Source organism: Mustelus asterias, chromosome 12 (genome assembly GCF_964213995.1).
Source record: "Mustelus asterias chromosome 12, sMusAst1.hap1.1, whole genome shotgun sequence".
NCBI lineage: Eukaryota > Metazoa > Chordata > Chondrichthyes > Carcharhiniformes > Triakidae > Mustelus > Mustelus asterias.
This window is the reverse complement of record NC_135812.1, coordinates 1,702,592-1,846,770: the sequence shown is the minus strand read 5'-3', so window position 1 is coordinate 1,846,770 and position 144,179 is coordinate 1,702,592. Positions and strand designations below refer to the sequence as shown.

The 144,179-nt window shown below is 47.6% G+C and overlaps 3 protein-coding genes across 4 annotated transcripts; 1 reads left to right on the top strand and 2 right to left on the bottom strand.

The window, feature by feature from the left end:
• Positions 1-51,536: 51,536 nt before the first annotated feature.
• poldip2 (polymerase (DNA-directed), delta interacting protein 2) lies at positions 51,537-99,814 on the bottom strand. 2 transcript variants are annotated; one of them, XM_078224575.1, is made up of 12 exons: positions 99,673-99,814; positions 94,071-94,152; positions 90,063-90,160; positions 84,701-84,800; positions 83,309-83,384; positions 79,687-79,794; positions 76,558-76,694; positions 72,383-72,409; positions 71,022-71,147; positions 68,164-68,243; positions 59,043-59,179; positions 51,537-53,180 (listed from the first exon to the last, which is right to left on the bottom strand). In XM_078224575.1, exons 1-11 carry the CDS (start codon positions 99,774-99,776, stop codon positions 59,050-59,052), a joined length of 1,068 nt encoding a protein of 355 aa, XP_078080701.1. In that variant the 5' UTR covers positions 99,777-99,814; the 3' UTR covers positions 51,537-53,180; positions 59,043-59,049. The 2 variants fall into 2 exon arrangements, with proteins under 2 accessions (XP_078080701.1, XP_078080702.1); XM_078224576.1 differs by lacking the exon at positions 59,043-59,179.
• Positions 99,815-100,142: 328 nt separating this feature from the next.
• Positions 100,143-128,568, top strand: vma12 (vacuolar ATPase assembly factor VMA12). The gene is made up of 7 exons (XM_078224586.1): positions 100,143-100,281; positions 100,393-100,624; positions 106,663-106,736; positions 117,882-117,971; positions 118,085-118,127; positions 123,334-123,446; positions 126,165-128,568. The coding sequence occupies exons 2-7, from the start codon at positions 100,441-100,443 to the stop codon at positions 126,258-126,260; spliced, it is 600 nt and encodes a 199-aa protein (XP_078080712.1). The 5' UTR covers positions 100,143-100,281; positions 100,393-100,440; the 3' UTR covers positions 126,261-128,568.
• Positions 128,569-133,058: 4,490 nt separating this feature from the next.
• LOC144501855 (homeobox protein SEBOX-like) lies at positions 133,059-138,811 on the bottom strand. Its single transcript, XM_078225901.1, has 3 exons — positions 138,766-138,811; positions 138,058-138,242; positions 133,059-133,673 (listed from the first exon to the last, which is right to left on the bottom strand). Exons 1-3 carry the CDS (start codon positions 138,809-138,811, stop codon positions 133,137-133,139), a joined length of 768 nt encoding a protein of 255 aa, XP_078082027.1. The 3' UTR covers positions 133,059-133,136.
• Between the last annotated feature and the right edge of the window lie 5,368 nt (positions 138,812-144,179).

The following is a 144,179-nucleotide window of genomic DNA, read 5'->3' as shown; positions in this document are numbered from 1 at the left end:
TCACTGGGATACAGTTCCTGAAGGTGCTGACTCTCACTGGGACACAGTTCCTGAAGGTGCTGACTCTCACTGGGATACAGTTCCTGAAGGTGCTGACTCTCACTGGGGGACAGTTCCTGAAGGTGCTGACTCTCACTGGGATACAGTTCCTGAAGGTGCTGACTCTCACTGGGATACAGTTCCTGAAGGCGCTGACTCTCACTGGGACACAGTTCCTGAAGGTGCTGACTCTCACTGGGATACAGTTCCTGAAGGTGCTGACTCTCACTGGGATACAGTTCCTGAAGGTGCTGACTCTCACTGGGGGACAGTTCCTGAAGGTGCTGACTCTCACTGGGGGACAGTTCCTCAAGGTGCTGACTCTCACTGGGATACAGTTCCTGAAGATGCTGATTCTCACTGGGGGACAGTTCCTGACGGTGCTGACTCTCACTGTGATACAGTTCCTGAAGGTGCTGACTCTCACTGGGGGACAGTTCCTGAAGGTGCTAACTCTCACTGGGATACAGCTCCTGAAGGTGCTGACTCTCACTGGGGGACAGTTCCTGAAGGTGCTGACTCTCACTGGGGGACAGTTCCTGAAGGTGCTGACACTCACTGGGATACAGTTCCTGAAGGTGCTGATTCTCACTGGGATACAGTTCCTGAAGGTGCTGACTCTCAGTGGGATACAGTTCCTGAAGGTACTGACACTCACTGGGGGACAGTTCCTGAAGGTGCTGAGTCGCACTGGGGGACAGTTCCTGAAGATGCTGACTCTCACTGGGATACAGTTCCTGAAGGTGCTGACTCTCACAGGGACACAGTTCCTCAAGGTGCTGACTCTCACTGGTATACAGTTCCTGAAGGTGCTGACTCTCACTGGGATACAGTTCCTGAAGGTGCTGACTCTCACTGGGGGACAGTTCCTGAAGGTGCTGACTCTCACTGGGATACAGTTCCTGAAGGTGCTGACTCTCACTGGGATACAGTTCCTGAAGGTGCTGACTCTCAGTGGGATACAGTTCCTGAAGGTACTGACTCTCACTGGGGGACAGTTCCTGAAGGTGCTGAGTCGCACTGGGGGACAGTTCCTGAAGATGCTGACTCTCACAGGGACACAGTTCCTCAAGGTGCTGACTCTCACTGGTATACAGTTCCTGAAGGTCCTGACACTCACTGGGATACTGTTCCTGAAGGTCCTGAGTCACACTGGGATACAGTTCCTGAAGATGCTGACACTAACTGGGATACAGTTCCTGAAGATGCTGACTCCCACTGGGATACAGTTCCTGAAGGTGCTGACTCTCACTGGGATACAGTTCCTGAAGGTGCAGACTCTCACTGGGGGACAGTTCCTGAAGGTGCTGACTCTCACTGGGATACAGTTCCTGAACGTGTTGACTCTCACTGGGATACAGTTCCTGAAGGTGCTGACTCTCACTGGGATACAGTTCCTGAAGGTGCTGACTCTCACTGGGATACAGTTCCTGAAGGTGCTGACTCTCACTGGGATACAGTTCCTGAAGGTGCTGACTCTCACTGGGGGACAGTTCCTGAAGGTGCTGACTCTCACTGGGATACAGTTCCTGAAGGTGCTGACTCTCACTGGGATACAGTTCCTGAAGGTGCTGACTCTCACTGGGGGACAGTTCCTGAAGCTGCTGACTCTCACTGGGATACAGTTCCTGAAGGTGCTGACTCTCACTGGGGGACAGTTCCTGAAGATGCTGACTCTCACTGGGGGACAGTTCCTGAAGGTGCTGACTCTCACTGGGATACAGTTCCTGAAGATGCTGATTCTCAATGGGGGACAGTTCCTGACGGTGCTGACTCTCACTGGGATACAGTTCCTGAAGATGCTGATTCTCACTGGGATACAGTTCCTGAAGGTGCTGACTCTCAGTGGGATACAGTTCCTGAAGGTACTGACTCTCACTGGGGGACAGTTCCTGAAGGTGCTTACTCTCACTGGGGGACAGTTCCTGAAGGTGCTGACTCTCACTGGGACACAGTTCCTGAAGATGCTGACTCTCACTGGGATACAGTTCCTGAAGCTGCTGACTCTCACTGGGATACAGTTCCTGAAGGTGCTGACTCCCACTGGGGGACAGTTCCTGAAGGTGCTGACTCTCACTGGGGGACAGTTCCTGAAGGTGCTGACTCTCACTGGGATACAGTTCCTGAAGATGCTGATTCTCACTGGGGGACAGTTCCTGACGGTGCTGACTCTCACTGTGATACAGTTCCTGAAGGTGCTGACTCTCACTGGGGGACAGTTCCTGAAGGTGCTAACTCTCACTGGGATACAGTTCCTGAAGGTGCTGACTCTCACTGGGGGACAGTTCCTGAAGGTGCTGACTCTCACTGGGGAACAGTTCCTGAAGGTGCTGACACTCACTGGGATACAGTTCCTGAAGGTGCTGATTCTCACTGGGATACAGTTCCTGAAGGTACTGACTCTCACTGGGGGACAGTTCCTGAAGGTGCTGAGTCGCACTGGGGGACAGTTCCTGAAGATGCTGACTCTCACAGGGACACAGTTCCTCAAGGTGCTGACTCTCACTGGTATACAGTTCCTGAAGGTCCTGACACTCACTGGGATACTGTTCCTGAAGGTCCTGAGTCACACTGGGATACAGTTCCTAAAGATGCTGACACTAACTGGGATACAGTTCCTGAAGATGCTGACTCCCACTGGGATACAGTTCCTGAAGGTGCTGACTCTCACTGGGATACAGTTTCTGAAGGTGCAGACTCTCACTGGGATACAGTTCCTGAAGGTGCTGACTCTCACTGGGATACAGTTCCTGAACGTGTTGACTCTCACTGGGATACAGTTCCTGAAGGTGCTGACTCTCACTGGGATACAGTTCCTGAAGGTGCTGACTCTCACTGCGGGACAGTTCCTGAAGGTGCTGACTCACACTGGGATACAGTTCCTGAACGTGTTGACTCTCACTGCGGGACAGTTCCTGGAGGTGCTGACTCTCACTGGGATACAGTTCCTGAAGGTGCTGACTCTCACTGGGATACAGTTCCTGAAGGTGCTGACTCTCACTGGGATACAGTTCCTGAAGGTGCTGACTCTCACTGGGATACAGTTCCTGAAGGTGCTGACTCTCACTGGGGGACAGTTCCTGAAGGTGCTGACTCTCACTGGGATACAGTTCCTGAAGGTGCTGACTCTCACTGGGATACAGTTCCTGAAGGTGCTGACTCTCAGTGGGATACAGTTCCTGAAGGTACTGACTCTCACTGGGGGACAGTTCCTGAAGGTGCTGAGTCGCACTGGGGGACAGTTCCTGAAGATGCTGACTCTCACAGGGACACAGTTCCTCAAGGTGCTGACTCTCACTGGTATACAGTTCCTGAAGGTCCTGACACTCACTGGGATACTGTTCCTGAAGGTCCTGAGTCACACTGGGATACAGTTCCTGAAGATGCTGACACTAACTGGGATACAGTTCCTGAAGATGCTGACTGCCACTGGGATACAGTTCCTGAAGGTGCTGACTCTCACTGGGATACAGTTCCTGAAGGTGCAGACTCTCACTGGGGGACAGTTCCTGAAGGTGCTGACTCTCACTGGGATACAGTTCCTGAACGTGTTGACTCTCACTGGGATACAGTTCCTGAAGGTGCTGACTCTCACTGGGATACAGTTCCTGAAGGTGCTGACTCTCACTGGGATACAGTTCCTGAAGGTGCTGACTCTCACTGGGATACAGTTCCTGAAGGTGCTGACTCTCACTGGGGGACAGTTCCTGAAGGTGCTGACTCTCACTGGGATACAGTTCCTGAAGGTGCTGACTCTCACTGGGATACAGTTCCTGAAGGTGCTGACTCTCACTGGGGGACAGTTCCTGAAGCTGCTGACTCTCACTGGGATACAGTTCCTGAAGGTGCTGACTCTCACTGGGGGACAGTTCCTGAAGATGCTGACTCTCACTGGGGGACAGTTCCTGAAGGTGCTGACTCTCACTGGGATACAGTTCCTGAAGATGCTGATTCTCAATGGGGGACAGTTCCTGACGGTGCTGACTCTCACTGGGATACAGTTCCTGAAGATGCTGATTCTCACTGGGATACAGTTCCTGAAGGTGCTGACTCTCAGTGGGATACAGTTCCTGAAGGTACTGACTCTCACTGGGGGACAGTTCCTGAAGGTGCTTACTCTCACTGGGGGACAGTTCCTGAAGGTGCTGACTCTCACTGGGATACAGTTCCTGAAGGTGCTGACTCTCACTGGGATACAGTTCCTGAAGGTGCAGACTCTCACTGGGGGACAGTTCCTGAAGGTGCTGACTCTCACTGGGATACAGTTCCTGAACGTGTTGACTCTCACTGGGATACAGTTCCTGAAGGTGCTGACTCTCACTGGGATACAGTTCCTGAAGGTGCTGACTCTCACTGGGACACAGTTCCTGAAGGTGCTGACTCACACTGGGATACAGTTCCTGAACGTGTTGACTCTCACTGCGCGACAGTTCCTGAAGGTGCTGACTCTCACTGGGATACAGTTCCTGAAGGTGCTGACTCTCACTGGGATACAGTTCCTGAAGGTGCTGACTCTCACTGGGACACAGTTCCTGAAGGTGCTGACTCTCACTGGGATACAGTTCCTGAAGGTGCTGACTCTCACTGGGGGACAGTTCCTGAAGGTGCTGACTCTCACTGGGATACAGTTCCTGAAGGTGCTGACTCTCACTGGGATACAGTTCCTGAAGGTGCAGACTCTCACTGGGATAGAGTTCCTGAAGGTGCTGACTCTCACTGGGATACAGTTCCTGAAGGCGCTGACTCTCTCTGGGACACAGTTCCTGAAGATGCTGACTCTCACTGGGATACAGTTCCTGAAGCTGCTGACTCTCACTGGGATACAGTTCCTGAAGGTGCTGACTCCCACTGGGGGACAGTTCCTGAAGGTGCTGACTCTCACTGGGGGACAGTTCCTGAAGGTGCTGACTCTCACTGGGATACAGTTCCTGAAGATGCTGATTCTCACTGGGGGACAGTTCCTGACGGTGCTGACTCTCACTGTGATACAGTTCCTGAAGGTGCTGACTCTCACTGGGGGACAGTTCCTGAAGGTGCTAACTCTCACTGGGATACAGTTCCTGAAGGTGCTGACTCTCACTGGGGGACAGTTCCTGAAGGTGCTAACTCTCACTGGGATACAGTTCCTGAAGGTGCTGACTCTCACTGGGGGACAGTTCCTGAAGGTGCTGACTCTCACTGGGGAACAGTTCCTGAAGGTGCTGACACTCACTGGGATACAGTTCCTGAAGGTGCTGATTCTCACTGGGATACAGTTCCTGAAGGTGCTGACTCTCAGTGGGATACAGTTCCTGAAGGTACTGACTCTCACTGGGGGACAGTTCCTGAAGGTGCTGAGTCGCACTGGGGGACAGTTCCTGAAGATGCTGACTCTCACAGGGACACAGTTCCTCAAGGTGCTGACTCTCACTGGTATACAGTTCCTGAAGGTCCTGACACTCACTGGGATACTGTTCCTGAAGGTCCTGAGTCACACTGGGATACAGTTCCTGAAGATGCTGACACTAACTGGGATACAGTTCCTGAAGATGCTGACTCCCACTGGGATACAGTTCCTGAAGGTGCTGACTCTCACTGGGATACAGTTCCTGAACGTGCTGACTCTCACTGGAATACAGTTCCTAAACGTGCTGACTCTAACTGGGATAGAGTTCGTGAAGATGCTGACTCTAACTGGGATACAGTTCCTGAAGGAGCTGCCTCTCACTGGGATACAGTTCCTGAAGGTGCTGACTCTCACTGGGATACAGTTCCTGAAGGTGCTGACTCTCACTGGGGGACAGTTCCTGAAGGTGCTGACTCTCACTGGGATACAGTTCCTGAAGATGCCGATTCTTACTGGGGGACAGTTACTGAAGGTGCCGACTCTCACTGGGATACAGTTACTGAAGGTGCTGACTCTCACTGGGATACAGTTCCTGAAGGTGCTGACTCTCACTGGGATACAGTTCCTGAAGGTGCTGACTCTCACTGGGATACAGTTCCTGAAGGTGCTGACTCTCACTGGGATACAGTTCCTGAAGGTGCTGACTCTCAGTGGGATACAGTTCCTGAAGGTGCAGACTCTCACTGGGATACAGTTCCTGAAGGTGTTGACTCTCCCTGGGTGACAGTTCCTGAAGGTGCTGACTCTCAGTGGGATACAGTTCCTGAAGGTGCTGACTCTCACTGGGGGACAGTTCCTGAAGGTGCTGACTCTCACTGGGATACAGTTCCTGAAGGTGATGACTCTCACTGGGACACAATTCCTGAAGGTGCTGACTCCCACTGGGATACAGTTCCTGAAGGTGCTGACTCTCACTGGGGGACAGTTCCTGAAGGTGCTGACTCTCACTGGGATACAGTTCCTGAAGGTGCAGACTCTCACTGGGATACAGTTCCTGAAGGTGCTGACTCTCACTGGGATACAGTTCCTGAAGGTGCTGACTCTCACTGGGATACAGTTCCTGAAGGTGCTGACTCTCACTGGGATACAGTTCCTGAAGGTGCTGACTCTCACTGGGATACAGTTCCTGAAGGTGCTGACTCTCACTGAGGGACAGTTCCTGAAGGTGCTGACTCTCAATGGGATACAGTTCCTGAAGGTGCTGACTCTCACTGGGATACAGTTCCTGAAGGTGCTGACTCTCACTGGGATACAGTTCCTGAAGGTGCTGACTCTCACTGGGATACAGTTCCTGAAGGTGCTGACTCTCACTGGGGGACAGTTCCTGAACGTGCTGACTCTCACTGGGATACAGTTACTGAAGGTGCTGACTCTCACTGGGATACAGTTCCTGAAGGTGCTGACTCTCACTGGGGGACAGTTCCTGAAGGTGCTGACTCTCACTGGGGGACAGTTCCTGAAGATGCTGACTCTCACAGGGGGAAAGTTCCTGAAGGTGCTAACTCTCACTGGGATACAGTTCCTGAAGGTGCTGACTCTCACTGGGATACAGTTCCTGAAGGTGCTGACTCTCACTGGAATACAGTTCCTAAACGTGCTGACTCTAACTGGGATAGAGTTCCTGAAGGTGCTGCCTCTCACTCGGATACAGTTCCTGAAGGTGCTGACTCTCACAGGGGGAAAGTTCCTGAAGGTGCTGACTCTCACTGGGATACAGTTCCTGAAGGTGCTGACTCTCACTGGGATACAGTTCCTGAAGGTGCTGACTCTCACTGGGATACAGTTCCTGAAGGTGCCGACTCGCACTGGGATACAGTTCCTGAAGCTGCTGACTCTCACTGGGATACAGTTCCTGAAGGTGCTGACTCTCACTGGGATACAGTTCCTGAAGGTGCTGACTCTCACTGGGATACAGTTCCTGAAGGTGCTGACTCTCACTGGGATACAGTTCCTGAAGGTGCTGCCTCTCACTGGGATACAGTTCCTGAAGGTGCTGACTCTCACTGGGGGACAGTTCCTGAAGGTGCTGACTCTCACTGGGATACAGTTCCTGAAGGTACTGACTCTCACTGGGATACAGTTCCTGAGGGTGCTGACTCTCAATGGGGGACAGTTCCTGAAGGTGCTGTCTCTCACTGGGATACAGTTCCTGAAGGTGCTGACTCTCACTGGGATACAGTTCCTGAAGATGCTGATTCTCACTGGGGGACAGTTCCTGACGGTGCTGACTCTCACTGTGATACAGTTCCTAAAGGTGCTGGCTCTCACTGGGGGACAGTTCCTGAAGGTGCTAACTCTCACTGGGATACAGTTCCTGAAGGTACTGACTCTCACTGGGGGACAGTTCCTGAAGATGCTGACTCTCACTGAGGGACAGTTCCTGAAGGTGCTGACTCTCAATGGGATACAGTTCCTGAAGGTGCTGACTCTCACTGGGATACAGTTCCTGAAGGTGCTGACTCTCACTGGGATACAGTTCCTGAAGGTGCTGACTCTCACTGGGATACAGTTCCTGAAGGTGCTGACTCTCACTGGGGGACAGTTCCTGAACGTGCTGACTCTCACTGGGATACAGTTACTGAAGGTGCTGACTCTCACTGGGATACAGTTCCTGAAGGTGCTGACTCTCACTGGGGGACAGTTCCTGAAGGTGCTGACTCTCACTGGGGGACAGTTCCTGAAGATGCTGACTCTCACAGGGGGAAAGTTCCTGAAGGTGCTAACTCTCACTGGGATACAGTTCCTGAAGGTGCTGACTCTCACTGGGATACAGTTCCTGAAGGTGCTGACTCTCACTGGAATACAGTTCCTAAACGTGCTGGCTCTAACTGGGATAGAGTTCCTGAAGGTGCTGCCTCTCACTCGGATACAGTTCCTGAAGGTGCTGACTCTCACAGGGGGAAAGTTCCTGAAGGTGCTGACTCTCACTGGGATACAGTTCCTGAAGGTGCTGACTCTCACTGGGATACAGTTCCTGAAGGTGCTGACTCTCACTGGGATACAGTTCCTGAAGGTGCCGACTCGCACTGGGATACAGTTCCTGAAGCTGCTGACTCTCACTGGGATACAGTTCCTGAAGGTGCTGACTCTCACTGGGATACAGTTCCTGAAGGTGCTGACTCTCACTGGGATACAGTTCCTGAAGGTGCTGACTCTCACTGGGATACAGTTCCTGAAGGTGCTGCCTCTCACTGGGATACAGTTCCTGAAGGTGCTGACTCTCACTGGGGGACAGTTCCTGAAGGTGCTGACTCTCACTGGGATACAGTTCCTGAAGGTACTGACTCTCACTGGGATACAGTTCCTGAGGGTGCTGACTCTCAATGGGGGACAGTTCCTGAAGGTGCTGTCTCTCACTGGGATACAGTTCCTGAAGGTGCTGACTCTCACTGGGATACAGTTCCTGAAGATGCTGATTCTCACTGGGGGACAGTTCCTGACGGTGCTGACTCTCACTGTGATACAGTTCCTAAAGGTGCTGGCTCTCACTGGGGGACAGTTCCTGAAGGTGCTAACTCTCACTGGGATACAGTTCCTGAAGGTACTGACTCTCACTGGGGGACAGTTCCTGAAGATGCTGACTCTCACAGGGACACAGTTCCTCAAGGTGCTGACTCTCACTGGTATACAGTTCCTGAAGGTCCTGACACTCACTGGGATACTGTTCCTGAAGGTCCTGAGTCACACTGGGATACAGTTCCTGAAGATGCTGACACTAACTGGGATACAGTTCCTGAAGATGCTGACTCCCACTGGGATACAGTTCCTGAACGTGCTGACTCTCACTGGAATACAGTTCCTAAACGTGCTGACTGTAACTGGGATACAGTTCCTGAAGGTGCTGACTCTCACTGGGATACAGTTCCTGAAGGTGTGACTCTCACTGGGGGACAGTTCCTGAAGGTGCTGACTCTCACTGGGATATAGTTCCTGAAGGTGCTGACTCTCACTGGGATACAGTTCCTGAAGGTGCTGACTCTCACTGGGGGACAGTTCCTGAAGGTGCTGACTCTCACTGGGATACAGTTACTGAAGGTGTGACTCTCACTGGGGGACAGTTCCTGAAGGTGCTGACTCTCACTGGGATACAGTTCCTGAAGGTGCTGACTCTCACTGGGATACAGTTCCTGAAGGTGCTGACACTCACTGGGATACAGTTCCTGAAGATGCTGATTCTCACTGGGATACAGTTCCTGAAGGTGCTGACTCTCAGTGGGATACAGTTCCTGAAGGTACTGACTCTCACTGGGGGACAGTTCCTGAAGGTGCTGAGTCGCACTGGGGGACAGTTCCTGAAGATGCTGACTCTCACAGGGACACAGTTCCTCAAGGTGCTGACTCTCACTGGTATACAGTTCCTGAAGGTCCTGACACTCACTGGGATACTGTTCCTGAAGGTCCTGAGTCACACTGGGATACAGTTCCTGAAGATGCTGACACTAACTGGGATACAGTTCCTGAAGATGCTGACTCCCACTGGGATACAGTTCCTGAACGTGCTGACTCTCACTGGAATACAGTTCCTAAACGTGCTGACTGTAACTGGGTTAGAGTTCCTGAAGATGCTGACTCTCACTGGGATACAGTTCCTGAAGGTGTGACTCTCACTGGGGGACAGTTCCTGAAGGTGCTGACTCTCACTGGGGGACAGTTCCTGAAGGTGCTGACTCTCACTGGGATACAGTTCCTGAAGGTGCTGACTCTCACTGGGATACAGTTCCTTAAGGTGCTGACTCTCACTGGGATACAGTTCCTGAAGGTGTTGACTCTCACTGGGACACAATTCCTGAAGGTGCTTACTCTCACTGGGGGACAGTTCCTGAAGGTGCTGACACTCACTGGGATACAGTTCCTGAAGGTGCTGTCTCTCACTGGGACACAATTCCTGAAGGTGCTTACTCTCACTGGGGGACAGTTCCTGAAGGTGCTGACTCTCACTGGGATGCAGTTCCTGAAGGTGCAGACTCTCACTGGGGGACAGTTCCTGAAGTTGCTGACTCTCACTGGGATACAGTTCCTGAAGGTGCTGCCTCTCACTGGGACACAGTTCCTGAAGGTGCTGACTCTCACTGGGATACAGTTCCTGAAGGTGCTGACTCTCACTGCGCGACAGTTCCTGAAGGTGCTGACTCTCACTGGGATACAGTTCCTGAAGGTGCTGACTCTCACTGGGATACAGTTCCTGAAGGTGCTGACTCTCACTGCGCGACAGTTCCTGAAGGTGCTGACTCTCACTGGGATACAGTTCCTGAAGGTGCTGACTCTCACTGGGATACAGTTCCTGAACGTGCTGACTCTCACTGCGGGACAGTTCCTGAAGGTGCTGACTCTCACTGGGATACAGTTCCTGAAGGTGCTGACTCTCACTGGGATACAGTTCCTGAAGGTGCTGACTGTCACTGGGATACAGTTCCTGAAGATGCTGATTCTGACTGGGGGACAGTTCCTGAAGGTGCTGACTCTCACTGGGATACAGTTACTGAAGGTGCCGACTCGCACTGGGATACAGTTACTGAAGGTGTGACTCTCACTGGGATACAGTTCCTGAAGCTGCTGACTCTCACTGGGATACAGTTCCTGAAGGTGCTGACTCTCACTGGGGGACAGTTCCTGAAGGTGCTGACTCTCACTGGGACACAGTTCCTGAAGGTGCTGACTCTCACTGGGGGACAGTTCCTGACGGTGCTGACTCTCACTGGGATACAGTTCCTGAAGGTGCTGACTCTCACTGGAATACAGTTCCTAAACGTGCTAACTCTAACTGGGATAGAGTTCCTGAAGATGCTGCCTCTCACTGGGATACAGTTCCTGAAGGTGCTGACTCTCACTGGGGGACAGTTCCTGAAGGTGCTGACTCTCACTGGGATACAGTTCCTGAAGGTGCTAACTCTAACTGGGATAGAGTTCCTGAAGATGCTGCCTCTCACTGGGATACAGTTCCTGAAGGTGCTGACTCTCACTGGGGGACAGTTCCTGAAGGTGCTGACTCTCACTGGGATACAGTTCCTGAAGGTGCTGACTCTCACTGGGGGACAGTTCCTGAAGGTGCTGACTCTCACTGGGATACAGTTCCTGAAGATGCTGATTCTTACTGGGGGACAGTTACTGAAGGTGCCGACTCCCACTGGGATACAGTTCCTGAAGGTGCTGACTCTCACTGGGGGACAGTTACTGAAGGTGTGACTCTCACTGGGATACAGTTCGTGAAGCTGCTGACTCTCACTGGGGGACAGTTCCTGAAGGTGCTGACTCTCACTGGGATACAGTTCCTGAAGGTGCTGACTCTCACTGGGATACAGTTCCTGAAGGTGCTGACTCTCACTGGGGGACAGTTCCTGAAGGTGCTGACTCTCAGTGGGATACAGTTCCTGAAGGTGCTGACTCTCACTGGAATACAGTTCCTAAACGTGCTGACTCTAACTGGGATAGAGTTCCTGAAGGTGCTGCCTCTCACTCGGATACAGTTCCTGAAGGTGCTGACTCTCACAGGGGGAAAGTTCCTGAAGGTGCTGACTCTCACTGGGATACAGTTCCTGAAGGTGCTGACTCTCACTGGGATACAGTTCCTGAAGGTGCTGACTCTCACTGGGATACAGTTCCTGAAGGTGCCGACTCGCACTGGGATACAGTTCCTGAAGCTGCTGACTCTCACTGGGATACAGTTCCTGAAGGTGCTGACTCTCACTGGGATACAGTTCCTGAAGGTGCTGACTCTCACTGGGATACAGTTCCTGAAGGTGCTGACTCTCACTGGGATACAGTTCCTGAAGGTGCTGCCTCTCACTGGGATACAGTTCCTGAAGGTGCTGACTCTCACTGGGGGACAGTTCCTGAAGGTGCTGACTCTCACTGGGATACAGTTCCTGAAGGTACTGACTCTCACTGGGATACAGTTCCTGAGGGTGCTGACTCTCAATGGGGGACAGTTCCTGAAGGTGCTGTCTCTCACTGGGATACAGTTCCTGAAGGTGCTGACTCTCACTGGGATACAGTTCCTGAAGATGCTGATTCTCACTGGGGGACAGTTCCTGACGGTGCTGACTCTCACTGTGATACAGTTCCTAAAGGTGCTGGCTCTCACTGGGGGACAGTTCCTGAAGGTGCTAACTCTCACTGGGATACAGTTCCTGAAGGTACTGACTCTCACTGGGGGACAGTTCCTGAAGATGCTGACTCTCACAGGGACACAGTTCCTCAAGGTGCTGACTCTCACTGGTATACAGTTCCTGAAGGTCCTGACACTCACTGGGATACTGTTCCTGAAGGTCCTGAGTCACACTGGGATACAGTTCCTGAAGATGCTGACACTAACTGGGATACAGTTCCTGAAGATGCTGACTCCCACTGGGATACAGTTCCTGAACGTGCTGACTCTCACTGGAATACAGTTCCTAAACGTGCTGACTGTAACTGGGATACAGTTCCTGAAGGTGCTGACTCTCACTGGGATACAGTTCCTGAAGGTGTGACTCTCACTGGGGGACAGTTCCTGAAGGTGCTGACTCTCACTGGGATATAGTTCCTGAAGGTGCTGACTCTCACTGGGATACAGTTCCTGAAGGTGCTGACTCTCACTGGGGGACAGTTCCTGAAGGTGCTGACTCTCACTGGGATACAGTTACTGAAGGTGTGACTCTCACTGGGGGACAGTTCCTGAAGGTGCTGACTCTCACTGGGATACAGTTCCTGAAGGTGCTGACTCTCACTGGGATACAGTTCCTGAAGGTGCTGACACTCACTGGGATACAGTTCCTGAAGATGCTGATTCTCACTGGGATACAGTTCCTGAAGGTGCTGACTCTCAGTGGGATACAGTTCCTGAAGGTACTGACTCTCACTGGGGGACAGTTCCTGAAGGTGCTGAGTCGCACTGGGGGACAGTTCCTGAAGATGCTGACTCTCACAGGGACACAGTTCCTCAAGGTGCTGACTCTCACTGGTATACAGTTCCTGAAGGTCCTGACACTCACTGGGATACTGTTCCTGAAGGTCCTGAGTCACACTGGGATACAGTTCCTGAAGATGCTGACACTAACTGGGATACAGTTCCTGAAGATGCTGACTCCCACTGGGATACAGTTCCTGAACGTGCTGACTCTCACTGGAATACAGTTCCTAAACGTGCTGACTGTAACTGGGTTAGAGTTCCTGAAGATGCTGACTCTCACTGGGATACAGTTCCTGAAGGTGTGACTCTCACTGGGGGACAGTTCCTGAAGGTGCTGACTCTCACTGGGGGACAGTTCCTGAAGGTGCTGACTCTCACTGGGATACAGTTCCTGAAGGTGCTGACTCTCACTGGGATACAGTTCCTTAAGGTGCTGACTCTCACTGGGATACAGTTCCTGAAGGTGTTGACTCTCACTGGGACACAATTCCTGAAGGTGCTTACTCTCACTGGGGGACAGTTCCTGAAGGTGCTGACACTCACTGGGATACAGTTCCTGAAGGTGCTGTCTCTCACTGGGACACAATTCCTGAAGGTGCTTACTCTCACTGGGGGACAGTTCCTGAAGGTGCTGACTCTCACTGGGATGCAGTTCCTGAAGGTGCAGACTCTCACTGGGGGACAGTTCCTGAAGTTGCTGACTCTCACTGGGATACAGTTCCTGAAGGTGCTGCCTCTCACTGGGACACAGTTCCTGAAGGTGCTGACTCTCACTGGGATACAGTTCCTGAAGGTGCTGACTCTCACTGCGCGACAGTTCCTGAAGGTGCTGACTCTCACTGGGATACAGTTCCTGAAGGTGCTGACTCTCACTGGGATACAGTTCCTGAAGGTGCTGACTCTCACTGCGCGACAGTTCCTGAAGGTGCTGACTCTCACTGGGATACAGTTCCTGAAGGTGCTGACTCTCACTGGGATACAGTTCCTGAACGTGCTGACTCTCACTGCGGGACAGTTCCTGAAGGTGCTGACTCTCACTGGGATACAGTTCCTGAAGGTGCTGACTCTCACTGGGATACAGTTCCTGAAGGTGCTGACTGTCACTGGGATACAGTTCCTGAAGATGCTGATTCTGACTGGGGGACAGTTCCTGAAGGTGCTGACTCTCACTGGGATACAGTTACTGAAGGTGCCGACTCGCACTGGGATACAGTTACTGAAGGTGTGACTCTCACTGGGATACAGTTCCTGAAGCTGCTGACTCTCACTGGGATACAGTTCCTGAAGGTGCTGACTCTCACTGGGGGACAGTTCCTGAAGGTGCTGACTCTCACTGGGACACAGTTCCTGAAGGTGCTGACTCTCACTGGGGGACAGTTCCTGACGGTGCTGACTCTCACTGGGATACAGTTCCTGAAGGTGCTGACTCTCACTGGAATACAGTTCCTAAACGTGCTAACTCTAACTGGGATAGAGTTCCTGAAGATGCTGCCTCTCACTGGGATACAGTTCCTGAAGGTGCTGACTCTCACTGGGGGACAGTTCCTGAAGGTGCTGACTCTCACTGGGATACAGTTCCTGAAGGTGCTAACTCTAACTGGGATAGAGTTCCTGAAGATGCTGCCTCTCACTGGGATACAGTTCCTGAAGGTGCTGACTCTCACTGGGGGACAGTTCCTGAAGGTGCTGACTCTCACTGGGATACAGTTCCTGAAGGTGCTGACTCTCACTGGGGGACAGTTCCTGAAGGTGCTGACTCTCACTGGGATACAGTTCCTGAAGATGCTGATTCTTACTGGGGGACAGTTACTGAAGGTGCCGACTCCCACTGGGATACAGTTCCTGAAGGTGCTGACTCTCACTGGGGGACAGTTACTGAAGGTGTGACTCTCACTGGGATACAGTTCGTGAAGCTGCTGACTCTCACTGGGGGACAGTTCCTGAAGGTGCTGACTCTCACTGGGATACAGTTCCTGAAGGTGCTGACTCTCACTGGGATACAGTTCCTGAAGGTGCTGACTCTCACTGGGGGACAGTTCCTGAAGGTGCTGACTCTCACTGGGATACAGTTCCTGAAGGTGCTGACTCTCACTGGGATACAGTTCCTGAAGGTGCTGACTCTCACTGGGATACAGTTCCTGAAGGTGCTGACTCTCAGTGGGATACAGTTCCTGAAGGTGCTGACTCTCACTGGGATACAGTTCCTGAAGGTGTTGACTCTCACTGGGGGACAGTTCCTGAAGGTGCTGACTCTCACTGGGATACAGTTCCTGAAGGTGCTGACTCTCACTGGGATACAGTTCCTGAAGGTGCTGACTCTCACTGGGACACAGTTCCTGAAGGTGCTTACTCTCACTGGGGGACAGTTCCTGAAGGTGCTGACTCTCACTGGGATACAGTTCCTGAAGGTGCAGACTCTCACTGGGGGACAGTTCCTGAAGGTGCTGACTCTCACTGGGATACAGTTCCTGAACGTGTTGACTCTCACTGGGATACAGTTCCTGAAGGTGCTGACTCTCACTGGGATACAGTTCCTGAAGTGCTGACTCTCACTGCGGGACAGTTCCTGAAGGTGCTGACTCACACTGGGATACAGTTCCTGAACGTGTTGACTCTCACTGCGGGACAGTTCCTGGAGGTGCTGACTCCCACTGGGATACAGTTCCTGAAGGTGCTGACTCTTACTGGGATACAGTTCCTGAAGGTGCTGACTCCCACTGGGATACAGTTCCTGAAGGTGCTGACTCTCACTGGGATACAGTTCCTGAAGGTGCTGACTCTCACTGGGATACAGTTCCTGAAGGTGCTGACTCTCACTGGGGGACAGTTCCTGAAGGTGCTGACTCTCACTGGGATACAGTTCCTGAAGGTGCTGACTCTCACTGGGATACAGTTCCTGAAGGTGCTGACTCTCACTGGGATACAGTTCCTGAAGGTGCTGACTCTCACTGGGATACAGTTCCTGAAGGTGCTGACTCTCACTGGGATACAGTTCCTGAAGGTGCTGACTCTCACTGGGACACAGTTCCTGAAGGTGCTGACTCTCACTGGGATTCAGTTCCTGAAGGTGCTGACTCTCACTGGGATACAGTTCCTGAAGGTGCTGACTCTCACTGGGATACAGTTCCTGAAGGTGCTGACTCTCACTGGGATACAGTTCCTGAAGGTGCTGACTCTCACTGGGATACAGTTCCTGAAGGTGCTGACTCTCACTGGGATACAGTTCCTGAACGTGCTGACTCTCACTGCGGGACAGTTCCTGAAGGTGCTGACTCTCACTGGGATACAGTTCCTGAAGGTGCTGACTGTCACTGGGATACAGTTCCTGAAGATGCTGATTCTTGCTGGGGGACAGTTCCTGAAGGTGCTGACTCTCACTGGGATACAGTTACTGAAGGTGCCGACTCGCACTGGGATACAGTTACTGAAGGTGTGACTCTCACTGGGATACAGTTCCTGAAGCTGCTGACTCTCACTGGGATACAGTTCCTGAAGGTGCTGACTCTCACTGGGGGACAGTTCCTGAAGGTGCTGACTCTCACTGGGGGACAGTTCCTGAAGGTGCTGACTCTCACTGGGATACAGTTCCTGAAGGTGCTGACTCTCACTGGGATACAGTTCCTGAAGGTGCTGACTCTCACTGGGGGACAGTTCCTGAAGGTGCTGACTCTCACTGGGATACAGTTCCTGAAGGTGCTGACTCTCACTGGGATACAGTTCCTGAAGGTGCTGACTCTCACTGGGATACAGTTCCTGAAGGTGCTGTCTCTCACTGGGATACAGTTCCTGAAGGTGCTGTCTCTCACTGGGATACAGTTCCTGAAGGTGCTGACTCTCACTGGGACACAGTTCCTGAAGGTGCTGACTCTCACTGGGATACAGTTCCTGAAGGTGCTGGATCTCACTGGGATACAGTTCCTGAAGGTGCTGACACTCACTGGGATACAGTTCCTGAAGGTGCTGACTCTCACTGGGATACAGTTCCAGAAGGTGCTGACTCTCACTGGGATACAGTTCCTGAAGGTGCTGACTCTCACTGGGATACAGTTCCTGAAGGTGCTGGATCTCACTGGGATACAGTTCCTGAAGGTGCTGACTCTCACTGGGATACAGTTCCTGAAGGTGCTGACTCTCACTGGGATACAGTTCCAGAAGGTGCTGACTCTCACTGGGATACAGTTCCTGAAGGTGCTGACTCTCACTGGGATACAGTTCCTGAAGGCGCTGACTCTCACTGGGATACATTTCCTGAAGGTGCTGACTCTCACTGGGATACAGTTCCTGAAGGTGCTGTCTCTCACTGGGATACAGTTCCTGAAGGTGCTGTCTCTCACTGGGACACAGTTCCTGAAGGTGCTGACTCTCACTGGGATACAGTTCCTGAAGGTGCTGACTCTCACTGGGATACAGTTCCTGAAGGTGCTGACTCTCACTGGGATACAGTTCCTGAAGGTGCTGTCTCTCACTGAGATACAGTTCCTGAAGGTGCTGTCTCTCACCGGGACACAGTTCCTGAAGGTGCTGACTCTCACTGGGGGACAGTTCCTGAAGGTGCTGACTCTCACTGGGATACAGTTCCTGAAGGTGCTGACTCTCACTGAGATACAGTTCCTGAAGGTGCTGTCTCTCACTGGGACACAGTTCCTGAAGGTGCTGACTCTCACTGGGGGACAGTTCCTGAAGGCGCTGACTCTCACTGGGATACAGTTCCTGAAGGTGCTGACTCTCACTGGGATACAGTTCCTGAAGGAGCTGACTCTCACTGGGATACAGTTCCTGAAGGTGCTGTCTCTCACTGGGATACAGTTCCTGAAGGTGCTGTCTCTCACTGGGATACAGTTCCTGAAGGTGCTGTCTCTCACTGGGACACAGTTCCTGAAGGTGCTGACTCTCACTGGGATACAGTTCCTGAAGGTGCTGACTCTCACTGGGGGACAGTTCCTGAAGGTGCTGTCTCTCACTGGGATACAGTTCCTGAAGGTGCTGACTCTCACTGGGATACAGTTCCTGAAGGTGCTGACTCTCACTGGGGGACAGTTCCTGAAGGTGCTGACTCTAACTGGGATACAGTTCCTGAAGGTGCTGACTCTCACTGGGATACAGTTCCTGAAGGTACTGACTCTCACTGGGATACAGTTCCTGAAGGTGCTGACTCTCACTGGGATACAGTTCCTGAAGGTGCTGACTCTCACTGGGATACAGTTCCTGAAGGTGCTGACTCTCACTGGGATACAGTTCCTGAAGGTGCTGACTCTCACTGGGATACAGTTCCTGAAGGTGCTGACTCTCACTGGGATACAGTTCCTGAAGGTGCTGACTCTCACTGGGATACAGTTCCTGAAGGTGCTGACTCTCACTGGGATACAGTTCCTGAAGGAAGTGTTGATGGAATTTTATGGTCTTTTTGGTTTTTTGTTCTGAAAATTATTCTTAATAATTTCTGAAATTGATGCCCGCAGCCCGTTGCCATGGTTTCTGTCTAAATTGAACTTTGCTCTGTTTATTGTTCCCCATTGCTCTGTCAATCTGCTGTGCTGCTGCAGTGTCTCCAGTGATTGCACTGATTCCAGTGATTCCAGTCATTGCATTGATTCCAGTGATTCCAGTGTTTTCAGTGGTCCTCTGGTTGGTACAGTCTCGGTGTGACTCACCTCTCTCAACTGTAAGAGTTTATATGCTGACACAGATCACACAGCGTATAAAGGCTTACTGTTGGGTGAAACAAGCCCGCGCTCTGCTCACATTCCCCCTCCATCCTGGAAACACACAACTGGACTGTTAGTGATGTTCACCCTGCTGCCCACTCCCCTCACACCCACACTGACCACCCACTGCCCACTCCCCTCACACCCACACTGACCACCCACTGCCCACTCCCCTCACACCCACACTGACCACCCACTGCCCACTCCCCTCACACCCACACTGACCACCCACTGCCCACTCCCCTCACACCCACACTGACCACCCACTGCCCACTCCCCTCACACCCACACTGACCACCCACTGCCCACTCCCCTCACACCCACACTGACCGCCCACTGGAATCAGATCAAACCACCAATCCCTGAAATTATTCAAACATCCTTTCCATCAGCAACTTTTATCCAGTGGGTCAGTCCCGTGTCCAGTGGGTCAGTCCCGTGTCCAGTGGGTCAGTCCCGTGTCCAGTGGGTCAGTCCCGTGTCCAGTGGGTCAGTCCCGTGTCCAGTGGGACAGCCCCGTGTCCAGTGGGACAGCCCCGTGTCCAGTGGGACAGCCCCGTGTCCAGTGGGACAGCCCCGTGTCCAGTGGGTCAGTCCCGTGTCCAGTGGGTCAGTCCCGTGTCCAGTGGGTCAGTCCCGTGTCCAGTGGGTCAGTCCCGTGTCCAGTGGGTCAGTCCCGTGTCCAGTGGGTCAGCCCCGTGTCCAGTGGGACAGTCCCGTGTTCAGTGACAGGGGCTGGGTCAGGTTGGCTCTTTTGAGTCTGGACAGTGTCTGGGCACAGTGTCTGGACACAGTGTCTGGACAGTGTCTGGACACAGCGTCTGGATACGGCGTCTGGGAATATTGGGCAAACATGGATTTTTGTTGTTATTGAATCCAAAATCTCCCAGAGTCACAGAGTCATAGAGGTTTACAGCATGGAAACAGGCCCTTCGGCCCAACTTGTTCCTGCCGCCCTTTTTTTTTAAAAACCCCGAAGCTAATCGCAATTGCCCGCATTTAGAACATAAGAACATAAGAAATAGGAGCAGGAGTAGGCCATCTAGCCCCTCGAGCCTGCCCCGCCATTCAATAAGATCATGGCTGATCTGACGTGGATCAGTACCACTTACCCGCCTGATCCCCATAACCCTTAATTCCCTTACCGCTCAGGAATCCATCCATCCGCGCTTTAAACATATTCAGCGAGGTAGCCTCCACCACCTCAGTGGGCAGAGAATTCCAGAGATTCACCACCCTCTGGGAGAAGAAGTTCCTCCTCAACTCTGTCTTAAACCGACCCCCCTTTATTTTGAGGCTGTGTCCTCTAGTTTTAACTTCCTTACTAAGTGGAAAGAATCTCTCCGCCTCCACCCTATCCAGCCCCCGCATTATCTTATAAGTCTCCATAAGATCCCCCCTCATCCTTCTAAACTCCAACGAGTACAAACCCAATCTCCTCAGCCTCTCCTCATAATCCAAACCCCTCATCTCCGGTATCAACCTGGTGAACCTTCTCTGCACTCCCTCCAATGCCAATATATCCTTCCTCATATAAGGGGACCAATACTGCACACAGTATTCCAGCTGCGGCCTCACCAATGCCCTGTACAGGTGCATCAAGACATCCCTGCTTTTATATTCTATCCCCCTCGCAATATAGGCCAACATCCCATTTGCCTTCTTGATCACCTGTTGTACCTGCAGACTGGGCTTTTGCGTCTCATGCACAAGGACCCCCAGGTCCCTTTGCACGGTAGCATGTTTTAATTTGTTTCCATTGAGATAGTAATCCCATTTGTTATTATTTCCTCCAAAGTGTATAACCTCGCATTTCTCAACGTTATACTCCATTTGCCATATCCTCGCCCACTCACTCAGCCTGTCCAAATCTCTCTGCAGATCTTCTCCGTCCTCCACACGATTCACTTTTCCACTTATCTTTGTGTCGTCTGCAAACTTCGTTACCCTACACTCCGTCCCCTCCTCCAGATCATCTATATAAATGGTAAACAGTTGCGGCCCGAGTACCGATCCCTGCGGCACGCCACTAGTTACCTTCCTCCAACCGGAAAAACACCCATTTATTCCGACTCTTTGCTTCCTGTCGGATAGCCAGTCCCCAATCCACTTTAACACACTACCCCCAACTCCGTGTGCCCTAATCTTCTTCAGCAGCCTTTTATGGGGCACCTTATCAAACGCCTTTTGGAAATCCAAAAACACCGCATCCACCGGTTCTCCTCCATCAACCGCCCTAGTCACATCTTCATAAAAATCCAACATGTTCGTCAAGCACGACTTTCCCCTCATGAATCCATGCTGCGTCTGATTGATCGAACCATTTCTATCCAGATGCCCTGCTATCTCCTCCTTAATAATGGATTCCAGCATTTTCCCTACTACAGACGTTAAGCTGACCGGCCTATAGTTACCCGCCTTTTGTCTCCTTCCTTTTTTAAACAGCGGCGTAACATTAGCCGTTTTCCAATTTGGCCCATATCCCTCTATACTCATCGTACCCATGTAACTATCTAATTGCTTTTTAAAAGATAAAATTGTACCCGCCTCTACTACTACCTCTGGCAGCTTGTTCCAGACACATACCACCCTCTGTGTGAAATAATTGCCCCTCTGGACACTTTTGTATCTCTCCCCTCTCACCTTAAACCGATGCCCTCTAGTTTTAGACTCCCCTACCTTTGGGAAAAGATATTGACTATCAAGCTGATCTATGCCCCTCATTATTTTATAGACCTCTATAAGGTCACCCCTCAGCCTCCTACGCTCCAGAGAAAAAAGTCCCAGTCTATCCAGCCTCTCCTTATAACTCAATCCATCAAGTCCCAGTAGCATCCTAGTAAATCTTTTCTGCACTCTTTCTAGTTTAATAATATCCTTTCTATAATAGGGTGACCAGAATTGCACACAGTATTCCAAGTGTGGCCTTACCAATGTCTTGTACAACTTCAACAAGACGTCCCAACTCCTGTATTCAATGTTCTGACGATGAAACCAAGCATATCAAATGCCTTCTTCACCACTCTGTCCACCTGTGACTCCACTTTCAAGGAGCTATGAACCTGTAACTCTCCCCAACACCCTACCATTAACTGAGTAAGTCCTGCCCTGGTTCAATCTACCAAAATGCATCACTTCGCATTTGTCTAAATTAAACTCCATCTGCCATTCGTCAGCCCACTGGCCCAATTGATCAAGATCCCGTTGCAATTGGAGATAACTTTCTTCACTGTCCACTATGCCACCAATCTTGGTGTCATCTGCAAACTTACTAACCATGCTTCCTATATTCTCATCCAAATCATTAATATAAATGACAAATAACAGTGGGCCCAGCACTGATCCCTGAGGCACACCGCTGGTCACAGGCCTCCAGTTTGAAAAACAACTCTCGACAACCACCCTCATAGAAATCATAGAAACCCTACAGTGCAGAAGGAGGCCATTCGGCCCATCGAGTCTGCACCGACCACAATCCCACCCAGGCCCTACCCCCACATATTTACCCACTAATCCCTCTAACCTACGCATCTCAGGACTCTAAGGGGCAATTTTTTCAACCTGGCCAATCAACCTAACCCGCACATCTTTGGACTGTGGGAGGAAACCGGAGCACCCGGAGGAAACCCACGCAGACACGGGGAGAATGTGCAAACTCCACACAGACAGTGACCCGAGCCGGGAATCGAACCCGGGACCCTGGAGCTGTGAAGCAACAGTGCTAACCACTGTGCTACCGTGCCGCCCTCTGGCTTCTGTCAAGTGAATGATTTTATTTAAACGATGAATGATTTTTTGACCAGAGGAGCGTGCAGGCTGCTTGTTTCCGCTGTATAAATGTTTGAAAGTTGGACTGTGTCTGGATCTTGATGTGGAGATGCCAGCGTTGGACTGGGGTAAACACAGTAAGAAGTTTAACAACACCAGGTTAAAGTCCAACAGGTTTATTTGGTAGCAAAAGCCACACAAGCTTTCGAAGCTCTAAGTCCCTTCTTCAGGTGAGTGGGAATTCTGTTCACAAACAGAGCTTATAAAGACACAGACTCAATTTACATGAATAATGGTTGGAATGCGAATACTTACAACTAATCACTAATACAACTTATAACTAATGGATCTTGAACCAGGTTTATTTTTGCTGCTGGATTTGGGAGGATTGGTTTTCTGTGATTGCTGCATTGGGCAGCCTGCACCGCCACAGTGTGGCGCATGTGGGTATTGCAGCAACCCACAAACCAGAGAAAACAGGAAATCTTCATGTCAGAGTCCGTCTCCCATTGGTGTCTGGCATTGGTGACTTGTCTTCATCATTCGGCTCTCTTTTGAAACATTGCTCAACTGTAAAATAAACCAGCTTTAAAGGGATTTTTTCTTTGCATGTTTCGATCTTAATCATGTTTCTCTCATTGGTAATTAAACAGGAGCTGCTCCTCCATCTTCCATTCACACTTCCCAGAAACATTTCTTTTCTTGACCCGTTAGCACAGCCTTTGGCTCCGCCCCACCCACTCTTTAATCTCCCTGGTTTTCCACCCTCGTACAGATGGACCTTTTGTTCTTTTTCTGTTTCCCTCCACCACATTTAACTTTAATAAAAACTATAATATTTCTAACTTTTCCAAATGCCGCCAAGACTAGCTTTTATTGTCCATCTGTGATGATAGTGTGTTATTACTATATATATCTATAATTTTATGGTTAAGGGGACTATTTACAGATTCAGCTCTATTCTGCGGGCAGTCAGTGTGTCTGGAAAGAATACAGCTCAGATGCTGGGAAAGCAGGATCATCGTGTTTACTAAGATGGAGCTAATGGATTTTTATTGGTAGATGGAGATTTCACCTGGGATTTTGATGAAAGGATGGAAGGTGGGTTTAGGTATGCAGGGTCATGTGATGACATGATTAATGGGAGGTGCAAAGTCTATAGCAGAGAAACAGCTTTTCAGTTCCGGCTGGGAATTGCTCGAAGACAGGGGTTTTCTGCAAGTTGCTGAAAGTCATTCTCTCTGAAAGCTTCAAGACAAACTACACTCATTATAGCAAGCATATTTATGGATGCTAACTGTGGCATTTAAGTCTGTAAGAGCAACATTGCTTATTTGGAACTGAAACTGTGATAAGTTAGATATAAAATTTATTTCCTTCTCATTTTTAAATATTGTTCAACTGTAAATAGTTAAGTTGCTTCAGTTGTTCAAGTCATAATTGTATTAAATAAAGGTTGTTTCACTATAAAATGGGAGAATTCATAACAGGGAACAAAGAAATGGCTGAGGAACTAAATTTGTACTTTGCTCCAGTCTTCATAAAGGAAGAAATGAATAATGTACCAGAAGTGCTGAGAGAAACATGGTTCAGTGAGGAGCTGAAGGAAATCAGCATAAGTGAGAAATGGTTTTGGGGAAATTGATGGGATTGAAGGGGGATAAATCTCCAGATCCTGATAATCTTTATCCCAGAGTACTTAAAGAAGTGGCCCTGAAAATAGTAAATCCATTGGTGGTTATTTTCCAAAATTCTTCGGACCCTGAAATAGTTCCTACAGATTGGAGGGTAGCTAATGTAACCCCACTGTTCACAAAGGGAGGTAGAGAGAAAACAGGGAACTATAGGCCAGTGAGCCTAACGTCAGTACTGGGGAAGTTGCTAGAGTCCGTTATCAAGGATTTCATAACTCAGCATTGGGAAGGCAGTGGTATAATCAGACAAAGTCAGCATGGATTTACAGAAGGAAAATCATGCTTGATGAATCTATTGGAAAGTTTTGAGGATGTAACTAGTAGAGTTGACCGAGGAGAACCAGTAGATGTGGTTTATTTAGACTTTCAGAAGGCTTTTGACAAGGTCTCACAACAGACTACTGTGTAAAGTTAAAGCACATGGGATTGCAGGTAATGTCTAGAGATGGATAGAAAGGTGGTTAGCAGATAGGAAGCAAAGAGTTGGCGTAAATGGGTCTTTCTGATTGGCAGTCAATGACTAGTGGGGTTTCGCAAGGATCTGTGCTCGGACGCCAACTGTTCACATTATATATTAATGATTTGGAAGAGGGAACGGAATGTATTATCTCCAAATTTGCAGATGATACAAAGTTGGGTGGGAGGGTGAGCTGTGAGGAGGATGCAGAGATGCTTCAGCGTGATTTGGATAGGCTGAGTGTGTGGGCATCTGCAGTATAATGTGGATAAATGTGAGGTTTGGTAGCAACAATAGGAAGACAGATTATTATTTGAATGGGTGTAAATTGAGAGAGGCGGATACTCAGCGAGACCTTGGAGTCCTCGTGCATCAGTCGCTGAAAGTAAGCACGCAGGTGCAGCAGGCAGTAAAGAAGGCAAATGGTACGTTGGCCTTCATAGCGAGAGGATTTGAGTATAGGGATAGGGATGTTTTGCTGCAATTGCAATCTCAAACAGGGCACAGAGACACAAAATCAAGTTACAGAATACTGATTAGAATGCAAATCTCTACAGCCAACCAGGTCTTAGTTGCAAGAGTGAGCTGATGGCATCCGTGTCGATGATCCGGCATGTCTTGCAGAGGTTGCTGTGGCAGGGTTGTGTGGTGTCATGGTCACTGTTCTCCTGAAGGCTGGGTAGTTTGCTGCGGACAATGGTCTGTTTGAGGTTGCGTGGTTGTTTGAAGGCAAGAAGTGGGGGTGTGGGGATGGCCTTGGCGAGATGTTCGTCTCCCTCAATGACATGTTGAAGGCTCCGGAGGAGATGCCGTAGCTTCTCCGCTCCGGGGAAGTACTGGACAACGAAGGGTACTCTGTCCACTGTGTCCCGTGTTTGTCTTCTGAGGAGGTCGGTGCAGTTTTTCGCTGTGGCGCGTTGGAACTGTTGATCAATGAGTCGAGCGCTATATCCTGTTCTTATGAGGGCATTTTTCAGCGTCTGGAGGTGTCTGTTGCGATCCTCCTCATCCGAGCAGATCCTGTGTATACGGAGGGCTTGTCCGTAGGGAATGGCTTCTTCAACGTGTTTAGGGTGGAAGCTGGAGAAGTGGAGCATCGTGAGGTTATCCGTGGGCTTGCGGTAGTGAGGTGCTGAGGTGACCGTCCTTAATGGAGATGAGTGTGTCCAAGAATGCAACCGATTCCGGAGAGTAGTCTATGGTGAGTCTGATGGTGGGATGGAACTTGCTGATGTCATCATAGAGTTGTTTCAGTGATTGTTCACCATGAGTCCAAAGCAGGAAAATGTCATCGATGTATCTAGTGTACAGCATCGGTTGAAGATCCTGTGCAGTGGAGACGTCTTGTTCGAACCTGTGCATGAAGATGTTAGCATATTGAGGTGCAAATTTGGTCCCCTTCAGCGGTCACAGGCATTCAGCCTCAGATCTTCGGGTAAGCGTTCTCCAAGGCGGCCTTCACGACACACAACAGCGCAGAGTCACTGAGCAGAAATTGATAGCCAGGTTCCGCACACATGAGGACGGCCTAAACCGGGATCTTGGGTTCATGTCACATTATCAGTAACCCCCACAGCTTGCCTCCTGGACTTGCTGGTTGTCCTGTCTGGAGACAATACACATCTCTTTAACCTGTGCTTAATGCTCCCTCCCCTCACATTGTCTGTATCTTTAAGATCTGGTTGGCTGTAGGGATTCGCATTCTAAGCAGTATTCTGTAACTTGATTTCTGTGTCTCTGTGCCCTGTTTGAGAGCAGATTTCCACTCCATCTGACGAAGGAGCAGCGCTCCGAAAGCTAATGGCATTTGCTACCAAATAAACCTGTTGGACTTTAACCTGGTGTTGTTAAACTTCTTACTGTGTTTACCCCAGTCCAACGCCGGCATCTCCACATCATGACATCTGTACAGTTACACAGTGAATGATCCTTACCCTGCTGAATAAACAGTGACTCTGTACAGTTACACAGTGAGTTATCCTTACCCTGCGGAATAAACAGTGACTCTGTACAGTTACACAGTGAATGATCCTTACGCTGAATAAATGGTGACTCTGTACAGTTACACAGTGAGTGATCCTTACCCTGAATAAACAGTGACTCTGTACAGTTACTCAGTGAGTGATGCTTGCCCTACTGAATAAGCAATGACTCTGTACAGTTACACAGTGAGTGATCCTTACCCTGCTGAAGAAACAGTGACTCTGTACAGTTACACAGTGAGTGATCCTTACCCTGAATAAGCAGTGACTCTGTACAGTTACACAGTGAGTGATCCTCACACTGAATAAACAGTGACTCTGTACAGTTACACAGTGAGTGATCCTCACACTGAATAAACAGTGACTCTGTACAGTTACACAGTAGTCACCCTTACTCTGCTGAATAAAAAGTGACTCTGCGCAGTTACAGTGAGTGATCCTTACCCTGCTGAATAAACGGTGACTCTGTACAGTTACACAGTGACTGATCCTTACCCTGCTGAATAAACAGTGACTCTGTACAGTTACACAGTGAATGATCCTTACCCTGCTGAATAAACAGTGACTCTGTACAGTTACACAGTGAGTTATCCTTACCCTGCTGAATAAACAGTGACTCTGTACAGTTACACAGTGAATGATCCTTACGCTGAATAAATGGTGACTCTGTACAGTTACACAGTGAGTGATCCTTACCCTGAATAAACAGTGACTCTGTACAGTTACTCAGTGAGTGATGCTTGCCCTACTGAATAAGCAATGACTCTGTACAGTTACACAGTGAGTGATCCTTACCCTGCTGAAGAAACAGTGACTCTGTACAGTTACACAGTGAGTGATCCTTACCCTACTGAATAAGCAGTGACTCTGTACAGTTACACAGTGAGTGATGCTTACCCTGCTGAATAAACAGTGACTCTGTACAGTTACACAGTGAGTGATGCTTGCCCTGCTGAATAAACAGTGACTCTGTACAGTTACACAGTGAGTGATCCTTACCCTGAATAAGCAGTGACTCTGTACAGTTACACAGTGAGTGATCCTTACCCTGAATAAACAGTGACTCTGTACAGTTACACAGTGAGTGATCCTTACCCTGAATAAGCAGTGACTCTGTACAGTTACACAGTGAGTGATCCTTACCCTGAATAAACAGTGACTCTGTACAGTTACACAGTGAGTGATGCTTGCCCTACTGAATAAGCAATGACTCTGTACAGTTACACAGTGAGTGATCCTTACCCTGCTGAATAAACAGTGACTCTGTACAGTTACACAGTGAGTGATGCTTGCCCTGCTGAGTAAACAGTGACTCTGTACAGTTACACAGTGAGTGATCCTTACCCTACTGAATAAACAGTGACTCTGTACAGTTACACAGTGAGTGATCCTTACCCTGAATAAACAGTGACTCTGTACAGTTACACAGTGAGTGATCCTTACCCTACTGAATAAACAGTGACTCTGTACAGTTACACAGTGAGTGATCCTTACCCTGAATAAACAGTGACTCTGTACAGTTACACAGTGAGTGATCCTTACCCTGAATAAACAGTGACTCTGTACAGTTACACAGTGAGTGATCCTTACCCTGAATAAACAGTGACTCTGTACAGTTACACAGTGAGTGATCCTTACCCTGCTGAATAAACAGTGACTCTGTACAGTTACACAGTGAGTGATCCTTACCCTGCTGAATAAACAGCGACTCTGTACAGTTACACAGTGAGTGATGCTTGCCCTGCTGAGTAAACAGTGACTCTGTACAGTTACACAGTGAGTGATGCTTGCCCTGCTGAATAAACAGTGACTCTGTACAGTTACACAGTGAGTGATGCTTGCCCTGCTGAGTAAACAGTGACTCTGTACAGTTACACAGTGAGTGATCCTTACCCTGCTGAATAAACAGTGACTCTGTACAGTTACACAGTGAGTGATCCTTACCCTACTGAATAAGCAATGACTCTGTACAGTTACACAGTGAGTGATCCTTACCCTGAATAAACAGTGACTCTGTACAGTTACACAGTGAGTGATCCTTACCCTGCTGAATAAACAGTGACTCTGTACAGTTACACAGTGAGTGATCCTTACCCTGCTGAATAAACAGTGACTCTGTACAGTTACACAGTGAGTGATCCTTACCCTGCTGAATAAGCAATGACTCTGTACAGTTACACAGTGAGTGATGCTTGCCCTGCTGAGTAAACAGTGACTCTGTACAGTTACACAGTGAGTGATCCTTACCCTGCTGAATAAACAGTGACTCTGTACAGTTACACAGTGAGTGATCCTTACCCTACTGAATAAGCAGTGACTCTGTACAGTTACACAGTGAGTGATGCTTGCCCTGCTGAGTAAACAGTGACTCTGTACAGTTACACAGTGAGTGATCCTTACCCTGCTGAATAAACAGTGACTCTGTACAGTTACACAGTGAGTGATCCTTACCCTGCTGAATAAACAGTGACTCTGTACAGTTACACAGTGAGTTATCCTTACCCTGCTGAATAAACAGTGACTCTGTACAGTTACACAGTGAGTGATCCTTACCCTACTGAATAAACAGTGACTCTGTACAGTTACACAGTGAGTGATCCTTACCCTGAATAAACAGTGACTCTGTACAGTTACACAGTGAGTGATGCTTGCCCTACTGAATAAGCAATGACTCTGTACAGTTACACAGTGAGTGATCCTTACCCTGCTGAATAAACAGTGACTCTGTACAGTTACACAGTGAGTGATCCTTACCCTACTGAATAAGCAGTGACTCTGTACAGTTACACAGTGAGTGATGCTTGCCCTGCTGAATAAACAGTGACTCTGTACAGTTACAGTGAGTGATCCTTACCCTACTGAATAAACAGTGACTCTGTACAGTTACACAGTGAGTGATCCTTACCCTACTGAATAAGCAGTGACTCTGTACAGTTACACAGTGAGTGATCCTTACCCTGAATAAGCAGTGACTCTGTACAGTTACACAGTGAGTGATCCTTACCCTGAATAAGCAGTGACTCTGTACAGTTACACAGTGAGTGATCCTTACCCTGAATAAGCAGTGACTCTGTACAGTTACACAGTGAGTGATCCTTACCCTGAATAAGCAGTGACTCTGTACAGTTACACAGTGAGTGATCCTTACCCTGAATAAACAGTGACTCTGTACAGTTACACAGTGAGTGATCCTTACCCTACTGAATAAGCAGTGACTCTGTACAGTTACACAGTGAGTGATCCTTACCCTGAATAAACAGTGACTCTGTACAGTTACACAGTGAGTGATCCTTACCCTACTGAATAAACAGTGACTCTGTACAGTTACACAGTGAGTGATCCTTACCCTGAATAAACAGTGACTCTGTACAGTTACACAGTGAGTGATGCTTGCCCTGCTGAGTAAACAGTGACTCTGTACAGTTACGCAGTGAGTGATCCTTACCCTACTGAATAAACAGAGACTTGGTACAGTGGAAAAGATGGCGAAGAACGTAATGTAACCACTCTCTGTAAAAACTCCTCCATGGATTAAACTTCAACCTGAGAGAGACTATGTCATGGTGCACCGGGATGGTGTCACGGCCTAATTCAGAGACACCTGAATGAAAAGGTAGAGCAAATGTACAAGTCTGAACTTTAACCTTCAATGGTTATGGAGACAATGGGAACTGATTGTGCTTCTTTGCTTATGCACTGGTCAAATACTGATTCATATATTTTATATATACAGCGGAGGTCCCAGAAGATCAGAGAATAGCCAATGTTGTTCCTTTGTTTAAGAAGGCCAGCAAGGATAATCCAGGGAATTACAGACCGGTGAGCCTTACGTCAGTGGTGAGGAAATTATTGGAGAGGATTCTTTGAGACAGGATTTACTCCCACTTATAAATAAGTGGACGTATTAGCGAGAGGCAACATGGTTTTGTGAAGGGGAGGTCATATCTCACTAACTTGATTGAGTTTTTCAATGAAGTGACAAAGATGATTGAGGATAGGGCAGTGGATGTTGTCTACATGGACTTCAGTAAGGCCTTTGACAAGGTCCCTCATGGCAGACTGGTACAGAAAGTGAAGTTGCATGGGATCAGAGGTGAGCTGGCAAGATGGATAAAGAACTGGCTCGGTCAAAGAAGACAGAGGGTAGCAGTGGAAGGATGTTTCTGAATGGAGGGCTGTGACAAGTGGCATTCCTCATAGATCAGTGTTAGGACCTTTGCTGTTTTTTATATATATGATTTGAAGGAAAATGTGACTTGTTTGGAGATAGTGATCATAATTCTATCTCCTTTACAATAGCATTGGAGAGAGATAGGATCAGACAAGTTAGAAAAGTGTTTAATTGGAGTAAGAGGAATTATGAGGCTATCAGACAGGAAATTGGAGGCTTAAATTGGAAAGAGGTTTTCTCAGGGAAATGTATGGAAGAAATGTGGCAAATTTTCAGGGAATATTTGTCTGGAGTTCTGCATAGCAATGTTCCAATGAGACAGGGAAGTTATGGTAGGTTACAGGAACCGTGGTGTACAAAGGCTGTAATGAATCTAGTCAAGAAGAAAAGAAAAGCTTACAAAAGGTTCAGGGAGCTCGGTAATGTTAGAGATCTTGAAGAGCATACGGCTAATAGGAAAGATCTTAGGAAGGAAATTAGGAGAGCCAGAAGGGGTCATGAGAAGGCCTTGGCAGGCAGGATTAAGGAAAACCCCAAGGCATTCTACAAGTATGTGAAGAGCAAGAGGATAAGACGTGAAAGAATAGGACCTATCAAGTGTGACGGTGGGAAAGTTTGTATGGAACCGGAAGAAATAGCAGAGGTACTTAATGAATGGGCGGCACAGTAGCACAGTGGTTAGCACTGCTGCTTCACAGCTCCAGGGACCTGGGTTGGATTCGCGGCTTGGGTCACGATCTGTGTGGAGTTTGCACATTCTCCTCGTGTCTGCGTGGGTTTCCTCCGGGTGCTCCGGTTTCCTCCCACAGTCCAAAGATATGCGGGTCAGGTCGATTGGCCATGCTAAAAATTGCCCCTTAGTGTCCTGAGATGCAGAGGTTAGAGGGATTAGCGGGTAAATATGTAGGGATGTGGGGGTTGGGCCCGGGTGGGATTGTGGTCGGTGCAGACTTGATGGGCCGAATGGCCTCTTTCTGTACTGTATGGTTTCTTTCTTTCTTTCTATGAATACTTTACTTCAGTATTCACTATGGAAAAGGATCTTGGTGCTTGTAGTGCAGACTTGCAGCGGACTGAAAAGCTTAAGCATGTAGATATTAAGTAAAAGGATGTTTTGGAGCTTTTGAAAAGCATCAAGTTAGATAAGTCGCCGGGACCAGAAGAGATGTAACCCAGGCTACTGTGGGAGGCGAGGGATGAGATTACTGAGCCTCTGGCGATGATCTTTGCATCATCAATGGAGACGGGAGAGGTTCCGGAGGATTGCGGATGTTGTTCCTTTATTCAGGAAAGGGAGTGGAGATAGCCCTGGAAATTATAGACCAGTGAGTCTAACCTCAGTAGTTGGTAAGTTGATGGAGAAGATCCTGAGAGGCAGGATTTATGAACATTTGGAGAGGTATAATATGATTAAGAATAGTCAGCATGGCTTTGTCAAAGGCAGATCATGCCTTATGAGCCTGATTGAATTTTTTGAGGATGTGACTAAACACATTGATGAAGGAAGAGCAGTAGATGTAGTATATATGGACTTCAGCAAGGCATTTGATAAGGTGCCCCATGCAAGGCTTATTGAGAAAGTGAGGAGGCATGGGATCCAAGGGGACATTGCTTTGTGGATCCAGAACTGGCTTGCCCACGGAAGAAAGAAGTTTAACAACACCAGGTTAAAGTCCAACAGGTTTATTTGGTAGCAAAAGCCACACAAGCTTTCGGAGCCCCAAGCCCCTTCTTCAAGTGAGTGGGAATTCATCTGAAGAAGGGGCTTGGGGCTCCGAAAGTTTGTGTGGCTTTTGCTACCAAATAAACCTGTTGGACTTTAACCTGGTGTTGTTAAACCTCTTACTGTGTTTACCCCAGTCCAACACCGGCATCTCCACATCTTGCCCACAGAAGGCAAAGAGTGGTTGTAGATGGGTCATATTCTGCTTGGAGGTCGGTCACCAGTGGAGTGCCCCAGGGATCTGTTCTAGGACCCTTACTCTTTGTGATTTTTATAAATGACCTGGATGAGGAAGTGGAGGGATGGGTTGGTAAGTTTGCTGATGACACAAAGGTTGGAGGTGTTGTGGATAGTGTGGAAGGATGTCAGAAGTTGCAGTGAGACATTGATAGGATGCAAGACTGGGCGGAGAAGTGGCAGATGGACTTCAACCCAGATAAGTGTGAGGTGGTTCATTTTGGCAGGTCAAATAGGCTGGCGGAATATAATATTAATGGTAGGACTCTTGGCAGAGTGGAAGATCAGAAGGATCTTGGGGTCCGGGTTCTTAGGATGCTCAAAGCAGCTGTGCAGGTTGAGGCTGTGGTTAAGAAGGCATATGGTGTACTGGCCTTCATCAATCGAGGGATTGAGTTTGGGAGTCGTGAGACAATGTTGCAGCTATATAAGACCCTGGTCAGACCCCACTTGGAGTACTGTGCTCAGTTCTGGGTCGCCTCATTACAGGAAGGATGTGGAAGCCATAGAAAGGGTGCAGAGGAGATTTACAAGGATGTTGCCTGGGTTGGGGAGCATGCCTTATGAGGATAGGTTGAGTGAGCTCGGCCTTTTCTCCTTGGAGAGACGAAGGATGAGGGGTGACCTTGATAGAGGTGTATAAGATGTTGAGAGGTATTGATCGAGTGGATAGTCAGAGGCTTTTTCCCAGGGCTGAAATGGTTGCCACAAGAGGACACAGGTTTAAGGTGCTGGGGAGGAGGTACAGAGGAGATGTCAGGGGTAGGTTTTTCACTGAGGGTGGTGGGTGCGTGGAATGGGCTGCCAGCAATGGTGGTGGAGGTGGATTTGATCGGGTCTTTGAAGAGACTTTTAGATAAGTACATGGAACTTAGTAAGATCGAGGGTTATAGGTAAGCCTAGTAATCGCTAAGGTAGGGACATGTTCGGCACAACTTTGTGGGCTGAAGGGCCTGTATTGTGCTGTAGTTTTTCAATGTTTCTAATGCATTTTGGAAGGTCTAATACAGATGGGAAATATACACTAAACGGCAGAATCCTTAAGAGTAATGATAGGCAGAGGGATCTGGGTGTACAGGTACACAGGTCACTGAAAGTGGCAATGCAGGTGGAGAAGCTAGTCAAGAAGGCATACGGCATGCTTGCCTTCATTGGCCTGGACATTGAGGTTAAAAGTTGGCAAGTCATGTTGACGCTTTATAGAACCTTAGTTCGGCCGCACTTGGAATATAGTGTTCAATTCTGGTCACACGACCAGAAGGATGTGGAGGCTTTGGAGAGGGTACAGAAAAAAATTACCAGTATGTTGCCTGGTATGGAGGGCATTAGCTATGAGGACAGGTTGGAGAAACATGGTTTGTTCTCACTGGAGCGACAGAGGTTGAGGGGTGACCTGATAGAAGCCTACAAGATTATGAGGGGCATGGACAGAGTGGATAGTCAGATGTTTTTTCTCCAGGGTGGAAGAGTCAATTACTAGGGGGCACAGGTTTAAGGTGCAAAGAGCAAGGTTTAAAGGAGATGTACGAGGCAAGTTTTTTTTTTACACAGAGGGTGGCGAGTGCCTGGAACTCGCTGCCGCGGGAGGTAGTGGAAGCAGATACGACAGTGACTTTTAAGGGGCATCTTGACAAATACATGAATAGGATGGGAATAGGATGAGATATGGTCCCTGGGTAGGGGGTTTTAGTTCAGTCGGGCAGCATGGTCGGTGCAGGCTTGGAGGGCCGAAGGGCCTGTTCCTGTGCTGTAATTTTCTTTGTTCTTTGTTATTTGTTTTGTTTTTACCTGGACTTTTAACTTCTCATCTGAATAGTGTGAATGCAGGGATACGGGGATAGAAGGCTCGATAGCCAAATTTGTAGATAACACAAAAATAGGCGGGACAGTAAGTTGTAATGAGGAAATAAGAACCTTACAAATGTATATAGGTTAGGAGAGTGGGCCAAAATGTGGCAGATGGAGTTTAGCGTCGGTAAATGTGAGGTCATGCATTTTGGTTGCAAAAATCGGAAGGTGACGTATCATCTAAATGGGGAGAGACTTCGTGTTGCTCCGGTGCAGAGGGATCTGGGTGTCCTTGTTCATGAGTCACAGAAAACTAGCATGCAGGTACAGCAGATAATAAAGAAAGTGAATGGAACGTTGGCATTTATAGCTAAAGGAATAGAATATAAAGGTGAGGAAGTATTGCTGCAAGGCATTGGTGAGGTCACACCTGGAGTATTGTGCACAGTTTTGGTCCCCTTATTTGAGGAAAGATGCGGTGACATTGGAGGCAGTTCAGAGGAGGTTCACTGGATTGATTCCAGAGATGAGGGGTTTGTCGTATGAAGAGAGATTGAACAGTTTAGGCCTAAACTCTCTGGAATGTAGAAGAATGAGGGGAGATCAAATTGAGATATACAAGATGATAAAAGGTGTGGATAAAGTAGACGTGGAGCGGATGCTTCTTCTTGTGGGACATTCTGGGATGAGAGGTCATAGTCTTAGCATAAGGGGGAGCAAATTTAAAACAGTTGAGGAGAAACTACTTCTCCCAAGGGGTTGTGAATCTGGAACTTGCCAACCCAAAGTGCGGTGGATGCTGGGACAGTGAGTAACTTTGAGGAGTTAGACAGATTTTTAATTGGTAATGGGTTGAAGGGTTATGGGGAGAAGGCAGGAGAATGGAGATGAGGAGCATATCAGCCATGATCGAATGGCAGAACGGACTTGATGGGCCGAATGGCCTAATTCTGCCCCTAGATCTTATTTTATAATGTGTGTGCGGCATTTTCATTATTTTCTCGTGTTTGTTTTAGTTACAAATAAATTTACTCTTTAACTTAAAGTGTGGTTAAACTGGCTCCTTTTAAAAAGTAAATTTGGACTGGGAGAAGGTATTCAGAGGGGAAGGGTCTTCTTCTAAATTGTGACCAATGTTGGTGCAGCGAGAATATTAGAATAAAGGGGAACCAGCTCACTTCTCCCCACCCAGGGGCAATACATCATTGGGGTCCCGTTGAGGAGTTAACAAATTTGGGTCTCAGTCAGGGACAGTTATAACAACTCGCACTATCGCCCATTTACAAATCACCCCTGCTTGCTGAACTATATCGAGCCCTGCTCCATCCTCACTTCCAACTTCCTCCATGGCCATACCAACTTTTTAATCCTCTCCATCCCCACAAGCCGTCAGAGGATCTGCACTCCTCTCTGGCCTCCAGAACATCTCCTACTCCCTTTACCCTAAATACACTCAGAAAAACTGAACTCTTTGGAAGCCTGTCTTTATACTTTCAGTACAATACACGGCGCTATATAAATGCCAGGTGTTGTTATGGTCACTTGCAGACTTGGCAGCTGGGATTCCCAGTTAAGCTTGATTGAGTTGTTGAGAATTCCTGGCAAAAGCTGCTCACATTCCACAGATATTGGTGCAGTTACTTAAAAATCCTCATACAGCAAGGATCGTCAGTGCGATGTGCTCCGACCAAGAGGGACACTGTACTTAAATCTATTAAAAAGCAGGCAGGAAATCCCCATGACCAGACTTATCACCAGTTCCAGCAACAGAGTTCCTGCAGGAATCCCACAGAATCAGATGGGAATCAGGGAGGATGGGAATCAGGGAGAAAGGGAATTGGGGAGACCGGGAGACTGGGAAGAAAGTCCAGCCCCGATACACACTCACCTGGTTTTGTCCTGGAACTGGATCAATTCCTGGTCTTTCTTCAGTCTGAACTCCAGATATAGGCAGCTTTTCCTCACCGCACTGTGCTGACCCCGCCAGAGATTCTGGGTTAAATGACTTCTTGCACGGCTCAGATCCGCAGCCGTCTTTTAACAGCAAGGATGACTGATTTTAACCCCACTATAAATAGCTTGGTGCCGTTTTGAGTTAGTCTAGTCCCTCCCAGTCCCTCCTCCTGCCAGAATCCATCAGCTCAATAACAATAACACAGCGCCTGGAATTTGGACACTTGCTGAAGTCAGGTCTCATTTGAAACTTGCAAGTAAAGGGTCTGAGACATTATCAGAGACACATGTGCACTCTCTACAGCCAGGAGGAAGAATGTGGACTGGACACTGAGCCAAGAAACAAACTGGCTCCAAAATGTGTTTTCAAAATAATTCAGGATGGCGGAGGAGGCGATGGGACAGTTTTACACTGAGGAGAAGCAGCAGTTTTATCAAGTTAGACTCTTTATTCAAAACACAAAATGAAATGTCTAACAGATATTTTTATATTTAATTTTCTAAACAATGCAGCTTATAAACTTGCACAGGAACTGGGGGCGGGGGGAGGGGGGGGGGGGGGGGAAGGGTCAGCCCCTTGCAAATGTTTCTCATTATTTCTATATTTAATCGGGGAAATAGGAAATTAGGAAGATTCTGGAAACAATGAAGACAGTAACTTGTGATCAGTTCCAATTATGGTTAATAAATGGATACTCACTACCAGGAGATGGACTGCAGCAACATCTTACATGGCACTTTCAAAGTTCCAGGTGGCCAAAGCTGCCTTCACAGATGGTAAAGAGGGTGCGAGAGATGGTGGAGAGCTTTAGAGAAGAGGTTTGAGCAGCTGAGATCCAGAATAATTGAGTCCGAAAGTGACAATAGATGAGGGTTCAGCAGCAAATGGGCTGAGGCAGAACACACGAGATAGAAGCATTCAGCCCATCAAACCTGCTCCAACATTCAATCCAACCATAGCTGGACTTGGCCTTCAACATCACTTTCCAACAGGGCTGGAGATGGGTGATAGGAGATCGAAATCGATGAACCAGATGTGTGGTCAGAAACTTACAAGGGTAAAGGTGAACAGGATGATTCGATCGGAGAGAGTGGATGGGGACAGAGTGAAGACATTTTCCTTATCCTAATGTTGACTCAGTTACAATTGAAGACAAGTTGAATGGCAGAGAGAGAGGCAGATGAGGGAAGTGGTGGGGAAGTGAAGCTGGAACTCAGCAGCATGCACTTGGGGGACTGGCTCATTCCCCAAAGGTTCAGAATGGAAAATCAAACTGTCCCTTGTTCCAACTCGACAGAAAATGCTGGAAATACTCAGGCAGCATCCAGAGAGAGCAGCATTTCGGGAGGGTAATGATCTTTCCTCAGGATTCTGTATGCTGTGACCCTTCGATGTGGCTTTTGCTGATCTCAGTAGGAGGAAGGGGGTTGCTGCCTTTGTGCTAGAGGGGGAAAACTAATCACCCAAATTCAAAACTCCCATCCTGTCTGTCCATTCAGAGCAATGAGATGAAAGTCTTTGCTCCCACTGAGATTGACGTGATGCGAGTTTGAGACATTCCGCAGAGTTTAGGGAAAAAGAGAACTCTGGGGATGACAGTGAGAGAACGGGTGCAGGGAATGGGTGCATTTGGAGTGAGGTGGAGTTTGGTAAAAAGTTGATATGGTGAAAATGAGCTTGAGCTAGAAATGAGTTTTAAGTTTGGGTGGGTGCGAGGGAAAGTTTGGGGTTACCCCTTGAGAAGTTTAGTTGGGGAGTAAGGTAGAATGTGGCTGGGTTGGAGTAATAACTTAGGGGTTAAAAAAGGGGTGGCATGCACAAGGTGGGCTGAAGGGCCTGTTGCCATGCTGTAAACTTCTATGACTCTAATTTGAGATTTGGAGAATGGATGGGTTTGAGGTGAAATAGTGAGTGACATTGTTGTTTGGAATTGTTCATTCCCAGATTCTTTCCGGAATGGTAGCAGGGGGGTGACGGGGGCTAGAATTTTCAGCTTTCAACAGTTCCAGAGCACAGAGGTCTTGTTTTGCCAGCTATGGTGCAGAGTTACCCCTCCCAGTCTGCAGAACAGTGTTGTAGCTGACATGGACAGAGTCCAGGAACAACACATGACAATGAGTCAGAGTACAGCAAGTTCTTGTGGTTCTGTTGTTTGTGCTTTGCATATCTGCCTCAGTCCCCCTCCCAGGCTTGTCCTCCTACAGGCACACAGACCGCAGGAAGGTTCAGCACCAGGGGCAGGGCCAGTGTTCGGGTCATGCTCAGGCTCAGCAACAAGGCTGTCTCAAACAGCAAGGTTTACTGAGAAAAGTGCTTCCCCTTTCTCCACATCTTCTATCAAACTTGCCCTAGTGTCAAATACTCCAGGCATATTGGGTCATTTTTATTCTGTAATTGGCTACTGGAACCTACTACTGTACCTACAATACAGGAAGAGGCTACCTGAAAGAGCATCTTACCCAGGCCCAGCCCCCCATCCTATCCCGGTAACCCCACACATTTACCATGACCAGTCCACTTAACCTGCACATCTTTGGACACTAAGGGTCAATTTAGCACATCTTTGGAGTGTGGGAGGAAACTGGAGCACCCGGAGGAAACCCACAGAGACACAGGGAGAATGTAAACTCCACAGAGTCACTCAAGCCGGGAATTGAACCCAGGTCCCTAGCGCTGAGAGGCACAGAGGTGCTAACCACTGTTGGGGAGTGAACACTTACTGGTCTCCATTAGCTGTCAAACAACTGCCAGTACTGACTCTCAGCTCACACACACACAATGGAGACACAGCATCAGTATGACTCAGGAAAGATGATCAAATTATCTGTCACAAGCATCAACAGAGACTCAGAGTGGATAGATTTACACCTTACTGTTGATCAGAGGTATTCTCTGGAAAACCAGTTGGGATAATGTGCAAAGAAGAACAAAGAACAGTACAGCACAGGAACCAGGCCCTTCGGCCCTCCAAGCCTGTGCCGCTCCTTAGTCCAACTAGACCATTATTTTGTATCCCTCCATTCCCAGACTGCTCATGTGACTATCCAGGTAAGTCAGCGTGTCTGCCTCCACCACCCTACTTGGCAGCGCATTCCAGGCCCCCACCACCCTGTGTAAAAAACATCCCTCTAATATCTGAGTTATACTTCGCCCCTCTCAGCTTGAGCTCGTGACCCCTCCTGATCGTCACTTCCGACCTGGGAAAAAGCTTCCCACCGTTCACCCTATCTATCCCCTTCATAATCTTGTACACCTCTATTAGATCTCCCCTCATTCTCCATCTTTCCAGGGAGAACAACCCCAGTTTTCCCAATCTCTCCTCATAGCTAAGACCCTCCATACCAGGCAACATCCTGGTAAACCTTCTCTGCATTCTCTCTAACGCCTCCACGTCCTTCTGGTAGTGTGGCGACCAGAACTGGACGCAGTGTTCCAAATGTGGCCTAACCAGCGTTCTATACAGCTGCATCATCAGACTCCAGCTTTTATACTCTATACCCCATCCTATAAAGGCAAGCATACCATATGCCTTCTTCACCACCTTCTCCACCTGTGTTGCCACCTTCAAGGATTTGTGGACTTGCACACCTAGGTCCCTCTGTGTTTCTATACTCTTGATGACTCTGCCATTTATTGTATAACTCATCCCTACATTATTTCTTCCAAAATGCATTACTTCGCATTTATCCGGATTAAACTCCATCTGCCACCTCTCCGCCCAATTTTCCAGCCTATCTATATCCTGCTGTATTGCCCGACAATGCTCATCGCTATCCGCAAGTCCAGCCATCTTCGTGTCATCCACAAACTTGCTGATAACATCAGTTACACCTTCTTCCAAATCATTTATATATATCACAAATAGCAGAGGTCCCAGTACAGAGCCCTGCGGAACACCACTGGTCACAGACCTCCAGCCGGAAAAAGACCCTTCGACCACTACCCTCTGTCTCCTATGGCCAAGCCAGTTCTCCACCCATCTAGCCACTTCTCCTTGTATCCAATGAGCCTTAACCTTCTTAACCAACCTGCCATGTGGGACTTTGTCAAATGCCTTACTGAAATCTATATAGATAACATCCACGGCCCTTCCTTCATCAACCGTTTTTGTCACTATGCAGTCCTGATAACAGCAGCAGTATTCCAGGATAGAATGAACCGTTACTGATAGAACACAGAATGTGCAGAAACCATCCCCCAGGCACAGAATTGGTGTCAGCAGTGTCCAAATGGATAACGGAGATGGGTAAATGGAGGGCGTTCAGACTCTGTGGGCTGACAGTCGGCAGATAGTTTAATGGGGTGTAATACTGAGTTTGGGATTAATAAATAGGAACCAAAAGAGAAAACGCTGAAAAATCTCAGCAGGTCTGGCAGCATCTGTAAGGAGAGAAAAGAGCTGATGTTTCGAGTCCAGATGACCCTTTGTCACAGCTCGAAACGTCAGCTCTTTTCTCTCCTGACAGATGCTGCCAGACCTGCTGAGATTTTCCAGCGTTTTCTCTTTTGGTTTCAGATTCCAGCATCTGCAGTATTTTGTTTTTATTAATAACTAGGAAATGTGATTCAAGGATTAGTTAACTGATAAACCAGGAGAGACAGCTAGGAATAGAAACAGAGACTAGCAGCAGGAGGCGGCCATTCAGCCCTTCGAGCCTGCTCCGCCATTCTTCTTGATCATGATTGATCATTGAATTCAATATCCTGATCCCACTTCCTCCCTTTAGCCTCAAGAGCTATATCCAATTTCTTCTTGAAACCAGACAGCGTTTTGGCCTCAACTACAATCTGTGGGAGTGAATTCCACACATTCACCACTCTCTGGGTGCAGAAATTTCTCCTCACCTCAGTTCTTATCCTCAAACCAAAAAAAGTTTAAAGTTTATTTATTAGTCACAAGTAAGGCCTACATTAACAATGCAATGAAGTTACTATGAAATTCCCCCAGTCGCCACAGTCCAGCGCCTGTTCAGGTCAATGTACCTAACCAGCACGTCTTTCAGACTATAGGAGGAAACCCGCACAGACACGGGGAGAACGTGCAAACTCCATACAGCAGTGATCCAAGCCGGGAATCGAACCTGGATCTCTGGAGCAGTGAGGCAGCAGTGCTAACCACTGTGCTGCCGTGCTGCTCCCTATGACCCCTAGTTCTGGACTCCCCGCCATTGGGAACATTCTTTCTGAATCTACCCTGTCTAACCCTGTTAGAATGTTATAAGTTTCTATGAGATCCCTTCTCACTCTTCTAAACTCCAATGAATATAATCCTAACCGACTTAGTCTCCCCTCATATGACAGACCTGCCAGCCAAGGAATCAGCCTGGTAAACCTTCGCTGTACTTCCTCTGTAGCAAGGACATCCTTCCTCAGATAAGGACACCAAAACTGCACACAATACTCGAGGTGTGGCCCCAACGCCCTATACAATTGCAGCAAAACATCCCTATCTCTATACTCAAATCCTCTCGCTATAAAGGCCAACATACCATTTGCCTTCTTTACTGCCTGCTGTACCTGCGCGTTTACTTTCAGCAACTGATGCACAAGGGCATCAAGGTCTCGTTAAGTACAGACCTCTCCCAATTTACACCCATTCAAGTAATTGGCTATTATCTTCCTATTCCTGTGCTGTAATTTTCTTTGTTTTATTATTGCTACCAAAGTGGATAACCTCACATTTATCTACATTATACTGTATCTGCCATGCAGATGCCCACACACTCAGCCTGTCCAAATCACACTGAAGCATCTCTGCATCCTCCTCACAGCTCACCCTTCCACCCAACTTTGTATCATCTGCAAATTTGGAGATAACACATTCAGTTCCCCCTTTCAAATCATTAATATATTAATGTGATAAGTTGGGATCCAAGCACAGATCCCTGCAGAATCCCACTGGTCACTGACTGCCGATCAGAAAAAGACCCATTTATGCCAACTCTTTGTTTCCGATCTGCTAACCAGCTTTCTATCCATCTCAAGACATTACCTGCAATCCCATGTGCTTTAACTTTACATAGTAGTCTGTTATGTGAGACCTTGTCGAAAGCTTTCTGAAAGTCTAAATAACCCACATCCACTGGTTTTCCTTGGTCAACTCTACTAGTTACATCCTCAAAACTTTCCAATAGATTTGTCAAGCATGATTTCCCTTTTGTAAATCCATGTTGACTTTGTCTGGTTATCCCACTGCCTTCCAAATGCTGAGTTATGAAAGCCTTGATAATAGACTCTTGCAACTTCCCCAGTACTGACGTTAGGCTCACTGGTCTATAGTTCCCCATTTTCTCTCTACCTCCCTTTTTGAATAGCGGACTTACATTAGCTACCCTCCAATCTGTAGGAACTATTCCAGGGTCCGAAGAATTTTGGAAAATAACCACCAATGGATCTACTATTTCCAGGGCCACTTCCTGAAATACTCTGGGGTGAAGATTATCAGGACCTGGAGATTTATCCCCCTTCAATCCCATCAATTTCCCCAAAACTATTTCTCTACTAATACAGATTTTTTTTCAGTTCCTCATTAAAACGTCTCTCTCAGCACTTCTGGTACATTGCTTCAGTCTTCACAAAGGAAGACATGAATAAAGTACAAATTTAATTCCTCAGCTATTTCTTTATTCCACGTTATGAATTCTCCCATTTCTGACTGTAAATTTATTTGCTCTTGTCAATCTTTTTCTCTTTACATATCTATAGAAACTTTTAGAGTCAGTTTTTATGTTCCCTACTAGCTTACTTTCATACTCTATTTTCCCTTCTTAATCAATCCCTTTGCCCGCCTTTGCTGAATTTTAAACTGCTCCCAACCCTCAGGCCTTGCTTCTTCCTTGAATCTGATACTATCTCTAATTTCCCTTGTAAGCCATGGTTTGGCCACAATTCCCTTCCCACTCTTGCGCCAAGCAGAATCTGGAGTTCATCTAGTCGTTCTTTGAATGCCTGCCATTGCCTATCCACTGTCTTTCCTTTCAGTAATGTTTCCCAGTCCATCATGGCCAATTCATGCCTCATATCATTATAGTTCCCTTTATTGAGATTCAGGACCCTGGTCTCAGAATCAACTACATCATTATCCACCTTGACAAAGAATTCGACCATATTATAGTCACTCATCCCCAAGGGTTCTCTCACGAGATTGCCAACTAATCCTTTCTCATTGCATAACACCCAGTCCAAGATGGCCTTTCCCTTGTTGGTTCCTCAATGTATTGCTCCAGAAAACCATCCCGCATGCACTCCAGAAATTCCTCCTCTATTGCACTGTCACTAATTTGACTCTCCCAATCTATATGCAGATTAAAGTCGCCCATAATCACAGATGTTCCTGTCTAATGCTTTTCCCAACATTACTGCTACAGTTTGGTGGTCTGTAAACCACCCCCACCAATGTTTTTTGCCCCTTGTTGTTTCTCAACTCGACCCATACAGATTCCACATCATCTATACTAATACCTTTCCCCAATATCGTATCAATATCATCTTTAATCACAATGCCACTCCACCACCTTTTCCTTTCTGTCTGTCCTTCCTAAACACTGAATAGCCCTCAATGTTTAGTTCCCATCCTTGGTCACTTTGGAGCCACGATTCTGTAATGCCAACAATATCATACCCCTTTACATCTATCTGTGCAACCAATTCATCCATTTTGTTGCTTAAGGTGAGCACTTTTAACAGGGCCGTGGGGCAGCACAGTGGTTAGCAATGCTGCCTCGCAGCGTCAGGGACCCAGGTTCAATTCCCAGCTCGGGTCACTGTCTGTGTGGAGTTTGCACATTCTCCCCGTGTCCGCGTGGGTTTCCTCCGGATGCTCCGGTTTCCTCCCAGTCTGAAAGGCGGCATGCTAGTTAGATGTATTGACCCGAACAGGCGTTGGAGTGTGGCTACTAGGGGAAGTTCACAGGACCTTCATTGTTAATGTCTTATTTGTGACTAATAAATAAATTTTACCTTTACGGTACATTTCTTTTCCCTTTCCTAGTATTTTGTTTTACTCGGTCTTTATCTGACTCTGGCCCTTGATTTCTCTGCCTATCACTTTCCTTATTCTCCTTACTGTCTTTTCCTCTTGTTCTTAATTCCCTCCTAGTCTGAATCCTTGCAAAGATTCCCAAAGGCCTGCTGTATTAGTTTAAACCCTGTGAAGAAATTCCCAAGGGTACGAACATAATGTCTGCCTGCTGACAGGGAAAGTGGGATGTTATGGTATCCAAATAGATTGCACAACAACAACCTGCAATTATATAACAACCCAAATGAAATAAAACACGCTAGGGCACTTCACAGGTGCTTTAGAAAACTAAATCTAGCATCATGATAAATGAGGAAATATTTAGCTTTAGGATAGCGATGGAAAAGGAGGAGTGGTGTCCCAAGGGTAAGGTGTTGGATTGGGGGAAGGCTAACTTTAGTGGGATTAGGCAGAAATTGGCAGCTGTTGATTGGGAGAGACTGTTTGAGGGTAAATCCGCATCTGGCATGTGGGAGTCTTTTAAGGAACAGTTGTTAGGGCTGCAGGATAGGCATGTGCCTGTAAAAAGGGATAGGAAGGGTAGGATTCGAGAACCGTGGATAACCAGGGAAATTGAGGGACTGGTCAAAAAGAAAAGAGAGGCGTACGTTAGGTCCAGGCAGCTAAAAACGGAGGGAGCTCTGGAGGAATACAAAGAAAGTAGGAAAGAACTCAAACGAGGAAATAGAAGGGCAAAAAGGGGTCACGAAATGTCCTTGGCAGACAGGATTAAGGAGAATCCCAAGGCATTTTATTCATACGTTAGGAACAAAAGGGTTGTCAGGGAAAAAATCGGACCTCTCAGGGACAAAAGTGGGGAATTATGCTTAGAGCCCAAAGAAGTAGGGGAGATCTTAAATGAATACTTTGCGTCGGTATTCACAAAGGAGAGGGATGTGTTGACTGGGAGTGTCTCGGAGGGGAGTGTTGAACCGTTAGAGAAAATCTCCATTACAAGGGAGGAAGTGTTAGGTTTTTTAGAGAATATAAAGACTACATATCCCCAGGGCCTGATGGAATCTATCCAAGGCTGCTCAGGGAGACGAGAGATGAAATCGCTGGGCCTCTGACGCAAATCTTTGTCTCACCTGGACACAGGTGAGGTCCCAGAGGATTGGAGGATAGCTAATGTGGTCCCGTTATTTAAGAAGGGTAGGAAGGATAACCCGGGTAATTACAGGCCAGCGAGCTTGACGTCCGTGGTAGGGAGGTTGTTGGAGAGGATTCTTAGAGATAGGATGTATGCGTATTTAGAAAGGAATAAACTCATTAACGATAGTCAGCATGGTTTTGTGAGAGGGAGGTCATGCCTCACTAACCTGGTGGAGTTTTTTGAAGTGACTAGAATGGTTGACGAGGGAAGGGCCGTGGATGTCGTCTATATGGACTTTAGTAAAGTGTCTGACAAAGTACCTCATGGTAGGTTGGTGCAAAAGGTTGGATTTCATGGGATAACGGGGGAGGTGGCTAGATGGGTGGAGAACTGGCTTGGTCACAGAAGACAGAGGGTGGTAGTGGAAGGGTCTTTTTCCGGCTGGAGGCCTGTGACTAGTGGTGTTCCGCAGGGCTCTGTATTGGGACCTCTGCTGTTTGTGATTTATATCAACGATCTGGGAGAAGGTGTAACTGATCAGTAAGTTTGCAGACGACACGAAATTGGCTGGACTTGCAGATAGTGAGGAGCATTGTCAGAGGCTACAGAAGGATATAGATAGGCTGGAAATTTGGGCAAAGAAGTGGCAGATGGAGTTCAATCCTGATAAATGCGAAGTGATGCATTTTGGTAGAGCTAATGTAGGGGGGAGCTATACGATAAATGGCAGAACCATAAAGGGTGTAGATACGCAGAGGGACCTGGGTGTGCAAGTCCACAGATCCTTGAAGGTGACGTCACAGGTGGGGAAGGTGGTGAAGAAGACATATGGCATGCTTGCCTTTATAGGACGGGGCATAGAGTATAAAAGTTGGGGTCGGATGTTGCAGATGTATAGAACATTGGTTCGGCCGCATTTGGAATACTGCGTCCAGTTCTGGTCGCCACACTACCAGAAGGACGTGGAGGCTTTAGAGAGAATGCAGAGGAGGTTTGCCAGGATGTTGCCTGGTATGGAGGGGCTTAGTTATGAGGAGAGATTGGGTAAACTGGGGTTGCTCTCACTGGAAAGACGGAGGATGAGGGGAGACTTAATAGAGGTGTATAAAATTATGAAAGGCATAAATAGGGTGAACGGTGGGAAGCTTTTTCCCAGGTCGGTGGTGACGTTCACGAGGGGTCATAGGTTCAAGGGGGGGTGGGTTGGGGAGGTTTAACACGGATATCAGAAGGACATATTTTACACAAAGGGTGGTGGGGGCCTGGAATGCGCTGCCGGGCAAGGTGGTGGAGGCGGACACACTGGGAACATTTAAGACTTATCTAGATAGCCACATGAACGGAGTGGGAATAGAGGGATACAAAAGAATGGTCTAGTTTGGACCAGGGAACTGCGCGGGCTTGGAGGGCCGAAGGGCCTGTTCCTGTGCTGTATTGTTCTTTGTTCTTTGTATTAGGGCAAGCATAAAATCCTGCAGCTGCTGGAAATCTGAAATAAAAACAAACTGCTGGAAATGCTTAGTAGGTCTGGCAGTATCTGTGGAGAGAGAAACAGTTAATGTTTCAGGTTGATGGCTTTTTATCAGAACATAGTACAGATGATCAAAAGTCAAGTTAAAGTGGTAGGTTTCAAAGGAGGAGAGAGGTAGAGAAGCAGAGGGATTTAGAGAAGGAATTCCAGAGTTTAGTGCTCAGGCAGCTGAAGGTACTAATGCTGCAGCGATTAATATCAGATACCCGAGGCACAGTGATCTCGAGAAGGTTCTAGGGCTGGAAGAGATTACAGAGATAGGGAGGAGCAAGACTATAGACAAATTTAAAAACATAGATGAGAATTTCAAAATTCAGGTGTAGTTTAACTGGAAGCCAAAGGGCACAGGAGTGGTGGGTTAGTGGCACTTGATGCCAGCAGCTGAATGGTAGAACCCTGGGAAGTACTGAAGATCAGAGGGACCTTGGAGTGCATATCCACAGATTCCTCAAGGAGGCAGGACAGGTAGATAAGGTGGTTAAAAAGGCAAATCGGATACTTGCCTTCATTTACTGAGGCACAGAATACAAGAGAGGTCATGCTGGAAATGTATAAAACGCTGGTGAGGCCACAGCTGCAGTAGTATGTGCGGTTGTGGTCACCGCATTATAGGAAGGATGTGAATGCACTGGAGAGGGTGCAGAGGAGATTCACCAGGATGTTGCCTGGGATGGAGGGTCTGAGCTATGAGGAAAGACTGAATAGACGGGTTGTTTTCCTTGGAGCAGCGAAGGTTGGGAGAGGATCTGATCGAGGTGTGTAAGATTATGAGGGGCATCGGTTGGGTGGATAGGAAGGCATTTTTTCTATTTGTAGAGGGGTCAGTAAACACTGGGGCTTAGCTTTCTACCTCTTACCTTCGATCCAAGAACAGTAAGAAGTCTCACAACACCAGTTAAAGTTTATTTGGAATCACGAGTTTTCAGAGCACTGCTCCTTCAAGCAGCACTCCGAAAGCTCGTGAGTCTAATTAAACCTGTTGGACTTTAACCTGGTGTTGTGAGACTTCTTACTGTGCCCACTCCAATCCAACGCTGGCATCTCCACATCATAAACCTGAGAAGGGAGTCGAGGAGAAACCCTTTCACCCAGAGGGAGTCTGGAACTCTCTGCCCTCCAGGGCTATGGGCCAAGCGCTGGAAAATGGGATTAGTGTTGGCTGGCATGAACACGATGGGCTGAATGGCCTCCTGTGCTGTAAATGCCTATGAATCTATGAATGGGAATTCTGGCTATGATCAATTGGGTAGAATGGAGCCAGGCACACGCAGTCGCAGCTGGAAGGCAGTGGGGAAAGAGGACGATGTGGCCAAACCATGTCAAAGGCTGCAGACAGGTTGAGAAGGACAAGGAGGGAAAGTTCATTTTTATTACAGCAACAAAGGATGTCATCTGTAAGCACGGTAACGAGTCCTTTCAGTTCTTTGGCAAAGGTGGAAACCTAACTGGAGGGATTTAAACTTGGGAGTTCTGGAAAAGGATAACACAAATTTGGGAAGCAACAATACAGTCAGAGACTTTGGAGAGGGAAGTTGTAGATGGATATGAACTGAGTTAGACATACCTGTAATCTTACACCTTCCAATTCTTGTCTCAGTTGTTCTGACAGCAGTGATTGAGAGCTAGCATGTGGCAGAGGAGACATTGAAGAGAGTCTTCCCCCCCCCCCCCTATTTCGGGGCTCTGTCAGTCACAGCTGTGCTGGAGATGTTACAATTGGGGAGGAAGAGGGGAGGAAGAGGGGAAGAAGAGATCCCGCCTTGTAATCACCATCCCAGTGATCCTGCGGGATGGAGTCTCAGAGCAATAGCAACTTTATTTGTAATGATCCCCACGACTGAATGTGCCAACTCCAGGCTCACACACTGATCAGTCACGTGGCTAAGGTACAGGGGGACTGCATGAGGAGAGTTAACTGACGAACTATCCCAGTGCTTGCACGCTAACCAGGAAAGAGATTGAATTCTGTTACTGCAAACTGCCAGAACATTCTGGAACATAAGAGTTTAGGGGTGAGCCTTGCCCTGCACCATCTGCAAGCAATTATTAACCAGATTAATATTTAAACAAATCAGAACAACAGTTCAATGTGAAAGTAGAATCAGAGAGTACAGCCGTTTCTCTCGGTCCTTGCTATCCTCAACCTTCAAACTAAACTCACCAGCTACTGGGAAAGCAGCACATTCCCATAGTGCCAGCCTCTGGCTATCTCTGTACACGCACATATTTGGAATTTTCCACTCCCGCCTGGTACAAATTCAGGAACATCCTCCACTTCTCTTCATTCCTTCGGTTTTCAACAGATTCAGCCTTTGCGTAGCCTTGTTAGGGCCAATGGAACCCACAACACCAGCACCGAGATACTGTTTATGTAGTAAATTGTCAGGAATCGGAATACAATGCCCGAGAGGTTAGTAGAAACAGGTTCAAAGTAACTTTCATTACAGATTTGGATAAGTACTTGAAGGAAAATTACAGAGATATAGGGAAAGAGCAAAGTGCGACTAGAGCCAGCACAGGTAATGATGGACTCCTTTGATGTATAATTCTGAGAGTGACACTGAATTCATAGTCAGCACTGAAAGTATCCCCTCTTTAAAAGCTGTCCATTAAATGCTCCATTTAAGAGGAAGTGTGGTAAGTATGAGAGAGAGAAAGCAACAAGAGATGGAGGAGGAGGTGTGTGTGTGTGTGTGGAGATTAAATCCAGCAATCCAGCTGTTGTACTGTACATTTCATATAGGAGGAAGACACCAGTGAAACAATATTTTCAGTGAGTAAAGGAATATTCGGGTGTGCTGATAACTTGAATCTGCTTTCTCTCTGAGGGCTGTATTTCCCTCTGTGGTGGTGTTTAAATGTAGCCTGTGTTAAAGAATGAACCATCACCCATTGCAAATCCTCAAAGCCAAACATGACCGACTGATTCTCAGTGAATAAATACTATCAGCACAGCTCCTGACTGCAAAATAGATCCTGCTCTATGGCTTGTATTTCAAGGGTGTATATAGGACCATAGAACCATAGAAAATTACAGCTCAGAAACAGGCCTTTTGGCCCTTCTTGTCTGTGCCGAACCATTTTATGCCTAGTCCCACTGACCTGCACTTGGACCATATCCCTCCACACCCCTCTCATCCATGAACCCGTCCAAGTTTTTCTTAAATGTTAAAAGTGACCCCGCATTTACCACTTTATCCGGCAGCTCATTCCACACTCCCACCACTCTCTGCGTGAAGAAGCCCCCCCTAATATTCCCTTTAAACTTTTCTCCTTTCACCCTTAACCCATATAATCGGAATGGTATCAGTGACTGCACCTCACCCACTCACACCCCAATCAATACAAACTGTGCAGTGCCAAGTCTAAGGCTTTGACAGATACTGACAGCAATATTAGAACTACAGCCCCCACAAACCTATCCCAAAATAACACAGCAGCCTGATATACATTTCTAATCAGTAGAACTAGCCAAATCCACATCATTTCCAGTCACAAAACAGGCACGGAGACAACACAGCTTTAACCTCTGTAAGGTAACGAGTGAGGGGACAGTTCTGAATCCCCAACCAGCCCTCTCCAGAAATAGGCCCATCAGGTCCCACAACGGGAAGCTGGATGCAGTGAGATTGAGACACATTGTGACTCAGTGCTGAGATGGATCAACACCATTCCCCTGGGTCACTGCTCCATTTGAGGCTGGGAGTAGCAACAATACAATGGCGACTACGGATGAGGGGGTGGGGGGGCAATGTTAAATCTTACTACAGTTTACAAAGATATGAATTACGAGTAGGCCATTCAGCCCCTCGAGCCTGCTCCGCCATTTGATAAAACCATGGCTAATTTGATTGTGGCCTCCATTTTCCTGTCTAATGCCTACAACCTTTGACTTCCATCTTGGGCAAGAATCTAACTCAGCTTCATAAATATTCAATGCCCCAGCCTCTGCTGCTCTCTCTAAAGATAATCTCAAAGTCCAACAACCCTCAGAGAAAATAATTCTCACCTGCCTTGAATAGGAGACCGCTTCTTTTTAATCTATGTCCCCTAGTTCTAGACTCTCCCGTAAGGGACATGTTTATACAGTAACAGGTAGATAAGCAACAACTTGCATTTATTTAGCAATAACCAAGTCCACAGGAGCACTATCAAATAAAATCTGATGCTTAGCCACATTCAGAAATATTAGGGCAGAAAACAGAAAGCTTGGTTTGACGGAGTGTTTTTAAAGGAGAGAGGAGGGGCAGAGTGTTTTAGGGAGAGTATTCCAGAGGTTAGACCATACACAGCTAAAGGTACAGTCACCAATGGCTGGGCAATTGCAAATATCTCACAGGCTCGTAGGTCTGGAGGGTTACACATATAAATCTCACCGTATAGCATCACAGTACAATTGTTTCCACTGCGTAACTAAACTGCAGGCTGATATAGATCCCATGTACAGCACAACAGCACTCGATAACCCGTGACTCACCTTAATGTCTGAATGTGGCCTTAAACTGGCAGAGGTCAACCAAGGTGCAGGAGCTGTGGAACCAACACCAGAGCTGGTGGATGTTCAAGATTCCATGGCACCACTAAGGAAGAGGAATCCTCCCCACCCTCCTCAGCCAATATTTCCCTCTTAACCAGCAATAAAACACTAAGATGCAACACGTCAGGCAGTATTTGAGAGAGAGGGGCCGAGGCAGGAGGGGCCCGAGGCAGGGGGGCAGAGGGAGAGAAAGACAGAGAGCAAGTTAGCGTTTCAGCTTGATTACCTTTCATCAAGACCAGGGTCTAATGAACGGTTGGCCTGTTTTTGCCGCTCTGCCTGAGCTGAACATTTCAGATTTCTAACATTTGTGGTAATTTGCTGAGTCACTGAAATAACTGGCCAGGAATCTCACTGATGGCTGCAGGATCCAACTGTGTACAAATTGGCTGTTGTGTTCCTCTACAGAATCGCACTTCCAGGTAATGCAAAGTATTGTCAGCGATTTGGGAGTGTGTGTGCAGCAGCAATACAACAGTCTGAAAGTCATTTCATTCCAGAGTAAACTCCAGCACACTTTCCACACAATTGAAGGGACACAGTTCCAGCTTTAACCCTTTCATTTCATTTAATCTTCATATTAACACACTGGCAGACATTACTGCTCTATTAATAACTTGTGGCAGTGGGATAGAGAAGGGGAACAGCAGGACAGACACCACTGGGCCTGGTCTGCGCAGCTAGTGTCTAGTCAGCTCCAAACGGCCACTCTTGCGCTTGCCCAAGCTGGCAATGCCGCAGGGAGCTGCTGGACACACTGCCCTATCCCACTGTTCACCCTTTTTGGCATAATTAAGCAAAAAGTTTGAAAGTGCCAATTGTTGAACACAAACCCCATTTCCTCTCTCCCAGTCTCTGAGCACACAACCCCATTCTCCTCCAATCCCCTCCTTCAATGAGACAAGCATTCAGTCTGCGTTGCACATTCAAAACAATTTCTTCAGCAAAAACAGGCGTAACGTGACCGGTGTTTATATCAGCCTGGGAGATCTGTAAAGGGCCAGCAATGGAAGACTTTCCACTTCGTTTCACCCTCTCTGACCCACCCCCAAAGTTCCAGGTAGGCAGCCCCAGGTTCCAGCAGGCGGTGCCCTACCAGCTATACCCAGCAGGGGGGGCCTTGTCATCTTTATTGCTCTCCAGGGAGAAGGGTGGTATGCGGACATCAAGCTGAGAACCTTCTGGCCTCTCGAAACGGAACGTTCCCCTGCAAAGAAGGAGATGAAAGCATGTCAAGGTGAGCGACGTGACCATGCTGGGCTGAGGCTGCCTCAGAACCGGCAGCAGCCTCTGCCCAGTGACTTGAGAATTAAAGCTGGCTTGTGAGTCTGCATTCCCTGCAGGATTTTACACCTGAGCCAAGAGTACGCTGGTCAGCTCGCCCCAGCTCTACCGTTCCTGCCAGCCGCGGCGCTGGCCCCCTCAGCCGCGGCGCTGGCCCCCTCAGCCGCGGCGCTGGCCCCCTCAGCCGCGGCGCTGGCCCATCGTACAGTTTTTATTTCCCAATTCCATTTCCCAGAAACATTTTTCAATGACCAATTACAGAAAATGCTGCAAATACTCAGCGAGTCAGGCAGAGGCTGTGACAGACACCCCTCCTGCCCAATCATCGACCTCCTATTTTGTTCTTTCCTCCTCTTCCCCTTTGCCGAGGCATGGTATTTCAATCCTGGCGCTTCTCTAACTCTTTCCAGTGATAAGCGAAGGTAAATGGAGTGGGAGAGCTGCAAAGTGGCGATGGGACTCCATGCTCCAATAGATGCTGCTCCAGCTGCTGAGTTTTTGCAGCATTTGCCGTTTTTAATTTCAGATTTCCAGCATCTGCAGTATCCTTGCTTTGGCTCAATAACTGCAACCCTGTGACCCAATCAGTCTGCATGGAGAATCTATGTTGTAGAATTTGCTGACCGTGTACACAGGCTGTGCCCTGTCTCCTGCCAGAGTTCTTTATTGGCAGGTACGGGGATTAGATTCGAAGCAACATGTTCAACAACTTACTGAAATAAAATAAGGGAAACATTATCGACCAAAAATCTTTATTTAAACCTCTCATTGAATCTCAGCAGCTGCCTGACACCCGCTGGTTTTAGATGCAACAAATGTCAGAAAGTGGGTTTCCTGGGTGGGCTGGTCACTGTCCATCTGAGTTCTACGCAACTACCTAGTCCCGGTTCCGAGGCTATTTAATAACTGAACACAAGTAAACTGGAATCTGACAAGATCAGCCCGAGTGATAGTTTTAATCAAATCTCTCCCATCATTGCGATTCCAAATAACCAGTACTGTACCCCCGTGTTAGAGAACTCAAAATGCCACCTCGAGTGATAAACCAAGTCTGAGGTTCAGAATCTTGAGAGCTGTACTCCTGGGAGGTTATCACAGATGTTACACTCCAGTGACAATCCACAATTAGCCTCACGTGCAATCACTCGTTGTGAAACTACTCCACACAGGCACGACTCAACTTTATACTAATGTTAGGAAGGAGCTAGAAAACACCAGCACTGTCAACAGGACCACATTCACACACACAACCCTGTACCCAGAGCAACACAATTACTGACTGAGTAAAACACGGAGCTCCTTCTCGGGAGGTTCTAACACTGAGGCACTCAGTCTCTCACATCGCTGGCACAGAGAAAAGCCCAGGCACTCAAAGCAGGCCAATTACTCTTCAGGGCTCAGGCTGGTCAGCTAAAAACAACTCTGTAATGAAAACAGACAGAAATGCAACTCCTCTGGGGCTAGCTTAGGGGTTTTTTAAAAAAAAGGGCAGCATGGACAGTTGGGCCGAAGGGCCTAATTCCATGCTGTAAATCTCTATGACTCTGACAGATATAAAGCCTCAATGGAAGTCTCACTGCAGTGAGTAAGCCTATGTTTAAGGATGATGCTAGTTATAATGTGGGAAGGTAATGTGTCTCAGTGTTAGCTGACATCACCAGCACTGCCTGTCGATGCTGGAACTGCTGCTGCTCTCGTGATCCAGGCTGACAAGACAGGACGGGAGACCAAAACCACCCTGTCCTGGGCCTGATCTACATGAGCCAAGCTGATTGGAGAAGGGGGAGGATCCTCCTCCAAGACTTGAGCTCATTTGCATCTTAGCCAAAAGGCCGAGATGCCGCTTTTAAAAATTGCTTCATATGAAACATATGAAGCCTCAGCGTAACCTAATGACCTCAACCAAGAGCAGGCGATCCATACTACACTTGATCTTAGCCAAAAGGTCGAGGATGTGAGGCATCCCGCCTCCACCACCCTCCCAGGCAGCGCATTCCAGACTGTCACCACCCTCTGGGTAAAAAGGTTTTCCTCAAATCCCCCCTAAACCTCCCATCCCTCACTTTTAACTTGTGTCCCTTCATAACTGACCCTTCAACTAAGAACATAGAACATAGAAAAACTACAGCACAAACAGGCCCTTCGGCCCACAAGTTGCGCCGGTCATGTCCCTACCTACCTAGGCTTATATATAGGCTTACCTATAACCCTCAATCCTATTAAGTCCCATGTACTCATCCAGAAGTCTCTTAAAAGACCCAATCAAGTTTGCCTCCACCACCACTGACGGCAGCCGATTCCTCTCACCCACCAGCCTCTGAGTGAAAAACTTACCCCTGACATCTCCTCTGTAACTACTCCCCAGCACCTTAAACCTGTGTCCTCTCGTAGCAGCCATTTCAGCCCTGGGAAAAAGCCTCCGAGAATCCACCCGATCTATACCTCTCAACATCTTCTACACCTCTATCAGGTCACCTCTCATCCTTCATCTCTCCAAGGAGGAAAGACCGAGCTCCCTCAGCCTATCCTAATAAGGCATGCCAACCAATCCAGGCAACTTCCGTGTAAATCTTCTCTGCACCCTTTCAATCATTTCCACATCCCTCCTGTAATGAGGCGGCCAGGATCTACTCCAAGTGGGGTCTGACGAGGGTCTTATAAAGCTGCATCATTATCTCCCGACTCCTCAACTCAATCCCTCGATTGATGAAGGCCAGAACACCATATGCCTTCTTAACCACCTCCTCTACCTGCGAGGCCGATTTAAGAGTCCTATGGACCCGGACCCCAAGGTCCTTCTGATCCTCTACACTGCGAAGAGTCTTACCCTTGATATTATACTCCTTCATCCCATTTGACCTGCCAAAATGGACCACTACACATTTATCCGGGTTGAAGTCCATCTGCCACTTCTCTGCCCAGTCTTGCATCCTATCTATGTCACGCTGCAGCTTCTGACATCCCTCCAACCTATCCACAACACCACCAACCTTCGTGTCGTCAGCAAACTTACCAACTCATCCCTCCACTTCCTCATCCAGGTCATTTATGAAAATGACAAACAACAAGGGTCCCAGAACAGATCCCTGGGGCACTCTACTGGTGGCCGACCTCCATTCAGAAAAAGACCCGTCTACAACCACTCTCTGCCTCCTGCAGGCAAGCCAGTTCTGAATCCACAAGGCAACAGCCCCTTGGATCCCATGCCCTCTCACTTTCTCGAGAAGTCTTGCATGGGGGACCTTATCGAACGCCTTGCTGAAGTCCATGTAAACCACATCCACCGCTTTTCCTTCGTCAATGTGTTTAGTCACATTTTCAAAGAACTCCACCAGGCTCGTAAGGCACGATTTGCCTTTGACAAAGCCGTGCTGACTACTTTTGAGCATACTAAACTTCTCTAAATATTCATAAATCCTGCCCCTCAGGATCTTCTCCATCAACTTACCAACCACTGAGGTTAGACTCACCGGTGGGTAATTTCCTGGGCTATCCCTATTCCCCTTCCACATCCGCAGTGTAAGGAGAACAGCTGCTCCCTATCCACCTTGTCCATGCACCTCATAATCTTGAACACCTCAATCAGATTGCCCCTCAGTCTTCTCTGCTCCAGAGAAAACAACCCAAACCTATCCAACCTCTCTTCATAACTTAAATGTTCCATTCCGGGCAGCGTCCTGGTGAATCTCTCTGCACCCCCTCTACTGCGTTCATGTCCTTCCTATAATGTGAGGACCAGAATTGCACAGAGTACTCCAGCTGTGGCCTCACCAAAGTTCTGTACAACTCCATCATGACCTCTCTGCTTTTGTAATCTATACCCCGATTGATACAGGCGAGTGTGCCATATGCCTTTTTCACCACCCTATTAACCTGCCTCTCCGCCTTCAGAGATCGATGGACAAACACACCAAGGTTCCTTTGTTCTTCGGAACTTCCCAGTGTCAGACCTTTCATAGTATACCTCCTCGTCAAATTACTCCTTCCAAAGTGCATCACCTCACACTTTTCAGGGTTAAATTCCATCTGCCCCTTATCCGCCCATTTGACCATCTCGTCTGTATCTTCCTGTAACCCAAGACACTCAATCTCACTGTTAACCACCCGGCCAATCTTTGTGTCATCGGCAAACTTACTTATCTTATCCCCCACATAGTCACCTATGTATAAATGACGAACAGTAGGAGGCCCAGCACAGATCCCTATGGTACACCACTGGACACTGGCCTGCAGTCACCACCCTCTGTCTCCTACCGCTAAGCCAATTACAGTTCATATCAATGACTCAGATGAAGACACTGAACGTATGGCAGCTAAATTTGCCAATGGCACAAAGATAGGTAGGAAAGTAAATCATCAAGAGAACACAAAGAATCTGCAGAGAGATGTCGATCGGTCAAATGAGTAGGTTAAAATATGACAGATGGAGGAAATAGGTGAAGTTGGCAGGAAGGAGAGAGAGGCAGCGTGCTAGGAGGAAGGAGAGAGAGGCAGCGTGCTAGGAGGAAGGAGAGAGAGGCAGCGTGCTAGGAGGAAGGAGAGAGAGGCAGCGTGCTAGGAGGAAGGAGAGAGAGGCAGCGTGCTAGGAGGGCAGCATGAAGACACACTGGGCTGGTTCAGGGATGATGGAGTTACCTTATGAAGAAAGGTTGAGCACCTTGGGCTCCACCCATTGGAAGAATGAAAGCTGAGTTTTTTTGGAAACATAGGGTGGGTGGCTGAGAGGATGTTTCCCCTCTGGGGAAGTGGATCTGGCTAGACTTTCTCTGTCACAAACAGCAACTGGCCTAGCATCATCCCGAGGAAAGGATATATCCAGCTTAATTTCTATATAGGTCAAAATCCTGCAAGTCCCTCCCTAACAGCACTGTGGGTGTACCGACACCACTTGGACCGCAGCGGTTTAAGAAGGCAGCTCACCACCACTTTCTGAAGGGCAGTTAGGGATGGGCAATAAATGCTGGCCCAGCCACTGACAGCCACATCCTGTAAATTAATATTTTAAAAACTTACCAACCACCTCCTTCCAACAAATGCAAATAAATCATCAGTTTCTTTGTCATGCGTCATCCCCTTCCCCTCAGTGCCAATTTAACCTCCTCCCATTCCCATTTCTCCCTCGTACTTCTGCATGCTCTCACGGCAAGTTATAGTGTGGATGCCAGGTACGAGGCCGGTTACAGCACTGCGCTATATCTGAGGATTCATCACTCAGTATGCTGTTCAACAGAAGCAAAGCTAGGAAGTGAGGAATAACTGGAGCTTGGTGGAGAGGTGTAACTCAGGCCCCATTCTAAAGGCAGTTATGGTACACTCTAATATCTTGACTTGACATTATTCTTGAATATACAGCAACATTTACAGCAATTGTGGGAACGGAGAAGGGGAGCTGGTTGGGGAATCCAGGCTGGGGGTCTGGCAGGAATACAACAGCACGAGTTTAATAATTATATCATAGGTTTACACAGGCAGTTCATTATAAATATGAATACAAGAATTTATAAAAGCTAACATAAAAGGTAAGAAAAATGCAATAATAATTTTGTAGACACAAGATTTTAAATGCCTCAGATTCTGAATAAAGCTCTGTTGACCTGCATGTACCACCCTCCAAGTCAAACTTTATTTTAACTAAAGAATCCACTCCAGTTCCTTGCCCTTCCTGCTGATATCTGACTGAGGTAGCTTGGTTACAGCTATATCTAACTCACTGTTGTACCATGGACTGCATTCCCCAATTCCCCCTCCATCGTCTCTATCTATAGTGTGCGCCGGTAGCAGCTACCTCGTGCTCAGGTTAAGGAGGTGAATGGGCCAGGCAAGAACCCATTGGGAGAATCTTCGTTCTTGCTTTCGAGGGAGAATGGTGGAATACGAACATCGAGGAGACTCCGGTTAGCTCTCTCAAAGCGATAGGAACCCCTGTGGAATGCAGAGACAAAGTCAGCCTCTGGAAATGGCTCCCGCCTACTTACAGTCAAGCAGCAACAGCAAGGGAGAGGGGGGAAGGGGATTGGCTGGGTTTAATCTAAAGGAAAGGGTTGTTTCTTCATTCCTTCAGCTAGACAGTGTCAGGTAAATAAACAAATCCCTCTCTAAACCAATCATCCTCCTCACAACTTAATGTGATAAAACATCCCATGGCACTTTACAGGACTAACCAAAAATAAAATTAAAACTGACAAGACAGAATCTAACCATCGCCCCATGGCATCGCCATCGCTGAATTCCCCACTATCTATATCCTGGTGGATACCATTGACCAGAAACTGAACTGGACTAGCCAGGAGCTGGACGGCTAGGAATTGTGACAAGAATAACTCGCCTCTTGACTCCCTTAAGCCTGTCCACCATCTACAGGTCGGAAGTGTGATGGATTACTCTGCACTTGCCTGGATAAATGTAGCTAAAACCTCAAGAGGTTGACACCATGTGGCAGAGTGGTTAGCCCTGCCGCCTCACAGCGCCAGGGACCCAGGTTAGAGTCCCAGCTTGGGTTGCTGTCTGTGCGGAGTCTGCACCTTCTCCCCATGTCTGCGTGGGTTTCCTCTCACAGTCCAAAAGATGTGCTGGTCAGGTGCACTGGCCATGCTAAATTCACCCTCAGTGTACCCAAACAGACACCGGATGTGGCAACTAGGGGATTTTCACAGTAACTTCATTGCAGTGTTAATGTAAGACTACTTGTGATACTAATAAATAAACTTTTTTTTAAAAACCATCCAGTTCAAAGCAGCTCTCTTGATTCCGACACCCATTCCACCACCTTCAACATTCACTCCCTCCAAAACTGACGCAGTGACAGCCAGGTCGGTGTACTATCTACAAGATACATTGCAGCATCTCACAAGGCTCCTCAGACAGCACCTTACACACCAGTAATCTCTACCATCGACAAGGGCAAGGGCGACGGACACACAGGAGGTAGCCATGTGGCCTCATTATCATTGCCACCACTTTTGTTATTCAGACATTTAGACCGAGGCACCGGTTTGCAGATTGTGTGGCACTGGAAGGGCCTGTGCCTACATACACAATTTCAACCCACAGCATTATGAAATGTACTCGGCAAACACACCATACGCTAACACCATTTTCAACACACACACCAACCGATACAGATAAGATTTTTCTTCTGAGCAGATAGGTTCTTGCTGGGTTATGCTTTGATGAACCCCTCCCCCCACTCTATGTGTGAGCTACATGGTGGATATCTACAGGATATTCAACTGTGGGAGCATCACATGCAAGCCCAATTTGTTCAGTGCCTTAAGGCTGCACAATCCGGGATATTCCCGTTAATCAGGGGTAATCCCGTCAATCCCTCACTGATATACAATACGGGATATTCCCGTCAATCCCTCACTGATATACAATCCGGGATATTCCCGTCAATCCCTCACTGGTATACAATCCGGAATATTCCCATCAATCCCTCACTGATATACAATCCGGGGTAATCCCATCAATCCCTCACTGATAATCCAGGATATTCCCGTCAATCAGGGATATTCCCGTCAATCCCTCACTGCTGTACAATCCGGGATATTCCCATCAATCCCACTCTGCTGCTTCAGTTGAGATCTGATAGCTCACACTATGCTGGACATCGTCTGTAATTCAATATCAATCTAGGAGAGTAAAGAGATGGGAAGTATCTGGGAGACCTGACCCCAGGGTAGGATAATGCAATTTGAAGTACCCCCTCAGTGAAACACCCACTAATATAGGAAACATTCACCCTACACTCCACTGACCCAACTACAATACGTCTACATAGGGACTGACTCAGTTCATACAACAGAGACACAGTGTGACCTGGACGTTAACCTTTACACTGAGTGTTCTAGAATATAAAGGAGAACTCTGCTGCAGTGATACAAAGCCCCCATGAGGTCACATTCAAAGCACCATCCAAAGCTCTGGCTCTTCCCTTAGAAAGGTTCTTCCAGCTTTGGAAGGAGTGCAACATGGTGGCTAGCACTGCTGCCTCACAGCGCCAGGGACCCAGGTTCGATTCCGGTCTTGGGTCGCTGTCTGCGTGGAGTTTACTCCTTCTCCCCGTGTCTGCATGGGCTTCCTTCGGGTGCTCCGGTTTCCTCCCACAGTCCAAAAAATGTGCTGGTCAGGTGCATTGGCCATGCTAAATTCTCCCTCAGTGTACCCAAACAGGGGCCGGAGTGTGACGACTAGGGGGATTTTCACAGTAACTTCATGTTACTGTGAAAATGTAAGCCTATTTGTGACACTAATAAATAAACTTTAAATTAAGAAATTCACCAGGATTTTAGCAGAGCTCCAGTGGTTTGGCTTTCTGGGTAGATGGGATAAAAGGGGCTTGTATTCCTGGCAGACAGAGTGAAGCAGTGAGCGGATTGTTGTTTTTAGCATCTTTGGGGTAGATAGAGGGGAAAGCTTTCTGCTGCTGGGAAGTCTAGGGCAAAAGAACATTACCTTAAAATCAGCACCAGGCCGTTCTGGAGAGAAGCTAGGAAACAATTCTTCACGTAAATTTGAAAATCTGCTCCAAAATGAACAGGACACAGAATATAGGGCAGAGAAACAGGCCACACAGTTCAACCATTCCATGCTCCGGTCAAGCTTCCTCGCACATGTCCTCATCCAAATCCACCGTCAGAACCCTCTATTCCCCCCTCCTTCATTGGCTTGTCCAGCTTCCTCTTCAATGTACATGGATTGCTTCAACAGTTCTGTGTTCAGCAAGTTCCACATTCTCAACACTCTTTGGGTAAAGAAGCTTCTTCTGAATTCCCAACTGGATTTCTTGTTCGATGCTAACTCAATTAATCATTTTTAAACCCGAGAAAGGTTTTTGCTAGTTAAGAATAATAAGGGATATGGCATCAACACAGGTGAATTTAAGAAACAGACCAGCCATGCTAAATTGCCCCTTAGTGTCCCAGGATGTGTAGGTTGGGGGATTAGCAGGGTATTACGTGTGGTTATGGGAATGGGGCATGGGTGGGATTGTTGTTGATGTAGACTTGATGGGCCAAATGGCCTCCTTGTGCACTGTAGGGATTCTATGATCCAATTAAATAGCAGAGCAGATTCAAAGGGCTGAACAGGCAAAGAACAGTCCACAATGGCAGGATGTGACTGAATGCTCCCTTATCTTTCCCACTCCGACCTGGAACCCTCCCTTATTCACCAATTCCCTCCTTGATTTTGATCCACATCTCTATCCACCAGCAGATTAATTCTCAGCAATAGTCACTTGAAACTAATGAACAGCTGGGAAGAAATCCACAAAACAGCACTGCACAAGTTAGGAGTAAGTGGCCAGAGGAAACTGGGCTGGAAGATAAGGGAAACCTAATTTGCACAATGAGGATTAAGAGATTGCAGTGGGAAGAATCAGTAGATGACTAACATCTCATACACCTTGTACTCATAGATTGAATCAGAAAACCTCAAATAAAACAGTGAACAGATTTTAAGAGAAAGATTAAGTTAATTCAAACAATGGATGAAGAGATAAGCAAAGCTTCCAGGCTGATGCAAACATTCCCCATGTGAGTAGGGACCATTCATGTCCCACTGGGGAAGGAGATTGATTGTTAACTGATGGCTATGTTGCCGTATCAGTTCAGATAGCGTGCTGCAATGTAAGGATGGCATTACACAGGCACCCTTTCCACAAACATTCACTCCCCCCACCACCAATAGCAGCAGCACGTACCACCTGCATGAGGCACTGCAGAAACCCACCAAGACAGTAGCTTCTATCTCCACCACTATCTAGAAGGACAAGAGCAGCAGGTACCTGGAAACACCACACCTGCAAGTTCCCCTCCAAGTCACTCGCCATCCTGACTGGGAAATATATCATCGTTCCTTCACTGTCGCAGGGTCAAAATTCCAGAAGTCCCTCCCTACCAGCACTGTGGGTATACCTACACCACATGAACTGCAGCGGTTCAGAAAGGCAGCTCATCGCCCCTTCTCAAGGCCAACTAGGGATGGGCAATAAACGCTGGCCTAGCCAGTGACACCCCCATCCCGTGGATGAATAAAAAGCTTGTTCATTGCTGATTGCAGGTAGGTTGCCTGTGAATTGGTTACCCATGTTTATAACAAGGAAAGTAGCTCCTTTGTTTCTCTGTTGAAGGATCTGCTTCCAGCGTGGGGGGAGCTGGTTTTAACCTTCAAGCATGAAGCTCGGTTTCTACCGATCCAGTACAAAGTACGACTTAAAGCTAACGTCAGAACCTGCAATCAAAATACACTGGAAGGACGTCTGCTGATATTTTTGTTGGGTTTGGGATACAGCAAAAAGGACTTGCATTTATGCAGGAACTTTACATATTAAACATCATTCGGTTCAATAGCAGCAAACCTGCCTTTGAAAGTCACTCCAGATATTGTAACACCAGGTTAAAGTCCAACAGGTTTATTTGGTAGCACAAGCTTTCGGAGCAGCCTGTTGGACTTTAACGTGTTGTGAGACTCCTTACTGTGCCTATCCTAGTCCAACACCAGCAACTCCACATCATCACTCCAGATATCAGTACTGCATTGTGCCTCCATTCTGCTTTCGGCTTAGGAACAGACAACTTGTGCCCTCAAGCCCAGAAATGAATTCTGCTCAAAAGACATTACAAAAACAACAGCACAGTGTGGGTGTGCAGACCAGCAAGGAGTGACTGGCTGGGACGCTTTTCTCTTGACAAAGACTGAGGAGAGACCTCAAGGTTGTAAAAAATTTTGAAAGGTTTCAATTGAGCGGATAGAGAGAGAGAATCAATATAAGATAGTCACCAAGAAATCCAAGTGGCAATTCAGGTGGCACAGTGGTTAGCACTGCTGCCTCACAGCACCAGGGACCCGGGTTCCATTCCCGGCTTGGGTCGCTGCCTGTGTGGAGTCTGCATGTTCTCCCTGTTGTCTGCGTGGGTTTCTTCCGGGTGCTCCGGTTTCCTCCCACACTCCAAAGATGTGCAGGTTAGGTGGATTGGCCATGCTAAATTACCTCTTAGTGTCAAGGGGACTAGCTAGGGTAAATGCATGGGGTGATGGGGATAGGGCCTGGGTGGGATTGCAGACTCAATGGGCCAAATGGCCTCCTTCTACACTGCAGAATTCTATGATTTTATATGAAGTTCCCCCGAGAGTGATGAGAATGTGGGACTTGCTCCCACAGAAAGTGACTCAAGTGAACAGTATCGAGATGCATTTAAAGGGAAGCAAGACAAACGTATGAGGGAGATGGGACAGAGAGGCACAATGGGAGATTTAGATGAGGAAGTTCAACTGGAACATTCACTCTGGCATAGGAATGGTTGGACTGATCAGCCTGTTTCTGTGCCCTGTGCAATATGTAACACGTTGGTAGCTAGCATGCAGTATATTGAGAGTTTGTGAGACAACAGAACATTACAGCACAATGAACCTACTCGCTGCCTGCGTGCTGACCTTTGGGAGGTCAAGGAAGCAGTGATAGGTCAGGGGTCCAGACAGAGAGCATTAAACCAAGGCCGTCTATTTTCAGCAATGCCGTTAACTGTGTAAGGAGCAGGTTATAGTGCAAGTCAAAAAGATTCCATTTCTGAAATGATTTTGAAGAATATTATCTATGTTTTAGTGATTTCTATAACAACATGCTCATCACTTATAGCTCCATCCTAGATTAATCCACAAATAACCTGAAATAGCAGCAAGATGGGCTGGACTAGGAAAGAGGCACCATTAAGAGTGTCAGCAATATCAGCTGCTGAAGTGAACCTACAATCAGGAAATAAAGGAATGACATGGTCACCTTGAAAAATAAAATAAGGGAAAGGGCCTCATCCCTCAGCTTAATCATCACATTCATTCTCTACCCATTTGGGAATTACATCACTGAATGAAATGTCATCTTCTGCCCTCCTACGTAAATCTACTCCTACGTATGAGCTCAGCAATGATGGTTCACTGATCAAAGCAAATGACTGGAGGCAGCTTTAGGGAATCGTTCGAGATGATGCCACAATCCGTGACTACCCCAGACCCAGACTTTAAATACCTCCAAGCACCTTGCTGAACAATTAACAGGATGTTCAACACCGTCTGACCTGCATGCTAATTTTGTAAATTGAATTTCTGTTGGGACAGTAATGCTGTTTTGTATACTGCGGCTCACGTAGCTCAGTGTCTGTGGCTATTTCAACTAGCAGCAACATCATAAAGCCACATGCTGGGGTCTATAACCAAACAACAAGTTGCATTTATACAGTGCCTTTATATATCGCCCAGACACTTCACTGGAACATCATCAAAAGCATAAGGAGATTTGGGCAGGGGGTGGGGAGGAGGGCAGGGGTGGGAGGTGTGGGTGAAGGGAGGAGGGTGAGGAGGGAAAGGGAGGGGCGAGAGCAGAGGGAATGAGCACAGAGTGATTTAGGGAAGGCCTTGGCAGCTGATTTGTCAATTGTGAAGGAATTTTAAAATTGGGGATGTTCAGAGATGAGGAAAACACATGGGTTACATGTTATATATGCTGGGGGGTGCAAGTGGAATGTCGGGTAGTCACAATAATTTTTGAAAGAGGCTAGGTGAACCTAAAAGATGGACAGCATACAGGGGAGAGAGCTAGAAGAAAATTACAATAGCTGATAGCATTCTTTTCTATTTAAGCATAGCCAGAGTTGACCTCTCCTCCTGGTCATGAACCATTCCCTCTGGGTGTTCCCCAAACATCTACTTTTGCCCCTTCAGACACATCCTCTGAAAGCACAATATTAGTTTTACAAAGTACACCGAGCTCTCACTCACACCACCTCTCGCACTTCCTCCACTAATTGTGAATTTCGATTTGATTTATTATTGTCACATGTATTAGTATACAATGAAAAGTATTGTTTCTTGCACGCTATACAAAGCATACCGTACATAGAGAAGGAAAGGGGAGTGTGCAGAATGTAGTGTTACAGTCATAGCTCCCACAGTCCGAAAGACGTGCTGGTTAGGTGCATTGGCCAAGCTAAATTCTCCCTCAGTGTACCCGAACAGGCGCCGGAGTGTGGCAATTAGGGGAATTTCACACTAACTTCATTGCAGTGTTAATGTAAGCCTACTTGTGTCACTAATAAATAAACTTTAAACTCAGCTAAGGTGTAGAGAAAGGTGAACTTAACGCAAGGTAAGTCCATTCAAAAGTCTGATGGCAGCAGGGAAGAAGCTGTTCCTGAGTCAGTTGGTACATGTCCTCAGACTTTTGTATCTTTTCCCGATGGAAGAGAGAATGTCCAGGGTGTGTGGGGTCCTTAATTATGCTGACTGCTTTTCCGAGGCAGAGGGAAAAGTAGACAGAGTCAATGGGTGGGAGGCTGGTTTGCGTGATGGATTGGGCTTCATTCACGACCCTTTGTAGTTTTTTGCGGTCTTGGGCAGAGCGGGAGCCCCATACCAAGCTGTGATACAACCAGAACAAGTGCTTTCTATGGTGCATCTGTAAAAGTTGGTGAGAGTTGTAGCTGACATGCCAAATTTCCTTAGTCTTCTGAAAAAGTAGAGACGTTGGTTGGCTTTTGTAACTATAATGTCAGCATGGGGGAACCAGGACAGGTTGTTGGTGATCTGGACATCTATAAACTTGAAGCTCTCAACCATTTCTACTTTGTCCCCATTGATGTAGACAGGGGCATGTTCTCCACTACGCTTCCTGAAGTCGATGACTATCCCCTTCGTTTTGTTGACATTGAGGGAGAGATTTTTGTTGTCGCACCAGATCACTTATCCAACATCCAGTACTACGTAAACAAAGATTTCTCCAACTAAATTTTGGGAAGACTGAAACCATTCTTTTCGATCACCTCTCCAAACTCTGTTCCCCAGTTACCTACGTAGAATAGAATCCCTACAGAAGGATGCCATTTGGACCAATGAGCTTGCACTGACAACAATCCCACCCAGGCCCATGCCCGTAACGCTACGTATTTACCCAGCTAGTCCCCCTGACACTGAGGGGCAATTTAACACAGTCAATCAACCTAACCCGCACATCCTCTCCTAAACCAGTCTGTTAACAACCTTGATGTCATATCTGACTCCAGGGTGAGCTTATGATCACACATTTGCCAAGACCATTTATTTCCACCTCCCTAACATTGCCCACCGTCGCCCCGTCTCAGCTCAACTGCTGACAAAATCCTCAATGGTGCCCTTGTTATCTTTAGACTTGATTATTTCAATGCACTCCAGGCTTGGCGAACTCTTTGACACAGCTTTGGATTATATCTCCTTCAGAGGATTTTGTCATATGTTTGTCAACACTCCTGTGAAGCACCTTGAGATGTTCCATTATGTTAAAGGTGATATAAAAATAAGTTGTTGTTGTAACAGAGTTGTTAAACAATGCTTCAGGCTTCACGAAGCACAACGGCAGAGGGAGCCCTGGACAGAAATTGCTGCAGCTGTGAACTGATTCCATTGGCTTACTGAAGATTCTGGGCATAATTTGAGGTCAATCACTGCAATCACTAACTGTCTCTAATAGCCAGAGAAACATTCCTTAGAACTCCTCCTCCCTTTCGCTAAAGCTACAAGTCTGCAGGTGTGAATTCAGTAATGGAAAGGGCCTCACTCAGATGTTGCCCATCCCTAATTACCCTTGAACTGAGTGTCTCGCTCGGCCATTTCAGAGGGCAGTTGAGAGTCAACCATATTGCTGTGGCTCTGGAGTCACATGTAGGCCAGACCGGGTAAGGACAGCAGATTTCCTTCCCTAAAGGACATTCATGAGCTAGTTAGGTTTTTATGGCACCTCTACAGCACTCTCTCCCCTCATGGTGTTTATAGAGAAACACTCCTCATTTCAGGTGGTCTGCACAATGTGACAGACACGGAGAACCGTGAAGTGACGATTCCAGAGCGGATCTTTACACAACAGTTAACAGGTTACTCACCACATGTGACCACTGGGAGCTTGCAGCGAGACATGGCTACTGTACTGAAACGCTGGCTGCTCCTTTGATAAAACTGGCTCCTGAACAGAGAGACAAAAAAAAAGTTTTTAATCAGAATAGGCACTGAACTCCACATTGGCACCACGTCATCAGGGCAAACCAAGAAAAATCTTAGCAGAGGCCATTCTGTCTGTGCCCATTCTGGACTTCCAAATGAAGTTATCTACTCTTTCTCACCCCATTTCCTGGAATGATAACAATGAATACAAAGAGACGCTCTTTCCTCCATCAGCATTGTTATGTCGGTTGCAGTAAAAGTCCAAGGCAGCTTGCCCCTTGAATGCTTTGCTGAACTCGGCTCCATAGTCCCTGTGGCAATGTATTCCACTACCTTTAACCCAATGTGTGAAAATATTCCTGCGTCTCTGCTGATGTTCCTTAGCCTCTGCCCTCCTGTGACAATTGGCCAAAATAAACTGATTTTAGCTTCTCTGCCATTCACACCCTTTATTCTTTCTATGGGCTGCCATTAGCAGCCTTTTCCCCGGTTTTTGTGGCTATGACTCATCTTTCATTCCCTCACCCTGCAGTGTAAATATCTCCCACTTTCGATGCCTTTTAGCTTTGACAAAGTGTCATCTGGACTCAAAACGTCAGCTCTTTTCTCTCCTTACAGATGCTGCCAGACTTGCTGAGATTTTCCAGCTTGTTCAAATAATTTTTTTGTTTACCTTCTGAAACCAGTTCCAAATTTTAAACCTCATTCGCTCCCTCTCTGCTCCTGTGTGTGTAATCCTGGTTTTCCCTGTCTCATAAAGAACAAAGAACAATACAGCACAGGAACAGCCCTTTGGCCCTCCAAGCCCGCGCCGCTCCCTGGTCCAAACTAGACCATTCTTTTGTATCCCTCCATTCCCACTCATGTCATCACAAGAACCCTCTCAGCCTTCTATCACTCCACTCTACCTACACTGTGCCTTCTCCACGCCATACCTGCTGTACTGACACGCCAACATGTCTTGAAATTCAGGAATTTAATCTCATTATTAAAGTAAATGAATTTAGTTAAGTTTAAGGTGACCACTTAACATTTCAATAGCTAATAACCAGAGGAAAACAATACAATCCCTACAGGCCATTCCACCCATTGAGTGCACCGACCACAATCCCACCCAGACCCTATCCCCATAACCCCATGCATTTAGTCTTGTTAGTCCCCCTGGCAGTAAGGGACAATTTAGCATGGCCAATCCACCTAACCCGCACAATCTTTAGAATGTGGGAGGAAACTGGATCACTTGGACGAAACCCACACAGACACGGGGAGAACATGCAAACTCCGCACAGACAGTCATCCAAGCCGGGAATCGAACCCGGGGTCCCTGGTGCCGTGAGGCAGCAGTGCTAACCACTGTGCCACTGTGTTAAAATCCCGAACAGCACTGTGAATGCACCTATGGATTGCAGAGATTCAAAAAGCGTTTCACTATTACCTTATCAAGGGCAAATAGGGATGGGCAACAAATGCTGGCCTTGCCAGCGACCTCACATCCCAAGAATAAATGTTAAAAATTCCCAGTTTCTAATCTAACCCTTTCTCATCCTCCTACCTCAGACTCCTTCATTATGCAGTGTGTAAATACTTGTACAAGTTCCTTAAAATATACTCCGACATTTGTATTGTCAATGGAAATCCCCTGTAAACCTTGGCACGCAACACCTCCACAATATGAGATACTGAAGCAAAGTGTTTCATTATTCACCCCAACACTCCTTGTGGTAGCGGGTTCCACATTCTCAACATATCGCCCTCTGTTTTGTATTCCCCTCAAGTGGAAATATTATCCCTACATCTACTCTCTGAAACCCCTTCATAAAGAACTCAGGTCTCCCCTCAATCATCTCTTTTCTAAAAGTATTTAGAAGTTTTTAAACTGCTGTCCCAGTAAACTGGGATGGAGCAGAAAGATACATTGCTCCTCAGAACGTGTACTTGATGAGGAAAGGGGGTGATAGAAACAGCTGGTTAGAGGAGCACGTGTGGTGCCTGTCACTGTCTGACTGCTGATAGTGGAGCTGCGCAATTTAAGTGAGATAATCGAGATGCAGCCACAGGACAGAAGGTGACTCCGCGCCCATTGTCCAGTGATAGCCTCTGCAAGACTTGCTCATTAACATTTTAATCCTCTTTCCTGCTGACTCAGACTGTGATGCCACTCAATTAGATTCTCACTGTTTGCAACAACAGGGGGTAAAATACACGCAGCAGGATAATTTATTGCCCAGTGCCCAATTTCAAACATTTACCTGTGAGGCACATTTACATCAAAGTCCAGAGAATTACATTGCCCAAGCTTCTGAAGCATTCCTGTGCTTAATATTCCCAAATTTTACAAGCTCTGACAAAGAGTCATCCTCTGCTCTGCTCTCTCTCACAAGTGTTGTTAAACCTGCTGAGATTTTCCAGCATTTTCTATTTCAGATTCCAGCATCCGCAGTAATTTGCTTTCATATTATTACAAACCTGGAGCCATTCCACACAGTAAGAGTTTTAACAACACCAGGTTAAAGTCCGACAGGTTTATTTGGTAGCAAATACCATTAGCTTTTGGAGCGCTGCTCCTTCGTCAAATCTACAGATTTCCACTCCATCTGACGAAGGAGCAGCATTCCGAAAGCTAATGGTATTTGCTACCAAATAAACCTGTCGGACTTTAACCTGGTGTTGTTAAAACTCTTACTGTGTTTACCCCAGTCCAACGCCGGCATCTCCACATCATGGCCATTCCATACAGGACAGTAAAAGTGTATGGTGGGAATACAGACTGAGCATGAAACAACATTGCACTGATACTCACTCTGCCTACGACTCCTCTCCCCCGCACAGTCTCCAGCGTTCCGGACAGGCTAAAGATTCTCCAATGCCTTTCCCGAAGCTGAACAACTTCTGTCCCGAGGTTTTCCAACCGGATACAGTACCTCCACTGAGGAGAGAGACAGGAAAACAGGCCACAGTCAGACTCTCATTCTGAATCATTGAGTCAGACACCTTTACAAGAGGGGAACATGCCTTAGTGTGACTACCTGTACCTGCTGCTCTTGTACCTCTGCAAATACATGTTGTACCCATTAGGTTCTGCATGCATAAAGCTGCCAGGGTTTGACCGAGAGTTGGAGTACGTAGGAACATAGAACCATTGGATTTAGGGACAGGACTGGGCCATTCAGTAAGATCACGGCTGTTCTGATTGTGGTCTCAATTTCAATGTTCTGTCTGCACTCCCCCACCATAATCCATCAAATATTCATCAAACATAACCTTGATTAAATTCATTGAGCCATTCCGCTTTCTGGGGAAGAGAGTTCCACAGACTAATGGACCCTCAGAGAGAAAACAATTTTTATCTCTATCATAAAAGGGAGACTGCCCTAGTTCTAGTCTCCCCCATAAGAGGAACCATCCTCCCCGTATCCAGCCTATCAAATACCCTCAGGATTTTACACGTTTCAATAAGATAGCCTCTCACTGCTCTAAACTCCAATGGATACAGGCCCAGTCTCTTCAACCTTTCCTCACAAGGTAGCATTTGATGATCAGCCATGATCAAAATGAACGGCGGAGCAGGCTCAAAGGGCCAATGGCCTACTCCTGCTTCTAGTTTCTATGTTCCTATGTTCTATAACCTCTTCTTTCTGCATATGTAGGGAGAGATTTCAGAATTGGAAAGTGAGCTGTGTTTTTTTACTTTTATCATTGCTCCCTCTAGGGGAGAGTGTAGCAAGATTGTTTGTGTAGTTCAGTTCTCAATGTTCTACTGCAAACATGTAACTGAACCCAATTCCACATAGGAGCCCGCAATGGCCTCTCTGGGGCTCATTTCCCTCCTCACCCATTAACCATTACCGTGGCCTTGAGGTGAAATTCAGGGTGCTTTCATGTTGCAAGGGGATGACCTCATCCTGCATCAGCCCCCCTCCCCACCATAACTCTACTTCTCCCCACTCCCAGAAACCAAACCCCTCCCTCCAAACATAACCTTTGCCCTCCCTGGCAACCACCAGGTTGGGTAAAAAACTGAGAAAAGCCCATGTGCACGTATGCAGCATCATCCCCACAGTGTTCTGGCTTTAATCCCCAGTTTAGCTGAGCCGGAATATGTAGTGAAATACTCCATGAGCATTAACACATGTATCATGATTAGAGTGAGCAGGTACTTACCCAGTACACATGGGAATTCTGTGCCTCCTGTAATTTAATAGGATAAAAATTTTAATGAAAAGTCTTTGAAAAGAGTTTGCAACATTTACACAGGATTCTCAGCAGCTATGCTGCAGACTGCACCTTCTTTACACTGAAACATTCACGTGTTAAACCCAGTTACTGAGCTGGTAAAGTTCCTTTGCAAAGTTACTTATGAAGAAGCAGAAGTATCCAAAGGATAGACAAATAGCCACAGGCATTTCCACCTCAGGGAACAAATAACTCTTTGTGCATGCAATGACAATCAACTTTTACCTTTCCAACATCTCCCTCAACCATGTCACATGGTTTGTCTAATATTAGCACCTTTAATAGTGTAAAGAGAACAAAGGTGCTTCACTGGAACATTATCAAACTAAACACGAAACATGACAGATGCTCAATGTGCCTCTGGCTGCTCCAGTTTCCTCCCAAAGCTGCAGGTTAGGTGGATTGGCCACACTAAATTGCCCCTTGGTGTCCAGGCATGTATAGGTTAGGTGGATTGGCCACGCTAAATTGCCCCTTGGTGTCCAGGCATGTATAGGTTAGGTGGATTGGCCACGCTAAATTGCCCCTTGGTGTCCGGGCATGTGTAAGTTGGGTGGATTGGCCATGGCAGATACGCGGGGTTATGGGGATGAGGCAGAGGAGGGGGCCTGGGTGGGACCCTCTTTCGGTGTAGATTCTTGGGGTTCAGGCACCTCAATGCACGGCCATCAATGGTGGAGACGATTAAAAATTGGAGATGTGCAAGAGGCCAGAATTGGAGGAGCGCAGAGATCTCAAAGGGTTGTAGAGATGAAGGAAATTGCAGATACGGAGGGACAAGGCCATGGAGTGATTTGAAAACAAGGTTAAGAATTTTAAAGTTGACGCACGACTGTTGAGCAATGTGTCAATGCAGTCAGTGAGCAAAAGCGACGGGTGAACGGGAAGGGGACTCGCTTAGTTAGGATGTGGGCAGCAGAGTTTTGGACGAGTTCAGCTTTATGGGGAATGGGAAGCCACCAGCCAGAGGTTTGTTGGGAAAAGTTTTGACTCAACTTTCAGTCACCTTCTCATGGCTCAGCTTGTGTTCCACCATCTATCGCCTCAAGTGAAGTTTCACAGAGACATTTTTCACATTACAAATGCAAATTGCTGCTTTTTAAAGTTTATTTTAAGTTTATTTATTAGTGTCACAAGTAGGCTTACATTATCACTGCAATTAAGTTCCTGTGAAAATCCCCTAATCGCCACACTCCAGTACCTGTTCAGGTACACTTAACCAGCGCATCTTTCAGACTGTGGGAGGAAACTGGAGCATCCGGAGGGAACCCACGCAGACACGGGGAGAACGTGTAGATTCCACACAGACAGTGACCTAAGCCAGGCATCGAACCCGGGTCCCTGGCGCTGTGAGGTAGCAGTGCTAACCACTGTGCCACCGGGTCATCCTGCTGTCGTCCTACTAGTTCCCCAATCCACACATACCAAGTTCGATTCTTCGAATGCAATAATAAATAAATGTCTTTCCTTAAATAGAAGGGACCAAAATTTCACACAGTATTCACGGCATGGTCTCACCAAAGCCCCACAACAATTAAAGCAAGATTTCTTTATTCTTGTACTCAAATTCCCTGACAAGATAACTAATGTAAATATATTTAAGAAGGGGGACAGAATATGTCCAGGGAGTTATAGACCAGACAGCTTAATATCTGTGAAAAGAAAAATAATGGAATCTGAAAAAGTAATGGAATTTTACAAAAGGAGAGAATAGTAAAACATCTAGAAACAAGAAGTATAATAATGAATAGTGAGCATGGATTTCAAAGAGGAAGATCTCATTTGACCAACCTTATTGAATTTTTTGAGGAGTTAACAGGGAGAGAGCAGGTAATGGTAAAATAGTAGATACAATTTATCAGGGTTTTCAAAAGGCCTTTGATAAGGTGCACCTTAATAGATTAATGAATAAAATCAGAGAGTGTGAAGCCCGGGACAAGAGACAGAATGAATTTCGAGACAGAAAGCAGAGAGTGGGAGTAAATGGTAGTTATTCAGAGTGGTAGAAGGTGGGAAGCGATGTCCCACATGGATCAGTGCTGGAACCACCACTGTTCACAAACACAATTTCTAAATGTGCGGGTGACACTGAATTGGGGGCTGGAGATAAGTCAATTCTCAGAAGGGCAGTAACAAATTACAGGAGGAAAAACACTTGCAAAATTGGCATCTAATTGACAAATAAAATTCACAGATGATGTGAATGTATGCATTTTGGTAGGAAGAATAGGGAGGTCACTTATTGAAAAGTGCGAGTTTAGGTAGAGAAGAACAAAGGAATCTCCAAGCAGAAATACAGCAATCACTAAATGCTGTACCACAGATTACCATGCCCATTAAAAAAACAAAGCAAACACCAGGTCTTATTTCTAAGGAATAGAATTGGAAATAAAGGGAGCTATGCTACACCTGCATTGAACTTGGTTGGAACACAAGTCTACTTTGGTCACCATATTATACAAAGAATACAGGAGGCACTGGAGAGAAGACCCCACCTCCCTTGCCAATTAGGATTCTGGATGAGACTTACAAGTTAAAAAATACATAGGAACATAGAAATTAGGAGCAAAAGTCAGCAAATTCAGCTTTTTGAGCCTGCTCCACCATTCAATCAGATCATGGCTGATCTCCCCCTGGTCTCAAGTCCATCTCCCCACCTGTTCCCCATATCCCTTTATCCCTTTTTTTATTAGAAATATATCCATCTCCTTCTTGAAACCATTCAATGATTCGCACTATGGGACAGCGAGTTCCACAAATTCACCACCCTCTGGGAGAAATAGTTCCTCTTCATCTCAGTTTTAAATCTACCGCCTCTCAGCCTATACCTGTGACTTCTTGTTCGAGATTGTCCCATTAGAGGAAACATTTGGTCAACATTTACTTTATATCAATCCCTTTTAAAATTTTATATACCTTGATCAGATCCCCCCTCATCCTTCTAAACTTCTTCTAAACTCCAGTGAGTACAAGCCCAAACTGTTTAATCTCTCCTCGTATGTCAGCTCCCTCATCCCCGGAATCAATCTGGTGAACCTCCTCTGAACTGCCTCCAATGCCACCACATCCTTCCTCAAATAAGGAGGCCAAAACTGGACTCAACTCCAGATGTGGTTTCACCAACACCTGATACAATTGCAACAACACTTCTCTACTCTTATACTGCAGTCCCTTTGCAACAAACGCCAACATCCCATTTGCTATTTTTATTACGTGCTGCACCTGATACCGACTTTCTGTGATTCATGAACACAGACACCCAGATCCCTCTGCCCGGACACATTTTGAATCTGCTTTCCAATTAGGTAATAACTTGCCTCTTTTTTTTCTGTCAAAGTGGATAACCTCACACTTATCCACATTAAACTCAATCCTTGTGTTCAAACATTAAACTCAAAAACAAACAATATTCGATTCTTAGAAAGTTATTTAAAAATTCCCTCATCTCACTAAACTTCCACACTCATTTAGATAGTCACCAAGAAATCCAATCAGGAATTCAGAAGAAACCTCTGAAGTGTGGAACTCACTCACACAGGACGTGGTTGAGGAGAATAGTGTAGATGCATTGAAGGGGAACATGGACAAAACATGAAGCAGGAGGAAATCAAGGGATGGAGATGCTCGTTTTGATGAGGAAGGGTGGAAGGAGGCTCAAGTAGACTTGTTGGACCAAATAGTCTGTTTCTGTGCCACAGATTGTATGTGATGTAAATCAGCAGACAGAGATGTCAACAAGCACTGGCATTGGCACTATAAGTTGAGTAGCCTCTCTCTGTGCTGTATCAGTCTCCGATCCAAACACAGTTTCAGTCGTCACCACCATGCAAGAGGGTGAGTGAGAGTGAGAAATAAGCAAGGCCTGTGATGTGAACAGTTGAATGAATCATTGACGAGTCATGACTACAGTATGTACTGAGCAACACAGATATTGGGATCAGACCGGATAAGAGTCACCTTTGACCAATTTCACACAAAACCAATTCATAGACATGGCACTAAACTGACAACTGCAAAATGGGAAACATCTATCAGCCGGTTTCAATTAAACATCGTTAACATTAACAGCAGGTGTGTCCTGCAAGCAGACCAGATAACCTTACCCGCATGCCCATGTAGAAAGGTATGACTGTGACCCGGATGTTCTCTGTTGTTTCTCGATGTACATCAGACAGCTCTAACCAGGGATGGTTCTTCTCCTGCCAGGCACGTAATGTGTCTCTGGCTACAAATGGCAAAGCTTGTGGGTGAAATGGTGCAATATTTTAAATCCAAATCTACATCAGCACAAACCAATTAGACGATGCAAACCAACTGAACAATAGTCAGTTTTCTCAGCTTTTTAAGAAATTAATTAGTGGAGTGAGAGTGTCACTGGCTAGGCCTGCATTGCCCTGAGAAGGAAGTGGTTAGGCATTGCTGCCCAAGTATTCACACTTGCTGGGGTATTTGCACAGATACTGGAACCCTCCTCTAACTCACCCATGCACCCATTCCTCATGTTTAAACCTTGACACTGTGCGATCAGGATACTGGAACTTTCTAAGACTATCTGATAGTGACCAAGAGAGGAATATGACTGGTTTTCTTCAGAGCTTAGTGCTGATGTTGATAACCTTAGTCCATGTTGCCCTGGCTGAAACTGGTTACAATAGCTTACTAGAGGTCAAATCTGGGACATTCACCGAGGTTTGTGTGAGCCAGCATTAATGCCAGCTGGGTGATTTCACCAGATTCAAATGCATAGAAGTAAAGAAACTCTTCAAGGAATCCGGATAGCACAATTGTTTAGACAATATGGTGGCATTTGAGCCTCTCGGTGGTAGTTCAGTAAAGGAGACAAGAGTTCAGCTTCTTCATAAACTACCTTTATTTCTTTGATCCAACTCTCCTTCAACAAATAGTGCCACCTGTGGCCCCTTTATATATCAGTCACTTCTCTTGAATAATTGACATTAAATTAGGAATCAATTGAAAGGTCTGTTAACCCATTACTAACAGCTGGGATTTCCCAGTCCCGCCATTTTGGCTGCTCCCCAGATTTTCTAGACCCACTTGCAGTGATTCCCGCCACGGGCAAGACCGGAAAATCCAGGCCTATGCCTTTCATGTCAAACCAAGTTCATCTCCTGCACAGGCAGTCTGAAATAGGCCAAAGTGAAATAAACTTGAGGCATTTTCAGTCCAATTCCTAGTCAACATGAGCATCCGACACCACACTGCCTCCGACACGACAGCACTTGGCAATGTCAGAGAGGCTATTGTTGTGGGCTTTGGGAAATGCAGTTGAGGATGCTCTAAGGATGGGGATGAGGTTTATTGTTGGGACAGCAGAGAGGAACATCTTCTACACTGCTGGTTATATCTGTCCAGGGACCTCTAGCTGGGAAGACTGGCTACCGGAAAGGAGGGGAGTTTTCCAGCAGCAATGTCCCTCATCCTAAAGAGCACAACATTGGTATTCACAGCCTGCGTACAGCAAACAGCCTCATCATTCCTGCTAGAAATGCCTCACAGCACTCAACATACAATTCATCATTACAGAAAGGCAGTAACCTGGAGAGATCGCACAAACCCCAAGCAGCTAAACAGCCAGCTAATCTGCTTCGAATGGTACTGTTTGAGAAAGGAACCTTAACTTGGACACCCGCTGAATTTTAGGTTCTTTCAATTAAATTCCATGGAATTTGTATGATCCTCGTAAGCAGATTGACAGTGCCTTGGTTCAATGTCTTAAGTAACCTCCGACGGTGCAGCCCTTCCCAATCATCCACCCAACATCTCCGACAGAGCAGCGCAGTCCCAGTCCTGTCACTCCGACAGAGCAGCGCAGTCCCAGTCCTGTCGCTCCGACAGTGCAGCGCAGTCCCAGTCCTGTCGCTCCGACAGTGCAGCGCAGTCCCAGTCCTGTCGCTCCGACAGTGCAGCGCAGTCCCAGTCCTGTCGCTCCGACAGTGCAGCGCAGTCCCAGTCCTGTCGCTCCGACAGAGCAGCGCAGTCCCAGTCCTGTCGCTCCGACAGAGCAGCGCAGTCCCAGTCCTGTCGCTCCGACAGTGCAGCGCAGTCCCAGTCCTGTCGCTCCGACAGTGCAGCGCAGTCCCAGTCCTGTCGCTCCGACAGTGCAGCGCAGTCCTGTCGCTCCGACAGTGCAGCGCAGTCCCAGTCCTGTCGCTCCGACAGTGCAGCGCAGTCCCAGTCCTGTCGCTCCGACAGTGCAGCGCAGTCCCAGTCCTGTCGCTCCGACAGTGCAGCGCAGTCCCAGTCCTGTCGCTCCGACAGAGCAGCGCAGTCCCAGTCCTGTCGCTCCGACAGAGCAGCGCAGTCCCAGTCCTGTCACTCCGACAGTGCAGCGCAGTCCCAGTCCTGTCGCTCCGACAGTGCAGCGCAGTCCCAGTCCTGTCGCTCCGACAGAGCAGCGCAGTCCCAGTCCTGTCACTCCGACAGAGCAGCGCAGTCCCAGTCCTGCCGCTCCGACAGAGCAGCGCAGTCCCAGTCCTGTCTCTTTGACAGAACAGCGCAGTCCCAGTCCTGCCGCTCCGACAGAGCAGCGCAGTCCCAGTCCTGTCTCTTTGACAGAACAGCGCAGTCCCAGTCCTGTCGCTCCGACAGTGCAGCGCAGTCCCAGTCCTGTCGCTCCGACAGTGCAGCGCAGTCCCAGTCCTGTCGCTCCGACAGAGCAGCGCAGTCCCAGTCCTGTCGCTCCGACAGTGCAGCGCAGTCCCAGTCCTGTCGCTCCGACAGAACAGCGCAGTCCCAGTCCTGTCGCTCCGACAGTGCAGCGCAGTCCCAGTCCTGCCGCTCCGACAGAACAGCGCAGTCCCAGTCCTGTCGCTCCGACAGTGCAGCGCAGTCCCAGTCCTGCCTGTCCGATGGTGGAGAACTCCCTCAGTCCTGCAATGGATTGTCTGATAGTATTTGCTCTAGTTCCAGAGGGAGGTTTGAAGCCACAAACCTTTAACTCTGCGTGGGCAGGAGAGACAGCATCCTAAGCTGAACCAAGCTATAGTCTCTCTGGAAATCACTTCTGCCCCTCCCATTTCAGACCACCTTATTTATAAACAGTTCTCTTCTCTCATCTTCAATTTGGTGCCCACACATTACACAGCAATGTGAATGCTGCAAATCTAACAATTACAGCCCATTTGCATAACTACACAAAGAAACTCACAGCATCAAAAGCAAGAACATGCAAAGCAGACACGTAACTGTTTGCAGACTGATTTCAGACATACCTTTTGCAGGGTCATAGGAGAGAAATCTTTCGAATAACTCGTGCTGAATGGGGTTTCTATCTGAGGAGCTGTAAGGCAGGATGTCTTCATGGCTCACGTAGTCTAAACCTAACACAAGACAAATGTTCACATCTTATAAACAGACCCATAGTCTTTACCTGCTTTGGTTAGCGTGTTGTGACTCAATGGTTTCACTTTGCAAATTCCTCCAGCTATATCAAAACCAGATGTGAAAATCAGAATGCCAGCCCATCCTGCAGCTTCCGGCCCTTCCCAATAAAACCACATAGCACCAAATGTAGCAAAGTTGAGGCATTGCTGGAGCTGGAGCCAACACACTGGGGTGATGGGTGAATGGGACCTGTGTGATCTAGCACACAAGCAGCACTGTTCCGAACGAATGCAACCTTGTGAATGTATTGATTCTATCCGACTGACACTTCCAAAGGTGGCGATAGTCTCTCCTATGACCATTTGACGGGGAGGGTAGTATAGAATTCTTAGTTTGAGGCCTTTCATTTTAGTTTTACTATAATAAATAGACTCAGTTAAGGTAGTTATAAAGTGCCTTATATATAGTCAGAATTCACAATGTGCCTGGAACAAAATATGCAAAGGTATTATAAACTGTACAACCATGAATTAACCAAGTATTATAAGTTTAAACTGTATTTTTAATACATATGTATTGTGCGCCTTGGTCAACTTCGTTCTGAATGCAGCATGATGGGAAACACAGTGATAAACAGGCTAACTTCTTTCAATACAATGGAGCACAGAAAGGCAGCTTCTCTTGTCTGTTTTTGGACATGCGAAAACAAGTTTAATCATAGGCCTGCTATTTAAGGGAGTAAATTCATTCATGGGTAGCGAGGCTGGAGCAGTCTCTCAAGCTCATAAAGGCGGCCCTGGTTCCAGCGAAAGAGTGACTCCTTTCACCAATTAAAAATCACAGATGTTAACTATGGCCTTGGTTACCGGAATTGACGTGGGTTAGGTTTCCTAGGTAATGGGGGAGGAGCCTACATGGGCAATAAGCTAATAAGCTCCTATTCCTATTGACAGGTGGAACGTTATTGGCTAAGGTAATAATGTCTAATATCGTGATTGGACCCTGCAGTCTGATTGACAAGACTGGGTGGGATATTGAAATGTTCAGAATAATATAATCTTACCTAGCAATATTAGCTCAGAGTCAACCCTCATTGACTGTGTCTCCCTCCTGATGCATGCATTAGCAAATAAATTCCTTTTCATTCTTTAACTATATACTATCTTTTGCAGTCTATGTATTGGTTGAGTGAGGTCAACTATATACAGGGCACCCCAGGGGACACCTCAGAAAATTGCTCATACACCATTCCTCAAATAAGACCCTACATGGTTTGGGTCCACAGGCTATTCAACTTGGAGGTATCTCACAATTTAGTTTGAATGTCCAGTCGTGGCGTGGACAGAAAACTGGAATAGTAAGCCAAGCCGATTTCCCCTCACTGTTCTGGGGGTATTAAAGCTGCCCAGTTGATTTCAGCTAATTAACAACAACATGGCAGGACAGCTTAGTCGAGTAGAATGTGTATCCTGTAATATGTGCAAGTCACGAATGCGACCAGCGTTCTGGACAACTATACGTGCAGGAAGTGCTGCCAATTGCAGAAACCTGGACTCGAAGTTTCACAGCTCGAGCAGCAGCTGGGGTCACTGTGGCAGATCCACAAGGCTGAGAGCGATGTGGATAGCACGTTCAGTGAGGTGCTCACACTGCAGCTTAATAGCCTGGAAGCAGAGAGGAAATGGGTGACCACCAGGCAGTCTAAGAGAGCTAGGCAGGTCATGCAAGAGTCCCTGGAGTCCTGCTCAGCAATTAGTTTTCTGTTTTGGAAGATGGTTATAGTGTCATAGAGGTTTACAGCATGGAACTTGTCCATGCCGCCCAATTTTTACAATTAGGCTAGTTCCAATTGCCCACGTTTGGCCCATATCCCTCTATACCCATCTTATCCATGTAACTATCTAAATGCTTTTTAAAAGACAAAATTGTACCCGCCTCTAATACTGCCTCTGGCAGCTTGTTCCAGGCACTCACCACCCTCTGTGAATAAATTGCCCCTCTGGACCCTTTTGTATCTCTCCCCTCTCACCTTAAACCTATGCTCTCTAGTTTTAGACTTCCCTACCTTTGGGAAAAGATATTGACTATCTAGCTGATCTATGCCCCTCATTATTTTATAGACCTCTATAAGGTCACCCCTCAGCCTTCTACGCTGCAGAGAAAAAAGTCCCAGTCTATCCAGCCTCTCCTTAAAACTCAAACCATCAAGTCCTGGTAGCATCCTAGTAAATCTTTTCTGCACTCTTTCTAGTTTAATAATATCCTTTCTATAATAGGGTGACCAGAACTGCACACAGTATTCCAAGTGTGGCCTTACCAATGTCTTGTACAACTTCAACAAGACGTCCCAACTCTTGCATTCAATGTTCTGACCAATGAAACCAAACGTGCCTGTCAGTATTGGGACCCTTGCTTTACCTGATATATATCATTGATCTGGATCTTGGTGTGCAGGGGACAATTTAGGGAATACACAAAACTTGGAAGTATTGTAAACCATGAAGAGAACAGTGTAGAACTTCAACAGACAGGCAGGTTGGTGGAGTGGGCAGACAGGTGGCAGATGAAGTTCAATCCGGAAACGTGTGATTTTAAAAAATCTTTAATGGGATATGGGCGACGCTGGCAAGACCAGCATTTCTTGCCCATCTCCAATTGCCTTTGTGGGGACATTTCTTTTTTAAAGAATCAACCACATTGCTGTGGATCTGGAGTCACATGTAGGCCAAATCAGGTAGGATGGCGGATTTCCTTCCCAAAAGGAAATTAGGGAACCAGATGGGTTTTTACAACAATCAGCAATGGTTTCACGGTCATCAATAGATTCTTAATTCCAGATGTTTGTTTCATTGAATTCAAATTTCACCATCTGCCACGGTGAGATCTGAACCCTCGTCCAGTGATAATACCACTACCTCCTCTAACATGATGCACTTTAACAGGAAGAACATGGAGAGACAATATAAAATAAGGGATAAAGTTCTTAAAGGGGTGCAGGAGCAGAAGGGCCTGAGTGTACATGTGCGTAGAATACTGAAGGTGGTGGGATAGGTGGAGAAAGCAGTTAGTAAAGCATGTGGCATCCAAGGCTTTATTGCTAGAGATATAAAGTACAAGAGCAAAGCAGTTATGCTGAACTTATACAAGACACTAGTTAGACCTCAGCTGGAATATTGTGAACAGTTCTGGGTGTCACACTGTAGAAAGTATGTGAATGACTGGGGAGTGCAGAAGGTGTTCATAAGAATGGTTCGTGCTCATAAAAGGATCGGGAACAAGTGGGCACAGATTTAAAGTGACTTGCAAAAGAAACAAATGTGATGTGAAAAAAACTTTGTCAGAGTGAGTGGTTGGGGTCCGGAATGTAAGGTGGAGGCAGGTTCGATCGAGGCATCAAGCCAGTGCAGACACAATGGGCTAACTGACTTCCTCCGGCACTGTAATAACTGTGAATCTGCAAACCTGGGGCCCTCCTGCTTTTGCACCATAAACAAAAGATCACCATTTTACCTGGAATCGCATAAAGAGCTCTGCTGTCATCATGATTTGCGAGAAAGGTCACTGCTTCAGTCTGCGACCTCTGAGACTACAAGAGGAAAACACACATTTAATTACTCGGAGAAAAATACAAGATAATGGCAGCTGAGTTTACTGCTCCTGGCATACCAAAGATTACCAACTCCAACCCAACATTACCTGAATGCCAACGGAAAAATAACAATTGCCCCTCTGTTAATTCAGGTCCCCCCTCCATGTTGTGTTGCAAAATGAATCCCACAAGCATTAATTTCCCCTCAGCCACAATACATCCCCACCCCAATTCCCACATTCCCCCGACACCCACATCCCCAATTCCCACATTCCCCCGACACCCAAATCCCCAATTCCCACATTCCCCCGACACCCACATCCCCCGACACCCACATCCCCAATTCTCTCTACAGCACCAATTCTCATCGAGCCCCACCCGATTCCTCTCCCCTCCCTTGAGGCACTGGGCTTCAGCTCCTCAGATGCTGCTTGCTCCCCAGTACTTTGTTCATAACATCAATCTTTCTGTTTAAACCCAGAGAAGGCACACAGTTGGATAACCCACAGAGCTGGAACATCAGATTCAAGCTTTACCTACTCTGTACACTGGGACTTATCAGGACACTGAACAGTGATCAACAGCAGGACCGCTGGCCAACAGAAACTAACCCAGTCTCTGGGATCTCCCTGTCCCAATGCCATAGTCGCATGGGCCAGTGCCTTTACATGCACTGAGACATTAGGAGTGATGGAATGATTTATTATTAATATGAAGAACCATGTTCAGGAAAAAACTCAAACAATTCTTTGCTTTCTGCCTCACTAAAGACTTCCACTTGGAGTCCAGAGATCATGAGTGGCACGGTAGCACAGTGGTTAGCACTGCTGCCTCACAGCTCCAAGGACCTGGATTCGATTCCCGGCTTGGGTCACTGTCTGTGTGGACTTTGCACATTCTCCCCGTGTCTGCGTGGGTTTCCTCCGGGTACTCCAGTTTCCTCCCACAGTCCAAAGATGTGCGGGTTAGGTTGATTGGCCATGCTAAAATTGCCCCTTATTGTCCTGGGATGTGTAGGTTAGAGGGATTCGTGGGGTAAATGTGTGGGGTAGTGGGGGTAAGGCTGAGGTGGGATTGCGGTCGGTGCAGACCCAATGGGCCGAATGGCCTCCTTCTACACTGTAGGGTTTCTATGATTCTATGACAAGATTTTTCTGCAGCTTAGAACATTCTGGAAACTTCCCATCATTCTGGTTTTGCCTGTTACCCCTTTCAGAATATACCTTCCCACACACAAAACCTAGCAGAACAGTCCTGGATAAGTAACGCCCTGCACCATCTCCCACTGACTGTGCAAGGGTGCTCACACTTACTATATGAGGACAATCCCTGGTGTCGATCAACACCTGATAGTAGGTGTGAGTTTTGCCTTTGACCTCTTTGGAACCTTGATTTCCCGAGCTTTCTGTTTTACTGTGTGGGAGACACACGAAAGGTTAATTCAGCCATGGTGCAGCAGGAGAATATTAAACTCAAGACACTGCCTGTTTCCGCTTCAAACAGCAAAGACTTGTACAGATACACCTCCATAGCAAGGCTCTGAACAAACACACCTATGAGTTAGGAGTGGGAAAATCATTCCAAAACAATGATAAATATGCTGAAAGTAATTAGAAAGGGGACCTCGTGCCCCGGAAACATTGATGCAATCCCACTTACAGGATTCCAGACCCCAGTGCTAAGAATTCCTGCTGGATTCTCCCGATATACCTCCAGCACAAACTCTGTTTCCAGATCTCGCCAGGGATTTGCCAAACTTCTGTTAAAGTCACAGTGGCCAACTGGGAGAAATTCCTGGGCCAACTGTTTAATATCAATTTGAACAGTTTACTTAGCCTCATTTCATTCCTTCTTGTGTAGACGCCTACAGCAGCACCACATAAACTGGGCAGCAGCTTTCAGAGCGCTTGGCAAAATGGACCATTCCAATACCATCAATTGGACTCTGTGCTGGCTCCACTTAGCCACCATGCTGCAGTATGCAGACTGGGCTCTGTGCTGGCTCCAATCCCCATCCTAATCAGCTATGGAAGGGCTCTGTGCTGCCTCACCCCACCCCCGAGTACTCTTGCTTACGCCATTTTCTTTCCTCAGCAGTTTCTTCTCCCTCCTGAAGGTGGTTACTCATTGCCTTGACGTAGTGTCACTGACATCATTCAAGGCAACTGAAGCACATCCTCCATTAACTGTACAGAACATGATTCCCCCGGGACATTCCTGGTCTGAATCACCCGGCTACTCACTACCTTAACCAGCTGAGGCCAAAGATGGCAAGGTTGAATACAGTATGCCTGTCACCTTTACCTTAAATCTATGCCCCCTGGTTATTGACCCCTCTGCTAAGGGGAAATGTTCCTTCCTATCCACCCTAACTCTGCTGCTCCTGATTTTATACACCACGATCAGGTTCCCCCTTCAACCTTCTCTGCTCTAAGGAAAACAACCCCAAGCTATCCAGACTCTCTTGATAGCTGAAAGGCTCCAGCCCAGGCAACATCCTGGTGAATCTCCTCTGCACCTTCTCCAATACAATCACAACCTTCCTATAGTGTGGCAACCGCATAGTACTCCAGCTGTGGTCTAACCAGCGTTTTATACAGCTCCATCTTCATTAGCCTCTCATGTGGGCCCTTGTCAAAGGCCTGACTGAAGTCCATGTCAACTACAGCAACTGCACTGCCCTCATCTACACACCCAGTCACCTCCTCAAAAAATTCAGTCCAATTTGTAAGACATGATCTCTCTCCAGACAAAGCCATGCTGACTATCCTTGGTTAATCCTTGCTTCTCCAAGTGGAGATTAATTCTGTCCCTCAGAATACTTTCTAATAATTTCCCTGCCACTGATTTCAGACTCACTGGCCTGTAACTAACTGGGTCATCCTTACTTCCCTTCTTGAATAATGGTACCACATTAGCCGTCCTCCAGTCCTCTGGCACCGTGGCCAGAGAGGATTTGAAAATTGCTGTCAGAGCCCCTGCAATCTCCTCCCTTGCCTGAAGAGACATCTCATCTGGGCCTGGGAATTTATCCACTTTTTGGCCTGTTTAATACCTCCTCCCTCTCGATGTTAAGTTGAAGTAAATCAGAATGTTCCTCACTGATTTTATACCTGCATCACCTTTCTCCACAGTGAACACAAATGCAAAATACTCATTTAAAACCTCACCTACATCTTCCAACTCCATACACACATTGCCATGTTGGTCTCTAATGGGCCCTACTCTTTCCCCAGTCATCCTCCTTCCCTTAACATACTTATAAGACACCTTGGGATTTTCCTTTACTTTACCCACCAGTGTTTTTACCTGCTCCCTCTTTGCTCTCCTAATTTATTGTTTAAGTAACCCCCTGCACTTTCTATACTGTTCTTGGGCTTCTGCTGTTTTGCGCATTCAGTATCTGCCATAAGCCTCCTTTATTCCCTTATCCAACCCTGGATATCTCTTGACATCCAGGCTTCTCTGGATATGTTGCTCCCATCCTGCAGTTTCACGATTGGCCAGTATTCTCTCTATTTCCGTTTTGAATGAATCCCACCACACTGCTGTAGATTTTCCTACAAGTTGCTGCTCCCAGTTACTTTGGCCAGGTCCTGTCTTATCCTATTAAAACTGACCCTCTGCAATTCAGAACCTTTATTTCAGGGTTTTTTTGTCCCTTTCCGTAACTACCTTCAATCCTACTGAGTTATGGTCACTGCGGATGACACTAAAGTCGGTGGAGTTGTAGACAGTGCGGAGGGAAGTGGCAGGTTACAGAGGGACATAGATAAGCTGCAGAGCTGGGCTGAGAGGTGGCAAATGGAGTTTAATGTGGAAAAGTGTGAGGTCATTCACTTTGGAAGGAGTAACAGGATTACAGAGTACTGGGCTAATGGTAAGATACTTGGTAGTGTGGATGAACAGAGGGATCTGGGTGTCCATGTGCATAGATCCCTGAAAGTTGGCACCCAGGTTGATAGGGTTGTTAAGAAGGCATACGGTGTGTTAACTTTTATTGGTAGAGGGATTGAGTTTCGGAGCCAGGTCATGCTGCAACTGTACAAAACTCTGGTGCGGCCGCATTTGGAGTATTGCGTACAGTTCTGGTCGCCGCATTATAGGAAAGATGTGGAAGTGTTGGAAAGGGTGCAGAGGAGATTTACCAGGATGTTGTCTGGTATGGTGGGAAGATCGTATGAGGAAAGGCTGAGGGACTTGAGGTTGTTTTCATTAGAGAAAAGAAGGTTAAGAGGTGACTTAATGGAGGCATACAAGATGATCAGAGGATTAGATAGGGTGGATAGTGAGAGCCTTTTTCCTCGGATGGTGATGGCTAACACAAGGGGACATAGCTTTAAATTGAGGGGTGAGAGATATAGGACAGATGTCAGAGGTAGGTTCTTTACTCAGAGAGTAGTAAGGGCGTGGAATGCCCTGCCTGCAGCAGTAGTGGACTCGTCAACATTAAGAGCATTCAAATGGTTATTGGATAAACATATGGATGATATTGGAATAGTGTAGATTAGAGGGGCTTTAGATTGGCTTCACTGGTCGGCACAACATCGAGGGCCGAAGGGCCTGTACTGCACTGTAATGTTCTATGTTCCATCACCAAAATGCTCCCCCACTGAAACTTGTGCCACCTGCCTGGCTTCATTCCCTAAAGCTAGATCCAGCACCACCCCCTCTATTTTAGGACTTTCTTCATCTTGGCATAAAAAGCTCTCCTGGACGCACTTTAAGAATTCTGCCCCCTCTAAGCCTTTCATACTTTGACTATGCCAGTTAATGTTGGGGAAGTTGAAATCCCCCACTATTATTACCCTATTATTTCTACACTTCACTGAGATTTGCCTACATGCCTGCCCATCTCGCTCTCCCTGACTGTTTGGGGGCCTATAGTACACTCCAAGCAATGTAATTGCCCCCCTTTCAACATTCTACTCATTTGGACTCATTTGGGGAACTTTCTAAATTATCTTCCCTCCCTACTGCAGCAACTGACTCCTTGATCAATATTCCGACACCATCTTCGCTTTTACACTCCCCACTGTACTGCCTGAAGATTCTACACCCCGGAATATTGATCCGTCAGTCCTGCCCCTTCCTCAACCATGTCTCTGTGACAGCAATATCATTTATCCATCTGTTAATAAACACCCTCAACTCATCTGTCTTACTCGCAAGACTCTGCATTATAATAAATGCCATCCAGCCTTGCTATACTACTCTTAACTTGTCTATAATCACTCTGTCTTCCAGGCTGACTAGCTTTTTCTTCTATATTTTGCTGTGCGTCAGCCCCTACTACACCTCCACGCCATATCCCACTGCCCCCGCCCCCCCAACCAAATTAGTTTAACCCACCCCAACAGCTGTAGCAAACCTCCCTACAAGGATGTTAGTCCCATTCTGGTTTAGGTGCAACCCATCCCAACTTGCAAAGTTCCCACCTTCCCCAGACATGGACCCAGTGATGCAGGAAACTAAAGGGCCCTCCTGCACTATCTCTTTAGCCACACATTGATCTGCTCCATCCTCTTATTCCTATACTCACGAGCACTGAGAGTAAATCTAGAGGTTACAACCTTTGAAGTCTTGCTTTTCATTCTGCTACCTAGCTCCCTAAACTCTTGTTGCAGGACCTCCTCCCTCTTTCTATCTATGTTCTTGGTACCAATGTGAACAATGACCTCCGACTGTTCACCCTCCCCATTCAGTATCCCTGTAGCCGTTCAGTGATATCCCGGACCCTGGCAGCAGGGAGGGAGCATACCATCCCGGAGTCACGTCTGTAGCTGCAGAAACACCTGACTACACCCCGCACTATCAAGTCTCCTATCACTAATGCTCTTCCAGGCTTACTCTTCCCCGCTGGTGTAGCTGAGCCACCCACGGTGCTGTGAACTTGGCCCTGGCTGCATTCCCCAGAGGAACCATCACTCTCACCGATTTCCAACACAGAAAAATGGTTCTTGAGCGAGATGCACTCTGGGGCCTTCCTAACTTCCTGCCTGCCTCCTTTCTTCTGACTAATGGTCTCCCATTCCCTCTCTGACACTGAACTTCCTTAAGATGCAGGATGACCACATCTAAAAACGTGCTGTCCACATAACTCTCAGTCTTATGGACACACCTCAAAGCCCCGAGCCAAAGGTCAAGCTCCGAAACCCAGAGCTCAAGTTGGTCAAATCTGTGGCACTTCCTGCACACGTGGTCATCCAGACTGCAAGGCGTGTCTATGAATTCCCACATGCACACACAGGACTGAGGTCCCCGGCCATAACTTTAGCCTAAAGACTCTTATGTTAAATTTACACCCAGTGGAACATTTATTAAGGTTCTCTTTTTTATAAAAAAGCTGTAACTCTTACCTTAATGTAGTTCCTGTAGCTATAACATAACTCTTAATATTTACATTAGTCTAGTCTATATATAATCTATCTACTGAGTTTACATACTAGATCATTTCCCCTTTCCTCCAAATTCCCAATGAAGCCACTCTGTTGAGGTGCCTCTCCATTCCAGAACCACTCTGTTCAGAGTGGAAGGCACCTGAACAGGGAAATACAATCCAATGAAAACTACAGTGAATTATTTGGGAATCCTAATAAACAGCTTTAATCTTAAAGCTTGAGTAAGATAAAACCAGGGATCGCAATGAGTTGTTCGAGGACATTCATTCCTTACCTGTCAGAGCTGCAGGATGCCACATCACGGTCATACAGCCTGGCATGCCAGGGGAATAGGACTATACCTCGGTAACCAAACACACTGTGCAGAAACAACTACAGAGAGAGAAGACAAGAAAAGGTCAGGGACTGCTCCAGCAATCCAGGATAAGGCTACACCCTTGCTGCCATCACACAGGACTGCAATCCAGGACTGAGCACAACAATAAGAGACAGAGGAATAGATTATTGGGCCCTTTGAGCCTGCTCCATCATTCAATATGATCCAGGGTGATCTTAGACATCAACTCCACTTCCTGCCTGATCCCCATATCCGTCAATTTCCCAAATATCCAAAAATCTATCGACATCAATCTGGAATATACTCTGACTGAGAATCCACAGCCCACCCAGATGGAAAATCCCAAAGATTTACAATTCCCAGAAGGAATAAATTTCTCATCTTAGTCCTAAACAGTTGAACTTCCTGTCCCAAGATGGTGAACTCTAAATCCAGATTCTCCCCATATCCACCCTGTCAGGTACTCTCCCAATCTTCTATATTTCAATAAAAGCCCCTTTCATTCTCCTGAATACCAAGAAAAGAACAAAGAATAGTTCACTGGGTTAATCAAATTAGCATGGGTAGCCTTGAGCGAGAGTTCATTGAATGTATTAGAGGCTGTTTCCTGGAGCAATACGTTGTTCACAAAAGGTTGCTGAAGAAGATTGGGTCACACGGAGTTGGGGGTAGGGTGTTAGCATGGATTGGGGATTGGCTGTCCGACAGGAAGCAGAGAGTCGGAATAAATGGGTGCTTTTCTGGTTGGCAGATGGTAACTAGTGGCGTGCCGCAGGGATCGGTACTGGGGCCTCAACTATTTACCATTTATATAGATGATCTGGAGGAGGGGACTGAGTGTAGGGTAACAAAGTTTGCAGACGACACAAAGATAAGTGGAAAAGTGAATTGTGTGGAGGACGTAGAAGGTCTGCAGAGAGATTTGGACAGGCTGAGTGAGTGGGCGAGGATCTGGCAGATGGAGTATAACGTTAACAAATGCGAGGTTATTCACTTTGGAAGAAATAATAGCAAATTGGATTATCTAAATGGAAAAAAATTACAACATGCTACTGTGCAAAGGAACCTGAGGGTCCTTGTGCATGAGACGCAAAAACCCAGTCTGCAGGTGCAACAGGTGATCAAGAAGGCAAATGGGATGTTGGCCTATATCGCAAGGGGGATAGAATATAAAAGCAGAGATGTCTTGCTGCATCTGTACAGGGCATTGGTGAGGCCGCAGCTGGAATACTGTGTGCAGTATTGGTCCCCTTATTTGCGGAAGGATATATTGGCCTTGGAGGGAGTGCAGAGAAGGTTGACCAGGTTGATACCAGAGATGAGGGGTGTTGATTATGAGGAGAGACTGAGCAGATTGGGTTTGTATTCGTTGGAATTTAGAAGGCTGAGGGGGGGATCTTATAGAGACCTATAAGATAATGAAGGGGCTGGATACGGTAGAGGTGGAGAGATTCTTTCCACTTAGAAAGGAAGCTAGAACTGGAGGGCACAGCCTCAAAATAAAGGGGGGTCAGTTTAGGATAGAGTTGAGGAGGAACTTCTTCTCTCAAAGGGTGGTGAACCTCTGGAATTCTCTGCCCACTGAAGTGGTGGAGGCTACCTCGTTGAATATGTTTAAATCACGGATAGATGGATTCCTGATCGGTAAGGGAATTAGGGGTTATAGGGATCAGGCAGGTAAGTGGAACTGATCCACTTCAGATCAGCCATGATCTTATTGAATGGCGGGGCAGGCTCGAGGGGCTAGATGACCTACTCCTGCTCCTATTTCTTATGTTCTTATGTTGTGGTATTGTGTAATGAGCAGGGATTAATTAATGACCTCATAGTTAAGGATCCTCTAGGGAAGGTGATCATAGTATGACAGAATTCAAAATTCAGTTTGAGGGTGAGAAACTGGAGTCCTACCTTCCAGAGTTAAACAAAGGCAATTACATAGTCATGAGGACAGATTTGGCCCCAGTGGACTGGGCAGGAAAATAAGAGGTAGGGCAGTTGATGAGCACTGGCAGCATTTCCTACATTTTTCTAGCGGCCTACACTCTGGGAAGTAGTAGGGGAGATAGTAGATCCATTGATCATAATAATCCCAAACTCCCTGGATGTGGGAAAGGTTCCAATGGATTGGAAAAATGCTAATGTAATCCCCTTATTCAAAAAGAGAGGAAGGCAGAAAGTCAGAAACCGTAGGCCAGTTAGTTTAACATCTTGTTGGGAAATTGTTAGAATCCATTATTAAGGAAACAATAACAGGACATTTGGAAGTCAAAACGCAATCCATCAGAGTCAGCGTGGTTTTATGAAGGGTAAATCAGCTTTGACTAATTCGTTAGAGTTCTTCAAAGATGTAACAAACTAAGTGGATAATGGGGATCCAGCCCTGGGGATATAGTATATCTGGATTTCTAGAAGGTATTTGTTAAAGTGCCGCACAGAAGGTTAACATACAAGATTCGTTCACATGGGGTTAGGGGTAATTTATTAGCTTGGATAAAAGTCTGGCTAACCAACGGAATGATGTGGAGATGCCGGCGTTGGACTGGGGTGAACACAGTAAGAAGTCTTCTGTCTGGAGACAATACACATCTGTTAAACCTGTGTTTAATGCTCCCTCCACCCACATTGTCTGTACCTTTAAGACCTGGCTGGTTGTAGGGATTCGCATTCTAATCAGTATTCTGTCACTTGATTTTGTGTCTCTGCACTGTTTGAGAGCACATTTCCACTCCATCTGACGAAGGAGCAGCACTCCGAAAGCTTATGGTATTTGCTACCAAATAAACCTGTTGGACTTTAACCTGGTGTTGTGAGACTTCTTACTGTAACCAACGGAAAGCAGAGAGTGGGGATAAATTTTCTGGTTGGCAACATGCAACTTGTGGGTGCCACAGGGTTTGGTCCTCGGGCCCCAGCTATTTCCAATCTATATTAATGAGTTGGATACAGGGATGGAAGGTACTATAGCCAAATTTGCAGATGATGCAAAAATAGACGGGGTAATAAGTTGCAATGAGGAAATATGAAATTTACAAATGAATGTGGAAAGGTTAGGTGAGTGGCCAAAATGCAATGGATGGGAGTTTAATGTGGATGTGTGTGAGGTTATCCATTAAAGGCAACTTATTATCTAAACGGAGAGGGTGCTTGGGGAGCTTCGGTGCAGAGGAATCTGGGTATCCTCGTGCATGAGTCACAGAAAACTGGTATGGAGGTACAGCAGATAATAGAACATAGAACATAGAACAGTACAGCACAGAACAGGCCCTTCGGCCCACGATGTTGTGCCGAGCTTTATCTGAAACCAAGATCAAGCTATCCCACTCCCTATCATCCTGGTGTGCTCCATGTGCCTGTCCAATAACCGCTTAAATGTTTCTAAAGTGTCTGACTCCACTATCACTGCAGGCAGTCCATTCCACACCCCAACCACTCTCTGCGTAAAGAACCTACCTCTGATATCCGTCCTGTATCTCCCACCACGAACCCTATAGTTATGCCCCCTTGTAATAGCTCCATCCACCCGAGGAAATAGTCTTTGAACGTTCACTCTATCTATCCCCTTCATCATTTTATACACAAATAATAAAGAAAGCAAATGGAATTCTGGCATTTATAGCTAAAGGAATAGAGTATAAAAGTAAGGAAGTGTTGCTGTAACTGTACAAAGCATTAGTGAGACCACATCTGGAGTATTGTGCACAGTTGTGGTCCCCTGATTTGAGGAAGGATGTAGTGACATTAGAGGCAGTTCAGAAAAGGTTCACTAGATTGTTTCCAGAGATGAGGGGTTTGTCTTCTGAAGAGAGATTGAGCAGTTTAGGCCAATACTCTCTAGAGTTTAGAATATTGAGAGGAGATCTAATTGAGGTATACAAGATGATAAAAGGTGTTGACAAGAGTAGACAAAGAGCAGATGCTTCCTCTTGTGGGGACTCAATCTCTTACCTGACCAGTTTCATATTTTCCTTGTTGTTTGAGTGCTTCAAACACTCCGACTGGTTCCAAAACTTTGCCTTCAGGGCGATTTCTGGAAGACAGAACAGGCCCAATTTCAGAATGAAACTAAACCAGAAGACTCTACAATCAGTGGTCTACGAACCAATCCATCCGACACCACTATACCAACAGCACAAGATACTGCCAAATTCATAAACACAAGAAATAGCAGCAGGAGACCATTCAGCCCATTGAGCCTGTTCTACCATTCAATACGATCCTGGTTGATCTTGGGCTTCAACTCCATTTTCCCACCTGCTTTAGGTTTGATTTATTATTCACATATATTGGGATACTGTGAAAAGTATTGTCTCTTGCACGCGATACAGACAAAAGGAGGCAAGTGCTGAGTGGAATTATTGCTAGACTATTAATCCTAATGATCTGGGAACCCGGAGATGGGCAATAAATGCTGGCCAGCCAGTGGCGTCCATGTCCTACGAATGAATAAAAAAAGCACAGCATTCATTGAGTGTGTAGAGAGGGTGCAGAATATAGTTGTTAGTCATAGCAAGGGTATAGAGAAACAAATAGGTCCATTCAAAGGTCTGTTAGCAACAGGGAAGAAGCTGTTCTTGAGTCAGTTGGTCTGTGACCTCAGATGCATCTTTTTCGCGAAAAGGTGGAAGAGAGAATGTCTGAGTGCGTGCAGTCCTTGATTATGCTGGCTGCTTTTCTGAGGCAGCGGAAAGTGTAGTCTGAGTCAATGGATGGGAGGCTGGTTTGCGTGATGGACTGGGCTTCGTTCATGACCCTTCGTATTTGTTGCAGTCTGACATCTGACATAAGTGTCCTTGTTATCCAGGTGTTCCAGGGTTGAGTGCAGGGCCAGGGAGATGGCATCTGCTGTGGACTTGCTGCAGCAATAGGCAAACTGTAGTGGATCCAGGCAATCTGGGAGACCAGAATTGACGTGTGCCATGACTAACCTTTCGAAGGACTTCATAATGATGGATGTCAGAGCCACCGGACGATAGTCATTAACGGCTTTTCTTTGGTACAGGGATAATGGTTGTCTTCTTGAAGCAGGTAGGGACTTCATATCAGTATAAGGAGAGGTTAAAGATGCCTCCGAATACCCATGCCAGTTGGTCTGCGCAGGATCTGAGTGCTCGTCTAGATACCCCACCAGGACCAGTCGCTTTCCATGAGTTAACTTTCAAGAAAGCCGAACTGGTGTCTGCGATGGTGACCCTCGGATACAGGTTCAGCCGAGACTTCCAGGGTGGAGGGCATGCTCTCACTGACCTCTTGCTCAAAACGGGCATAGAATGCATTGAGCTCATCAGGGAGGGATGCATGGGTGCCGGCGATTTTACCTGCCTTCATCTTGTAGCCTGTTATGTTGTGTAGACCTTGCCATAATCGGTGGGTGTTTGTGTGGTTAGCCTGGGACTATAGCTGGTCCGGTATTGTCTCTTGGTATCTTTGATGGTTTTCCATAGATCGTATCTGGATTTCTTGTATCGATCAGGGTCACCCGACTTGAACACCTCAGACCTGGACTTCAGGAAGCAGTGGCTGGGATGGGATGTTCCCATATCCCATAATTCCCCGATATCAAAAATTGCCTCTTCCAGCCTCCGATGTATGCAACATGGAGCAACCACAACCCTCTGGGGCAAAGATTCCTCATCTCAGTCCTGAATGATTGGCCCCTTAGCCTGACACTGTGCCCATGTTTCAGAATTCCCAATTCGGGGGAACAATGTCCTCGTAGCTACCTTGTCAATCCCTTCAGCTCAGCTCCCATTACTCTAAGCTCCAGAGAATACACACCCAATTTCACATCACAAACAACAACTTCTTAGCAACATGATAGTGAGGAGTGCTTGACTCCAGCAATCTGCCCACATCTAACCAGAGTTGCAGACTCTCCTCAAACACCGAATCATCTCCCACTTGAGGAGCATTAATTGCTTTCCCTGTTCTCTGAACAAGCTGTGCTGGTAATCTATTTCATTGACCCTCTTCCTCAACAAGTTTCAGTCCAGCTGATTATAAAAGTCTCACTCTTCACAAATTAACTGGCTCCCTGGAGGTTCATTCCATACGCCCACCCTGCATGGGGAGAATCTCAGTTCCCCCCCACCCCCGCAATGTCGCAATATTCATCTCACCCACCACCAGCACACTGTATCACGCAGCTTGGATGAACCACAGCAAGTCATCAAGGAATATCCACCTCTCCTGTGACTTCTACCAGAGATAGATGGCAGCAGCAATGCTGTGGGAGCACCATCACCTCTCAAGTCACACATCAACCTGTCTTGGATATATTTTGGTCGTTCCTTCAGTCGCTGGATCAAACTCCTAGAACTCCCTCACAGACTGCAATCAGTAAAGACAGGCAACAACATCTCCAAGATTGTCCTTAACACCGGTGCCCCACAAGGCTGTGTTCTCAGCCCCTACTATATTCCTTATGCACCAATGACTGTGTGACCAAATTCCCCTCCAACTCGATTTTCAAGTTTGCTGACGACATCACTGTAGTGGGTCGGATCTCAATGACGAGACAGAGTACAGGAATGAGATGGAGAATGTGGTGAACTGGTGTGACGGCAATAATCTCTCCCTCAATGTCGGTAAAACAGAGAAGATAGTCATCAACTTCAGGAAGCATAGTGGAGAACATGCCCCTGACTACATCAATGAGGACGAAGTAGAAATGGTTGAGAGCTTCAAGTTTCTAAGTGTCCAGATCACCAACAACCTGTCCTGGTCTCTCCATGCCGACACTATAGTTAAGAAAGCCCACCAACACCTCTAATTTCTCAAGAGACGAAGGAAATTTGGCATGTCAGTTACGACTCTCACCAACTTTTACAAATGCACCACAGAAAGCATTCTTTCTGATTGTATCACAGCTTGGTATGGCTCCTGCTCTGCCCAAGACCGCAAGATACTACAATTGGTCATGAATGAAGCCCAGTCCATCACTCAAACCAGTCTCTCATCCACTGACTCCGTCTACACTTCCCACTGCTTTGGAAAAATAGCCAGCATAATCAAGGAAAAGTTTTTTTTGGGGGGCAGCACAGTGGTTAGCACTGCTGCCTCACAGCGCCAGGGACCTAGGTTCAATTCCCGATTTGGGTCACTGTCTGGAGTTTGCACATTCTCCCCGTATCTGCTTTGACAAAGGGTCATCAGGACTCGAAACGTCAGCTCTTTTCTCTCCTTACAGATGCTGCCAGACCTGCTGAGATTTTCCAGCATTTTCTCTTTTGGTTTCAGATTCTAGTATCCGCAGTAATCTGCTTTTCTTCGTGTCTGCGTGGGTTTCCTCCGGTGCTCCAGTTTCCTCCCACAGTCTGGAAAACATGCTGGTTAGGTGCATTGACCCAAACAGGCGCCGGAGTGTGCCAATTAGGGGAAATTCACAGTAACTTCATTGCAATGTTAATGTAGCCTTACTTGCGATTAATACATTTTTAAAAACATGTGATAATAATAAATCAAACTGACAGCACCGTGGGTGAACCTATACCACATGGATGGCAGTGGTTCAAAGCAGCTGTTCACCACTGCCTTCTCAAGGGCGGTTAGAGATCGTTAATAAATGCTGGACTAGCCCACGATACACACATAAAACAAATATCGAAAAATAATCTGTAGTAGGATTAAAAAATGAGGAACATTTTCCTGGACAGATTTTCAGGTTAACTTGTTTAGAAACATAGAAAAACTACAGCACAAAACAGGCCCTTCGGCCCCACAAGTTGTGCCGAACATAGAAAGAATCATAGAAACCCTACAGTACAGAAAGAGGCCATTCGGCCCATCGAGTCTGCACCGACCACAATCCCACCCAGGCCCTACCCCCATATCCCTACATATTTATCCACTAATCCCTCTAACCTATGCATCTCAGGAAACTAAGGGCAATTTTAGCATGGCCAATCAACCTAACCCGTTTACACATATTCCTACCTTTCAGGCCTACCTATAACCCTCCATCCTATTGGGTCCCATGTACTCATCCAGGAGTCTCTTAAAAGACCCTATTGAGTTTGCCTCCACCACCACTGACGGCAGCCGATTCCACTCGCCCACCACCCTCTGTGTGAAAAACTTCCCCCTAACATTTCCCCTGTACCTACCCCCCAGCACCTTAAACCTGTGTCCTCTCGTAGCAGCCATTTCCACCCTGGGAAAATGCCTCTGAGAGTCCACCCGATCTATGCCTCGCAACATCTTATATACCTCTATTAGGTCTCTTCTCATCCTACGTCTCTCCAAGGAGAAAAGACCGAGCTCCCTCAGCCTATCCTCATAAGGCATGCCACTCAATCCAGGCAACATCCTTGTAAATCTCCTCTGCACCCTTTCAATCTTTTCCACATCCTTCCTATAATGAGGCGACCAGAACTGAGCACAGTACTCCAAGTGGGGTCTGACGAGGGTCTCATATAGCTGCATCATTATCCCGGGACTCCTAAACTCAATCCCTCGATTGATAAAGGCCAGCACACCATACGCCTTCTTAACCACCTCTTCCACCTGCGGGGCCGATTTTAGAGTCCTATGGACCTGGACCCCAAGGTCCTTCTGATCCTCCACAGTACTAAGAGTCTTTCCCTTTATATTGTACTCCTTCATCCCATTTGACCTGCCAAAATGGACCACTGCACATTTATCTGGGTTGAAGTCCATCTGCCATTTCTCCGCCCAGTCTTGCATCCTATGTCTCTCTGTAACTTGTTTGCAGGACACAAAAGCTCCAAGAGGTTACACAGCTTGAGTGAAATGGTCTCAGTACAGAGACACACACAGAACCTGCTATAATTTTGAGAGAGGGTGTTGGAACATGGTTGGGTTTACACATAGCATAGCACTTTGCTTTACGTGCTAATGACCAGAAAACAGATTTCTCTCTCGTGGGTAGAGTGAGGTTTGTTGACCGTGTTGTGAAACTTGATTAGAAGCAGGAGCACAGATCTCAGTGGCCATACATTATCAGCTTGACTCTTTCCAAATCAGAAAGTTTGAAATTTCAACAAATAGACTCGGCTGAGAGGAGGAATTCTGCTTCACCCAAGCAGGGCATGTGGTCAAAGTGTGGGGGGGTGGTGGTGGTGGGGGGGGGGGGGGGGGGTGGTGGTTGGGGGGGGGGGGGGGGTGGTTGGGGGGGGGGGGTGGTGGGGTGGTGGGGGGGGGGGGTGGTGGGGGGGGGGGGTGGTGGTGGGGGGGGGGGGTGGTGGTTGGGGGGGGGGTGGTGGTTGGGGGGGGGGGGGTGGGGGGGGTGGGGTGGTTGGGGGGGGTGGGGTGGTTGGGGGGGGGGGTGGTGGGTGGGGGTGGGGGGGGGTTGTGTGCGGGTGAGTTGTGTGTGGGATGTGGGGAGGGGGTTGTGTGTGGGGGGTGTGGGGGTGGGGGGGGGTGTGGGGGTGGGGGTGGGGGGGGTGTGGGGGGGGGTGTGGGGGTGGGGGGGGTGTGGGGGGGGTGTGGGGGTGGGGGTGGGGGGGGGTGTGGGGGTGGGGGGGGGTGTGGGGGTGGGGGGGGGTGTGGGGGGGGGGGGGGGTGTTCGGGGCCCGGAGTTGCCGCTTACCTGGAGGAGAGCGGGCGGACGCGCTGCTGCCGGGAGCCGCCGGGGGGCAGCGCCCGGAGCCGGGTCAGAGCCCAGACACAGCGCCTGAGGCCCGGAGCCGCCATCGCGCCGAGACCAGCCTCGCCTCACCGACCCGCAGCACAACCCAAACCCCGCGCCCAGCCGCCTGGGCCCGCGCGCTCCCGCTGGCTCTGCTCGCTCCCGTCTGGACCTGCGCGATCCCGCCTGGGTCTGCGTGCTCCCGCTGGCTCTGCTCGCTCCCGTCTGCGTGCTCCCGCCTAGGCCCGCTCGCTCCCGCCCGTTGCTCTGCGCGCCCCCGCCTCGCTCGCTCCCGCTCCTAGCCCGTGGCCGCTCCTCCCTCTACCCGCTCCTATCCCTCCGGTTGGGATTCTGTCCCCAAAAAAGATGGCGGCGGCCTGGGGCGGTTGCCATGGAGACGGGGCCTAGCGGGGCCTAGTGCAGCCTGCGGGTGGAGTCGGCGCGGAGGCGGGGCCGCGGGCAGTGAGAGAGATTAAATACCGCAGCACCGAGTGAAGAATCACCAGTTCAGTGCCTTCTCTAAATGTTTCTGCTCAATAACCTCCCATAAAGGACGCTGTTTCCTCTCAGGTTTGTGTGACTCAGGTACAGGTTTCTGGGGCTTTGTATTGAATTTATTCACTGAGGAGTGAGTTGGAAATGACTGCCCTCCTTATTGACTGTGTGTGGCTGTGTCCCCAGGTTGTCTCCTCGCTGCCCTGCCTGGTGGCATTGCTGAGTGCGAAGAGAATGGCCACTGCTCTGAGAGTCCAGGATCGCTTCCAGCAGCAACTCCACCTGGTCCTCAAAGAGGATCTTGCCATGCCTGAGGATCTGCAATCTGATCTCCAGTCCTGCCTGGACAGTGCCCATTCCCCCCGCACTGTCCCCTTCCACCTGCTGAGAAAACTTCACCACTTCTTACAACAGAAAGGTGAGTGGCCAGCTTCTCAGATAGTTTCCTCTCTGGGTCACCCAGCCTGGTGGACATACCAAGTGTCTTTTGCTAGCTCCTAACTGTGTTGGCACCTGCTCAGATTTGGACCAGGCTATGCTGACATCTTGAAGATGTAAACAGGACAACAAAAGTCTTTATTCAATAGGCTTCTCCTGTCCAGTTCTGATTAGCCATCATCAACTTGAACCATTAACTCAGTTTCTTTCTCAATAGATACTGCCACATCTGTGGAATATTTCGAACATTTTCTGGTCATTCAACTAGATCATAATTGATTATCAACCTCAATAACTTTTCCACGCAATCCCCATATCTGACAATCATCGAATAGAATCCCTACAGTGCAGAAGGAGGCCATTTGGCCCATCGAGTCTGCACTGACCACAATCCCACCCAGGCCCTATTCCCGTGACCCCACATATTTACCCTGCTAATCCCCTGACACTAGAGTCAATTTAGCACAGCCAATCAACCTAACCTGCACATCTTTGGAGCGTGGGAGGAAACCCACACAGACATGGGGAGAATGTGCAAACTCCACACAGACAGTGACCCGAGGCCGGAATTGAACCCAGGTCCTTGGTGCTGTGAGGCAGTAGTACTAACCACTGTGCCACCATGCTGCCCTTGATGTTATTAGTATCCAGAAATCTATTAATCTCTGAACACCCTCAATGATTGAGCTTCCACAGCCCTTTGCGATTGAGAATTCCAAAGGTTCACCACCCTCTGAGTGAAGAAATTCCTCCTTTTCTCAGTCTTAAATGGCTTGTCCCTTTTATCCTGAGACTGTGTTCCTTGGTTCCAGACTCACCATTCAAGGGAAACGTCTACCCTGTCATGCCTTGTAGGAATTTTGTCAGCATCAATGAGATCACTTCTCTAGAGAATACAGGTCCAGTCTCCTCAATCTCTCCTCCTAGGACAATCCCACCAGGCATCTGTCTGGTGACCCTCCGCTGCAATCCCTCTGTGGCAAGTGTATCCTTCATTAGATAAGTGGACCAATACTGTGCACAATACTCCAGGTGCAGCCTAACCAAAGTTTTGTACAATTGAAGCTCGATATCTTTACTCCTGTACTCAAATCCTCTTGCATTAAGGCCAACATACTAATTGCCTTCCTAATAGCTTGCTGCACTTGCATGTTACCTTTGACCAGTATCTCACCTGAATCGAAATACCCTGCACCTCCATTCCTTCTACCCAAGTAGATAACTTCACACTTATCCACATTGTATACCATCTGCCATGTTCTTTCCCACTCACTAATCTGGCCCAAATCCCCTGAAACCTCTTTACATCATCCTCGCAACACGCATTCCCACCTAGTTTTGTCATTTGCAAACTTGGAAATATTATTGGTTCCCACATCCAGATCATTAATATAAATTGTCTAACAGCTGGGGTCCAAGCCCTGATCAGTACAATATACATTAATGATCTGGAAGATGGAACTGAGGGCATGGTTGCTAAATTTGCTGATGATACAAAGATATGTAGAGGGACATGTAGTGTTGAGGAAGTGGGGAGGCTGCAGAATGACTTGGACAGGCTAGGAGAGTGGGCAAAGAAGTGGCAGATGGAACACAATGTGGAAAAGTCAGAGGTTATGCACTTTGGAAGGAGGAATGGAGGCATAGACTATTTTCTAAATGGGGAAAGGCTTTGGAAATCAGAAACACAAAGGAACTTGGGAGCCCTGGTTCAGGGCTCTCTTAAGGTTAACATGCAGGTTCAGTCGGCGGTTCAGAAGGCAAATTCAATGTTAGCATTCATTTCTAGAGGGCTAGAATACAAGAGCAGAGATGTACTGCTGAGGCTGTATAAGGCTCTGGTCAGACCCCATTTTGAATATTGTGAGCGGTTTTGGGCGCCATACCTAAGGAAGGATGTGCTAGCCTTAGAGGGGGTCCAGAGGAGGTTCACAAGAATGATCCCAGGAATGAAAAGTTTGAGGAGCGGTTGAGGAGTCTGGGTCTATACTCGATGGAGTTTCGAAGGACAAGGGGGGGATCTAATTGAAACTTACAGAACACTGAGAGGCCTGGATAGAGTGGATGTGGAGAGGATGTTTTCACTAGTGGGAGAGACTAGAACTCGAGGGCACAACCTCAGAGCGAAGGGACGCTCCTTTAAAACTGAGATGAGGAAGAATTTCTTCAGCCAGAGGGTGGTGAATCATTGGAATTCATTGCCACAGAAGGCTGTGGAGGCCAGGTCATTGAGTGTCTTTAAGACAGAGATAGATAGGTTCTTGATCAATAAGGGGATCAAGGGTTACAGGAGAAGGCAGGGGAATGGGGATGAGAATCATAGTAAGAAGTTTAACAACACCAGGTTAAAGTCCAACAGGTTTATTTGGTAGCAAAAGCCACACAAGCTTTCGGAGCTCCAAGCCCCTTCTTCAGGTGAGTGGGAATTCTGTTCACAGACAGAGCATATAAAGACACAGACTCAATTTACATGAGTAATGGTGACGGTCACGGGCATTCGGCCTCTGATATTTGGGTAAGCGTTCTCCAAGGCGGCCTTCGCGACACACGACGGCGCAGAGTCGCTGAGCAGAAACTGATAGCCAAGTTCCGCACACACGAGGACGGCCTCAACCGGGATATTGGGTTCATGTCACACTATTTGTAACCCCCACAGCCTGCCTGGACCTGCAGAGTTTCACTGGCTGTCTTGTCTGGAGACAATACACATCTTTTTAGCCTGTCTTGATGCTCTCTCCACTCACGTTGTTTGTATCTTAAAGACTTGATTAGCTGTAAGTATTCGCATTCCAACTATTATTCATGTAAATTGAGTCTGTATCTTTATATGCCCTGTCTGTGAACAGAATTCCCACTCACCTGAAGAAGGGGCTTGGAGCTCCGAAAGCTTGTGTGGCTTTTGCTACCAAATAAACCTGTTGGACTTTAACCTGGTGTTGTTAAACTTCTTACAGTGTTTACCCCAGTCCAACGCCGGCATCTCCACATGATGAGAATCATACCAGCCATGATTGAATGGCAGTGCAGACCTGATGGGTTGAATGGCCTAATTCTGCTCCGATTTCTTATGGTCTTAATACGCCACTAGCTACAGCCAGCCAGCCTCAGAATGACCTGTTTATTCCTAATCTCTTTTGAAGTGGCAGGTTATCACATCCTCTATAATAGATCCTGGTATCTTCCCCACTACAGACACCAGGCTAACAGATCTGTGGTTCCCTGTTTTTTCTCTCCCTCCTTTCTTAAAGGGGTTACATTTGCTATCTTCCAATCTGCAGGAACTGTCCCAGAATCTATAGAATTTTGGGAGGACAACCAGATTTTGAAAGATTGACCAGAAACTGAACCTGGCTAGCCACATAAGTATTGTGACGATAAGAGCAGGTTAGAGGGTGGGAATCCAAACCCTACAAAGCCTGTCCACCATCTACAAGGCACATGTCAGAGTGTGGTGGAGCACTCTCCACTTGCCTGGATGGGCACAGCTCCAGCAAGACTTCAGAAGCTCGACATCATCCAGGGCAAAACAGCCCGCTGAATCAACACCCCATCCACCACCTTAAAATGTAGTGCCTTCACCACTGGAGCACAGTAACAGCCGTGTGTACCATCTACAAGATGCACTGTGGCAACTCACCAAGGCTCCTTAGACAGCACTGTCCAAATCTACAGTCTCTACTGCTTAAAAAGACAAGAGCAGCACTGGGAACACCCCAAGTCGCTCACCATTTTGATTTGGAAATATATCGCTGTTCCTTCACTGTCGCTGGGTCAAAATCCTGGAACTCCTTCCCTAAAAGCTCTGTGGGTGTACCTACCCAGTCCATGGACTGCAGCAGCTCACCACCTCCTTCTCAAAGGCAATTATCGATGGGAACAAATACTGGATGTCCTTGATAGGTATGTTCCTGTCAGGCAGGGAGGAAATGGCCGAGTGAGGGAACCATGGTTCACAAAAGAGGTGGAATGTCTTGTGAAAAGGAAGAGGGAAGCTTATGTAGGGATGAGGAAACAAGGTTCAGATGGCTCGATTGAGGGTTACAAGTTAGCAAGGAATGAGCTGAAAAAGGGGCTTAGGAGAGCTAGGAGGGGACATGAGAAGTCCTTGGCGGGTCGGATCAAGGAAAACCCCAAGGCTTTTTACTCTTATGTGAGGAATAAAAGAATGACCAGGGTGAGGTTAGGGCCGGTCAAGGACAGTAGTGGGAACTTGTGTATGGAGTCAGTAGAGATAGGCGAGGTGATGAATGAATACTTTTCTTCAGTGTTCACCAAGGAGAGGGGCCATGTTTTTGAGGAAGAGAAGGTGTTACAGGCTAATAGGCTGGAGGAAATAGATGTTCGGAGGGAGGATGTCTTGGCAGTTTTGAATAAACTGAAGGTCGATAAGTCCCCTGGGCCTGATGAAATGTATCCTAGGATTCTGTGGGAGGCAAGGGATGAGATTGCAAAGCCTTTGGCGTTGATCTTTGGGTCCTCGCTGTCCACGGGGATGGTGCCAGAGGACTGGAGAATGGCGAATGTTGTTCCTCTGTTTAAGAAAGGGAATAGAAATGACCCTGGTAATTATAGACCGGTTAGTCTTACTTCGGTGGTTGGTAAATTGATGGAAAGGGTCCTTAGAGATGGGATTTACGACCATTTAGAAAGATGCGGATGAATCCGAGATAGTCAGCACGGATTCGTGAAGGGCAAGTCGTGCCTCACAAATTTGATAGAATTTTTTGAGGAGGTAACTAAGTGTGTTGATGAAGGTAGGGCAGTTGATGTCATATACATGGATTTTAGTAAGGCGTTTGATAAGGTCCCCCATGGTCGGCTTATGATGAAAGTGAGGAGGTGTGGGATAGAGGGAAAGTTGGCCGATTGGATAGGTAACTGGCTGTCTGACCGAAGACAGAGGGTGGTGGTCGATGGAAAATTTTCGGATTGGAGGCAGGTTGCTAGCGGTGTGCCGCAGGGATCAGTGCTTGGTCCTCTGCTCTTTGTGATTTTTATTAATGATTTAGAGGAGGGGGCTGAAGGGTGGATCAGTAAATTTGCTGATGACACCAAGATTGGTGGAGTAGTGGATGAGGTGGAGGGCTGTTGTAGGCTGCAAAGAGACATAGATAGGATGCAAAGCTGGGCTGAAAAATGGCAAATGGAGTTTAACCCTGATAAATGTGAGGTGATTCATTTTGGTAGGACAAATTTAAATGTGGATTACAGGGTCAAAGGTAGGGTTCTGAAGACTGTGGAGGAACAGAGAGATCTTGGGGTCCATATCCACAGATCTCTAAAGGTTGCCAGTCAAGTGGATAGAGCTGTGAAGAAGGCCTATAGTGTGTTAGCTTTTATTAACAGGGGGTTGGAGTTTAAGAGCCGTGGGGTTATGCTGCAATTGTACACAACCTTGGTGAGACCACATTTGGAATATTGTGTGCAGTTCTGGTCACCTCACTATAAGAAGGATGTGGAAGCGCTGGAAAGAGTGCAGAGGAGATTTACCAGGATGCTGCCTGGTTTGGAGGGTAGGTCATATGAGGAAAGGTTGAGGGAGCTAGGGCTGTTCTCTCTGGAGCGGAGGAGGCTGAGGGGAGACTTAATAGAGGTGTATAAAATGATGAAGGGGATAGATAGAGTGAACGTTCAAAGACTATTTCCTCAGGTGGATGGAGCTATTACAAGGGGGCATAACTATAGGGTTCGTGGTGGGAGATACAGGACGGATATCAGAGGTAGGTTCTTTACGCAGAGAGTGGTTGGGGTGTGGAATGGACTGCCTGCAGTGATAGTGGAGTCAGACACTTTAGAAACATTTAAGCGGTTATTGGATAGGCACATGGAGCACACCAGGATGATAGGGAGTGGGATAGCTTGATCTTGGTTTCAGATAAAGCTCGGCACAACATCGTGGGCCGAAGGGCCTGTTCTGTGCTGTACTGTTCTGTGTTCTGGAACACACCCTGTGAAAGAATAAATAAAACAATATGTATAATATGTATATATTTGTTTTAGGAGTTGTTTTGTTTGCAGGGTTCCCCATCTATCTACATGAACTTCTGGAAGGAGCAGAAATATTCACACCAGAAGTGAGACTGCCGGAAAGAGTGAGTATAGTGGGTTAATTTCCAATTAGGATCTATCTCCTGCACAGCGCTCAGGGAGGGGGGAATACCCCCTGTAACCTGAAACAATTAGAAACATTAGCTGGTATCTGACATGCTGCCACACTCTGATATCCTGGAGAATGTGATCTATTTGTACAAATCTGAACAATTTGCTGATTCTTTCAGGAATACTGTTTTATAGCAATTGTTGTTGTGATGTGTCTGAAGCTCAAGGTCCCTTTCCTACACTAACTACCCTCTGTCTTGAAATGATCACTCATTCCCAGGAGTGGAATTCCTCATTTGCTTTCCTTTAAAACCCAGTTTGGTGTCATACATTAAATTTACTTCATCCTGTGCTGGGAAAGGAGGAGTATCCTCTCAGATTATTCAGGATCTCATTGAGTGGTGGAGCAGTCTTGACTGGCAGAATGGCCTAGGATTCTGGTCTTCGTTCTGCTGTGTTTCCCATGGTGCCGGCCTGCGTGTTGACCCTTGGCTTTTCATCTGGATTTCTCGATCAGTTAAAAGCATGGAGCCCTGAAACTCCTCGGTGTAAATAGTTGCCTGAGTATTGAGTTTTATTCTTTCTTTATTCGTTCATGGGACATGGGCATCGCTGGCTGGCCAGCATTTATTGCCCACCCCTAGGTGTCGTTGAGAAGGTGGTGGTGAGCTGCCTTCTTGAATCACTGCAGTCCATGTTCTGTGGGTTGGCCCACAATGCCGTTAGGGAGGGAATTCCAGGATTTTGACCCAGCGACTGCGAAAGAACATCAATATATTTCCAACTCCGGATGATGAGTGGCTTGGAGAGGAACTTCCAGGTGGGGGTGTTCCCATGTATCTGCTGCCCTTGTCCTTCTAGATGGAAGTGGCCGTGGGTTTGGAAGGTGCTGTCTAAAGATTTTTGGTGAATTGCTGCAGTGCATCTTGTAGATAGTACACACTGCTGCTACTGAGCGTCAGTGGTGGAGGGAGTGGATGTTTGTAGATGTGCCAATCAAGCGGCTGCTTTGTCCTGGATGGTGTTGAGCTTCTTGAGTGTTGTTGGAGCTGCACCCATCCAGACAAGTGGGGAGTATCCCATCGCACTCCTGACTTGTGCCTTGTAGATGGTGGACAGGCTTTGGGGAGTCAGGAGGTGAGTTGCTTGCCGCAGTATTCCCAGTCTCTGACCTGCTCTTGTAGCCTCTGTGTTTATGTGGTGAGTCCAGTTGAGTTTCTGGTCAATGGTAACCCCAAGGATGTTGACAGTGGGGGATTCAGTGATGGTAACACCATTGAATGTGAAGGGGCGGTGGTTAGAGTGTCTCTTATTGGTGATGGTCATTGCCTGGCATTTGTGTGGCGCGAATGTTACTGCCACTTGTCAGCCCAAGCCTGGATATTGTCCAGGTCTTGTTGCATTTGAACATGGACTGCTTCAGTATCTGAGGAGTTGCGAATGGTGCTGAACATTGTGCAATCATCAGCGAACATCCCCACTTCTGACCTTATGATGAAGGGAAGGTCATTGATGAAGCAGCTGAAGATTGTTGGGCCTCGGACACTAACCCTGAGGGACTCCTGCAGAGATGTCCTGGAGCTGAGATGACTGACCCTCCACAACCACAACTATCTTCCTATGTACCAGGTATGGCTGCAACCAGCGGAGAGTTTGCCCCCTGATACACATTGATTTCAGTTTTGCTAGGGCTCCTTGATGCCACACTTGATCGAATGCGGCCTTGATGTCAAGGGCTGTCACTCTCACCTCACCTCTGGAATTCAGCTCTTTTGTCAATGTTTGAACCAAAGCTGTAATAAGGTCAGGAGCTGAGTGACCCTGGCGAAACCCAAACTGGGCTTCACCGAGCAGGTGCTGCTTGATAGCGCTGTTGATGACCCCTTCCATCACTTTGCTGATGATTGAGAGTAGACTGATTGGGCGGTAATTGGCCGGGTTGGATTTGTCCTGTTTTTTGTGTACAGGACATACCTGAGCAATTTTCCACATTGTTAGGTAGATGCCAGTGTTGTAACTGTACTGGAAGAGCTTGGCTAGGGGATCGGCAAGTTCTGGAGCACAAGTCTTCAGTACTATTGCCGGAATGTTATCAGGGCCCATTGCCTTTGCAGTATCCAGTGCCTCCAACCGTTTCTTGATGTCACGTGGAGTGAATCGAATTGGCTGGAGACTGACATCTGAGATGCTGGGGACCACTGGCGGAGGCCGAGATGGATCATCCACTCAGCACTCCTGGCTGAAGCTTGCTGCAAATGCTTCAGCCTTCTCTTCTGCACTGATGTGCTGGGCTCCTCCATCATTGAGGTTGGGGATATTTGTGGAGCCTCCTACTCCAGTAAGTTGTTTAATTGTCCACCACCATTCTCGACTGGATGTGGAAGGACTGTAGAGTTTAGATTGGATCCGTTGGTTGTGGAATCGCTTAGCTCTGTCTATCACTTGCTGTTTTTGATGCAAGGACTGATTAGGGACAGTCAGCATGGCTTTGTGAGTGGAAAATCATGTCTCACAAATTTAATTTTTTTGAAAGGGTAACCAAGAAGGTAGATGAGGGCAGTCCAGTTGATGTTGTCTACATGGACTTTAGCAAGGCCTTTGACACGGTACTGCATGGTAGGTTGTTGCATAAAGTTAAATCTCACGGGATCCAGGGTGAGGTATCTAAATGGATACAAAATTGGCTTCTGGTGGTTGTAGAGAGTTGTTTTTCAAACTGGAGGCCTGTGACCAGCGGTGTGCCTCAGGGATCGTGCTGGGTCCACTGTTATTTGTCATTTATATTAATGATTTGGATGAGAATATAGGGGGGCATGGTTAGTAAGTTTGCAGATGACACCAAGATTGGTGGCATGATGAACAGTGAGGAAGGTTATCTCCAGTTGCAGCGGGATCTTGATCAAATGGGCCAGTGGGCTGACGAATGGCAGATGGAGTTTAATTTAGACAAATGCGAGGTGATGTTAAGAGCAAGAAGATAAGATGTGAAGGAGCAGGACCTATCAAATGTGATGGTGGGAAAGTATGTATTGAACCGGTTGAAATAGCAGAGGTACTCAATGAATACTTTACTTCAGTATTCACAGTGGAAAAGGATCTTGGTAGTTGCAGTGCAGACTTGCAGTGGACTGAGAAGATTGAGCATGTGGACATTAGGAAAGAGGATGTGTTGGAACTTTTGAAAAGCATCAAGTTAAATAAATCGCTGGGACCGGATGGGATGTACCCCAGGTTACTGTGGGAGGTGAGGGAAGAGATTGCTGAGCCTCTGGCGATGATCTTTGCGTCATCAATGGAGACGGGAGAGATTCCGGAGGATTGGAAGATTGCGGGTGTGGTTCCGTTATTCAAGAAAGGGAGAAGAGAGAGCCCGGGAAATTATAGACCGGTGAGTCCCAACCTCAGTAGTTGGTAAGTTGATGGAGAAGATCCTGAGAGGCAGGATTTATGAACATCTAGAGAGAAATAGTATGATCAGAAGTAGCCAGCACAGCTTTGTCCAAGGCAGATCATGCCTTACGAGCCTAATTGAATTTTTTGAAGATGTAACTAGACACATAGACAAGGGAAGAGCGGTAGATGTAGTTTATATGGATTTCAGCAAGGCGTTTGATAAGGTGCCCCATGCAAGGCTTATCGAGAAAGTGAAGGGGCATGGGATACAAGGGGACGTTGCCTTGTGGATTCAGAACTGGCTTGCCCACAGAAGGCAAAGAGTGGTTGTAGATGGGTCTTTTTCAGCATGGAGGTCGGTCACCAGTGGAGTGCCCCAGGGATCTGTTCTGGGACCCTTGCTCTTTGTGATTTTTATAAATGACCTGGATGAGGAAGTGGAAGGATGGGTTGGCAAGTTTGCTGATGACACAAAGGTTGGTGGTGTTGTGGATATTGTAGAGGGATGTCAGCAGTTACAACGAGACATAGATAAGATGCAAGACTGGGCGGAGAAGTGGCAGATGGACTTCAACCCAGATAAGTGTGTGGTGATTCATTTTGGCAGGTCGAACAGGATGAAAGAATATAATATTAAGGGTAAGACGCTTGGCAGTGTGGAAGATCAGAAGGATCTTGGGGTCTGGGTTCATAGGACACTCGAAGCAGTGTCGCAGGTGGAGGCTGTGGTTAAGAAGGCATATGGAATACTGGCCTTCATCAATAGAGGAATTGAGTTTAGAAATCGGGAGATAATGTTGCAGCTGTATAGGACTCTGGTCAGACCCCATCTGGAGTACTGTGTCCAGTTCTGGTCACCTCATTACAGAAAGGATGTGGAAGCCATAGAAAGGGTGCAGAGGAGATTTACAAGGATGTTGCCTGGATTAGGTGGCATGCCTTATGAGGATAGGTTGAGAGAGCTAGGTCTTTTCTCCTTGGAGAAGCGAAGGATGAGAGGTGACCTGATAGAGGTGTATAAGATGTTGAGAGGTATTGATAGAGTGGATTCTCAGAGGCTTTTACCCAGGGTTGAAATGGTTGCTACAAGAGGTCACAGGTTTAGGGTGCTGGGGAGTAGGTACAGAGGAGATATTAGGGGTAAGTTTTTCACTCAGAGGGTGGTGGGTGCGTGGAATCGGCTGCCGGTAGTGGTGGTGGAGGCGGATTCGATAGGGTCTTTTAAGAGACTTTTGGATAAGTTCATGGAAGTTAGTAAGATAGAGGGTTATACGTAAGCCTAGTAGGTAGGGACATGTTCGGCACAACTTGTGGGACGAAGGGCTTGTTTGTGCTGTAGCTTTTCTATGTTCTATGTAATGCATTTTGGTAGATTGAACCAGGGCAGGACTTACTCAGTTAATGGTAGGGTGTTGGGGAGAGTTACAGAACAAAGAGATCTAGGGGTACATGTTTATAGCTCCTTGAAAGTGGAGTCACAGGTGGACAGGGTGGTGAAGAAGGCATTCGGCATACTTGGTTTCATCGGTCAGAACATTGGATACAGGAGTTGGGACGTCTTGTTGAAGTTGTACAAGACATTGGGAAGGCCACACTGTGTGCAATTCTGGTCACCCTATTATAGAGAGGATATTATTAAACGAGAAAGAGTGCAGAAAAGATTTACTAGGATGCTACCGGGACTTGATGGATTGAGTTATAAGGAGAGGCTGAATAGACTGGGACTTTCTTCTCTGGAGCTTAGAAGGTTGAGGGGTGATCTTATAGAGGTCTATAAAATAATGAGGGGCACAGATCAGCTAGATAGTCAATATCTTTTCCCAAAGGTAGGGGAGTCTAAAACTAGAGGGCATAGGTTTAAGGTGAGAGGGAAGAGATACAAAAGTGTCCAGAGGGGCAATTTTTTCACACAGAGGGTGGTGAGTGTCTGGAACAAGCTGCCAGAGGTAGTAGTAGAGGCGAGTACAATTTTATCTTTTAAAAAGCATTTAGATAGTTACATAGGCACGATGGGTTTAGAGGGATATGGGCCAAATGCGGGCAATTGGGATTAGTTTAGGGCGGCATGGACAAGTTGGGCCGAAAGGCCTGTTTCCCTGCTGTAAACCTCTATGACTCTATGTTTTTGCCATTTGACATGCAAGTAGTCCTGTTTGGTAGCTTCACCAGGTTGGCATCTCATTTTTAGGTATGCCTGGCGTTGCTCCTGGCATGCCCTCCTGCGCTCTCCATTGAACCAGGGCTAATCCCCTGGCTTGATGGTAATGGTTGAGTGGGGGATATACCGGGCCATGAGGTTGCAGGTTGTGCTGGAGTACAATTCCGCTGCTGTTGATGGCCCACAGCGCCTCATGGATGCCCCGTCTTGAGTTGCGAGATCGGTTTGAAGTCTGTCCCATTTAGCACGGTGATCGTGCCACACAACACAATGGAGGTTATTCTCAATGTGAACGTGGGATTTCATCTCCACAAGGACTGTGCGGTGGTCACTCTTACCGCTACTGTCAGATTGGTAAGGATGAGGTCAAGTATGTTATTTCCTTTGTTAGTTCCTTCACCACCTGCTGCAGACCCAGTCTTGGCACTTATATCCTTTAGGACCCGACCAGCTCGATCAGTAGTGCTGCTGCTGAGACACTCTTGGTGGTGGACGTTGAAATCCCCCATCCAGTAGAAAATTGCCCAGGTATGTCTTGCCACCCTCAGTGCTTTCTCCAAGTATTGTTCAACATGATTCATCAGCCGAAGGAGAACGGTACGTGGTAGCCAGTAAGAGGTTTCCTTGCCCATGTTTAACCTGAAGCCATGAGACTTCATGAGGTCCAGAGTCCATGTTGAGGACTCCCAGGGCAACTCTCTCCCGACTGCATACCACTGTGCTGCCACCTCGGCTGGGTCTGTCCTGCCGGTGGGACAGGACATATCCAGGGATGGTAATGGCGTGGTCTGGGATGTTATCTGTAAGATATGATTCTGTGAGAATGACTATGTCAGGCTGTTCCTTGACTAGTCTGTGAGACAGCTCTCCCAATTTTGGCACTAGCCCCCAGATGTTAGTAAGGAGAACTTTGCAGGGTTGACAGGGCTGTTTGTTTTGCCCTTTCCTTTTCCATCTAGTGAACCAGATGGGTTTTTCTGACAATCGACAATGGTTTTGTGGCCATCAGTAGATTCTTAATTCCAGATATTTTTATTGAATTCAAATTCCACCATCTGCCGTTGTGGGATTCGAACCCGGGTCCCCAGAACATTATCAGGGTTTGTGGATTAACAGTTCAAGGGATAATACCACTAGGCCATCGCCTCCCCACTGTGATTTGAGTAGAGATTAGAGCACAATTTATTTTTAAAATGGAGCTGAAGTGGTCAAAGATTTAAGTTTAATGCAAGGCTGTCACTGGCAGTTAAATTGTGAGCCTTTAAAATTGTGTCTGACCAATCACTGATCAGATGCTCGCCATTACAGGAGTGCAGCAAGGGAGCTTTCAAAAAGTTAGACCAGAAGATGTAGGAGCAGAATTGAAGGGTGGCATGGTGGCAGAGTGGTTAGCACTGCTGCCTAACAGCGCCAGGGACCCGGGTTCGATTCCCGGCTTGGATCTCTCTCTGCATGGAGTTTGCATGTTCTCCCCATGTCTGCGTGGAGTCTGCACGTTATCCCCGTGTCTGTGTGGGTTTCCTCTGGGTGCTCCGGTTTCCTCCCACAATCCAAAGATGTGTTGGTTAGGTACATTAGCCGTGCTAAATTCTCCCTCAGTGTACCCGAACAGGTGCCGGAGTGTGGCGACTAGGGGATTTTCACAGTAACTTCATTGCAGTGTTAATGTAAGCCTCACTTGTGACACTAATAAATAAACTTAAAATCTGCTCCGCCATTCTATCATGGCTGATATTTTTCTCAACCCCCTTCTGCCTTTTCTCCGTAGCCTTTCATCCCCTTATTCTGTGTGGGTTTCCTCCGGGTGCTCCGGTTTCCTCCCACAGTCCAAAGATGTGCGGGTTAGGTTGATTGGCCATGCTTAAAAAAAAAAAATTTCCCTTAGTGTCCTGAGATGTGTAGGTTAGAGGGATTAGTGGGTAAATATGTAGGGATGTGGGAGTAGGGTCTGGGTGGGATTGTGGTCGGTGCAGACTCGATGGGCTGAATGGCCTCTTTCTGTACTGTAGGGTTTCTATGATTTCTATTCGACCTATCTATCTCTGTCTTAAATACACTCAATGATCTGGCCTCCACAGCCTTCTGTGGCAATGAATTCCACAGATTCACCACCCTCTTGCTGAAGAAATTCCTCCCCATCTCATCGGAACATAGGAATTAGGAGCAGAAGTAGACAATTCAGCCCTTCGAGCCTGCTCCGCCATTCAATCAGATCATGGCTGATCTCTCCCTGGTCTCAAATCACCTCTCCACCTGTTCCCCATATCCCTTTAACCCGGTTTTTATGAGAAATCTATTTATCTCCTTCTTGAAACCATTTAATTATTCATGCTCCACTGCGCTATGGGGCAGCGAGTTTCCCAAATTCACCACCCTCTGCGAGAAGTAGTTCCTCCTCATCTCAGTTTTAAACCTACCGCCTCTCAACCTATTCTTGTGACTTCTTGGTCTAGATCATGGTTCTAAAGGGTCGTCCCTTTACTCTGAGGCTGTGCCCTAGGATCCTAGTAATGGAAACATCTTCCCCACGTCCACTTTATTCCAGGCCTTTCAGTATTCTGTAAGTTTCAGTGAGATCCCCCCCCCTGCCCCCATCCTTCTAAACTCCATCAGGTACAGAAATGGAGTCTTCAAATGCTCCTCATACGACAAGCTCTTAATTCCAGGGATCATTCCCGTGAACCTCCTCTGGACTCTTTCCAGGGCCAGCACATCCTTCCTTCGACACGGGGCGCAAAATAGCTCACAATATTCCAAATGTGGTCTGACCAGAGCCTTATAAAGCCTCAGCAGTACATCCCTGCTCTTGTATTCTATTCCTCTCAAAATTAATGCTAACAATGCCTTTGCTTTCCTAACTACCAACTCAACCTGCAAGTTAACCTTAAGAGAATCCTGAACTAGGACCCCCAAGTCCCTTTGCGCTTCCGATTTCTGAGTTCTCTCCACATTTAGAAAATAGTCAGTGCCTTTGTTTTTCCTACCAAGGTGCATAACCTTGCACTTTCCCACCTTGTATTCGATGTTCTTTGTGGTCACCTCTTTGCCACCCTCCTAACCTATCCAAGTCTTTCTACAGCCTCCCTGCCTCCTCAGTACTACCTGTCCCTTCATCTATCTTTGTATCATCTGTAAATCTTGCCACAATGCCCTCAGTTCCTTTATCTATTTATCTGGATCATTGGTTTTTAAAGTGAAAAGTTGTGGTCTCAATACTATCCCCTGTGAACTCACCTGCTGCCATCCTGAAAAGGACTCCTTTATCCTCCCACTCTGCCTTCTGCCAGTCAGCCAATCTTCTATCTATGATAGTGCCTTGCCACTAACACCGTGGGCTATTATCTTACTCAGCAGCGTCCTGTGCGGCACCTTGTCAAAGGCCTTCTGGAAATCCAAGTAAGTAACATCCACTGGCTGTCCTTTGTTTAACCTGCTCCTTACATCCTCAAAGATTTCTAACAGATTTGTCAGGCATGACCTCCCCTTGATGAAACCATGCTGATTTCGCCCTATTTTACCATGCACTTCCAAATATTCCGACATCTCATCCTTGATAAGGGACTCTAAAATCTTACCCATGACCGAGGTCAGGCTAACTGGCCTATAACTTCCTGCCTTTTGCCTCCCTCCCTTCTTAGACAGAGGTCTTACATTAGCCTTTTTCCAGTCCTCTGGGACCCTCCCTGATTCCAGTGATTCCTGAAAGATCACCACTAATACTACCACAATCTCTTCAGCTATCTCCTTCAGAACTCTGGGGTGTAGTCCATCTGGTCTCGGTGATTTATCAACCAGCTTCCCTTGCACCTGCTCCTTAGTAATGGCCACCTTTGCCCCCGACTCTCTTGCATTTTTGGCATGTTACTGGTGTCTTTCGCCATGAAGCCTGACGCAATGTACCTATTTAGTTCTGCTGCCATTTCTTTGTTCCTCATTATTACATCTCCAGCATCATTTTCCAGTGGTCCAAGGTCCACTCTTACCCTTTATATATCTAAAAGGACTCTTGCAATCATCTTTTATATTACTGGATAGTTTGCCTTCATATTTCATTTTCTCCCCCTACTTGTTGCTATTTTAGCCGTCCTCTGTTGGTTTTTAAAGGCTTCCCGCTATTCCTCGCCTCACGATATGCTCTTTCCTTTGCTTTTATGCGGTCCCTGACTTCCCTTGTTAGCCATGGTTGCCTCGTCCTCCCCTTAGTATGCTTCTTCCTAGAAATGAAATGTTGCTGTGTCTCCCAAAAACTCCTGCCTTTGCTGCTCCACCGTCTGTCCTGCAAGGCTCCTCTCCCAATCAACTCTGGCCAGCTCCTCCCTCATGTATCTGTAGTTGCCTTTACTCAACTGTAATACTGTTACATCTGATTCCAGCTTTTCCCCCTCAAACTGCAGGGTGAATTCTATCATGTTATGGTCACTGCCTCCTAAGGGTTCCTTCACCTTAAGCTCCCATATCAAGTTTGCCTCATTATACATCATTAAATCCAGAATTCCCTGCTCCCGAGTGGGCTCCACCACAAGCTGCTCCAAAAAGCCATCTAGAAGACATTCCACAAATTCCTTTTCTTGGGATCTACTACCAACCTGTTTTTCCCAGTCCATCTGCATATTGAAGTCTCCATGACCAACGTAATCTTGCTTTTCTTACACCAGAAGATAGAAAAGGTGTGTATTTCGTGCCCCAGATCCTGACTACTGCTCAGAGGCTGGTACATAAGGCAACCCCACCCCGTCTGCCCCCCTGCCTGTCCTTTCGATAGGACATTTATCCTTGGATATTTAGCTCCCAGCCCTGATCCCCTTGTAGCCGCATCTCTGTGACGCCTATAACATCGGACCTGCCAATTTCAATCTGCATTACGAGCTCATTTACTTTATTTCGTATACTGCGCGCATTCAAATACAACAGCCTCGGTCCTGCGCTAACTGCCTCCCCTTCTCTTTGTCCTCCCCTTATCTGCTGTGCCTGATGTTAGATACCTGACCCTTTCTAAACTCTCTGTCCTATTATTTGTTCTGGAGACTTTAATAACCTCTCCTTCCCTTTATCTGTTTTTATAATTTCCCATGCAGTTGAACCCATCCCTCCCACTATTTAAATTAAAGCCTTATCACAGCCCCGGTTATACGATTAGCCAGGACTCTGGTCCCAGCACGATTCAGTGGAGTCCATCCCATTGGAATAGCTCCCTCCTTCCCCAGTACTGGTGCCAATGTGCCATGAATTCAAACCCATTTCTCCCACACCAATCCTTAAGCCACATGTTTACCTCATTGGTCTTATTGACCCTGTGCCAATTAGCTCGTGGCTCAGCTAGTAATCCCGAGATTATTAACCTTTGGTTCTGCTTTTTAATTTAGTCCATAGCTGCTCATTTTCCCTCGGCAGAACCTCTATCCTTTTTCTACCAATGTCATTGGTACCCATGTGGACCATGACAACTGGATCTTAACCCTCCTGCTCCAAATTCCCCTCTGGCCGAGGAAGTCACTCAGTTCAAGGACAACTAGGGATGTTGGTAGACATTGTAAGTTCTGGAATGTTAAAAGGTTCTTTCCTCATGTCACTTGGACATCTCTTTCAGAACCCAGAGCTGGTGGCCAGATTGGAGACAATCAAAGCGAATCTTGCAAACCAAGAGTACAGACGCATTACCAAAAATGTCAACTGCCAGGTGTTGTAATTGATCTCAGTCTTTCTCACTCTGCTTCTGTCATGTTTGATTGGTCTAGCTTGGGACTGAAATTACATCCTGATCATAACCTTCTCTCATTGCTGTTTCTGTAGCAGATACACCGGTACGGCACTCTGGGAGATTTGGGAAGACAAGGTGAGTTTATTCTGGATTGGTTCCTGTTTCTCCACACAGACAGACTCGCACCGAATTCAGCACTAAACTGGCAGCTGTATTCCTGAGGTGTCACAGTGCGACTAGGGAAAGGTCACACTTGAACAATAATGGGAGCTTTACCTCCAGTCTGTTCAACACCTCACCCTGTGCTACAGGCTCGATAGAATGGGTACATCACTCTGTGTAGCACCCAGTCTGTAGCCAATCACAGTGTGTGCTCACACTGTGTTTTGACGTATTCGGTCTGCTGGATGTGAACATCCTTCCATCTTGAACATAAAGTTCAAACTAAGATAATGGACCGCTCCCTCTCTCGCCGTCCTTCCCTCTGTCCCTCCCACTCGTGGTGGAGTGGTACGGGTGCTGTTTGTCTGTTGGATGTGCTGTCTTTGCCAATGCTGACCAGGTGAGGATTGGATTCTGACAGGGGCAACACTGTGACCTCGGCATCACGGTGTCCAGTTAGGAAGTAGCAGCTCGGTCTCTTTTTGTGATGACGTGGGAAGATTTGTTCATTGTTCCACAGGAGCAGGCTGAGGGTAAGGGAGTGTGTTTCTGCATTTGATTTATTTATTTATTTTTCAGTTAAATTTGTGTTAAAAATCGGAGGTTTTTTTTTCCAAAACAGTAAGTAGGCCCAGGAGAAGCCTGGGAAGGTTTTTGGAGGGTTTAAAAGCAGACCGCACTTTTGAGCGGGCAGCGTTGGGAGCGGGCAGTGGACTGAGTGGGAAGTAGAGTGAGAGCTGACGGGCTTTGGCTCATCGGGCTTCGGTGTAAACAGGCAGAGGTGGGGTAGGTTTAGATAGTTTTTCCTGTGTCATTGGAAGAAAGGGGGAATTATGAGTGTGAGGCCAGTTTGTTGTTCTCAGTGTCGGATGTGGGAGGTCCTGGAGTCAGCTCGCCTCCCAGACGTCCATATCTGTGCCAGGTGCGTCGAGCTACAGCTCGTAAGGGACCACGTTAGGGAACTGGAACTGCAGCTCAATGACCTTCGTCTGGTTAGGGAGAATGAAGAGGTGATAGATAGGAGTTACAGGCAGGTGGTCACACCGGGGCCATGAGAGACAGACAAGTGGGTCACGGTTAGGAAGGGGAAGGGGAAAGGTCAGGTACTAGAGAGTACCCCAGTGGCTGTGCCCCTTAAAAATAAGTGCTCCTGTTTAAGTACTGTTGGGGGGAGCAGCCTACCTGGGGGAAGCAACAGTGGCCGTGCCTCCGGCGCAGAGTCCGGCCTGGCAGCTCAGAAGGGGAGGGAAAGGGAGGATGAACAAACTGACCACAGCACCAAGGTACAGGGAGCCGTCCTAGTGGGGGGAGAAACAAAAAATGTCGTAGAAATTGGGGATAGTACACTTTTGGATGCTGTTGGGGGGGGGGGGGGGGCGGGGGGTACTTAGCAGGGGTAAGCCATGGGTACAGGTCACTGGCTCAGAGTCTGTCCTTGTGGCTCAGAAGGGAAGGGGGGAGAGGAGTAGAGGATTAGTCATTGGGGACTCCATAGTTAAAGGGACGGATAGGAGATTCTGCGGGAACGAGAGAGACTCGCGGTTGGTATGTTGCCTCCCAGGAACCAGAGTCCACGATGTCTCGGATCGTGTTTTCGATATCCGTAAGGGGGAGGGGGACCAGCCCCAAGTTGTGGTTCACATAGGCACTCAAGACATAGGTAGGAAAAGGGATGGGGATGTAAGGCAGAAATTCAGGGAGTTAGGGTGGAAGCTTAGGGCTAGAACAAACAAAGTTGTTATCTCTGGTTTGTTACCCGTGCCATGTGATAGTGAGGAGAGGAATAGGGAGAGAGAGCTGTTGAACACGTGGTTACAGGGATGGTGCAGGAGGGAGGGATTCAGACACCTGGACAATTGGGGCTCTTTCTGGGGTAGGTGGGACCTCTACAAACAGGATGGTCTGCACTTGAACCAGAGGGGTACCAATATCTTGGGGGGGAAATTTGCGAATGCTCTTCGGGAGGGTTTAAACTAATTCAGCAGGGGGGTGGGTACCTGAATTGTAGCTCCGGTGTACAGGAGGTTGAGAGTAGTGAGGTCATGGATGAGGTTTCAGAGTCGCAGGAGTGTACTGGCAGGCAGGAAGGCGGTTTGAAGTGTGTACACTTCAACGCCAGGAGCATCCGGAATAAGGTGGGTGAGCTTGCAGCATGGGTTGGTACCTGGGATTTCGATGTTGTGGCCATCTCGGAGACATGGATAGAGTAGGGACAGGAATGGTTGTTGCAGGTTCCGGGGTTTAGATGTTTCAGTAAGTGCAGGGAAGGTGGTAAAAGAGGGGGAGGTGTGGCATTGTTAGTCAAGGACAGTATTACGGTGGCAGAAAGGACATTTGATGAGGACTCGTCTACTGAGGTAGTTTGGGCTGAGGTTAGAAACAGGAAAGGAGAGGTCACCCTGTTGGGAGTTTTTTATAGACCTCCGAAAAGTTCCAGAGATGTCGAGGAAAAGATTGCAAAGATGATTCTGGATAGGAGCGAAAGTAACAGGGTAGTTGTACTGGGGGACTTTAACTTTACAAATATTGACTGGAAAAGCTATAGTTCGAGTACTTTAGAGGGGTCGGTTTTTGTCCAGTGTGTGCAGGAAGGTTTCCTGACACAGTATGCAGATAGACCAACAAGAGGCGAGGCCACATTGGATTTGGTACTGGGTAATGAACCAGGTCAGGTGTTGGATTTGGAGGTAGGTGAGCACTTTGGTGACAGTGACCACAATTCGATTACGTTTACCTTAGCAATGGAACGGGATAGGTATATACCAAAGGGCAAGAGTTATAGCTGGGGGAAAGGAAATTATGATGCGATGAGGCGAGATTTAGCTGACATAGGTTGGGGAAGGAAACTGCAGGGGATGGGCACAATTGTAATGTGGAACTTGTTCAAGGAACAGCTACTACGCGTCCTTGATAAATATGTACCTGTCAGGCAGGGAGGAAGCAGACGTGTGAGGGAACCATGGTTTACTAAGGAGGTTGAATCTCTTGTGAAGAGGAAGAAGGAGACTTATGTTAAGATGAGACGTGAAGGCTCAGTTAGGGCACTTGAGAGTTACAAGTTAGCCAGGAAGGACCTAAAGAAGGAGTTAAGAAGCGCCAGGAGGGGACATGAGAAGTCTTTGGCAGGTAGGATCAAGGAAAACCCTAAAGCTTTCTATAGGTATGTCAGGAGTAAAAGAATGACTAGGGTAAGATTAGGGCCAGTCAAGGACAGTAGTGGGAAGTTGTGCGTGGAGTCTGAAGAGATAGGAGAGGCACTAAATGAATATTTTTCGTCGGTATTCACACTGGAGAGGGACACTGTTGTCGAGGGGAGTACTGGGATGCAGGCTGTTGGACTGGATGGGATTGATGTTCATAAGGAGGAGGTGTTAGCAATTCTGGAAAGGGTAAAAATAGATAGTCCCGTGGGCCGGATGGGATTTATCCTAGGATTCTCCGGGAGGCTAGAGAGCAGATTGCAGAGCCTTTGGCTTTGATCTTTGTGTCGTCATTGTCTACAGGAACAGTGCCAGAAGACTGGAGGATAGCAAATGTTGTCCCCTTGTTCAAGAAGGGGAGTAGGGACAACCCTGGTAATTATAGACCAGTGAGCCTTACTTCTGTTGTGGGCAAAGTTTTGGAAAGGATTATAAGAGATAGGATTTATAATCACCTAGAAAGGAATAATTTGATTAGGGATAGTCAGCACGGTTTTGTGAAGGGTAGGTCGTGCCTCACAAACCTTATTGAGTTCTTTGAGAAGGTGACCAAAGAGGTGAATGAGAGTAAAGCGGTTGATGTGGTGTATATGGATTTCAGCAAAGCGTTTGATAAGGTTCCCCATGGTAAGCTTTTACAGAAAGTACGGACGCATGGGATTGAGGGTGATTTAGTGGTTTGGATCAGGAATTGGCTAGCTGGAAGAAAACAGAGGGTGGTGGTTGATGGGAAATATTCATCCTGGAGTTCAGTTTCTAGTGGTGTACCGCAAGGATCTGTTTTGGGGCCACTGCTGATTGTCATTTTTATTAATGACCTGGATGAGGGCGTGGAAGGATGGATTAGTAAATTTGCGGATGACACTAAAGTCGGTGGAGTCGTAGACAGTGCGGAGGGAAGTGGCAGGTTACAGAGGGACATAGATAAGCTGCAGAGCTGGGCTGAGAGGTGGCAAATGGAGTTTAATGTGGAAAAGTGTGAGGTGATTCACTTTGGAAGGAGTAACAGGAATACAGAGTACTGGGCTAATGGTAAGATACTTGGTAGTGTGGATGAACAGAGGGATCTGGGTGTCCATGTGCATAGATCCCTGAAAGTTGGCACCCAGGTTGATAGGGTTGTTAAGAAGGCGTACGGTGTGTTAGCTTTTATTGGTAGAGGGATTGAGTTTCGGAGCCAGGAGGTCATGCTGCAACTGTACAAAACTCTGGTGCGGCCACATTTGGAGTATTGCGTACAGTTCTGGTCGCCGCATTATAGGAAAGATGTGGAAGTGTTGGAAAGGGTGCAGAGGAGATTTACCAGGATGTTGCCTGGTATGGTGGGAAAATCGTATGAGGAAAGGCTGAAGGGCTTGAGGTTGTTTTCGTTAGAGAGAAGAAGGTTAAGAGGTGACTTAATAGAGGCATACAAGATGATCAGAGGATTAGATAGGGTGGATAGTGAGAGCCTTTTTCCTCGGTTGGTGATGGCTAGCACGAGGGGACATAGCTTTAAATTGAGGGGTGAGAGATATAGGACAGATGTTAGAGGTAGGTTCTTTACTCAGAGTCGTAAGGGCGTGGAATGCCCTGCCTGCAGCAGTAGTGGATTCGTCAACATTAAGAGCATTTAAATGGTTATTGGATAAACATATGGATGATATTGGAATAGTGTAGATTAGAGGGGCTTTAGATTGGTTCCACTGGTCGGCGCAACATCGAGGGCCGAAGGGCCTGTACTGCGCTGTAATGTTCTATGTTCTATTTGCTTCAGAATGTTTCTGTGTCCGCAAAGATCCGCAGTCCCTTTAAACCCAGCGCTCCCAGTGGCTGTTGCTGTTGTGAGGAGCTGCTGGTACGGTTGAACTTTGCTCTGTTGTCACTCCAGCATCACTGGGGTCGACCCGGTGACCCCTGGCTGACCCGGTAACCCCTGGCTGGCCATAGCTTCTTGAAGCCGTGCTGTGTTCTCCTAATCTCTGCTGTTTTTGATGCAGTGCGATCGGTGAAGGCAGTGGTTGTGACCATCTTTAACTTCCTGGTGACGGTGGCCGCTGCGTTTGCCTGCACATACCTCGGCAGTCAGTACCTCTTCACAGACATCGCAGCGGTGAGTACAACAGAATCTGCTGCAGCCCACACAACAAAAGGGAAACGAGAAACATCGCTCACAAAGTACGATAGGGACGAGCTCTGGGAAAATGTAATAAAGTTGATGAGTATGAAGAGGGTAATGTTATAGGTCGGACAAACACAGAAACTGCTTCCTTTAGCCAGTGGATCAGGAATTTAAAATCATTGCAAAAGATGAGGAAATGAGAATTGTTTTCACACAGAGGATTGTTCTGATCTGGAACTGCAGACCTGAAGAGGTGGTGGAACCAGAGTCCAGAGGAATTTTCAGGAGGCAATTGGACCTGTGGAAAACAATCTGGGCTGTGGGACAAAATGGGTTAATGATTCTTTCAGAAAACTGGTACAGGCACAGCTGTCCAAATAGCCTTCTGCAGCGCCCTGCAAACCTATTGAAGCATGAGTATTTCCAAGTTTGCGGATGACCACAAAACCATGTGGAAGTGTGAGTTGTGAGGAGGATACAAAGACACTGCAACGGGATTTGGAGAGGCTGAGTGAGTGGCGAAAAATTGTCAGATGTGACACAATGTGGAGAAATGTGAGCTTATCCACTTTGGTAGGAATGAGAGAAATGCCGAGTATTTCTTAGATAATGAGTGTGGGAGGTGTCGGACTTCAAAGGGACCGGGGTGTCCTTGTTCATGAGTCACTGAAAGCTAACATGCAGGTACAGCAAGCAATTAAGTTGGCCTTTATTACAAGAGGAGTAAAGATGTCTTACTGCAATTACTGAGACTGCAGCTGGAGTCTTGTGTGCAGTTTTGTCCTCCCTGCTAAGAAAAGATTTATTTAGTGTAGAGGGAGTGCAGTGAAGGTTCACTAAACTAATTGCTGGAATGGAGGGATTGTTCAAGGAGAAAAGATTAAATAGACTGGACCGTTACTCTTTGGAGTTTAGAAGAATGAGAGGTGATCTCATTCAAACATACAAAAATCTACAGAGATTGACAGGATAGGGTAAATGGAGAAAGGATGTCTGGACGGCGTCTAGAACCGGGGGACACGGTCTCTGAATGAAGGGTCGGCCATTTAAGACTGAGATGAGAAGGAATTTCTTTACTCAGAGAGTGGTGAATCTTTGGAATTCTCTGTCCCAGAGGCTGTTGGAGGCTCCATCACTGGGAATGTTCAAGATTAATATTGATAGCTTTCTAGATATTAAAAAAAACCCAGACGATACGGGAATAGTGCAAGAAAGCTGTGTTTTTGTTGTTATCACAAAGCTGATTTATATGACTTTTATCAAGAATATTAGCCCATATTGAAGTTTATTAACATCAGCAGAAACGGCCCCCAATGACTGGATCAGCCCTGGATGTGACCTAACAGGAAGATCCAATCAGTGAATTCACTGCTATCTCATCAGGTTAGATGATTGAGTGAATCTCTTCCCACACTGGGAGCAGGTGAATGGTTTCCCCCCAGTGTGAGGTCAGATGATGTCCTGAACCCAGTCCCACAGTGAAAGTACCTGAGTGGTCTCTCGTTATTGTGAACAATATCAGCTCTCGGAAACTTTTATAACACTTCTCACAGTCAAGGCACTTAAAAGGTCTCTCATTCTCATTGAATGGTGGAGCGGGCCCAAAGGGCTGAATGGCCTACTCCTGTTCTTATCACAAAGGGGGACACGGCTACAGGAGAGAAGTTACAGTAAATGCTATGATGGGAGTGTTAACACACCAGAGGGTCAGGCCTCAATGGGTCAGTTACTGTAGCAGGTGCACCAGACAGAGCAAAAGTTAAGTTTTAACTTTATTATTGTCACAAGTAGGCTTACATTAACATTGCAACGAAATTACTGTAAAAATCCCCTAGTCGTCGCACTAGGGTACACTGAGGGAGAATTTAGCACGGCCAATGCGCCTGACCAGCACGTCTTTTGAACTGTGGGAGGAAACCGGAGCACCTGGAGGAAACCCACGCAGACACGGGGAGAACGTGCAGGCTCCACACACACACTGACCCAAGCCAGGAATCAAACCTGGGTCCCTGGCGCTGTGAGGCAGCAGTGCTACAGGCCTTATGTGGGTTTCATTGGGGAAAATGCCTCCTTTCCTGCACTTTAAGAAATAGATAAAGTCTGGTGAACAATATTTGAAAATGAATGAATTGTGGGATCATTGCTTCTGTGAAATGAGATCCTGCTCACATTTCCCCCAATGTGAGCGAGCCGCGGATAGATCGAGTGTGGCTGGCTCAGCCTCAGTCTCTGCTATTGGCTGAGCCACAGTCTCCCAATTACTCAGGGTCTGGACACTCTGAGCATGTGCAAGTTTCTGGATTTCACTGGTCAATGTGTATAAAACACCTAAAGATTGCTTTTTGAACACACTTCTGATTTTACAATCAGTGCCAATCTCCGTCGCAGTTGGTAAACCAAGGCCTGAGCTGAACGCAGGATTGGGCTGTGATACCCTCAGTAACGTGCTGACTCTCTCTCTGGCTCAGCCTTGCCCAAGCTTCACTTGTTGTTTGTTGACAACTGTACACGGATATGATTGATTCCTTGTGGGCCAAATGCTATATTCTGTGGAATATAACTGGGAGTCTGATACATGCAGTAAGTGAACATGTCACGGGGAATATCTTGTACTGAGCTGCAACAGTTGTGCTGCAAGACAAAGAATGTGGCTGATGTGTTCTCAATGTGCTGTGTAATATATTCTCTCTCTCTCTCTCTCTCTCTCAGCGGGTCCTGTCTGCACTGATTGTGTCCTCTGTGGTTGGTTTGGCAGAGCTGTATGTGATTGTGCGGGCGATGGAAGGAGAACTGGGAGAGATGTAGCACGCTGATGTGTAACGCTATGTTGAAAGCTCATTTCACATGCTGAGATTGGTGTTCCAATGTTTCACCTGAATTTGCTCTGTGGCTGCTTGGGGTGACACTGCATACTGTGGGGATGTTTGAAGTTTCTCATTCTGGGTTTGTGCGAGGGGAACCTGTATTTTTTCACTTGATCCCATGCTTGGAGCAGTGATGTCCCCATTCCTGTTCTTCTGTTGCTTTGAGGTCTTTAAGGAGTGAACCAGCTATAGTTACATGGAACCTGCTTTCCCTTTAGTGCAGCTGCCAGCGTGAGGTGAGCCTCGCTTGGTCAGCGTTACTCCACCTTGTTCCCATTGGGAATTCTCTGCTTTCAAACTGAACAGCTCAACTTTGAAACATAGAAAAACTCCAGCACAAAACAGGCCCTTCAGCCTCACAAGTTGTGCCGAACACATCCCTACCTTTTTAGACCTACCTATAACCCTCCATCCTATTAAGTCCCATGTACTCATCCAGGAGTCTCTTAAAAGACCCTATTGAGTTTGCCTCCACCACCACTGACGGCAGCCGATTCCACTCGCCCACCACCCTCTGTGTGAAAAACTTCCTCCTAACATTTCCCCTGTACCTACCCCCCAGCACCTTAAACCTATGTCCTCTCGTAGCAGCCATTTCCACCATGGGAAAAAGCCTCAGAGTCCACCCGATCTATGCCTCTCAACATCTTATAAACCTCTATTAGGTCTCCTCTCATCCTACGTCTCTCCAAGGAGAAAAGACCGAGCTCCCTCAGCCTATCCTCATAAGGCATGCCACTCAATCCAGGCAACATCCTTGTAAATCACCTCTGCACCCTTTCAATCTTTTCCACATCCTTCCTGTAATGAGGCGACCAGAACTGAGCACAGTACTCCAAGTGGGGTCTGACGAGGGACTTATATAGCTGCATCATTATCCCCGGACTCCTAAACTCAATCCCTCGATTGATAAAGGCCAGCACACCATACCCCTTCTTAACCACCTCCTCCACCTGCGAGGCCGATTTTAGAGTCCTATGGACCCGGACCTCAAGGTCCTTCTGATCCTCCACAGTACTAAGAGTCTTTCCCTTTATATTGTACTCCTTCATCCCATTTGACCTGCCAAAATGGACCACTACGTATTTATCTGAAGTCCATCTGCCACTTCTCCGGCCAGTCTTGCATCCTATCTATGTCCCTCTGTAACTTCTGACATCCCTCCAGACTATCCACAACCCCACCAACCTTCGTGTCGTCGGCAAACTTACCAACCCATCCCTCCACTTCCTCATCCAGGTCATTTATGAAAATGACAAACAGCAAGGGTCCCAGAACAGATCCCTGGGGCACACCGACCTCCATTTGGAAAAAGATCCATCTATACCCACTCTCTGCCTCCTTTGGGCAAGCCAGTTCTGGATCCACAGGGCAGCAGCACCTTGGATCCCATGCCCTCTCACTTTTTCTAGAAGCCTTGCATGGGGGACCTTATCGAACGCCTTGCTAAAATCCATATAAACCACATCTACCGCTTTCCCTTCGTCAATGTGTTCAGTCACATTTTCGAAGAACTCCACCAGGCTCGTAAGGCACGATCTGCCTTTGACAAAGCCATGCTGAGTATTCTTGAGCATACTAAACCTCTCTAAATGCTCATAAATCTTGTCCCTCAAGATCTTCTCCATCAGCTTACCAACCACTGAGGTTAGACTCACCGGTTGGTAATTTCCTGTTGTTACAATGTAGGAGGAGGCCATTTGACCCATTGTGCTGTGCTGGCTCTTTTCACTTGGTATGTGTCTCCCGCCTTTTCCCCGTAACCCTGCAGGTATTTTCTCTTCAGATTATTGTCCAATTCCCTTCTGAAAGCCATGAATGAACCTGCCTCCACCGCTCTCAGGCAGTGCATTCCAGATCCTAACCACCGACTGTAAAAATGTTTTTCCTGGTGTCACTGTTGCTTCTTTTGCCAATCGTTTTAAATTGTTGTCACCTGGTTCTCAAGCCTGGTTTTTTGCTACCAAATAAACCTGTTGGTCTTTTAACTGGTTTTGTTAGACTTCTTACTGTGTTTACCCCAGTCCAACGCCGGCATCTCCACCTCAAGCCTTCTGTCAGGGGGGACAATTTCTGCCTCTGCTCTGGTGAGAACCCCTCATGATTTTAACACCTCAATCAAATGTCTTCTCAATCTTCGCCTCTCGCGGAGACCAGCTCCCTTTCCAAACTATCGACAGAATAGTGTCTGGAAATTTATGAAATGTAAACCAAGCGTCGCAGGTGAAATAAAATCTACTTTCCACTTTCCTGATGTGTCGTCTCTGATTGTTGGTGAGCTGCGCTAGTGACTGATGGAAACCCAGTGATAGGCGAACATCCAAACTACTGAAGAACCCAACAAAACCATTCTGTTTATCCAACGTGAAATAGGACAGTGCAGAGAGAACTTTACTCTGTATCTAACCCCGTGCTGTACCTGTCCTGGGGGTGTTTGATGGGGGCAGTGTAGAGGGAGCTTTACTCTGTATCTAACCCGGTGCTGTACTTGTCCTGGGAGTGTTTGATGGGGACAGTGTAGAGGGAGCTTTACTCTGTATCTAACCCTGTGCTGTACCTGTCCTGGGGGTGTTTGATGGGGGCAGTGTAGAGGGAGCTTTACTCTGTATCTAACCCGGTGCTGTACCTGTCCTGGGAGTGTTTGATGGGGACAGTGTAGAGGGAGCTTTACTCTGTATCTAACCCCGTGCTGTACCTGTCCTGGGGGTGTTTGATGGGGGCAGTGTAGAGGGAGCTTTACTCTGTATCTAACCCGGTGCTGTACCTGTCCTGGGAGTGTTTGATGGGGACAGTGTAGAGGGAGCTTTACTCTGTATCTAACCCTGTGCTGTACCTGTCCTGGGGGTGTTTGATGGGGGCAGTGTAGAGGGAGCTTTACTCTGTATCTAACCCGGTGCTGTACCTGTCCTGGGAGTGTTTGATGGGGACAGTGTAGAGGGAGCTTTACTCTGTATCTAACCCGGTGCTGTACCTGTCCTGGGAGTGTTTGATGGGAGACAGTGCAGAGGGAGCTTTACTCTGTATCTAACCCCGTGCTGTCCCTGTCCTGGGAGTGTTTGATGGGGGACAGTGTAGAGGGAGCTTTACTCTGTATCTAACCCCGTGCTGTACCTGTCCTGGGAGTGTTTGATGGGGACAGTGTAGAGGGAGCTTTACTCTGTATCTAACCCCGTGTTGTACCTGTCCTGGGAGTGTTTGATGGGGGACAGTGTAGAGGGAGCTTTACTCTGTATCTAACCCCGAGCTGTCCCTGTCCTGGGAGTGTTTGATGGGGGACAGTGTAGAGGGAGCTTTACTCTGTATCTAACCCCGTGCTGTACCTGTCCTGGGAGTGTTTGATGGGGACAGTGTAGAGGGAGCTTTACTCTGTATCTAACCCCGTGCTGTACCTGTCCTGGGAGTGTTTGATGGGGGCAGTGTAGAGGGAGCTTTACTCTGTATCTAACCCGGTGCTGTACCTGTCCTGGGAGTGTTTGATGGGGGACAGTGTAGAGGGAGCTTTACTCTGTATCTAACCCCGTGCTGTACCTGTCCCGGGAGTGTTTGATGGGGGACAGTGTAGAGGGAGCTTTACTCTGTATCTAACCCGGTGCTGTACCTGTCCTGGGAGTGTTTGATGGGGGACAGTGTAGAGGGAGCTTTACTCTGTATCTAACCCCGTGCTGTACCTGTCCTGGGAGTGTTTGATGGGGGACAGTGTAGAGGGAGCTTTACTCTGTATCTAACCCCGTGCTGTACCTGTCCTGGGAGTGTTTGATGGGGACAGTGTAGAGGGAGCTTTACTCTGTATCTAACCCCGTGCTGTACCTGTCCTGGGAGTGTTTGATGGGGACAGTGTAGAGGGAGCTTTACGCTGTATCTAACCCCGTGCTGTACCTGTCCTGGGAGTGTTTGATGGGGACAGTGTAGAGGGAGCTTTACTCTGTATCTAACCCCGTGCTGTACCTGTCCTGGGAGTGTTTTATGGGGACAGTGTAGAGGGAGCTTTACTCTGTATCTAACCCCGTGCTGTACCTGTCCTGGGAGTGTTTGATGGGGGACAGTGTAGAGGGAGCTTTACTCTGTATCTAACCCCGTGCTGTACCTGTCCTGGGAGTGTTTGATGGGGACAGTGTAGAGGGAGCTTTACTCTGTATCTAACCCCGTGCTGTACCTGTCCTGGGAGTGTTTGAAAAACAGTGACAGCAACAGGAAGCGGGCAATGTGAGCAATGTTTTGTGACAGAGAGATTGTGTCTGCAGCATCTTTAACACATGATCCTCATCAAAGAACTTCAGGGGAGTAATGAACACCTGGAATTGACAATGCTGCAGGATGTTTTTGAATCATTCCCATGGAATTAGCTGAATGGCCTCCTCCACCTTTAATGAAACTCATAGAAATCACAGAAACTCGGCCCATCGAGTCTGCACCAACAACAATCCCACTCCAAGCCCTATTCCCACAACCCCACACATTTACCCTGCTAACCCACACATTCCGGGACACTATGGTCAATTTAGCATGGCCAATCAACCTAACCCGTACATCTTTGGAGTGTGGGAGGAAACCGGAGCACCCGGAGGAAACCCACGCAGACACGAGGAGAATGTGCAGACTCCACACAGACAGTGACCCGAGCCGGGAATTGAACCCGGGTCCCTGACGCTGTGAGGCAGCAGTGCTAACCACTGTGCCACCGTGTCATGCCACCATGGAAACTGACATTGCAGTGACAGGAACTGGTGGCAATTTTCTGCCTTTCAAATATTTGGCCATTTCCATTTTGAAAGCTCCTATTGAATCTGCCTCCAGTGCTCTTTCAGGCAGTGTCCTCCAGATCACAACTCAGGTGTTTTTAAAAGTTCTCATCCCCCCCCCCTCCCCGCCCACCGATCTTTTACCAGTCGCCATAAATCCGAGTTGTCCAGTTACCAACCCTCCTGCCACTGGAAACAGTTTCTCGCACTCTACTAAACTCTTCCCTTCATCTCTGCTCTGTGAGAAGACTAGGCCCCTCCGGCTGCTCCACATCCCTGCTCCCACTGCCAGTAAACTCCACATCCGCTCTCCCCGCGACCTTCTGGTGCTGAGAATTGGCCACAGCGCCTGGTATCTAAGCCTGGTTCAACATAACTGCCTTGATTTTTATCTTTTCTTAATTTCGCAAATTCCATCTTCATCCAGGCTGTCCAGAAGATGGGGTGAAATGTGTGCAGCATTGATGATCACTGTGTAATGTGAGTGTGAGGAGTTGGACTGAGTGCTCAGAAGCTGCCTATGGGGCAGAGAGATATTAACTGAAACACAGAGCAGCTTCACTCCGGACTGTAGCCACTGGATATGTCGATTAATGTTGTAATGTCTGTTAAACCAGCTAAATTCCCTTGTTTATGCTAAAACAATTTTTTTCAAAAATGAATCCAGGGTTTTATAAGTGACCTGAGTGTGGGAGTCGGTGTCGACACTTCTTCCTTGTTGCACTCAATTTCATTCTGAGAGTAGGATTAAGGGATTGTTGAAGATTATTCTGGTTGCCGGGGTCTCGCTATACACTCACTGCCCTCTCGAGGCAGCTGCACAGGGGCTGAGGAAGCAGTCAGATCATCAAACCTTGCTATAGAATAATAGCTGCTGATATCTGGATCCTGAAAAATCCCCCTGTAATTAAAAGGATCATCTGTGAGGCTCATGTCTATTGTCTGATCTGATTCTTCTAAGGGTTTTTAGATCTAAAATAATGAAAAAATGTTATAATGACTTTGTCTTTTAAATGGGGCTGAGAAAATTGTACTTCAATCCGGCTTAGAAAAAGGATCAGAAATTCTTGGAGTAAAATGTTCAGGAGCCAAAGATTATGGCATCTTTATTTCATTGAGAATCTCCACAGGTTTACCAGCTACAGGAAGGGAGAGAGAGCGAGGAAAACCCGGTTTATGAAAGGACAAGTAAAAGCAATCTCAATACGGAGAATGGATCCAATTTTTTTTAAAAGACCACAAAGACAAGATGGTGCAGTGAATTCTTCAACAATCTCCTTCCAATTGTCTCTCCCCCTCTGCTGAGAGTGAGTGAATCCCAATTCCTTGGGCTCATTATTCACAGGTGATTGCAGATGTTTGACCAGGGAAGAGTAGAAGCCCGGTCCTTGCACACTGACAGCATGGACAGTGGGACTGAGCTGTGGAATCACATCCCCCTCTGGGGCACAGAGAGCAGGAATGCCGCACTCAGCTGTGTCAGGAGACACGTCTGCCAGGTGTGTGTTACATATAAAAACCAGACCAGCGTAGGGAGCCAGTGGTTAGTGCTGATGCCCCTCACCCCACTGCCCCTCACTCACCCGCAGTCCACTGATCCCTGTTGTAAGTGGACGTCAGATGTGGCTCTGTTCTGAGACTTCCACCAGTAAGTAGTTGCTGAAACTCACTGCCCAGCTACGTAATGGAGCACAGTGTCCAGAGAGGGTGACAGTGTGTGAGGTACAGGATGAGAGGGACAGTGAGTGAGGTACAGGACGGGAGGGAGACAGTGAGAAACGGGAGGGGATTGGTACTCTGTGTTATGCTCTCTGCACATACAGGCATCAGCAGGCTGGGGAAACCAGGCTCTCATCAACCTGAGCTGGTGGTGCAATTCCCGGGAAAGGAGATGTCACTTGTGGCCTGTGAGGAAGGGATAGGTTGACAGTAAATCAGGCAGCCTGGTTCCCTGCAGCTCACTGTCAGGGATGTGTGGAAGGGAGGCAGAGATCCCCCGAGTCTGGTTCACGCGGTGCAGTTCCAGGAAACGGAACAGCCGCCCTCTCTTGTTCCCTCCAAGCCTGGGGCAATACTGCTTACACATTGGTGACAATGGCAGCATTGTAGATTAGGTCAGAGGTGTAACGGAGGGAGGTGTGTGTTGCTGCGTCCCCCTGCTGCCCCGCTGCTGGCTCCAGGCATGGCATCACTTGGTCAGATTCTGTGAGGTGTGTAAGATTGGCAGCCTGGATTTTGGAGGGAGTCACTGTGTCACCTTTATTCTGAAATCCAAGGCGGGCATTGTCTCTGGGAACACTGCGTCCTGGTGGCTGAGGCAGGGAGCTGGAAACGGAGTTATTCTCCCACATAAACCGGTCCAGGAAGGCCGGAGAGAGGTTTGACAGGCAGCCCGGCTGCTGTACTGGGGAGCTGCCATTACTCGGGTTGTGTCTGGTGTCCCTGTCCATCATTGGGGTGTTGCAGAGGGCAGCTGTGTCTGGTACTCTGGCAGTAACAGCAGTTTGGAAGCAGCCCTGAGCCTGGGCAGGGCAGGCTGCAAACTGTCCCAGGAGATGGCTCCTCGCCTTCTTGTGCTGTTTGGTGCAGCGAGCACGACGGTTCTGAAACCAGACCTGGAAAACAAGAAGCAAAAAACTAGGAAATAATTAGCATAGCAAAAGGTCATTTTGGTTCAATCATACTGCCCCTCCCCCACTCCACTTCCTTATCATTCATTACCCGGGAACAACTGACCACCAGGGTGAGATAAACTAACATAAACTTCCTTGATTGTAACTGGAGTTGGCAGTGGAGGGGCTCCAGTTCCCCCTGTGAGAGACTGGGCTGGGATATGATTATCAGTCGGGTTTCTCTGGTCTTTTCACAGTGAGGGGACAGAGAAACACTTTCACATTCTCACTCGCAGCCAATGGACACATTTTGGAAAGACCAGGATTGGAACGACATTAAACACAACATTTGAAAACAAACATGGAGGCGTGCACAAACCAATTAGCCGAGCATAAATAAAACCATATTAAAGCAATGAATTGATAACTAAAAAGGAGTAATTAATAAAAATCAGCATATAATGTGAAAAAATGAGTGCCAGAGACTGAGAGTGAGCCAGACAGGCACACGCCAGACTCTCTCTCTCTGTCTCCCTCTAAGGCACGGACTCTCTCTCTCACACGCACTCTCTCCCTTGCTTGCACAAACTCACTCTTGCACGCATTCTGTCTCTGTCTTGCACGCACTCTCTCTGTCGCATGCACTCTCTCTCGCATGCACTCTCTCTCGCACGCACTCTATCGCACGCACTCTCGCACGCACTCTCTCGTACGCACTCTCTCTCGCGCGCGCACTCTCTTGCACGCACTCTCTCTCGCACGCACTCTCTCGCACGCACTCGCGCATGCACTCTCTCTCGCACGCACTCTCTCTCGCATGCACTCTCTCGCACGCACTCTCTCTCGCACGCACTCTCTCTATCGCACGCACTCTCTCTCGCACGCACTCTCGCACGCACTCTCTCTCACACGCACTCTCTCTATCGCACGCACTCTCTCTCGCATGCACTCTCTCTCGTACGCACTCTCTCTGTTGCATGCACTCTCTGTCTCGCATGCACTCTCTCTCGCACGCACTCCCTTGCACGCACTCTCCCTCTCCCTCTCGCACGCACTCTCTCTGTCATGCACTCTCACGCACGCACTCTCACACTCTCTCGCATGTACTCTCACGCACGCACTCTCTCTCGCACGCACTCTTGCACGCACTCTCTCACGCACTCTCACATGCACTCTCTCGCACGCACTCTCTCTCGCACGTACTCTCTCTCACGCACTCCCTCGCACGCACTCTCTCTCGCATGCACTCTCTCTATCTCACGCACTCTATCTCACGCACGCTCTATCTCACGCACTCTCTCTCTCGCACGCACTCTCGCACGCACTCTCTCTCGCACGCACTCTCTTGCACGCACTCTCTCGCACGCACTCTCTCTCGCATGCACTCTCACACGCGCGTACTCTCCCACACGCACTCTCTCGCACGCGCGTACTCTCCCACACGCACTCTCTCGCACGCACTCACACGCACTCTCTCTCTCGCATGCACTCTCTCTCTCGCATGCACTCTCTCTCTCGCACGCACTCTCTCGCTCGCACGCACTCTCGCTCGCACGCACTCACGCTCGCACGCACTCTCTCGCTCACAAGCAGTCTCTCGCTCGCATGCACTCTCGCTCGCACGCACACTCGCTCGCATGCACTCTCTCGCTCGCAAGCACTCTCTCGCTCGCATGCACTCTCGCTTGCATGCACTCTCGCATGCACGCACTCTCTTGCACGCACTCTCGCTCGCACGCACTCTCTTGCTCGCACGCACTCTCTCACTTGCACGCACTCTCTCGCATGCACTCTCTCGCTCGCGCTCTCGCACGCACTCTCTCTCGCACGCACTCTCTCGCTCGCACGCACTCTCTCGCTTGCACGCACTCTCTCGCACGCACTCTCTCGCACGCACTCTCGCACGCACTCTCTCGCACGCACTCTCTCGCTTGCACGCACTCTCTCGCACGCACTCTCTCGCTCGCGCTCTCGCACGCACTCTCGCACGCACTCTCTCGCTCGCACGCACTCTCTCGCTTGCACGCACTCTCTCGCACGCACTCTCTCGCACGCACTCTCTCGCACGCACTCTCGCACGCACTCTCGCACGCACTCTCTCACTCGTGCTCTCGCACGCACTCTCTCGGGGTGGGCCAATCAGTGATGGTGGGCGGAGGGGGGCCGCTGTGCACTCTGCACAGTGAACGGGGGGGGAAGGAGGACGAGCGATTGGGGAATGAAGGGCGGGTGATCGGGTGGGGGGGCTGTCAGGGCCAGTGATCGGGGGGGGGGTGCGGTGGCGGAGGGAAGTTGGCGAAGCCATCATAGAGGTGATGGGGGGGCCAGCGTGCATACACCAATCTCCCTACTGGATGATGCGGTGGCACAGTGGTTAGCACAGCTGCCTCACAGCACCAGGGACCCGGGTTCAATTCCCGGCTTGGGTCACTGTCTGTGTGGAGTCGGCATGTTCTCCCCGTGTCTGCATGGGTTTCCTCCGGGTGCTCCGGTTTCCTCCCACAGTCTGAAAGACGTGCAGATTAGGTACATTGGCCATGCTAAATTCTCCCTCAGTGTACCCAAACAGGCACCGGAGTGTGGCGACTAGGGGATTTTCACAGTAACTTCATTGCAGTGTTAATGTAAGCCTACTTGTGACACTTAACTTAATCTGACAGATTGGCACATGTGCAGTGACCCGCTCAGGCTGCTGATGCCAGGCCTACCAACTAACTAAGTTCGACCAAAAAACAGGTGGGAAAATCAGCCACGGGCGTGAATTCGCCAGCCCGCTGTGCTGCTCGAATCCGCCTGTCACAACTTTCCCCGGCCAACTTTTATGGCGCAATCAGCTTCACGGCGGGAAACAGCGACAGGCTGATAACAACAGGCTAATAGAGATTAGCATCTTTTTAGTGAGCCTGGGACGGATTGGCTAATGTTTCCCATCCCGCTGGGAGCCGTTCCCACCAGCGAGGAGCACAGCCGGTCCGCAGCAACAAGGAACCGGCATGATGGCCCGGCTGGAGGGGCAGAGGCCATTGCACCTCCCCCCTCCCCCCCCCCCCCCTCCACCCCTGGGAGCTCAGGGGCAGGGGGCTGTCCCTTGGGCAGTGCTGTGCACTCTGCACAGTGAGCGGGGGGGCAGGGGGGGGGATGATCGAGGCTGGCCATGGGGGGTAGGGGAGGGAGGTTAGAAAAGCCATCAGGAGATTGGCGCATGCACAGTGGCCCCCTCAGTGCACTGATGCCAGCCTCTCGCACAGGTTTAGGCCGTACCCTCTCCCACTGGTGTGAATCCTCTGGCAGAGTCTGTGAACCGGAAATTGAACCGACTCGAAAATCATGACCATACAGTCCCTTTACTGATATCCACACAGTCCCTTTACTGATATCCACACAGTCCCTTTACTGATATCCACACAGTCCCTTTACTGATATCCACACAGTCCCTTTACTGATATCCACACAGTCCCTTTACTGATATCCAAACAGTCCCTTTGCTGATATCCGTTCACTGAGAATGTGCAGACTCCACACAGACAGTGACCCAAGCCAGGAATTGAACCCGGGTCCCTGACGCTGTGAGGCAGCATGCTAACCACTGTGCCACCCACTTGTTGAATGAGTTGAGTTTAAGGAGGTTTATGGAGGGAATGCAGGATCTTGGGGCTCAGACAGCTGAAGGCAGCAATGACGGAGTGATTTAAACTGGCGATGTCCCCAGGTCAGAATGAGAGAAGCAGAAAATTCTTGGAGGAGATTCCAGAGATAGGGAGGGGGGGAGGCCAGTGGGAGACGGGGGGAGGGGGGGTGGCAGTAGGGGGCAGAGGGCAGTGGGGGACAGAGAGGGGGAGGCCAGTGGGGATGGGGGAGGGTGGCAGTGGGGGACAGAGGGGAGAGGGCAGTGGGGGGGGGGGGGGGGGGGGGGCGGGGTGGCGGGCAGTGGTGGACAGAGGGCTGAGGCCAGTGGTGGACAGAGAGGGGGCGGGCAGTGAGAGACAGATGGGGTGAGGTCAGTGGTGGACAGAGAGGGGGCGGGCAGTGAGAGACAGATGGGGTGAGGTCAGTGGTGGACAGAGGGGGGCCAGTAGGGGACAGAGGAGTGGGGATAGTGTTGGACAGAGGGCTGTTTCTGGGGGGTGGGATGTGGGCACCAGCTCCTCTGTGCTCAGTGGTGGAGACAGAAAGCTCTCAATCTGCAATTAATCGCTCTGCCCCATTATCGTTTTGTGATTAAATTAACTCTCCAAAGATGAATTGATCTCACCCCAACTCTCCATCGAATTCAGTGCCAAAGTTCAGTATTTAACCTTGCTCAGTTTGGAACTATTTACAGAGCCAATCCGAAAGCAAATGTGATTGCTCAGAGTGGGGTAAATGGTGTAATTTGGGGAAATGTTACCTGGATCTTGGATTCTGGCAGTTTGGTAATCTCAGCCAGTGTCACTCTGATATTGATATCGGGGTAAGGCATGGTGATGAAAGCTCTCTCCAGTTCTCCAAGCTGCCACCTACTGAAGACGGTTCGCTTTCGCTTTCGCTGCCCCTCACTCAGAAAACCCAACCTGAGCTCCCGCAGCCCCACACCTGATAGGCCAATAAAACAAAATTAGATCCAAACACAGAGACACCTGGATATAAATGACCCAATCCCCTTCATGTACCTTTACCCCAAAATTACCCCGTCCCCAAAGCCACCCCCTCCCCAAAATGACCCCTCCCCAAAACTACCCCCTCCCCAACCACCCCCTCCCAATTACCCCCTCCCCAATTACCCCCACCCTAATTACCCCCCTCTCCAAAACCATATCCTTCCCATTACCCCCTCCCCAAAACCACCCCTCCCCAAAACTACCCCCTCCCAAATTACCCCCTCCTCAAAACAACCCCCTTCCCAAAACTACCTCCTCCCCAAAACCACCCCTTCCCAACCATAGTGTCTCTCCCCCACTCCCTCCCTCCTCAGCCCCTCACTCCCCCCCCCCCCCCTCTCCCTCTCTCTGTCTCCTTCTCTCCCTCTCCCTTCCTCCCAGTCCCTGTGGCTCCGGGAGATTCCCGGTGAGTTTCCCGGAGCCGCTGGGGATTTGCTGGGATTGGGGACCCCGCTCACCCTTTGTTTCCAGCCCCGGGGGCTGTGATTCCAGCCTTCCCTCCATCCAGCCGAGAGAAGTGGAGCGGGATCTTGCTGCTCCTTTTGGAGTTGCCGGTTGTGGAGGTGAAACTCCGGCTCCGCTTTCAAACTGAGCTCCACTCACAGCGGGAAGCGTCCCAGAGCCAGATACAAGTTCACACCTTCCCCTGGACACAGCACTGCAAACAATCCAGCCCCCAACACAGAGAGCCAGAACCGAGACAGCACACAGGGACACACACAGAGACAGAGAAACACAGAGACAGACACAGGCACACACACAGAGACACACAGAAACAGAGAGACACACAGACAGAGAGAAACACAGAGAGACAGACACAGAAACACACACACAGCCAGACACAAGTTCACACCTTCCCCTGGACACACAGCACTGCAAACAATCCAGCCCCCAGCACAGAGAGCCAGAACCAAGACACAGAGACAGAAAAACACAGAGACACACACAGAGAAACACAGAGACAGACACAGGGAGACACACACACACACAGATAGACACAGAGACAGAGAAACACAGAGACACACAGAGGAAACCAGAGAAACACAGATAAAAGCAGATTACTGCGGATACTAGAATCTGAAACCAAAAGAGAAAATGCTGGAAAATCTCAGCAGGTCTGGCAGCATCTGTAAGGAGAGAAAAGAGCTGACGTTTCGAGTCCAGACGACCCTTTGTCAAAGCTCAAACTTGCTCAAACTGCTTTGACAAAGAGTCATCTGGACTCGAAACGTCAGCTCTTTTCTCTCCTTACAGATGCTGCTGAGATTTTCCAGCATTTCCTCTCCAGAGAAACACGGAACCAGAGAAACACAGAACCGGAGAAACATGGAACCAAAGAAACAGAATCAGGGAAACACAGAACCAGAGAAACACAGAACCAGAGAAACACAGAACCAGAGAAACACGGAACCAGGGAAACACAGAACCAGAGAAACACGGAACCAGGGAAACAGAGAAACACAGAATCAGGGAAACACAGAACCAGAGAAACACAGAACCAGAGAAACACAGAACCAGGGAAACAGAGAAACACAGAATCAGGGAAACACAGAACCAGAGAAACACGGAACCAGAGAATCACAGAACCAGAGAAACACAGAACCAGAGAAACACGGAACCAGGGAAACAGAGAAACACAGAATCAGGGAAACACAGAACCAGAGAAACACAGAACCAGAGAAACACAGAACCAGAGAAACACGGAACCAGAGAAACACAGAACCAGAGAAACACGGAACCAGAGAATCACAGAACCAGGGAAACAGAGAAACACAGAATCAGGGAAACACAGAACCAGAGAAACACGGAACCAAAGAAACACAGAACCAGGGAAACAGAGAAACACAGAACCAGAGAATCACAGAACCAGAGAAACATGGAACCAGAGAAACACGGAACCAGAGAAACGAAGAAGCAGAGAAACGCAGAACCGGAAAAACACAGAACCAGAGAAATCTACAAACTTACTAACCTAAATTCTCATCCAAACCATTAATATAAATGACAAATAACAGTGGGCCCAGCACCGACCCCTGAGGCTCATCGCTGGTCACAGGCCTCCAGTTAGAAAAACAACCTTCGACAAACGCCCCCTGTCTTCTGTCATCAAGTCAATTTTGTATCCAATTGGCAACTTCACCCTGGATCCCGTGAGATTTAATCTGATGCAACAACCTACCTTGTCAAAGGCCTTGCTAAAGTCCATGTAGACAACATCAACTGCACTGCCCTGTTGATGGTTTGAGTTATAAGGAGAGGGTGGATAGACTGAGATCATTTTCCCTGGAACGTAGAAGGCTGAGGGGTGATCCTATAGAGGTCTATAAAATAATGAGGGGCATAGAACATAGAACATAGAACATAGAACATTACAGCGCAGAACAGGCCCTTCGGCCCACGATGTTGCACCGACCAGTTAAAAAAAAAACTGTGACCCTCCAACCTAAACCAATTTCTTTTCGTCCATGAACCTATCTACGGATCTCTTAAACGCCCCCAAACTAGGCGCATTTACTACTGATGCTGGCAGGGCATTCCAATCCCTCACCACCCTCTGGGTAAAGAACCTACCCCTGACATCGGTTCTATAACTACCCCCCCTCAATTTAAAGCCATGCCCCCTCGTGCTGGATTTCTCCATCAGAGGAAAAAGGCTATCACTATCCACCCTATCTAAACCTCTAATCATCTTATATGTTTCAATAAGATCCCCTCTTAGCCGCCGCCTTTCCAGCGAAAACAATCCCAAATCCCTCAGCCTCTCCTCATAGGATCTCCCCTCCATACCAGGCAACATCCTGGTAAACCTCCTCTGCACCCTCTCCAAAGCCTCCACATCCTTCCTGTAATGTGGGGACCAGAACTGCACACAGTACTCCAAGTGCGGCCGCACCAGAGTTGTGTACAGTTGCAACATAACGCTACGACTCCTAAATTCAATCCCCCTACCAATAAACGCCAAGACACCATATGCCTTCTTAACAACCTTATCTACTTGATTCCCAACTTTCAGGGATCTATGCACACATACACCTAGATCCCTCTGCTCCTCCACACTATTCAAAGTCCTCCCGTTAGCCCTATACTCAACACATCTGTTATTCCTACCAAAGTGAATTACCTCACACTTCTCCGCATTAAACTCCATCCGCCACCTCTCGGCCCAACTTTGCAACCTGTCTAAGTCTTCCTGCAAACTACGACACCCTTCCTCACTGTCTACCACACCACCGACTTTGGTGTCATCAGCAAATTTGCTAATCCACCCAACTATACCCTCATCCAGATCATTAATAAATATTACAAACAGCAGTGGCCCCAAAACAGATCCCTGAGGTACACCACTTGTAACCGCACTCCATGATGAATATTTACTATCAACCACCACCCTCTGTTTCCTATCCGCTAGCCAATTCCTGATCCAATTTCCTAGATCACCCCCAATCCCATACATCTGCATTTTCTGCAGAAGCCTACCATGGTGAACCTTATCAAACGCCTTACTAAAATCCATATATACCACGTCCACTGCCTTGCCCCCATCCACCTCCTTGGTCACTTTCTCAAAAAACTCAATAAGGTTAGTAAGGCACGACCTACCTGCCACAAAACCATGCTGACTATCACCTATCAATTCATTACTCTCCAAATAACTATAAATCCTATCCCTTATAATTTTTTCCAACATCTTGCCGACAACAGATCAGTGAGATAGTCAATATCTTTTCCCAAAGGTAGGGGAGTCTAAAACTAGAAGGCATAGGTTTAAGGTGAGAGGGGAGAGATACAAAAGGGTCCAGAGAGGCAGAAACATGGAACCAAAGAAACACAGAACCAGGGAAACAGAGAAACACAGAATCAGGGAAACACAGAACCAGGGAAACACAGAACCAGAGAAACACAGAACCAGAGAAACACAGAACCAGAGAATCATGGAACCAGAGAAACACGGAACCAGAGAAACACGGAACCAGAGAAACACAGAACCTTTTGTATCTCTTCCCTCTCACCACCCTCTTCACACAAGAGAGTGGTGAGTGTCTGGAACAAGCTGCCAGAGGCAGTAGTAGAGGCGGGTACAATTTTGTCTTTTAAAAAGCATTTAGACAGTTAATGGGTAAGATGGGTATAGAGGGATATGGGCCAAACGAGGGCAATTGGGATTGACTTAGTGATAAAAACTGAGCGGCATGGACAAGTTGGGCCAAAGGACCTGTTTCCTCTATGACACAGAATCAGAGAAACACAGAATCGCAAACTACTGTGTATATTATAGAGAATAGCAGCCCCTGTGTATATTATAGAGAATAGCAGTCCCTGTGTATATTATAGAGAATAGCAGTCCCTGTGTATATTATAGAGAATAGCAGTCCCTGTGTATATTATAGAGAATAGCAGCCCCTATGTATATTATAGAGAATAGCAGTCCCTGTGTATATTATAGAGAATAGCAGCCCTTGTGTATATTATAGAGAATAGCAGCCCCTGTGTATATTATAGAGAATAGCAGCCCCTGTGTATATTATAGAGAATAGCAGTCCCTGTGTATATTATAGAGAATAGCAGTCCCTGTGTATATTATAGAGAATAGCAGCCCCTGTGTATATTATAGAGAATAGCAGCCCCTGTGTATATTATAGAGAATAGCAGTCCCTGTGTATATTATAGAGAATAGCAGTCCCTGTGTATATTATAGAGAATAGCAGCCCCTGTGTATATTATAGAGAATAGCAGTCCCTGTGTATATTATAGAGAATAGCAGTCCCTGTGTATATTATAGAGAATAGCAGCCCCTGTGTATATTATAGAGAATAGCAGTCCCTGTGTATATTATAGAGAATAGCAGTCCCTGTGTATATTATAGAGAATAGCAGTCCCTGTGTATATTATAGAGAATAGCAGTCCCTGTGTATATTATAGAGAATAGCAGCCCCTATGTATATTATAGAGAATAGCAGTCCCTGTGTATATTATAGAGAATAGCAGCCCTTGTGTATATTATAGAGAATAGCAGCCCCTGTGTATATTATAGAGAATAGCAGCCCCTGTGTATATTATAGAGAATAGCAGTCCCTGTGTATATTATAGAGAATAGCAGTCCCTGTGTATATTATAGAGAATAGCAGCCCCTGTGTATATTATAGAGAATAGCAGCCCCTGTGTATATTATAGAGAATAGCAGTCCCTGTGTATATTATAGAGAATAGCAGTCCCTGTGTATATTATAGAGAATAGCAGCCCCTGTGTATATTATAGAGAATAGCAGTCCCTGTGTATATTATAGAGAATAGCAGTCCCCGTGTATATTATAGAGAATAGCAGCCCCTGTGTATATTATAGAGAATAGCAGTCCCTGTGTATATTATAGAGAATAGCAGTCCCTGTGTATATTATAGAGAATAGCAGTCCCTGTGTATATTATAGAGAATAGCAGTCCCTGTGTATATTATAGAGAATAGCAGTCCCTGTGTATATTATAGAGAATAGCAGTCCCTGTGTATATTATAGAGAATAGCAGCCCCTCTGTATATTATAGAGAATAACAACCGCTGTGTATATTATAGAGAATAGCAGCCCCTGTGTATATTATAGAGAATAGCAGCCCCTGTGTATATTATAGAGAATAGCAGTCCCTGTGTATATTATAGAGAATAGCAGCCCCTCTGTATATTATAGAGAATAACAACCGCTGTGTATATTATAGAGAATAGCAGCCCCTGTGTATATTATAGAGAATAGCAGCCCCTGTGTATATTATAGAGAATAGCAGCCCCTGTGTATATTATAGAGAATAGCAGCCCTTGTGTATATTATAGAGAATAGCAGTCCCTGTGTATATTATAGAGAATAGCAGCCCCTCTGTATATTATAG

Excerpts from the sequence above, each read along its gene's own strand:
- poldip2 (XM_078224575.1), bottom strand. The coding sequence starts at position 99,776 with ATGGCGGCTCCGGGCCTCAGGCGCTGTGTCTGGGCTCTGACCCGGCTC. Across the intron at positions 84,801-90,062 it reads GCATCCTGCAGCTCTGACAG|TAAAACAGAAAGCTCGGGAA; the intron begins GTAAGGAATGAA and ends TCTCCCACACAG. Across the intron at positions 59,180-68,163 it reads GCTCCCAGTGGTCACATGTG|GGGTTCCTATCGCTTTGAGA; the intron begins GTGAGTAACCTG and ends TGCATTCCACAG.
- vma12 (XM_078224586.1), top strand. The coding sequence starts at position 100,441 with ATGGCCACTGCTCTGAGAGTCCAGGATCGCTTCCAGCAGCAACTCCAC. Across the intron at positions 118,128-123,333 it reads GGGAGATTTGGGAAGACAAG|TGCGATCGGTGAAGGCAGTG; the intron begins GTGAGTTTATTC and ends TTTTTGATGCAG. Across the intron at positions 123,447-126,164 it reads TCTTCACAGACATCGCAGCG|CGGGTCCTGTCTGCACTGAT; the intron begins GTGAGTACAACA and ends TCTCTCTCTCAG.
- LOC144501855 (XM_078225901.1), bottom strand. The coding sequence starts at position 138,811 with ATGGAGGGAAGGCTGGAATCACAGCCCCCGGGGCTGGAAACAAAGG. Across the intron at positions 138,243-138,765 it reads CCCGGGGCTGGAAACAAAGG|GTGTGGGGCTGCGGGAGCTC; the intron begins GTGAGCGGGGTC and ends TTGGCCTATCAG. Across the intron at positions 133,674-138,057 it reads TGCCAGAATCCAAGATCCAG|GTCTGGTTTCAGAACCGTCG; the intron begins GTAACATTTCCC and ends CTTGTTTTCCAG.